Source organism: Erpetoichthys calabaricus, chromosome 1 (assembly GCF_900747795.2).
Source record: "Erpetoichthys calabaricus chromosome 1, fErpCal1.3, whole genome shotgun sequence".
In the NCBI taxonomy this organism is placed as follows: Eukaryota; Metazoa; Chordata; class Cladistia; order Polypteriformes; family Polypteridae; genus Erpetoichthys; species Erpetoichthys calabaricus.
Genome location: NC_041394.2, coordinates 291,244,728 through 291,388,906, shown reverse-complemented (window position 1 = coordinate 291,388,906; position 144,179 = coordinate 291,244,728). Strand labels below are relative to the sequence as shown.

The 144,179-nt window shown below is 36.6% G+C and overlaps 1 protein-coding gene across 1 annotated transcript; it reads left to right on the top strand.

Annotated features, from left to right (window-relative positions):
* The first annotated feature begins 30,948 nt into the window (after positions 1–30,948).
* igf1 (insulin-like growth factor 1) lies at positions 30,949–120,991 on the top strand. Its single transcript, XM_028816555.2, has 4 exons — positions 30,949–31,268; positions 32,771–32,927; positions 112,516–112,691; positions 119,924–120,991. The coding sequence occupies exons 1-4, from the start codon at positions 31,212–31,214 to the stop codon at positions 119,981–119,983; spliced, it is 450 nt and encodes a 149-aa protein (XP_028672388.1). The 5' UTR covers positions 30,949–31,211; the 3' UTR covers positions 119,984–120,991.
* The last annotated feature ends 23,188 nt before the right edge of the window (positions 120,992–144,179 follow it).

The window sequence follows — 144,179 nt, the reverse complement described above, 5'->3', positions numbered from 1 at the left end:
GTTTAGTTCATTAAGTTCAGTTTAGCCCATTTTGGTGTCTGCTCATATTCTTTCATCAGTAAACCTTCTGAATTATTTGAGAAGGAGTATGTCGTGCTCTACTGTGGAAGTGCCTGTGCCAGTCGATAGAAGCCTTCTGAATTACTTGAGAGCGAGAGAGAAGGTAACACAGAGCTATTGGGGTGCTTGAGCTCATTTCACTTAACCTTCTGAATAACCAGAGATCAGAGAGGGTTGTGCTGTGCTATTGTGTAGACTTCCAAATAACGCTTGAAATGGAGGTACAGTGTATATTACTGAGTTGAGTAGTGAGCTTGAAACGGATGATTTTTTTCCTTAAGACTTCTTTTCTCAGAGCTTCTTCCAAGAACAAAAGAGGGAAAAAAAATCTGACTTTGTTTGGTTTTTCTTTTATATTTTTATTAATGTTTTTGTATTCTAAATTTGAAATATTTCACTTGAACTGATAATTGCTGGCTTGACACAAGACTATGTTTGTTCAGTTTTTGTACAGTGTAAAATAAATGCATTCTATATTTTTTTACATCTCACATGTTGGTGTTTCTCCACTTCCCTGGTTTATTGCTCGAACATGAACTATAATGTAGCTGACAATTTGTTGGAGCCTAAATTGACTCCTACGCTATCACTGTAATGCTGAACAACAGAGAGCACACACAGCATCTGTGATAGCATATCATTCACTTTTACCACTAGTATATTAATGCCTTTAAATGCCAATGAATAATTTGATGTTACAGAAAGGTTTTTCATTTGCTACAGGTTAGATTTATTTTTAACATGCATTATATTACTACTTTATTAATTTATTAACCCACACAAAATAAGAGAGTTTATGTTTCTAAAAAGGCTGGGTTTTTATAAGTCACAACTGCGTCATCATTTAACTCTTATCAAGTGTAATTTCCCTAAAAGAACAAATGATTAAAAAAACTAATGGGAAAGCTAATTTCGAAAGAAGCATTCAGAAGCAGCTTTTGCTAGTACAAACCACAGAAAGAGACTTAAGAGTCTTAACATTGCTGCTGCAGTATTTGTCAAAAGTCAATGTATAAAGGCAAAAGATAAAAACAAGCAAACATGGGCTAAAAGCAATTTATGAGCTAACGCAAATTTGAGCTTAAATAAAATATGTCAAGTCTGCTGCATGGTTAGAAATACAATTTAACACTTAGTCAAGATTTCCTTCAACCCTTACAATTATGTTGCCAAGCTTTCTTCAACCTGGGATTCTTCAGTCATGGAGACACCTCCATTGTGCAACAAACTATTCAGTAGTTATCAGAAATGTGGTTAGTATAAGACAACAGTCATGCTGGCTTTTAATACATGAGACCTTATGCCATGGAGAATGATCAAAGATAACCAAAAACAAGTTAATGCATAATTTCAAGACAATAAAACATTCTGCTAATAGGAAAAAAGCCAAGGAAGAATGTGTAAATGTTAATATAAATACTCTAGTTATCTCAGGATGCCTATTCTAAAACTTGATTGATTTCTGTGAGCTTTATTTTTTTTCCTTTAGATTCACTGAAATGTATTAATAGGACAAAAACTGTGCTTGTGTGTGAAAATACACACAAGTTAATGCATAGCACAAACATTTACATAATTGTTTAAGAATATGGATGGATGGCTGTAATTATGACACCATATTACATTTTTAAAAATTGCAATTAGAATAGAGTACATCAGACTAAAACAAAAAACAGACAGAAATATCAAAAAATTACCAACATGAATTCTTAAATGGACATATTCAAGAAAACATTGATTAATTAATCTGGAGTCTACCATTAGCTATATTTAGTCACAGAGTTTTTATCTCTAAATGTCTAAACAGATATAACAATAATATGGATGAAGGAATAAAGACAAGCAGAGTATTATAAACAAACTACCTTGCCTGTGATAATATATTTTTTTTTACGTGTTCATCTGTTTTTCAGCAAGGTTAGTTCACACAACCATTTTAATTGTTTGATGATTTATATGTTATGAAAATAATAAGTGTGTAGCACAGGATAGATTTTGAGTAGAAGAGTGTGATTTTTATATTGCCCTTTAGTTTATTCTTTGATTTAATATGTTTTTGTAATAAAGATCTAAGAAATTTTCTTTATTGTGGCAAGGCACATTTCTGCATCTCTGACAAGTTAATTACTTTTCTACATTCACTTTTTGAACAATGAGCTAATTATGCTAGCTATGGAATCAGATCCAGCTTCAGAGCAGTAACAGTAAAGTGCTCTATGCTATCTAAATGGCCTTCAACTATGTAATTATCTTTATTATGAAACAATATAACATTTTAAACCTGCTTAATAAAAGGACTTGGAAGAAGTTCAGTGAATATAATTTAGTCATAAATGTATTTACAATTTATGTCAAGTATTATATTTTATAGGAACGTAAATAACAGGAAATGAAGGATGCGTTTTCAGAGGTAGGTATCTTTAATTTCTTCTTTTGTCAACATGAAAGGAGTATAAAATCCTTTTAGGATTCCAGAAAGTATTTTTTGATTTCCAGAAATTGTACTTAAGTTTATATGTTGGCTCTGTGTGGCAGGGTTTGCATTTTCCCCACATGTTTTCATGGGTTTTACCCGATGCTCCAGTTTCATTTCACAATGGACTGGCAATCCATCCAAATTTGAATCCTGTCTTGCAAACCCTGCTAGCTTTGTCAGACATTTTACATTTTCCCAAAATGTATTCCTAGATAGTTTTTGTCATTATTCACCTCTTTTGATTCAGCATATTTCAGGAATTCTTCATAGCATAAAGTCACATTCTGAAACCTGCTAATTCCAATTTATGGTCACACAAGGCAGAACAGCAATATGGACATCCTCAGTGAATTAATAATCCTTTTGCTATAGTTTTTACTTTCTGATTTCAGCACAGTGACTTTATGGCTTACCAACCACAGTAACTGTCGAAGACAGTTAGTTGAATATAGTGTAATTAAAAAATATTTCCAACCTCTTGCCCTACATGTACATCTAATGTCTTTCCTCTGTATTGACGTGTGTCTGAACCTCTCTTTACCGGCACTCCCTCGGTCAAACATGTTCCTGTAAAGCCTGCTTCTCAGACTCGCTTCCTGTCTGGTTTTATACTTTCTGTCTTTGAAGGAGACTCTCTTAGCGTGAACCTTTAGGCTGGAGTTATACTTCACACGACGCGACGCATGCTGCAGCGGACGCTTCTGCTACACAAGCGTTGAAGTGTTTATACTTGCGCGTGTACTTTACTTAAATCTGGAGGAATCCACCAGGTGGCAGTGTGAGATATTATCACGGTGACAACATGTTCAGCTTCTCTGTGTTGTGAATTGCCTAGAACACCCATTAAATTCCGATGACACCTTACCGCAATATCTCTGAAAAGGATGTTTATTGATTAAATCCGGGGATGTGTCCATTCCAGCAAGCATTGGACACGAATGAGAAACAATCCCTGGATGATGCCTCGGCTCATTGTAAGGTGAATACAAGCACACACATACACTAGCGTCATTTTAGCAGCACCAAATCCCCAAATCTGCATATCTTTGGAAGGAAACTGGAGCACACTGAGAAAACCCAGCAGGAAAACGTGTAAACTCCAGGCAGGGAATATCAGCGACGTGACTCCTTGCAAGACTGCAGCGCTAACGCTCCGCCACTGTGTCACCCCATGTGTGTAATTATTAACAGTATTCGTTATTTAAATGGAATTACCGATTTATCTGTAAAATGTAATATACATACTTTAATGCTTTTCATCATGAAAGTGATATCAAGTATAAATCTAAGGATTCTAAATGTGCAGAGAGTTGGAATATCATACATTTAATGTGCTCAGTGTGGCGATCTATCGCTGGCGATTCGCTGCTGTCAGGAGCAGAGGCAGCCCTAGAAAAAAAGATAGCACAGAAGATAGTATGTAAGAATTTTAAAACGTATCGTGTCATTACGATCGGGAATATGCGACGCTTGAATATAAAAGCACCATGAATACATCTGTATGTCGGCATTTTGCTTCACCACATCAAACCATTTATCAAATATCGAAGCACGCACACCGATCTCGTAGGATCTGCAAAGCGGCTGTCTGTCACATGTAGATAGTAAACAGAGACTTTGACGTCACATTCCAACTTTTAGCACACTGCGCCCCCCAACTTTTTGCTGGTACTGCAACTCGTGCACATGTCACGTTAATTTATGAGGACCTGCTCAGAGGACGCATCAAATGAACGCTCAGACTGCGTGGCGGCCATGATGTGGGCTCGTACATGTTCTGAGCGTGAAGTATAAATGAGCCCTAACTCCTCTTTGTCTCGTTCTTCCTCTGTGTTACCAAAGCCAAAGTGACCAATCACAACAAAGTCAAACTAGCCAATCAGATTGCTCTGAGGGACTGGGCACACAAACCTTAGTGTTTTATTATATTGTACTCAGCTTAGTGGTTGGTCAAGTGCAGACCTCCAAAAGTATAAATCTGAAGTATAAATGATGCTTTATTTTCTAGATTTACCCATAAAACCTTTTTTTAAATATTTTACTTTCAAAAACCATAACATTACAATGTCATGCTACTCAATCAAACGGTCAAAGGCCCGGCATATTAATTCTAAAATGATATTAATGAATTCTTGCCATTTTAAAAAAATTTTGAACATATTCTCTTAGAGAGAATCATACTTACCTACTAAGTCATTGAAAGTGGGGTGGAATTTTTCCAGCTCAACAAGACAAGTCTGTATGCAAGCAGTTTGGTATAGGATATTACAACTGATCTGTGCCTATGTACTTTAGTGCCACCTGGGTAGACACCAAATATCACTGTTAACGGATAAATGGTTTGAGACACCAAGCCTGTTTGAAAAGTAAGTTAAGAGTTTTGTCCAAAATAATGTTAATGTAGTGTATTCCCAAAGCGTTTGGCCTAGTGAAGCTGGAGCATTATGGCAGCACTTGCAAGTTGGGTCTTACATTCTGGACAATTTTAAATGAAATAAGTGTGATTGATGAAAGAACTTTAGGTGAATTATGGAATGCTTAATACATATAAAACTACAGTGTATTTTATGTATTGCTGAGTTCCACTCCTTTTCTAAGATGGCAATTGAAAGGAACACTCCCCACTGTCTGCTAGGATCTTTGAAGTGTACATTCTTTGAAACATACATTGTTGAAATGCTGTCCAAGTCTTCATCAAGACTAATCAGTATGGCCTCTAAGACTGATATGCGTGTGAGATGTGGAAAGTTGGATAGGTATCTTTGAACATAATATCTAATTTCCATATTAAAAAAAAGTTTGTAGCTGTAAAGTTAGTTTTAGAGCATAGTTGTTTATAAGATGCAAATAGTTGTCTGTAAAAAAATTTCTGAGCATTTCTATAAGTTAAATATTGAGTAAATATTGAGTAGGTCTGAGAAAGTGGAAAAAGTTCATTATTGTGTATAAAAGCTACTCTACCCTGAAATTAGTCATGTATTGGTTCCATATTATAAGTATTTGGTAGACAGTTGGATTGCTGGTTAATTGAATTGACAATAGTTAGTAATGATTGGAGCCCAGAGCATACAACAAAGTTTTAGAACAGGGTTTGTTTTCCATTGCAAGCAATGCTGGTGTGAATTTGTGATTTTCAGTTGATTTCTAAGATTTAACTGTGCATAAATTTGCTGCTCAGTAGTAAAATTGAAAATTAGGTAGTACCATGCCACCTTCTACTTTAGATCTTTGTCACCTTTTGAATGTGTGGCCATTTTAAATATCTATCTATTTTTAACTATATTTAATCTACATTTAGGAGCATGGGAGCTGAAGCCTAAATCAGCAATACTGAAACAAGACAGGTTTATCACAGGGTACACCCACACAAATAGGGCAAAATTACAGTCAATAATCAACCTAGCGCACACATCTTGGTATGTGGCAAGAAATTAAGCACCTAGAAACAAGACAATGCAGACACTGAGAGAGGCTGAACACTCAGAAAGTGACCAGGCCCAGAATTCAAATATAGAAATCTGGAGAAGAAATCCCCGGCGTACCACTGTTCTGTTAAGTATCTTAAAATCTAAAAAAGCATTTAGTGTATGAACTCAAGAAAATTAGCATAACACAGCTATGGAATACACAAGTTTGCTCCAATCAACATACATACAAGTAGTACAATCCATAAAGCATTCTTTCTATATCTTTATAGACAGAAATGTTCCAACATATCTTGATGGCTTTAAATGCATTTGCCTAAACATTTTATTATTGAAGGTCTTCTTGTATATAAATATTATAGAATACTACACTACATTATTAAATATTGGTTAATAAAAATAAAAATTAAATGTGATATGATTTCATCATCTTCATAATGAATGTGTTTGAAATATAGTAGATTCCCTTATACTTGCTGTAAATAAGCACAACTCTCTAGTTAGGTTTCTTTTAGAGATGTATAGAATAAAAAAAATAATTGCCAAAAAAAAAAAACACACACAAACAATACATCTTTAGAAGAAAGTCCTACCAGACTATCATCTGTAGCCAGGGGCAAATAGCAGCTATTCATCGTGTCATAAATTGCAGATTCACACAACCGGGACTATTTCAGGCCTGCTGTACAACCTGCCAAAAACTGTATACAAAGACATTAGGGGATACAAAATATTTCTTTTTATAAAGAGCAATAAAACGAGTGAAAATCTTCCCCACAGAATGAATAGCAACAACAAAGGTAATTATAATAAATGGCTTAAACAGATGGCAGCTGCATTAAAAAAGGGTTATTTTAGGGGTACAGCAGTTATCAAATTCAAATTCACATAGCAAGCTTAATGGTAACTTAGCTTAACCATTTCTATACTCACTATTATTTTAAGATTACAAGATGGTTGAATCTATCCCAGTAACATCAAGCATGAAGTTCAAACTCTATAAAGACAGAATGTTGATCAATTAAACAGCACATTGACACACACAGTTCCGCTATTCTATCCATTTTATGCTCCTGCTTTTGAATTCAAGGTTGCAGTGTCCAGACCCTATGCCAGCATTAATGGACATACAGTAAGGCAAGAATACCAGGACTGGGTTCTAATCACTTACAATGGAAATTATATATGTATGTGTGTATATATATATATATATATATATATATATATATATATATATATATATATAAAGATATATATATGGAAGAGAAGGTCTGTGATACGGTTTGCATATTTGCAGTTGGAGATCCACGAAGGGAGAAAAAACGAATCACGTATCATAAAATAGTTTTATTCCTGAGCTTTCAACCCCTATCAGGGGTCTTCATCAGAGGATAATGCTTAGACTTACAAGAATCAAAGGCAATATATAGCAACACATTCAGTGGGGTGTGGAGGGGGGGGGGTATGGGTGGGTTGGTGGAGGGGACTAAGTCAGTATGATCAAGGGGGGGGGGGGTTGTATCGTTTAATTATTGTGTACATGTCCTTCTTAGGTTGGCATATGCTGGATTTATGTCCAAGTGTCTGTTGATGGCGTTTTCATCTGATAGCCAAGACTCGGCCAACTCTCTGGCACTTTTAGTACTGGCCTTAAATTTTACTTTTACGTTGTCCCAGTTGAATGTGTGTCCTGTCGATTTAGTATGTGCATATATCAAAGATAGTGCGTCCTTTCTTCTGACGTGTTGCGATGTTCCTGTACACACCCCCCCCCCCCCCCGATCATGCTGACTTCACCCAAAAACCCCCCCCACCCCCCCCACTGAATGTGTTGCTATATATTGCCTTTGATTCTTGTAAGTCTAAGCATTATCCTCTGATGAAGACCCCTGATAGGGGTTGAAAGCTCAGGAATAAAACTATTTTATGATACGTGATTCGTTTTTTCTCCCTTCGTGGATCTCCAACTGCAAATATATATATTATAGCAGTAGGGGGTGCTAGAGCTCCCTTGAACCCTCAGGTACAACGCCAGCCACGAGGTAAATGTATAATTATTATTTATTAAATAATAATAGTGTGCACCAAGCACTCTACACTCCACACTACACATACAATAATTCACTAATCAATAATCAAACACAAATACCAATCCTCCTCTCCCAGACACTTCGCCACCCTTCCTCCCAGCTCAGCTCAGTGTCTGGGCTTTCCCAGAGTCCTTTTATACCCCCTGACCCGGAGGTGTTCCTGCCCAACAGTCCAAAAGTCCTTATTACTTCCGGGTCAGGGTAAAAGTCCTTTTCTTCAACCTGGAAGTACGTCATTTCTCCTGTTCATGTGACCAGGACGCACTTCCAGGTTATAGGGCACGCAAGAGTCCAACAGCCTCCTTACAACGACTCCCGGCGGTCCCCAAGGTATCCAGCAGAGTTGTGCATAGAAACTACAAAGTCCATGAGGCCCTGCTGGAATTTGGGGTACATCCATGCTGTCGGGAGAGCTCCTCCTAGCGGCCTGGGGGTGAGGGCCGGAAACTTTCACCGGTCATCCATCACAATATATATATATATATATATATATATATATATATATATATATATATATATATATATATATATATATATATATATATATATATATATATATATTGCATAGTTTACTGTCAAATAATGCAGAGTACGCAACATGTGTTTTGCCCTTATTTGGGCTCATCAGGCGTACACACTCACTGCACCCCTCTCGGGGTTTGAACCTCGGACGTCAGCTTCGAAGCCTCTTTACATTGCGCCACGTCGTGTGGTTCGTTTATTTGACAGCCTGGAGATGGGAGTAATTACATTCATAGCATTCGTAGTCTGAAACACAATAGGTAACCACCTATACAATCAGATTGTGATTCAGACTACGAATGCATTGAATCTCATGTAATGCTATGAATTACTCATGTAATCTTTGGGATCGTTGAGGAAAACTGAAGAACCCTGAGAAAAACCTGTGCAGACAAGCGGAGAATGAATAACCTCGATAAACATCACAAAAGGACAGTAGATTATTACCAGTCTTCTGGAATAGTCAGACAACAGCATTAATCAATGGACTACATACACTCACTCATACCATTAAACTAACATTCATGTTTTGGGGATATATGAGGGAAACGGAATAGCAACCACCCCAAATTATTTAGTGCCTAACTTTTTTATTTTAAGCAAAAATGCACTCTGGCATGGCATTTAAAAACCACATTAATATATTTAATTGATCCAAGTTTACTATCACTTGTCATAGCCAAGTACTTTTTCCTAGAATTGACCTTACCTGCCAACTTTGTATTCTCTGAGATATTGACTGTGAGAAATCAAATTTGCCTATAAAGAAGCCAGTCAGTCAGTCATTCTCCAACCCGCTATATCCTAACACAGGGTCACAGGGGTCTGCTGGAGCCAATCCCAGCCAACTCTGGGAGCAAGGCAGGAACAAATTCCAGGCAGGGCGCCAGCCCACCGCAGGGCACACGCACAAACCAAGTACACACTAGGGACAATTTAGGATTGCCAGTGCACCTAACCTGCATGTCTTTGGACTGTGAGAGGAAACCCACGCAGACACAGGGAGAACATGCAAACTCCACGCAGAGAGGACCCAGGAAGCGAACCCAGGTCTCCTTACTGCGAGGCAGCAATGCTACCACTGTGCCACTGTGCTGCCCTCTTAAAAAGAAGCATTTTATTTATTATGATAAATTATAAAAAATGAGTAAAATAGTGGTTACATTTAATGGTTATATTTAATTTGTCATGTGCTATACAGTTTAATGACAAAAAATAAATTAAATTGTGAGTTTTCTCGCCAAACCATTTGTAAAGAATGTGTGTTTGGGTTTAGAATTATATTTTGATTACAAATTTGTTCATCAAATTTTTAAAAATTTTTGCTTCCTAAAAGTTGATGGACTTTATCACGTAGGAATTTAGAGAAACATGACATTAACTTGTATTGAATTTAGTGTGTTTAACCACTTAATGAAGAGGACACATTGAATTAGTTCAATTGAGCTAAAAATGTTATAATGCTGATTTTCATTTATACTCGGCATCTGAAGCTCCTATTTAGTCAGCTAGCATTGATGGATTTTAGTGGTCCTGATCTTGCTTTTCCATCGTTGCAATGTCTTGATGAAACCTTTCACCATATTTGTCTCTTACTGCACCAGGAGAAAACAGGCAAAAATTCAAGGTTGAATTCAGAAAATAAGTCTTTAGCAACATGTTGCACTTCATGGCTTTGCATACTTGGAGGATATTGTCAACCAGCTGGGCATAGTTTGGTGCTCTGCAGTTGCCAAAATAATTCTCATTATCCTTAAATGCCTTCCATGCAAATTTCTCCTGTCTCATTATATATATATATATATATATATATATATATATATATATATATATATCGTGACAAGTCTAGAGGGCATTACAGCCACTCAGCCTGACACAGACAGATGCAGAAGGCATACTTATAAAAAACACAAGCTTTTTATTTTCTTTATTCACTTGTAGGCAACATCTTCCCCATTCCCACAAGCCACAACACAGTCCCAAAGCACAAGCACAACACCTAAACACAATACTCTCTTTTTTTCTCTCTCTCTTTTTTATCTCCTCCACTCCTCCTTGGCAAGTTTCGTCTCCCTCCTCCCGACTCTGGCTCACCGAGTAGTTTCTGTTGGCCCCTTATATAAGTCAGCCGGCAGTTCTCCAGGTGTTCATTGCTCCACATCTGGGTGTGGTGGAAGAACCATCCATACAGGCTCTTTAGCAGCTGCAGCGCCCCCTGGCAGAACCCTGGATCCCAACAGGGCTGTATCCAACGCCATCTCCCATGAAGCCCTGTGGGAGTGCGAGGCACTGCTGCCACCCAGGGGAGCTGCCATCTAGCATTACAGGGGAGGTAATGCCCTCTCCATATTTGTTCTCTCGGTCCTTCCAAGGAAGAGGCATCCCCGCCAGGCAAGGGCTCCGGCCATCCACAACAATATATATATATCTACACTTTCATTTTGTATTCATGGGTGACTTAATTTTGCAGTGTTTAGACATGGATGCTGTTATGTTATTTACAGTTATCTGCACCTTTTGCCTGTCACATGGGTGGAACATATGACATCATCTCGTTACTGTTTTTTGGAATGGTGGCTTACCCTGCCACTTGTTCAAATATTTGGACACACTTATTAATACACAAAGTCATCATTCTTCAGAGATGGATCATAGACTTATTTCAGGACCTTTGCTTGTATTTTTTTTATTTACTTCACTTATTGGTTATCATTTTGTAATTTGACATTTGATTTCTTCCCTGACTTTTTTGATATTGACCTTTTGTCTGGTTTAGGATTATTAATGCAGTCACACTAAAGTTCTTTTTATCCTTTGTGGCAATCCTTTTCTAATAGTCTTAACAGACACACTTCTGTTAGGGTTCCGGAATTGCCTTGTCCTTTTTATGTTTTTTCATTTTTTCCCCCAATCCCTTTCTTTCAACTTGTTTTCACTTTGTAATTTTTCCCACTTCCTTACCCTCAGTTGTGTTCTGTGTCTGCAAGGGTGGGATCTGGTTTGGAATTAGGACTTTAAGGTGCTACAGTCATTAGGGCTGCAGTCACTGTCCCTGACAGGGCTATTTAAGACCATCAGTGCATCAGGATGATACAATGGCATTTGCTTGTGTTCGCTGCTGTGTTTTTGGCCCCTTTTGTGCTTTTTCCCTCTTTGATTGTTTATGGTATCAGCATAGGTTGGCTTACTGTGTGTTAAAGGACACTTATTGTTAAGAATATTTGAATTTCTTTAGACAGTTTCCTTGCCTTATGGATTTATGTTTTTGAAATTGACCCTTTTTTTTATTTACAAAGTGTTCAATTCCTGAATGTTTTTTTAGAATGTTCAACTCCTGTTTTTGGTTGCTTAGTGTTTTAATTTCTTTTATTTTTCTATTTGTTTTAAAAAGTTCTTTTGTTTATTTTGTTATGAGTTTCTTATTGTCTTAACATATTTCATATATTCCTTGATTTTAATGTTTTTGCTGGCATTTTGAATTTAGGATAGCTTTTCACTACCTGGTGAGTGAATGATCTTGTTTTATTTCAGTTGCTTGAAGTCCAGGCCATTCTTGTATAAATTCTGGTTAAATGTGATACATATTATATTATGTTGCGTTTCATGATCATTTGCAGCAGTGCAGGTAAGACATGGAAACATACAAAATATCACAAAATCATGGTTATAAGATGAAAAGTATTTTTATTATCAACATATTTTGCCAGTATGTATCCCAAAAACTGTAGTATTAATACATGTAAATGCATACAATACTATATGTAATGCTATATATATTTATAGATATTCATGGACAAAATTCATTTGTTTTTTAATGAAAATAATAAGAACTGCACACTACATCAATGAATATTTTTTGAATAGACACTCACAGCTGTTATTATTTGTTTTGATCATCATGTTTCTAGCTATGTATTGCGACAAAACCTAAAAATAGACCAACCATCTGTTTTTTTCTAACTATGGATTATTCTCATTTTTTCACAGTAAAGAGCTGTTTCTGCTGGATGCTTATGTACTTCCTGGTAACTCAGCACAAGCTTTTGATCATATGTTCCCTGCTTACTCATGTGCATTCTAAACAGGATTGAGAATCTGATGATACAGAGCGCATAGCTCTGAGCCTACATCTGAACATTTTACCCTGCCCTAATTCTGCTAAGAAGCATTGAAGCTTTCAGTAGACGATTACAACAGTCTTTGAAGTGTTTATTTCTAAAGAGGCTCATTAACTAGATCTTGATTTCATTAGTGCCGATCTTCAGTTTTAGAGTAGTCTCTGACGTCGGCGGGTGAGCAAGCCTATTATTTTAAGCTTTGATAGATTTACACCTCAGCAGGTTCAGCAGATGTGTTTTTAAAATGTTCTGCAAATTAGAAAATTTTGCAGTAAAAGCTAATTCTCATGGATATTGCCTTCCTTCCCCTTCTTTCCTTCACTACCCAGATGAGAAATATTTTATTGGATGGCCCTTGGAAATTTAGGGTAACGTTTAATTTAAAAAATTTTACTTATTATAAAATAGAATATATATTTTTAAGTATCCATAATCAACTACTAAAATTTTTATATCAAAAACTCATTTACCATTTTTAAAAGCATTTTGTGCCATATACTTGATAAGTCAGGAAAGGTAATTTTTAGTTTTTGTCTATTCTTATATTTAACTTCACATAAAAAGAGCATTTTTATGAAACAGTTTAAACCTGTTGGGTACTCATATTTTACTGGCACATTTGCAGACTTGTGGTATCATTAGATTATTTTCTGTTACCTTAGTCTTATACTATGAGCAACACTGGTAAATTTAAAGTGTTAAAAACCAAAACCAACAAAAACTAAGGTTCAGTGATGTTTGCCAAATAAATAACCATATTTTTCTTATTATGTGAAATTAAAAAAAAACTTTTTAAAAAATTGACTAAGAAAAATATGTAATTTTAAGATTCAAAAGCTATGTAGACAAACATTTTTAAAATGGCAACACTTAAAAATGATGATCGATATGAATGTAGAATTAAAAAACTAGCAAAAAGTGAAAACAAAGAAAATACACTAAGGAAAAGCTAATATTATGCAACTAAATTATGAGAAAAAATAAAGAGAGAAAAATAAAATTACCAAAAAAAGGCAAATTATAATCTAATCTCTATATATAAAATCCTAAGCCTAAAAGTGCAACGGTGACATTTTTATGTCATGTTTTTTTGTCACACTTTAAATCGGGCTTATTTTAAAACGTACATTATATATGTTTGGTATCATTCTTTTCAGAATTTATCGTACTTTAATGTGATGTTGTTAGATTTTCAGATTCTTATTCCATTTTTAAATTATAAACTAAAAAATATCAAGAACTCACATCTTGCGAGATGGGACTTTGTTCCAAAAGATTTAACCACACCCGGGACTGGAAATAAAACACAAAGAGTAGGACAGCTGCTGTACAGGCTTTTAAATGTTCGAAGCGCAGCACGAGATGCAGATCACACAAGCTATAGCTAGCTGATCGAGCAACGAGGAAGTAAAAAAAAAACTGTTTCCCATTGTATCACCATTTAAGAGGGGGTTTTGGAGGAGCAACTGTGTCTCCTTGGGGTGCGTTCAGTCCCCCTCTTCACAACATGAGCAGCAGAGACACAAAGTGGCTGGCGAGTAAAGCGAGCAGGGGGGAACCCCCAAGTAAAAATATAAATTGCAAAATAATAGAAAATATGTAAAAAAATAATGATTAAAAACAATTAAAAATATAGAATGAATAAGAACAAGTAAACCACAAAGTTAATAATGTCTGCCCAATTAAACAGTGACAAAACAAATAAACCACTACTAATAAATGGGTTTGGAAAATGAATGGGTGAATGTTTAAATGAATTAAAATGTGAATTATTAATTTAATATGATTATAGAAATTTGTGTAATAAATACTGTATAATTTTAATAGGCAGTTATGGGCAGGTTAATCAGCCTCACCGTTATTATGTTGTATGTGGACTGTGCGGCAAAAGTGATCCCCTGTCCTTGGGTTTTAGTGCTCAGTTTTGAATAAGTCACTTAGACTGTTGTGGAAAATATTTACCCCTCCTAATTTTCTGTATTATTGCTCATTTTTGACAATAAATGTTTTCAAGTCTTCAACCAAAATCTAATGTTAAGTAACCCTGTGCAATCAAATATAAAATGAACAAAATTATCTAAAATCAACTGTCATGTGTGCAAAGTAACTGCTCACTTACATTAAAGAAGTGATTGCACCTCCATTCTATAACCCAATATCAATCTTCATATCGTTTTGGAGGAATATTAGCCGACCATTCTTTGCAGAAACGATGTAATTCAAAAAATTGGCAGGGTTTGTTTTCAAACATAAATTCTGTGGTGTATTTATGTCTGGAGTTTGATATGGCCAGTCGAATACTTTAATGTTGCTTGTTTTAGCCATTTTGATGTGGAATTTGGGTTTGCACATTATTCTATTATATGACTGTGTTATCATCTATTTACCCTTTTCTTTGTCAAGTTCGTTATTGGATTGGTCTACTCCCGCACCCTAAATAATAACACACACATACATAGATTCACACACACTCAGACCCTAACCACAACAGTGCCCTACAAATGACTCACACACAGTTGGCTAACTTTTAGCACTTAAAAACCACACAAATGCTTTAAGTGTAACACAACTTGTCACTCTCTCAGCACATCAAGAGACTTATTTATTATCGGCACGGTCAACATATGATGTTTTAAATAGACCTCAGACCTAAATGTTACTTTTGGTCTCCAAGAAAATATTAAAACATACAAAGACTCACTATCCTTGACTATAGGCCATTTATCAGCCAAGAATACCTTCTTCTCATACTGTTCCTAACTATTGAGTGGCGCCTCACTCTCAGCCTTAAAACCCCGCAGCACAGAGCTAATGGCAAAATCTCCAGCTACGCCAGGTGCTCTTAGAAATCTACCTTATTACTTCAATCACTCTAGACATTAAGACAAAGCATAGAAAGATGAAAACAAGTTACTATTTATTAAAGAACAATACAGTAATCCCTCCTCGATCGCGGGGGTTGCATTCCAGACCCCCCCGCGAAAGGTGATAATCCGCGAAGTAGAAACCATATGTTTATATGGTTATTTTTATATTGTCATGCTTGGGTCACGGATTTGCACAGAAACACAGGAGGTTGTAGAGAGACAGGAACGTTATTCAAACACTGCAAACAAACATTTGTCTCTTTTTCAAAAGTTCAAACTGTGCTCCATGACAAGAGAGAGATGACAGTTCCGTCTCACAATGAAAAGAATGCAAACATATCTTCCTCTTCAAAGGAGTGCGCGTCAGAGAGAGAGAGAGAGAGAAAAAAGCAAACAGTCAAAAATCAATAGGGCTGTTTGGCTTTTAAGTATGCGAAGCACCGCCGGACAAAGTACTGTAGCTGCAAGGAAGGGAGCAAGCATTTTTCACCATTTTTTGAGGAGCGTCTGTATCCTCTAGGCCAGTATGCGAACAGCCCCTCTGCTCACACCCCCTCCGTCAGAGCAAGAGAGAGAGAGAGCGAGAGAGCGGAAAGCAAACAATCAAAAATCAATACGTGCTGTTTGATCTTTTAAGTATGCGAAGCACCATGCAGGAAGCATATCGCTTGCAAAGCAGCCACATGTAAGCCCAGCAAAGAAGAGAGCAATGTGAAGGTAATCTTTCAGCATTTTTTGAGGAGCGGTTGTATCCTCTAGGGGTGCAAACAGCCTCCGTGCTCACAATATATTTGAGGAGTTTCATTTAATACATAATACGCGCTGTGGTTGGGTAGCTTCTCAGCCATCTGCCAATAGCGTCCCTTGTATGAAATCAACTGGGCAAACCAACTGAGGAAGCATGTACCAGAAATTAAAAGACCCATTGTCCGCAGAAATCTGCGAACCAGCAAAAAATCCGTGATATATATTTAAATATGCTTACATAAAAAAAGTCGAAGCGCAATATAGCGAGGGATTACTGTAATAAGTAATAGAAAATAAGATCGATAGTAAAGTCTGGATAAAATAGTCTTAAAAAAAGCTTACTGAAAGGATTCAGTGATGTCAAGGATGAAAGTCCCAGGGCGGCGTTTGATTTAGCAATCAATGTTCATGAGAATGCTGTTGACTGACGATCGGATGAAAACTGGTCACACGTGTCTTTGTTTTGTTCTCTGACGTCGCTCTTCCATCGTCATTGTTTCTCTTCTTCTTCTGCTGATGTTTCTTTCAAAATGAGGCATATTTATTATAAAGTTTCATGCCATGGTTTCACAGCACATGAATGTTCCAAGCACCTGATTGGCCGGCTGTCAATATGATGGATGAATTTTGCTCCCCAGGCAATAAAATTCTTTGATATTGTCTCAGCCTTCATTTCCCAGGTCGTAAAACCCAATTGATGTCCCAGATGTCCATCCATAAAGTAATCAATAGCCTGAGGTATCAATCCAGGCTTCCTTTCCCAGGCTGTAAACAAATTAACACTAAACTATGAACAACTGTTATAAAAGTCAGGTATAAGGGAAGAGGATATGCCTTTTTTATTATAATGCCTCCTACATCTGAATTCATCTTGTTGGGATTGAGTAAAATATAATACAGAATAAGATGTAGATTTGATACATCATAACAGTGACTCAGCTATACTTCAGCATCAGTTTATGGGCATTCTCCATGAAAATATTCTATTTCATGTTCGGTTGTGGTATAGAGTCAGGGTGGGTGTCAAGCATGGGCTTTTATTTTATTATAATTCCTGTCAGAATGGCCTATGTTCCTGTTTTTGTTTTGTATTTAAAAAAAAAACGATCACAAAAAAAAATTCTATTTCAGATTAAAATATATGTTTTTTTATTACGTAATCCAGGTCTTGAAACTGTAATAATCCCCACACCATCACACTACCACCAGTCTATTTGAATGTTGGCATGAGATTCTAATTGTGGAATACCATTCTTGATTTATGTTGGACATAATGGGACCCATGCCATCCGAAAAATTCAACTTTTGTCTCATCTGTTCACAAAACATTCTCCTAAAAAGTTTAGGTTATCATCCAGATGTTTTCTGGTTTACTAGGTTTTCCAGAATTGCTTTGGTTTATTTTAGAATTTCATTGTAAATTTTACTTTACACATATGTGAACAAGCAACACATTGATGACCATGACAGAAGCAGTTTCGACTGGAGAAATTAGTCTTCATAACATAAACTTAGAAAGAGCTGTTGTCATTTGAAATGGAGTGGGAATTTGACAGAATGTCAGAAATCTATGGTATACTGTAAATATAGATTTTTCCTTCATCTCCTTCATTCCATTTCATTAAGAACCTGAGCTTCCCCAGAGAATCTGTTATTCAATTTCAACCAATCAGTTTAAAGGTAAACCTTGATATTGTAAAGGAGAGACTTAATTCTTTCATCAAGAGAAACTTGATGATATCAGATTTATCAAGCCACATTACACTGTATAGCCCTGTATAGTTTTCAAGTGTGTCCGCATGTTCCTGTTGAAGAACTGTTTTTCAACATACTAGTTGGGATCCACTGTACTAATTCCCCTCATAATTTTAAAAACTTTGATCACATCAGTGCCTAATTTCCATTTGTTTAAAGTGAAAGTGTTCAACTTCAGTGCTGATATACAGTATCTCTTTTTGTAATGTGGAGACCAAACCTGTACACAGTACTCCAGGTGAGGCTTCATTAGAGCATTACATAACTTTAGTATAACCTCTCATTGACTTGTGCTCCACACATTGTGACACAGCAAATAACCTAACGTCCTATTAGTCTTCTTGATTGCATCTGTGCACTTTCTGGATGTAGAGCAGATAGTGACAAGTTCACTATGACCTCTAATCTACTACTACTTTCAAGTTTTAGACTTTCCATTTTGTATTCAGTCAAACACTCTTACATCCTACATGTTATATGTTTCATTTACTTACTGCCTGCCCAATCCTAAATGATGTCCGGGTCATTCTGTAACAATCTAGCTGATTCTATATTATCTGCCCTTCCACTTAGTTTGGTATCAACTTTAAACTTATCTAGCTTATTGATTATATTCTTGTCCAGATCATTTATATATATTAAAAAATGCAGTAGCCTCAGCACTGGTCCCTGAGGGACACCACTTTTAACACCCCCTAATTCTAAAACAAATGGTCCCCTTCACCATAACCATTTGCATTGTGTATGAGCCAATTTTGTACTCACCTCTACCTGTTCTACACATGTGTTACTTGCTTGATCTTTACCTTATTAATTACTTCTATTAATTAACCTATGATGCACATTAAGTTAACTCGCCTATAGTTACTTGAATCAGCCCAATGACCCTTTTTATACAATGGGATCATTTTTGCTAGCTTGAGTCTTTGGGAATTTTCTTTTTTTTTCTTCTATCAATTAGTCAAGATATTCACAGAACAGATGGGTTTTTAATTGCTTCTTAAATACATTGAGGTAGTCAGCAGTTCGGATGGAGGTGGGCAACTTGTTCCACCAACTAGGAACTACACAGGAAAAGAGTCTTGAGACTTGATACCACACAGAGGCAGCATTGCCAGATGCTGTTCACTGGCAGACATGACTCAGTGAGGAGTATAAGATTTCTCTTGTGTCTCCGTATTACTCAGGTGCCAACCCATGGATTACTCTATAGGCAAGCATCAGGGATTTGAACTTGATAGGTGCTGCTACAGGAAACCAATGTAGTGACCTGATGAGAGGTCTCAGGTGGTTAAATACAAGACAAGTTGAATCTAATTATCCTCACCAAGCTGTTAGCTGACTGTCTAAAGTGGACAGTAGGGGGTGCTCCAGCTCCCTAAGCACTCAACACAAATAGGCTCAAGACACAAGTAAAAGTCAAAGCGTCTTTATTATGGGAAACTCTTCCCCTAGGTGTTTCCCACCACAGCCACAAGTATGCACAAGCACAATTAGGCAATACTTTGTCTTCTCTCTGTCACTGCCTCCTTCATGCCTCCTCACAAGATTTGTCCACCTTCTCCCAACTCTGGTTTTCTGATATGAGGCAGGCTCTTTTTATTTAAGCTGCCAAAGAAGTGCTTTCGCTGTTTTGCCCACGTGGTCTGCAAGCACTTCCGGGTGAGGTGGAAATCCCAAGATGTCACAACTCCCCAATTCTGCAGCTCCCCTTGGCAGACCCCACAGGACCCAACAGGGCTGTCCTACAGAACTAAAATACCTAGCATGTCCTGCAGGAACCCATGTGGGAATCTAAGCCTGGGCTTGTTGCCATCTAGCTCTGCGTAAGTCGTCTACCTCTTCTTTCCATTCCAAAGGTGTCCTGGCCGGGTAAAGATGCCAGCTGTCCTTGCATTGAAATTCTGTTTTGCATAAATGGTGACTACTCCACTTTTTTAGTCCTACCTGTGTTTCCTATATAATGCGTACCCATCGAGGTTATATTCATTCCTGTCTCTATTATTTAGCCAGGTTTTTGTTAATCCTATTATATCATGGCTGTGTGCAACTACAGTACATATAAATCCAATTCAAACTCATATATTTATTATTAATATGTCTAGCATTAAGACCAGCAATTTTTAATATATTACTTACTTTACTTTGTCTTCTTAACAGTGACCTAAAATGTTCAAAGTTATCTTGTATAATTATATTTATATCACTGCCTGTTCCATTATGGGAAGTTCTGAACCTGTCGTAAACTTCCTGCCCCACCTCCTATTCCTAGGACAAACATGCAAACATACAGACGCCATGTCATCTTTATTTACTTACAGATAGCTGTGTTTCCTGGCTTTACCAAGGTATTTTTTCAAATGTTTGTTGTAAATTTAAAGTAGGAAAAGTTATGTTTTGACTTAATGTGATCAGTGGCCCCAATTCATTGGGTGATTTAATTGAACCATTGGCTTCAGTTACAACCAAGAAACAACTCTAGGTGCGTTATGACAGCAGTTTCATTCAGAAAAATAATGAAAAGCATATTAAAGCTGCATTTCAAATTTAACGTGGGTATATTCTTTACCTGTATGATTTTTTTCTGGGCCACTCTGTCCTGGGGTATTACAGATTTATGCTCAATGCAGCTGGTTGTTTGTGACATTGATAAACAGTTAGTTTTTCAGGTGCCGATCAACATTTTCAGTTTTGAATAATTCAGTAATTATAATCTGTTCATACTGTATGTAGGAGGACGTGTCAACTTGTCAGACTACCAAATAAATGCCGTCTTGCAGCATTTAGGCATACCATGGTTTATCTTTCACTTCATTGATAGGGATTATTATCAAGAGTGATGAACTCATAAGTAGCTCCATGAGACCCATCAAATATATGCAGGTGCAACAGGAACAAAACAGTAAGGCAACATAGAAACAAACCAAGAATCCAGAATTTATTGTTCATTAACCTTTGAAAGTCAAGTATGGTGTAATACAGTGTGGCATTGCATGTTCTTCCCATATTACCATGAGGTTTTTCTCTAGGTACTCAGATTTCTCACCTACACCCCAAAGACATGCAGGTTAGGTTGATTAGTAACGCTACACTAACCCAGTATGAGCATGGATATGCCTGGAGTTTTACCCAAGGTTAATGCAAGGGCTAAAAGAATGAATAACTGGGTTTAACACAATTGAAGCAGTGGTAGGTGGAGGTCAGATACACTGAGGTTACTGGTACCTAAAATGTTTTTTTAAAGCACATGGAACTAATAATAAAGAAATGCTGCAAATAAGGTATCAATACAAGAAATTAAGTCTGGAATGAACACAAATGGGAGTGTGGATATTTGATGGTGCACTTTCTCTTATGTTTCTTGCTACATCGGATTACAAGAATCAGGAAAGCAATAGTAGGGCATTTAGATACCATTACTGGAGTGCAGCTTGTCATAGCAGTGTCATGACAAATTGACCCTAATCCCTCATTACTTTTATACAGGACTTATGCAAGTATGTTTTGCTTTTGTACACATATTGTACAGATTTTATGCATGCACTCTTCTTTTGCTGTTTTTATATGTGAGAAAATTTGGTTTAACATGCATATTTGATTAGTTGACCTCAAATGGGGTTTGGTGGTGAGGAAAACAGCATTCTTGCACAGCATTGTGGAGCAGGAAAGTGATCTGTATGTAACCACGGTGGGTTTAGCCTGACCCGCACTGCTTTTTTTTTTTTTATTTTTTAATTCTTTAAGTGCAATATCACAATAGCGCAAAGAGTTAAACACTTAGATGTTACAAAATATCATTTTTTTAAAAACATCCTCATTTTTCATAAAAAAGAGGAATAGTTTTCTGAATATAATAAGCTATCAAAATCAATACATGATTTACATAAACTCTTGGAAGCAAAAATATGATTTCAATGTATGTACAAATTGTATATATCCTTGGGTTATTATGAAGTTTTTTTGTTTTTAAATATTTTCCATCCAGCTAATCTTCTTCTGAACCTGCTAATCCAATTTATGATCAGCATATAGTGCATATATAAAACCAATGTGTTAAGAAAGCAAGCCTTTAAAGTTCATATGAAGAACAAGTAACACTAACAAACAAATATACAACTGTTCAAGTGTATATAAATAGTATATAAATGCAAAGCAAAAGGATAGTATAATTGCTGATGTGACTCAATGCAACCTGGACAAATAAGATTTTGAAAATGGTTGAAAGGATGTACAGTGACACAAAAGGACTACAACAATGTGGACTGTAATAAAAATAAGTTATAATCATTTAATTCACCTTAAAGTAATCTTTAACAGCAGCCGAATGCTCAGTACACAGACAACACCAGTTTTAATAGGGGTCATAGAAGAGTGAAGAATAACATTTGTTGTGTTGACACTGTTCATTGGTCAGAGTTGCTGCCTAAATGTAGAAAGTGCAGAACTAAGAAAAAAATCAGCAGAGATTATAGTTGTTAAATAACTTCTGTCTGCTTATGCCTGCCAAACTCTGCTAAAGTCCTAGAGGTCAAAATTATTAATTTCTCCTAGCCAGCCAAAGAAAACAAACTTTATGAAAATGACAAGTCAAAGAATAACTTGCAAGTCAAAAAGAAAACATATAGGTGGAAAAAATAGCAAATGTTTGCTCGAGCAGTTCAGTGCTGACTTTAGGACATCTTGACCCGTCTTTAGCACATGAAAATGTCTTAACTGTTAAGGCACTCTGACCTAGCAACACTTAAAAGCAAAGAATAACACATGCATTGATATTAGTTGCAAACTTTATAATGCAGAGTTCTTTTTTACGTGTGCTGGGGAATGGTTTCCTTGTGTTGAAAATATAAAAAATAATAGGCTTGTAAAACCAAACACTTTTACATTCTAGCACAAGATCCCCTTGTCTGTGTTGAAAGTTGGTCAGCCAATCTATACTGTCTTACATAAGTGTCTCAAAATTACATAAATGAAATGGGCTATTGATTTTTATTAGAAAGCAGGGATGGTCTTACACAGCATTCTATACTGAAATGGAGTTTTCCTTCATATCAATGTGGACATTTCTAGAACAAGGAAAGTCAGACATATTTAAGGGGGAAATGTTTACAGATATTAATCGAAGAATTCCACTATCTGCCTTTACCTCCCTCATTGAAAATTCTGGTTAACATTCCTTGAAGAAGTGTGAGTAGTCCTCTAGAATCTCATTCACAAACATCAGTGCACTTATAAGCCTGTAGAACAACAGTACAGTAGAAACTCTGGAAGTCAGCATTGGAGACATATGGGGTGTTGAGAACAACAGCAACACAGAACGTAAGAACCTAACAGAAATAAACAAATGTGAGAAAACCATTCAGTATATAAAGCTTATTTGCTTTTTTTAAAAGTTAAATGTGCACTTAAAAATAGTTGTTCTTTAATGGCATTTTATGGTTCTTTAGTGGGTTGTATGGTTCCTTGTAGAACCCTTTCTTGACAAAGCACCACTTCATTCTGGAAGGGCTGTTTGCATATGTAGTCAGTTCTTTGTGCTTTGAAAACCTCCTGAAAAAAATCTTTAATGTATGGTATTCTACCTAAAAAGACACTAACAGATTAAGAAAACCTGAAATTAGCCTGTGTCACTTTTTATGTATGCAGCTAGACTCCTTTTAAAATCATTACCCATTGGTATTTCATAAATCTATTACCATCTATTTATGGTTATTAACTGTATGGAGCCTGTTACGGATCTAATAAGTAAAGTTTCTTTCTGGAACCTTAATGTGGATGGGTCTTTTAGGAACCAAAAATGGTTTTCCTATGGCATTGCTCTGAAGAACCACTCTGTTATTTCTATTTTTAAGTGAGTGAGGAGTCAATATTTTATCCAGATACTATTTAAAGTTCACAAGAATACCCCTTCAGCTACATTAATCTGGAAGACTGTTTCATATACTCACCAACCTTCTATTAAATATAAGCAGCAGCTAGAACACAATTTCTGTTTTTATTTAAACTTCCTGGTACTCTTAGTGAACTGGAGTTGGGAAAGAGACAGAGTGAAAACTTAAATATTCCAGAATTATTGAAATAATGCTGTACATGTTATTTTTGGGGTGGCATTGTCGAATTGTCTCATAACTGCAGAGTCTAGAATTCAAACTGCAGTCTGGTCATTGTCTTTGTGGAGTTTCAACATTCTTTCTGCATCTGTGCAGATTTTTGTAAAGGTACAAGAAATCAAAATTACCCGTGACACCACAATAACATTTGTATTAATATACATGGGTCATGAGACAATGTTGTAGTACTTTTTTTATAACACTTTGCAATATATTAAGTATTCCAATTCAGTTCTGCAATATTCAGCATTCTGTTAATCCATTTTTCATTTGATAGACTGATGTTACAACTGAAGTAATGTCTCCATAGGAAAAACAAATCTCAATATTTTGTACCACTTTATGAAAATCCTTTGAGACAATTCAATCCCCTAGATCTTTTTTTGACTGTGGAGATGAATTTAAAGTATCTTAGAAATGTGCACTATAAGACTGGGAACATTCTGCGGTAGTACTTGCCACATATCAATAAATCATCTAACCTAGCTCTGGGTGGTTACTCGTGAGATCAGTGCTTAGCTGGACTGTCAAGTAATTCTTTGCAATAGAATATTTCAAATACATAATGCCACAGACGAGCGAGTGGGAGGCAGCTAAAGGGCCTGAATAATAGTAGTTCCATTTCAGAACAGGGGGTGGCGATTTGCACTAACTCTCTCTCTCTCAATCCTCTGCAGACCATCCATGGGAAATCCCACACGGTTCCGGACCCATGGATGACATCACTTCCAGTTCCACCCCCCCATGAATGACATCACTTCCGGTTTTTGGCCCATGGATGACGTCACTTCCTTTCTATGCCTTTAAAGCCACCATATTTCTCATCTTGAGTCAGTTCTGTTTTGGATTTAAACCTGTTAAGAACTCCATACAAATTATCCAATTTCAGCTAGGGCACAATATATGGGTGGCTGCCCCAAACCTTTTGGATACCTTTTGGACTCTTTTGTGACAATGAATTATAAAAATGTGCATTTCAAATTCTTTTGACTTCATACACATACTTTCCCATGTGTGATTCATATCATAAATGTGTTATTTCACAATAAATTGTCCAAAACATGACACATGGCAGCATTGCAGTCAAATGAGATGAACAATTTCAGCTACGGTTTTTCCTGCACAAAATTCTGCAACCTTTTGTTAGGAGAATGGTAGGAGTCAGATAGTCCTAGTTTAAGGGTTTTCCAGATTACCTGGCACTTATATAATGATACTTTGCAAATTGCATATTCTTACTAAATCATTTAATCTCTGAAAACCAAATTGAGCCCAAACATTTGACTTAAATGTGGACAGAGCTCTTATGAGAATCATTGTAGTATCTACATTAATATTCATTTCACGATTTAGCAAAAACAAATTGTATTCTTTTGTTTTACTTTTTTAGTCTTGTTTATTTTGTTTTTCACTTTCCTCCTTGTGATGTCATGGAACGTTGCAGAAAAGGAGGCTATGATGTCACCCTTCTTTGAGGGTATTTTACATTATCGATTGGGAGGTCACACTGTCTATTTTAAAGTAGTTAACCCCATCCACAGAATGCATCTGGTCTTTCTAATAAAGAAAACATTCCAGAGCAAGAAAATTTCATTTTTGAGCAAATTCTCTTCACGGTTTTGAGGTTTTTAAACTTTCTTTTGTCTTGAGTACAAATATCTTCTAGCCTTTTGGATTTGGTGATTTCATTTTAATTCTTTGTTTAGGTTTCCAGAGGAGCCCTGTCTGCTTTCTAACTTTCCCCTTTAGAAGATTAGTCAGTCTTGTTAAAACCAATAAAATCCTTCTTGTATGCAATAACTTAATAAGTGATTACAACAGTTAGCACTGCATTATCTATGGAATGTCAAATCAATGTGTTTTGTTAACTATTAATAAAATACATTGCATCTTCATTCCCACACCAATAACCAAAGAAAAAAAGTGATACTAGGCTATTAGCATATTGATGCTATATTATAAAGTAAAATAATGCAGTATTTGACAGTATAAAATGTCACCCATTTCTCCTAGCACTATGGTTTCCTTCATATCCCACAATGTATTTTACTTTAATTGGAGACTCGAGATTGTTCCAATCTGAGACAGTGTGGTTCTGTGCATGAGTGTAATTGAGACTGACTGTGATCATCTGTGGTTGCTTTCTGCCTGCGTCCAAAGTCTCCAGGAATGGCCCCTATGACCCTGAGTTGGATTCATAATAGATTGAGAGATATATACAGCGTATATGGTATATTATATTATTTAAACCTGTAAACTGTAACACTTTAAGCAGGTGTCATGTCATATTAAAAATAATGAATGTATCAGATATGTAATTATTATTCATGCAATAACACATAGGGTTATGAGAAGAAGAAGAACACACAAATACTAAAGGAGTGAATAAAATGCCACTTACAGCCACATTGTACCTTCGTAGATAGATCCTTGCCCTGCCTTTTCTGATGTTATGGTTTCCCCATTTTCTCACCTCCCAAGTGCTACCAGCTGTTCACTTTCCCAAACCTTAAATGGTCTTAGAAGGTGTCTAATGTTCCCTTTTCCTAACTGCTGCCATGCCACTACCCTTTCCAGCTGGAAAACTTGTGCCTCCTTGTAGCTCTTTATCGTCTATTTTTCTATGTTAAAGGGTCATGTATCCATAGCATTTTCTGTACTTTGTGTCCTGTAGTGTCATTTGGGAAGTGTTGCACATTTATTCCCAGATTGCCACAGCTTCACTTCCTCTCTAAATAGTATTTTGCGGTACTCTCTATAATAACAAAACCTACTGTTACCATCTTCCTATGCTGGCATGCAGGGGAACCTCATCATTTGCCAGTGTGGAGTTCAGTTTCTCTATGCTGGGTTGTCTACTGCCCCGTGAAATCTTATTAGCATTTTTGCCTATGATAAATACCTTCACAGCCAAGCAAAAACTTAACACCCTCCCTTAAATATAATGGTCATTATTAATACTTAGCATGCATTCATTTTGATTTCACACATGAAACAACATAAATGTTTTCTTTTCTATTCACAATTCAGATTTATAGATAGAAGGATATTTATTATCTAAGAAAGTAGCATATAATTTATTTTATAGAAAGCTGGGGTGCCCTTGAGCCATCCCTAGAGCCAAAAGAAGACCAAAAAGGTCAAATGTTGCAAAATAAGAGGAATTAATTGACAGAAATGTTAACAAGGTACTATGAAACGGAACACTAATAAACAGCTTATGCCTCACTAGGGCCTATCTATACAAACTAGGTCCTCTATTTATTATATTGGGTGTCTAGTTCAGTTACCCATACTAGCCCACATTCACTGCCCTCTCATCTTCTACTATACTCCTCTCTACACTCTGGCATCTTACTTCCTCACAACCTGCTGGCATCATGTTTAATCACTGAATCACTTTTAGGTAGACCCCAAGAATCAGTTCTTGGGTCTCGGATGATGTGTAGAAATGTCTGGGATCACATTCTGAGAACTCGCTCTAGCTAACCCAGCCTCTACTTAACATGTATTCTGTAGATAGGGACTAAGGAAGTCCAAACATGCTGTCTTCACCAATGACTTGCAGGAGTCCACTCTGTGCACTAGGGTCTTGGGGATCTCCTAACATATTAACCAAAGTATGTTCCACCACTATTTAATCAAAATCAGAACTTTTCATCCATGTACTTGTCTTATAGCACTATCTGTTGGCTATGCACAGTGTCACAAATGGCATTACTACCACAATTTATTTTGAAATGTTTAACAATCAAGGGACACAAAATAACAAATTTTAAAAAAGGATAAATAGAAAAGTGCTAAACCTAATTAAATAGTAGTAGATTTTTGTCAACTGTTTCCTGAATGTGAAAATGCTGTAATTTGAAACGTCACTCACACAGCAAAAACCTCAAGTATAAACTTCAAAACTATCATAGATAGATAGATAGATAGATAGATAGATAGATAGATAGATAGATAGATAGATAGATAGATAGATAGATAGATAGATAGATAGATAGATAGATAGATAGATAGATAGATAGATAGATAGATAGATAGATAGATAGATAGATAGATAGGTTAATGCAAGGGCTAATGTTAATTTTCTTTCAACAAATTCTTCTTGAGATAACATAAATTACAGTATAGAATGCCATTATTCAATAGATTATAAACCCTACCAGGATGTCATCTTTAAGGAAGCTGAAGAGAATTTTAAGCGACATAATGGATAAAAATATACCTTATATAATTTTAAATAACATTCATATGTAATTGTTTTAAACTCCTTCCCTTGTGGTGAGAAGTGCTACTTATGTATGCCGATAACTCTTACATTCCCTTCAACATCTAAGCAGTTGCTGATCACGCCCGTTGTTTTGAAGAGAACGTTTAAAAAACAGAAGTTCAGATCATGAAATGACTAATTTACTTAAAAACTCAACATCCACAGACAACTTCTGAAAAGTTATGAAAACAAAAATTTCCAGCACGGCTGGTTAGTGGTTGGCATTACTGCCTTACAGCTCCAGAGATCGACATTCAAACCCCAGCCTTATCACTGTTTGTGTGGAGTCTGTGTTATCTTTCTGTGTACTCAGAGGCTTCCTCTGGACAGAGCAGCTTCCACTCACATCTAGAATATAAATCTGTTAAGTTGATTACAAGTAGTAAGTCTGACTTGGCTGGATTGAGAAAGTATTCCTGCAATAGTGCATTTTTTCAGATTTGGTTATTGTCTTGCACCCAAAGTTGTCAGAATGTGCTCCACCTGCCCAATATATTGTATCTGAATAAGAGATTTCAGAAAAAATGAATAATGACTCTATAGTGGTGCAGTCAATAGTACTCCTATCTCATGGGTCCAACATCCCAGTCACTATGCTTGCCGATTCCTCTGTTGTTTCTCTGGATTATTCAGTTATTCCTGCCTTATCTAAAAACATTTAAATTTGTAACTCTAAATTAATGTTGTGTGTGTTGGGATTTTGTGTGAATGTGCCCTGCAATAGACACATGCCTTATTCAAGACTGGTTCCAAACTGACATCTGATGCTGCTCGGACAGCCGTAGTGACTCAACTGGATTAAGTGGGTGTGAAAATAAGAATGGGAGGATAAGAATAAATTAATGAAATACCTAGTGCTTGAGATATGAATGATGCTGATATCCTCATGGCCAAAGAACGAAGTCTCCCCATGCATATGTTTATCTTATCCCCTCCAAGTGAGGCCTTGAAGGAACCATGAAAAACCTGAATGGGAAAAAACAGAAACCCAAACATTTTCATTGCTTGTTAACCTTTCAACAAATTTCTTAAAGATGCTTCATTAATCCATAATTTAAAGTCAACTAAGCATGGTTTTAATCAACAGGATTTTGGCATTTTCAAAATGTACCACCTTGGTACCTACCAAATGAGATGACTCTGCAATTTGTGCCACACCGTATTGCCTTATATCTGTCTGTTGCACCCTTTGGTGGAGTCAGCAGCTGTTAGAGAAACTGCTGTTGTTAGCTTCAAACCTCAATAGGTCCGCTTGGCTTTCCAGTAAATGATAACACCGGCCGTGTAAGAGGACCATAGGAAAATGAGAACCTCTAGATCTAAATTATGTATTAATTTATTTGTATTTTTATTTGTGGTTGGCTTACCACTTCAATTCATATTTGTCTATAAGCAATCGTAAAGTAGTAAAGTCTACTCAAATGCCCTACACAAGTGCCGCAGTAAGCAAAACTGAAATGCTCACCACCTCTACCTCAAAAGAACAACCAAATCTGAAAACACTTTGCTCACCTTTGCTGGAGTTTAAGAAGACTGATTCTGAAGTATTCTCAGGTAAAGGTAAAACTCATAAGATCCTCTATGATCACATACCCTTGCACATCTCCTTTGACTCAGTCTAGCAGATGAGATAACATCCAATATTCTCTCATCATTAACTCTAAATATATTTTAAGAGAGACATGCAGTGCCAGCAACCATGATGTGATAGAAGTTATGCATTCATGCATGGCTTCTTATCAAGTTTATTCTTTTTTGTTGATACTGATAAATGTAGTTTTGTGAAACAGGATGCAGAGTTTTGAAAATTCTTTGGCATTAGTTTGAAAAACGATCCGCTAGTGAGCTGTGTACCACAGGCATTATGTTTATCTCGCGTATATTTCGTGGATTCTCCCTCCTATCCTGTATGCATTTACGTGTCCACAGTAGGGATGTGTTATGCCATATTAAAATATACAGGTGTATCGAGCGATGTATTTACTAAATAAAATAAAACTTTTCAGATAAGTGAAGACAAAAGGAATTCTCCGGTTAATGTGTTTTTTTAACTGATTTTATAACCCATTAATTCAACGTAAATAGACCTGGATGACTTTATCGCGTGTGTCCGTTTTCCAGTAACGTTTTAAACGGATGACAAGTACGGGATTTCGTTCTCTGTCGAAGTCAGTGACCGTCCGGATATAGCGCCTTGAGGGAAGCAGCCAGTCGAGCCCTGCCTATTAGCAGAGAACTCCTGAATTTCTTCTTCTTCTTCTGGCTCATCTTAGAATGACTTTGTAGAAATAAAAAAGAGCCAGTAAACTATTCAGTTCGGACGGACGTTGTGCTAAAAAAAAGGGTCTGTTTTGCGATGGACTTGCTCAGTTGCTGGTGAACTCCGTAAGGTTAGTCCTTACGAGATCAGAACTCAATCCCAATCCTAGAAATGAGCTATGACGTGATTTGTAAATGTGCCCAAAAGTCTTTAATAAGTAACTTTGCCAGAGGAGAAAGCAAATGGTCCCCCAGCTGTTTCCTGTCGAACATGTCTGTGTAATGTAGATAAATGTGAGGATTTTCTCTAAATCCCTCTTCTGTTTGCTAAATCTCACTACGCTGCTCAAAAAAAAAAAAAAAATCAGAGCAGATGAGTCTGCGCAATGGAACAAAGTCTGAATATTGAAATTTGACATTACTATCAACATCTCATCCTCTTTCGGGCTGGATTTTTAATGACTTCAAACGCGTTCATTTTTCTGGGCTTTGTAATTTAGGAAGCCGGGGGGATGTCCAGCAGTCACTCAGCACGGCTTTTTCACTGCCACTTTTGTGATGTCTTTCAGGTAACTGCACCGTTTACTTTTTCTAAACTCCTGACGTTATACTTAGAATGTTAGGGGCACTTTTTTATTTTCTTGGAGTATTTTGTTTAAAGATTTTTAGATTGTATCTAAATGGCACTTTGAAATGTTTTAAATGCATGACTACTAAGGAAGTATATTATGTAACATTGTGAAAGTAAAATTAACTTTCTACTTCATTGTTATTAGTAGAAAATTATTATTATTATTATTATTATTATTATTATTATTATTATTATTATTCAAAACCCAGTTCCAAGTCACTTGGGTCGGGTGTTATTATTATTAATTACTATTTATATCACCATATGTAATATTACTGGTTTTAAAATTTGAATTTCAATGTTAATGCTCTACCAGAAATGGAGAGAAAAAAAATTGATAATGTGTTTCAAAGAGATGAGATAAAGCCAAATCAAATCTTTTTCCGTCTTTCTTTTTTAATTATTAAATGTGAATGTTATGTCCGGATCCAATTACCTCTCCTCCGGTCCTGTTGAGTGCACTTATAAATATTAGATGTTTAATAATTTTATTTATTTATTACACGTAGTGCATGTATCATTATTTTCATTGCCGCAAATCTGCTGATCCTGAAAAAGGAAACGCGTTTTTTTTTTTTTGGTTTTTTTTTTGCCCCCGGCACTTTTTCAGGGGTCCTCTCGGTGACATTAGGATGAATCCGCTCCTATTTACTATATGTCAATTCCCTTCACTAACTGTTGCCACTTTCTTCATATGAACTTTCTCAAGAGATTTCCATTCCAGACCCTCTTTTAAACATCCAGCACCCCCCAAAATAAAACCGGACCTTGTTATGCACCCTTTTCATTGATATCCAATCAATACGTAGATCCCAGACCTGGAAACACCTGTGGCAGGTAATCAGACACGACCAAACTTTCCTCATTGCAATCCGAGTCGAAATACAAGAGGAGTGGTGCTTAATGTTGCTGTAGGTTAATCTTGTCACTCTAAAATAAACAGAAACCAGTTATTACAGACTTTTTAAATCATTCTTTCACTATGAGTTTTGCAAAACTACCTCTGTAATAAATGGAACTTGACAGGCAGACACTCTACCAGCTTTAAGGTTTAGAATCAATACAGCACAAATATCAACAGGCGCATGCTTGAGATCTTGAGTGGAGCTGCTTCTATCCCAGCACATTGACATGACCTGATTTGACTCTGTGAGGGCTCCCCTGCAGTAATGATGGCATCCTGCTCCAGCAATGCTTTTCTTCCACTTATCAGTCCACATACAACTAGTTGAAACTCCATCATCATCATCCTACACCCCTTCCCCCATATCTTTTGTTTATTTTCCTCTTGTCAGGTAAAGGTGACTTGATCAGCAGAAAAGTAAACACAAACAAAAAGACAAGTACTAGCAGCCTGTAGTGGGGCTAAAGGCTGTTTTGCTCTGCACATGTTTTGCTGCGCTGCATTAAAAGCTTATCTCCCTTTCTTATTGGTTGCAGTTTAAGATGTGCTCCTTCTCATGTACCCATATACTGTACTTGATGCTGTGTGCTGTGTGCCTGAGTCAGGCTGTTGAAGCCGGATCAGAGACACTCTGCGGAGCGGAGCTGGTGGACACTCTTCAGTTCGTGTGTGGGGAGAGAGGCTTTTATTTCAGTAAGTTTTGGGGTTTTCTCATATTTGTTTTGTTGTGTGTATTTATTTGTCATTCTGCTCTACGACCGCTTCTGACTTTCATTTTTTTTGTTTGTTTTTATTGTTTTGATTGGGTAGAAAATCTTAAGTTCCATCATATGTGGTGTCTGATCTTTCTGGGAGGTATTTGAGTAAATGTTGCTCTTGCTTTGCAGTTTATTTTTAAGAGTGTAAATTTCTGTCATCAGTCCAATACCTGAGAAGCCCAAAACTGTGAATTAGAGCAAGCAGGATATGTCCAGCCAGGGAAATCTGATCACTGATTTGCAGGCAAGCAGGTAGCTCGGTCTTTTGGGAAGTCAGCTACCGTCGCATAGTCGAGAATTAAGTTATGTTCAGTTGGATTTCACCTGGAATAAATGTTGTGTAGTTCGGAAATATTTTGATAATTACTCTATATGATATTTGTGCCTGTCTATTTTCTAATGTGACTTTTGTCACTGTCAGAGGTTGAGGCTGAAAGTTTTAAAGCTTGTCTATGTTGTATTTCCTAACCTGCAGAAAAAGGAAGTGGTTAAATTGTCCTTTATAGATAAATTGTTTTTCCAAGAATGTCAGCCAGGCCACACCAGCCCTTGAACTTCCGAAGTACTCAGTATAAATATGCATGTCCACCCTGCATGTATGTATTTATATCAATATAATTTGGTAACACAGTGTCAAACACCAGACACCTTCCTGACTCTGAGCCTTGCAAGTGAGCTTAGGTTTATATACTATTGCTGCTGTGGGCTGGCTGGATTTGTTCCTGCCTTGCGCCCTGTGCTGGCTGGGATTGGCTCCAGCAGACCCCCGTGACCCTATGTTAGGATATAGCAGGTTGGATAATGGATGGATGGATGGAATATACTATTAAAACAATGGCAACTTTACTTTGCATTTTTTGCCAAATATAGATGACTTGACTATTCATGCAGTAACCTCTTTACCTGAGTGGTTGTTTGAAAGTTCTCAATTTAAAGGTGAAGAGGCCTGTATGACTTTTCCCAAAGTGGACAAAACATTGAAATGTGTCATCATATTTTACTAAAATCTTCAAGTTTATGCATCATAGTTAGTTACTTACTTATTCTTACTGTGGATAGAACAATAGGCACACAAAGGAACTGCTGGCTGCATGTGCGCTCATTCTTGGCAGTGCTTCTACTCTTATTTTCACTGAACCTTAAATACCAAGAAAAACCCTTAAGTGACTCTATTCTTGGCAAAGGCACACTCTTGGCCATTGTCTTCCATGTTCCTATGTATTTGCCTTGACATAATTATTTGCAGTTCAGTATTTGATTAGCTTTGGCAATCGCAAAGCCAATGCATACATCTCAAGGACCACACAAAGTTGGATTAAAAAAAAGAAAAAAAAGAGTCCATCAAAGGCTCTAAGGCACGGATGCATATTATTTGTTTTATGCCGTTTGTCAAATGCAGATGGTCCTCTTATGTAGTTTATAGAGTATGTTGCCAGGGTGCACCCATGAATTCAGTGTTTTTTTTGTGGAGTTGTGTTTGTATGGTGTTTGAATGAGTTTCAAAGGTCAATTATTTTCTCTTAAAATGTGCTTCTCCTACATTTAATCATCATAATTTAATTTCAAATAATTACAGCACACTGGTTCAATGGTTAATGCTGCTGCTGCTCCCAGCTCCAGTGACTGGGTTCCATTCCTGGCCAGATCACTGCCTGTGTAGTGTTTGGCCTCAGTTTGTTTAGATGTTTCTCTAGGCTTAGTTTTCCTTCCTCATTCTAAAAACACGCATGTGTGTTGGTATTACTTTAAATGAATGGATATATACATGTGTCCTATGAGAGACTGGCTTCTAGTCTGGGTCTGGTGACTCCCCCAAAGCTGTAAGGATAGGCCCCAGTTCCACCATGACCAAGTTAAGTTGAGTTAAGTAGGTTGTAAAATGGAGGAATACATGGCTATTTCAAACAAATATTTTTATATAGTGACTTTCTAGGTGTAAAATTAGGTGTTTCACTTGCTCATTGTAAAACAAATTGTTTTAATATTCGCTCAGATCCTAACACGGACTCCTGCCACTGTGTTCCTGAACTAAGTTAAGCAGATTCAATAATAGATTTCTATAAGAAAAGTGGCTTGCTTGGGGCTTCACAGTGAACTAGTGCTGCTGGTGACATGAAATGGCAAATGTATGTTTTATAGCCCAAATTGTCAGCAAAAAAGAACACACTTTATGGGCAAAGATGGCCCTGATGTTGAATACCCAGTTCCGTCATCTTTGCCTTTGATTTTCCATCAGATGGAGAATAAAACTATACCAATGCACGTGAGAAATGAACCCACTCTCGTATCAGCATACCTGCAGAAGACACCCCCACCTCCTACAACAAGGGCTTTAACTTCTTGGTATTGGCGTCATGCATTTTTCCAATCCTGCTGATCTACTTTGCTTGACCATGCCAGGCGTATTAACTTTCAATGCTGAAACATCTTTATTCTCACATCTTTTTGAACTGGATGTGTTTGAATATCTTTTTCCAATAAAGTGATTTACTATATAATTTTGGTTGAGGCGACTGGCTTAGTAGCTGCCTAAAAGGCTTTACAATTGAAAAACCACACTTGAGAACCTGGTAACAATCATGGAAAAAAGTATGAAGCAATAAGATATTGGAACTCCAGTTGCCACCTTAACCCTTGTCCGTGCTAAATGAAGAAATCAGTCGGCAGCTGAATTCTGAACAGCTCCTTCCAATCTTTTTTGCTTCATTGGCATTTGCTAAAATTTACTATTACAGTGGACCATGCCACTGATTATTTTTGCTTCTTGGACAAGAACACATAACTCCCATCAACAGAATAAATGATTAAAACATTTATTCAGGAAATTGAGATCCTTTTACTATTAACAGTATGTATCAATACTTTCTGGCATTAAAGCAATTTTCTACTACTTTCACAGCTATGCATAGAATAAATGTATAATATTTTATATGCCCAAATCTCAAAAACACTATGACTGATTTGAATGAAATTTGGTGGCATTACAGAAAAAAAAATAAAATTAGCTATCCCATGTTTCTTTTATTTTTCGATATTTGTCGTTAATAATGCTGTAGCAAGTGGGGTATCCTTAGGCACAGTGGCCTTTTTTTCAGCTGAGCACCGTGAAGGAGGAATCGTGCAAATAAATGGGGCTAAAGCTTTATCCATATGAAGGCTGCTACCAGAAGCAGAGTTTCGTGAAGCTCAAAGAAGACATACCTAGCAAGTCCTTGGGTACAGACAGCACTCCCTAATCTTCTGGCTTCTTCTTACTCCTCGTGACAAAGTATAAAACACATACAAATACAAATAAGGTTGAAGGGCAGGGGTAAGTGTAAGAGTTGTCATGCTTGGATTGTCAGTGACACTTACTGTATATACAGTACATCTACTTCGAAGAGTGAAGTGTGGGACATGCAATATTGTGGAGGACTGGGGTCTCCCCTTTTCTCATTCAGCTATGCTCCCATTTGCAGTACAGTGTACTGAACCACTTCATCATAAGCCAGGAAAGAGCGCATGCCTTGGAAAGCTTAAATGCTTGTGCAGCTCAGTAAAGGGACAGAACATGCACAGACAGAACATGTAAGAGGTATACATTGTAGATAGTTCACCGTATTATTTCTTTTCATCTGTTCTTTTATGTACTGTGCTTGACATGATTGCATGTGCAACATAAATGTGCAGCCTATAAACACCAATGCTGTATGTAATAATAAGTTCAATTAAACCATGATTTAGTGTATATTGTTTTTATCTAAAGCCTCCAAAACCTTTTATTGCTATATGATTACAAATCAAAGAATTAGATTCTTTTTTTACAAGATGTGCTACAGCAGAAATTATATTTATACCCCAGAATCTTATTATTCCTACTAATTACCTCTTGGAACAGTCAGTTGTAAAATTGTGTTTTTCAATGACTGTCAACAAAAGCCAAGGTCAATCACTATGAAAAGTTCAAATTGATCTACGGCAGGAATTTTTTACTCTTTGCCAATTGCATGTAGCATATTCAATATATTAGCCTCTAGTTAAAAAACTAACAAAAATTGTATACAGAAAAGTACTTAGTTAGTTACATAGTACTTTAGATACATCCATTTATCGACAATATAACCAAGACCCTTTGTCTTAGGAAATTTCACAGCGGAAGTCTGGTAACACTATAGTTTATGTATACATTTAAGACAAAAAACTATGCAATATGAAACATGTATCATAAAGTTCACAATAAAAAAATAACATTTTCAATATGGTTTTGTCCAATATTGTTCTAATTGACCTCAATCTCAACAAATGAACACAATGTTCTCGAACAGGAGAAGTGCATGACTGCAACTTCAGTAATTCTACTTTATGCTAAATCACTACAGTCTCTATATCTGAGTACTTTGCAGGTGTTGGGCACATTAAAAAGGCAACAGCAAATTATTATGTGCATAAATGGGAGGTGTCAAGGAATGTCTCAGTGTTCCTTGTGTTAATTATGAGTTTTGCTCAGTCCTTAGCAGGATTCAAACTTGTGTCCAGTCCTTCACATGTAGAGCTAGCAAAAGCAAGCAGAAGTTCTTTCACTTAATTATCTGTCTTGTCATGACTTTATGTGGTTGTTTTGCAATAGGCTCGCTTTGCTAGAAATTTAGCTTGAGTTTTAAAATCATAATATGTGCATGCCACTTCTTAAGGCACATGCAAAGTTTTATTACGAACAAATAAGGTCATGGCTCAGATTTCAATAAATACCTGTGATTAACAGATGTACTACAGATAATCACCATCCATCTTAAACATTTATCCAACTGAAAAAACAACCCTCGTCTCCACCAAAAAAGTGAATGAAACTGCAATAAAAAAGAATAAAATGTTTTAACTGTGCAAAAATTAAGCCAAATATAGCAACATGCTACTTTTCCTTGACCTGCATATACACATTGGGAGCAGTTCAAGAAACTAGCTTACTTACTTTTTGTAATCATTTTCTTATTTTCATTTATTAAATAAAATACAAAATAGCAACAGGAAATGAAATAGGAACAAAACCATAAAGGTAAAACAACACACTTAACCTTATCATTTCAATTTGAGCCAAGATGCACATATTATAGGATTACCCAATGTCCAGAAAAAAAGGAGGAAAAGGAAACCAATCACTAAAATGATAAACAGCAGCATTGGGCCAAAACTGCCTTACAAGGCAACATAGAAGCAGCATTTGAACAACTGGGTTTATTTATTCCAGTTTTCACTTGATTTGCTAGACTCATTATTGATCTTTGATGATGACACTTTAGGGTAAAGTAATTTGAAAGATATCCAGTTGTTTATAGTAACAAGTTGAGTGGTCTTCCAGTGACAAGCAAGATGTATTTTAGCTGCAGAGTACTGAGACAAATCAATTTACATTGGTAGAGAACTACAAACGGTGTACGGAAATTTCACCTCTCACGTTTCGCCCCCACTACATTTCGCCTCCATGATATTTCTCCCCCATCCCAGTAACTTCTAATACCCACACCCAGAAGTTTTGAGTGTTGCAAGTTTCTAGAAAAAATAAAGTGAATAATCGTTCTCAGCATTCAAAACTGACTTTCCTAATTTAAACATTTTTGTAGCAAAATGATAAAAAAGCATATAGTGCATCACTTAAATGAAACGCTCTGTAAACTTACTGTATATACATTTTTATTTCGATTAAACAAATCCAAACAATTTTACAAAAACTAATATCACATGCTGTTGCGAAAAAAAAATACATAAAATACAATTATGTACTAAATTAATATCTTTGTAATTTACTGGGGGTGAAGGTGAAATGTGTTGGGGGCAAAATGTGGGGGGCAACTTATCCGGACACCACTACAAATTTATGATTGACAGAGAGCTGCATAATTGAAGAGGATACTCAGAAGCCGTATACTTACTAAGTTATTCAGTGTTCAGTTTAGAATGACTATCACTTCCAGCATTTCTATCACTTCTTAATGCTAACACAACTCCATAATAACTGAGGAACTGTCAGAAAAAAAGCTTTTAAATCCCAGCCATGCACCGGTTCTAGGGATATCATGGTGATCATTTTCAGGGCCACTGTCCTCTTGGAACTCACCTTGGTGGCTCCAAGGGTCCCTGCAATTCTGAGCTGCAGCACATTGCTAAAGGACCAGACATCCTCCAGATAGTCTACCCACTCCAATATCTCACAGGGAGCCGCATATAACACAGCAGTTTTCCCTACTGGCACCTGTTTCACCTGAGCATTACAGTACAGGGCTTCTTCTACCATACATTGTTTTATTTGACAGAGGGTCATCCAGCTCTGTCAACTACCAGGTTGACTGCCCAGGACCCAATAGAGAACTATGGAGTATGACTCCCCATTGAGTTGGAAACCCAGATAAACTGATATTGCCACAAAAGCACCTATTACCAGTGATTCCTTTGTCAGGGCTTTTATATATGGTATATGGTTTAAAACTGCCTGCAACCCAGAACACAGTCTGGGCCTTCTCTAAAATAGTAATCTATTAATATCTGACAATTTGTAGTGCAAGGGCTCAGGTAGCTTCACTACATTCAAATTGATATGACACCCCTAGCGAGACAGATAATTGTAATGAAAGATAGCAACCTGGGGACATTTAAACAAAGTTAGGTTTGTGCCAGATAATCAGTCCTCAAAACTCTAACATTAAATTGAAGTCAATAAAACAAACTCGAAAATCAAAATCCTTTTCACAAAAATACATTAACGCGCAGAGATTTAGACTGAAATGTCAGTAAACTTGCATACCAGGATAGAATGTGAATTTCCCATTGGGATTAATAAAGTATCTATCTATCTATCTATCTATCTATCTATCTATCTATCTATCTATCTATCTATCTATCTATCTATCTATCTATCTATCTATCTAAGACTCCAACTTTTAATCTATCACATCACCCATCATGACCTCCAGTACCCAAATATAGCAACACCATAAAAACAACACAAACATGGCAACATCCATAATAAAAACAATGTGCTTCTCATAAGACATGCATTGTATTCATTATTAAATTTACTTGACATGTAACAAATGAGTTAATGGCAATACATTCACAATAAACATAAAATAGCAAAGAACAAGAAACAACCCCAAAATAATGCTAAAAAAACATGATCTTAACAGAAATAATGCCAAAGAGAGCCTAATGTACAAAAGGGGACAAATTAGAGAGAAACAAATCATATTGATTCAACAGAAACTGAAAGTAAATCAAACTGCCTCTTGGTGCAACCTGCACAGTTTTAAGTTGCTGCCTTTCTGGTTTCTTCACTTACTGTACCTTCTAATGTGGCTTTCCCAGACTCCCTTGTACCACTCATCTCTGTCTCTCTCTCTTTTCTCTTTTTCCTAAATCTGACCACTCTTTCTCATATACACTCAATTGACTTCTGCTTATGTTATCTTGTAAGTCACTTCCAGCTAGGCCTCGAAATTCATTCTGTGCTTGGAAGTATCCTCTACAATTCCACCAGAGGTACCTGGTTACAATTCTCTTTAACAGTTCCTGGTGTCCCTGCATCCTTAAGCTTTTAGTTAGCCTTAAAAAGACAAATTTCCAGGAGTAATATTGTGTTACGTGGTCCATACATAGGGTAGCAATGTGTTGAAACCTCTTGCAATTTTCTCTTCTGGGCCTTCTTTCTATTACAAAGGGTCAAGCAACATCACTAACCATCGGGTAATCTGTCCAGACTGCCATATTCTCTTTGTGTTGATGAACACAGACACAGGGCATGCTACCCCCTTGCAGTATAGCAGTGTACTTTATTCTACACATTCATTGCAACATGCATTGTCACAGCTTACCTTATACTTCTTTCCTTTCATTTAGGTTTTGTCAAGCACTAATCCTGCCATGTACCATAATTTCCAGCCTTCAGATAGATAGATAGATAGATAGATAGATAGATAGATAGATAGATAGATAGATAGATAGATAGATAGATAGATAGATAGATAGATAGATAGACAGACAGACAGACAGACAGACAGACAGACAGACAGACAGATAGATAGATAGATAGATAGATAGATAGATAGATAGATAGATAGATAGATAGATAGATAGATAGATAGATAGATAGATAGATAGATAGATAGATAGATAGATAGATAGATAGATAGATAGATAGATAGATAGATAGATAGATAGAGTTTGAGTCCATACCTTTTCTCCAAGTAATGTCACTCTCTACCCACAACCAAAAGAGTTTGAGGGTGAATGTAAAATTAGTTATTTGTCTGTAGATATATATTTTTTATTCTTACTTAGCATACAATCAAGAAAATAAAATACAGAACTTATAGAAGAAATAACTTCAAAAATCTAACAGAACAAAACAAAAGTTCATCCCACACCCAAGAAAAAGACATCAAGAAAATAAAATACAGAACTTATGCAACAAATAACTTCAAAAGCCTAACAGAACAAAAGAAAAATTCATCCCACACCCAAGAGAAAGACAGAAGACCCAAGAGCATAGAAAATAAATAAATAAATTCATTAATTAATTAATAAAACATGTAAAAACATTCTTTTCCCCCTAAATGAATGCTTTCTCTAATTTTTTTAATTAGGTCTTGCCATGTTTTGAAAACATTTTGAGTAGGTCTTCTAAATGAAAATTAAGAATTTTTCCAATTTCAAATAATAAAGAACGTCTGTAACCCATTGAGTTATAAAAGTGGGCTAAGATAAGTCTGTGTGCTATTAGTATAGTAAAGGCAATTACTATTAATTTGTCCACTTTATGCCCATTTGGGTGTACACCAAACCTGGTTGTTAATTTTATTAGGAGTGATTGTGACACCAAGGCTGTCTGATAAGTATTTAAAGATTTTTGTCCAAAATTATATTAATTTGGTGCACTCCCAAAACATGTGGACCTTCGAGACTAGTGCTAGATTGCAGCAGTTGTAAGTTGGATCTTGTCCTGGATGCATTTTGACAATTTTAAACAAGATAAATATGATTGATGAAAGATTTTAAGTTTCATTATTGAATACTTTGCATGTAAATTAATTCTACGTATGGCTTACTCCACTCCTTTTCTGAGATGTTAAGTGAAATATCATTTCCCTACAAACCTAGGATCTTTGAAAGGAAGAGACTTTGAGATGTTTTTATATATTGTTGAGATGCTGTCTGTGTCTTCAATATTGATCAGTATTTCTTCCGGAAAAGAAATGGGTGGGAGGTATGGAAAATTGTGTAGGTTCCTTTTAGCAAGGTTTCTGATTTGCAAGTAGTAGAAAAATTGTGTTGATGGGAAGTTAAATTTAAACTGTAATTGTTCATAAGATACAAAAACATTCTCTATATACAGTTCTCTAAGTGTTCCAAAGATTAAATAGTGTGTGAGGGGCGTGAGAGGGTAAAAAAGGTGGTTATCATGTAGAAGTGCAACAGGTAAAAGCTTCTCTGCCCATGAAGAGCGTCCTGCATTGGTTCCATATTCTGAGTGATTGATGGACAATTGGATTATTGGTGTATTGACAATAATAGTATTTACTGGGGCAAACAGCAGGGCATATAATGATGTACAGTAGTAGCCACCCAGTAATAAAATTGAAAGTTACGCAGTGCCATGCCACCTTCAGCTTTAGGTCTTTGTAGAGTTGCCTTTTGAATCTGTGAACGTCTTGAATTGCAGATAAATGAGGTTATAGTTGAGTCTAGATTCTTGTAAAGAACAATTTGTTTATGTGTATGGGGATCCTCCGAAATAGGAAAAGAAGATTGTGAAGGATGTTTGTCTTGACAGTATTGAATCTCTCTGCAAATATGAGATGGAGGGGAAATCATTTGTTAGCATCTTGCTGGATTTTTTCCATACTATTACCAAAATGTGTTGAAAAATATCATTATATTTATTTGTGATGTTTACCCTGTCAGTTGATATTTTAAAGTTAAAACTAAAATGCACAGCTTGCATAAGTACTGTATGTGTTAATATTTAGTTAAGATAACATTTGCCATATTAGCTACTTTACAACTTGGTGTGTACAGTTTTTGTGATTTTTTTTAGTACAGAGCTCATAGATCACCATTTTTTAAATCATGTTGCACATTTCAATGCATGTGTCAGTGTGTTCTGCCTCAGACTGGCATCACATTCAGGGTTGATTCCTGGCTTACAGCCATTCCTCCTGGTATAGAATCTAAACAGTTAGGTTCAGTGAATAGATTAATAGATGGATTTGTCTTATTTTATTTCAGTCTTTATTGTATACTTACTCAGTATACAATATTCTTTTGCTATGTGGTATGTTAATACAGTACAAGATTCAAGACTTACTTTATAAGATTCTTGAACTTTCCACTTAGTATCAATCCATCCTATCTTTATGCATTCTTAAAAATAAAGATGCCAGAGTGGTTCTTCAGAGCAATGCCATAGGGGAACCACTTTTGTTTCCCCAAAGACTCATCCACATGAAGGTTCCAGAAATAACCTTTATTTATTTGGGTGTGTAATAGGCTTCATACAGTAAGCATAAATACAAGGTAACAGATTTGTGAAATACCAAAGGGTTTCTGATTTTAAAAGGTACATTAGAGGTTACATACACTAACTCAGATTAAGTTCAGATTTTCTTAATCTGTTAGTGTCCTGCTAGGTAATCTATCATACATTAACAATTTCAGGTTTTTTTTAAATATTATGAAGTTTTTCAAACCATAAAGAACCAACTTCACATGCAAAGGACCTTTCCCAGAATGACATGGTGCTTGATCAAATGATGGTTGTACAAGGAACTACAAAACCCAGTAAAGAACCATAAAATGCCATTAAAGAGCCAGTATTTTTAAGAGTGTGCCTTCTTTTCTGTTGTTTCACACCTTTCCTAATTGTTCTGAGAAGACATGCAATTAAGAATTTCATTGTAGTACGTACTTGAACATGAATTGTGCCACAGTTCTTCATTAGGAATATTTCTGCATAGAATTATACATGTTCTATTGTCTTTGTTCTTAGATAGATAGATAGATAGATAGATAGATAGATAGATAGATAGATAGATAGATAGATAGATAGATAGATAGATAGATAGATAGATAGATAGATAGATAGATAGATAGATAGATAGATAGATAGATAGATAGATAGATAGAGTGCATCCGGAAGTATTCACAGCGCATCACTTTTTCCACATTTTGTTATGTTACAGCCTTATTCCAAAATGGATTAAATTCATTTTTTTCCTCAGAATTCTAAACACAACACCCCATAATGACAACGTGAAAAAAGTTTACTTGAGATTTTTGCAAATTTATTAAAAATAAAAAAAATTGAGAAAGCACATGAACGTAAGTATTCACAGCCTTTGCCATGAAGCTCAAAATTGAGCTCAGGTGCATCCTGTTTCCCCTGATCATCCTTGAGATGTTTCTGCAGCTACATTGGAGTCCACCTGTGGTAAATTCAGTTGATTGGACATGATTTGGAAAGGCACACACCTGTCTATATAAGGTCCCACAGTTGACAGTTCATGTCAGAGCACAAACCAAGCATGAAGTCAAAGGAATTGTCTGTAGAGCTCCGAGACAGGATTGTCTCGAGGCACAAATCTGGGGAAGGTTACAGAAAAATTTCTGCTGCTTTGAAGGTCCCAATGAGCACAGTGGCCTCCATTATCCGTAAATGGAAGAAGTTCGAAACCACCAGAACTCTTCCTAGAGCTGGCCGGCCATCTAAACTAAGCGATTGGGGAAGAAGGGCCTTAGTCTGAGAGGTGACCAAGAACCTGATGGTCACTCTGTCAGAGCTCCAGAGGACCTCTGTGGAGAGAGGAGGACCTTCCAGAAGGACAACCATCTCTGCAGCAATCCACCAATCAGGCCTGTATGGTAGAGTGGCCAGACGGAAGCCACTCCTTAGTAAAAGGCACATGGCAGCCCGCCTGGAGTTTGCCAAAAAGACACCTGAAGGACTCTCAGACCATGAGAAATAAAATTCTCTGGTCTGATGAGACAAAGATTGAACTCTTTGGTGTGAATGCCAGGCGTCACGTTTGGATGAAACCAGGCACCGCTCATCACCAGGCCAATACCATCCCTACAGTGAAGCATGGTGGTGGCAGCATCATGCTGTGCAGATGTTTTTCAGCGGCAGGGACTGGGAGACTGGTCAGGATAAAGGGAAAGATGACTGCAGCAATGTACAGAGACATCCTAGATGAAAACCTGCTCCAGAGCGATCTTGACCTCAGACTGGGGCGACGGTTCATCTTTCAGCAGGACAACGACCCTAAGCACACAGCCAAGATATCAAAGGAGTGGCTTCAGAGCAACTCTGTGAATGTCCTTGAGTGGCCCAGCCAGAGCCCAGACTTGAATCCGATTGAACATCTCTGGAGAGATCTTAAAATGGCTGTGCACCGATGCTTCCCATCCAACCTGATGGAGCTTGAGAGGTGCTGCAAAGAGGAATGGGCGAAACTGGCCAAGGATAGGTGTGCCAAGCTTGTGGCATCATATTCAAAAAGACCTGAGGCTGTAATTGCTGCCAAAGGTGCATCGACAAAGTATTGAGCAAAGGCTGTGAATACTCATGTACATGTGATTTCTCAGTTTTTTTATTTTTATTAAATTTGCAAAAACCTCAAGTAAACTTTTTTCACTTTGTCATTATGGGGTGCTGTGTGTAGAATTCTGAGGAAAAAAATGAATTTAATCCATTTTGGAATAAGGCTGTAACATACACTAACAAAATGTGGAAAAAGTGATGCTCTGTGAATTTTTTCCAGATGCACTGTAGATAGATAGCTAGATAGATAGATAGATAGATAGATAGATAGATAGATAGATAGATAGATAGATAGATAGATAGATAGATAGATAGATAGATAGATAGACAGATAGATAGATAGACACTTTATTAATCCCCAAGGGGAAATTCACACACTCCAGCAGCAGCATACTGATAAAAAACAATATTAATTAAAGAGTGATAAAAACACAGTGGAAGTTAACAAGTGCAAGGTGGAGAGTGCGAGGCAGGTATAACAGTCAATTACATTGTATAATGTTAACATTTACCCCCAAACCCCCCGATGGAATTGAAGAGTCGCATAGTGTGAGGGAGGAACGATCTCCTCAGTCTGTCAGCGGAGCAGGAAAGTGACAGCAGTCTGTCGCTGAAGCTGCTCCTCTGTCTGGAGATGATACTTTTTAGTGGATGCAGTGGATTCTCCAAGATTGACAGGAGCCTGCTCAGCACCCGTCGCTCTGCCACAGATGTCAAACTATCCAGCTCCATGCCTACAATAGAGCCTGCCTTCCTCACCAGTTTGTCCAGGCGTGAGTCGTCCCTCTTCTTTGTGCTGCCTCCCCAGCACACCACTGCGTAGAAGAGGGGGCTTGCTACAACCGTCTGGTAGAACATCTGCAGCATCTTATTGCAGATGTTGAAAGACACCAGCCTCCTAAGGAAGTATAGTCGGCTCTTTCCTCTCTTGCACAGAGCATCAGTATTGGCAGTCCAGTCCAATTTATCATCCAGCTGCACTCCCAGGTATTTATTGGTCTGCATCATCTGCACACAGTCACCTCTGATATTCACAGGCTCCATGAGGGGCCTGGGCCTCCTAAAATCCACCACCAGCTCCTTGGTTTTACTGGTGTTCAGTTGTAGGTGGTTTGAGTCGCACCATTTAACAAAGTCCTTGATTATGTTCCTATACTCCTCCTGTCCACTCCTGATGCAGCCCACAATAGCAGTGTCAGCGAACTTTTGCACGTGGCAGGACTCCGAGTTGCATTGGAAGTCCAATGTATATAGGCTGAACAGGACCGGAGAAAGCACAGTCCCCTGCGGCAATCCTGTGCTGCTGACCACAATGTCAGACGTGCAGTTCCCGAGACGCACATACTGAGGTCTGTCTGGAAGATAGTCCACGATCCATGCCACCAGATATGAATCTACTCCCATCTCTGTCAGCTTGTCCCTAAGGAGCAGAGGTTGGATGGTGTTGAAGGCGCTAGAGAAGTCCAGAAACATAATTCTTACAGCACCACTGCCGCTCCATGGTCTTCATCCCATGTGACGTCAGGGCGACAGGCCTGAAGTCATTCAGCTCACTAGGACATTATACCTTTGGGACTATAACTATAACTGCTTATGATAAAAAAGACCAAAGGAAAGGTGAGAATATCTCAGAATACGTGAAAAATGACGATGTTCTCTATATTTATTTTCATTGGTGTCCCTTAAACATTCTCATTCTATCTAAACATAGCACATCATGATAATGTTCCCAACATCTAAAACCTCTGAACTATATTTTAATTAAGCCAAGGAAACATTAATAAAAGCTTGCAAAATATTGTACAAGAGACGAAGATGTAGTTGTAGTGTTGCATCAGAGATGCTGCCTCAAGGCCTCTGAGACAATGAGTTATTTCATTGTTGGGGTGCTTTCTGACCTTTTACTGTTTGTTACAGTTAAAGGCCATAAAATGTTTTCATGACGGGGGGTTAGATAGGATTATTCCCTATGTTTCAATTAAGAGATATTAACTGGGTGTGATTTAAACCATAAATCTATTACCCAAATTATGCTTAACAACTCATTACTGGGTTTATGTCCCCTTTTTATCTCCAGGAGCCTCTGAAGAAAAAAGTTAAAATCCAAAATGAATCCAAAAGATAATAAATTAAGCAGGAAAAGAAAAGTATATGAGGGCATAATTAGGACTGAAATGAAGAATTAGTACTAATGAAAGACATATGCATGATAATTGAATGCTAAACAAATACAGCAGAAATAAACATCCCATGGCATTTCCCAGCTGGCTTGACACTTTCAGGCCAGCAACAGCCCCACCACACCACACCCACAAATGTACAGTACAATGACTGTTAAAATAAACATTGATTAAAATAAGCTTAAAATCAGATTTCCCATTCAAAATAGCAAAAGCCACACATCAAAGCAATAGTACCTTGCTTCCTGAAAATACTTATTTAGTCAGTGTCCCAGTGAGACAAAAATAAAGAGTGCAGTTCAGGTTAAATAATCTTCTGGATTGCATCCATAATGCTTTAGAAATGCACAGTGGCATGGGCCAGGTCAATTTAAAATTGCATCTGCTGAATATAAAAGTATGCTAAGGTGCCCAGGTTCCTGTGTTCTCAGCTAGAAGCAGTAAGCCCTCCTTTCTACTCTCCACTAACACTCATGGCTTCCCAATACCTTATTCAGGCTTTCATTTTTTTCCCCTTTTTCCGCTTTCACTTAATTATCCAATTAGTTTGCCATTCCTATAAATCATAAAGTAAGGCACTGCCAGTTAAATGTGTTCTTATACTCAGTGTTGCAGTGAGCCAAGCAATGAGAAATTAAAATAAATAAAATCGTAACCGTGTGAAATCTGAGAAAATAAATAGAAAAATAAAAGGAAGGAGCATTAAAGACGTCAGTGGATTAATTTGCCCTGCCCACCATCTGGTACATCTTAACTATTTTAACCACACAAACAGATGTATTTCTATATTCTGTATTTGCTGTTATCTTAACTTGCAATCGCCAATAAGGTTTGCAAATGTCTGAGAATGTTGTGTGATTAGACAACATTCTAAAATCTGCTAAATGCTTTTGTGCTATCAGAATGTTGCGTCCCTGAGGAAAATGAAATCATATAACCTAATTTAATTTATCATTTAAAATGGTTGTCATGAATATCCTTTAGCATTTTAATTTTAGTGCAATTTCTCCAAAAGACAAAAATAATGGTTGATAGTATCATTCTATCTTGCTCACCTCCAACATCCACAACATTATAATCTGGCAAATTCTTTTAGCAAGATGGTAATTAAAATAGCAATAAAGTAATATGTGACTTTCCGTCTGGTTTCTTTGACATCACATCCTTTCATTAGGTCTCAGTACTTAACTCTGCACTACAGTTAGCTCAGTCTTTGAACACTGTAGATTTTTGTAATTTGTCATTCTACCATATCCCTTGTTTTTGCCTATTGCTTTTTCAGGTCTTGTTTTGTTTCGTCATAACTACTTAATAAACCAATTTGTCTGACAATGCTTGCATCTGTTGCGGAAAATACTGAATACAGAAGAGTCATGCGCTATTGTTATATCAGAAATTCAAAGATGGACATCGTTTATTTGCTTCAATAGGTGGAGCCCCCATGTTCCTTGTTCAAAGCATGAGGGCAGACTGAACACATCTAACAGAAAACTGGTTTTACATACCATTTTTCAATGTATTTTAATTTTCACCAGTAGTCTTTAGATAAATTGTATACTCTACAAAAGAAACACACCCCTGAATTAAGTATTATGTAAAACTAGTCAAACGTATTTAAAGTCCTAAGTATAATAAACAGGACTTTTCATTGCACAAAGAACAATGCACAAAGTTAAATGACACATAATCTCATTTTCTAATCTGAAATATTCAGTTACAAGCGCTGTTTTCTCTTACATATCTTTTCTTGAACCTTCTGAAGCTCACCAATTTACTTTTCCACATTCTAAAATGTCACATTTCCTTGTAAACCTTCTAGAAGATTCCAGAATGACATAATTCTTCAAGTTTGTGTAATCAGTTGCTTCTATACTAATTCCCAACATTACTAAAGTTTCAATTCAGTTTATGTTGTTATTTCATTGTGATATCAAGCAAATTAAATAGGAAGGCAAGTTATTGCGCTAACTCTAGGCAATTGACAGAGAATACTGGTACTAAGAAAGAAACAGCAAGAGTAAAACAAATTAAACTTCCCCCAGGGACAAATAAAGTTCTATCTATCTATCTATCTATCTATCTATCTATCTATCTATCTATCTATCTATCTATCTATCTATCTATCTATCTATCTATCTATCTATCTATCTATCTATCTATCTATCTATCTATCTATCTATCTATCTATCTATCTCATAAATAATTTACAAAAATATGAATGTTTCATTCAGAAATTGTATAAACGAGGCTGTTGTAATGTTAGCCTTGTTTGATGTTGATGTTGGTATTTACACCTGTTTCTAGCAGCGCTACAGACCTTGAGAAGATGAGTGTTACAAACTAGGAAACTGGAGGAGCTCATTTAAATATCCTGTAGAGTGTGTAAAGATATTGGAGATTCAGGTCCGCAGATATAGAGACTACTCTCATTTAGACCATTTGTACTCATGTTTTCTTAGTTTAAGATCTCCAGAGTTCATGATCGTAAGTGAGGGTGGGAAAGTAGATTAAATCATAAATTTGGCACTTTCACTGCTTAACTTGTTTAATCTCAAAATCTATGCAATTCTCACTCAAGACCATAAAGTGCTTAAAAGTATACTTCATATACCACGGGATATTTACATCAACAAAGAAAATCAATAATAAATATAGGAGATCTGACCAGTGAATTATTAAGGATATAAAAAAGTGCAGAGGAAGACGTATTTCTTCAACTCCTATACAATATATTATCGACAATGACAGTAGGCTTTATAAAAAATATGACAAAAACAGCTTAAAATGATGTTAGTTATGGCAAAAAACTGATGCAGAACAACTTTTCTACTAATGAAAAAGATAACCATAATAGTTAGAGAGTGTCATAATCTTATTTTTTGATTTTACAGATTCACTTTAGTTGGGATGTTTTATTATTTACGTAGTTATTGTTATGGTGTTGATATTGCAAAACTCAATTTATGCTTCTTTTACTCACAGTTTGCCACCATTTTGTGCTTCTCTTGGCATAGACTCAGCCATAATGTTGTCCACTCTCACCATTAGTTCTGGATTCACATCTTAAAAACAAACAATTGCTAAGTGTAAATGGGGAAGAGATATTAATACAGTATCAAGACCTTGTTGGCTTTGTATTTTCGGGTTTTGTTTTGTTTTTTTGACAAGGGTCCCTGTTGTCTTTTGGTGTTCAGACCACAGTCTGAAAAATAGCCAAAAAGTGAAATAATCACACATGCAACCCACTATATATAGCTCTCAGTGACTGCAAAAATTAAAGCTTTCTTTAGTATTTAAAAATAAATCACTGTTGACAGCAAGGTGATTTTCTGCTTTTTATTATGGCATGATAATATGATTGAAAACTGACATGTCTTTTACAACTTTTTTTTCTTTTTTAATTTTATCTTAATACCTGGTTGCTAATTTACTGTTAATGATTTTTAATAGTTAATAATAATAATTCATTACATTTATATAGCGCTTTTCTCAGTACTCAAAGCGCTATCCACACAGGGAGGAACCCGGAAGCAAACCCACAATCTTCCACAGTCTCCTTACTGCAAAGCAGCAGCACTACCACTGCGTCACCTGTAGTTACACATTTATTCTTAAATATTAGAGAAAGCTCTCAATTTCCAGTCCCCAACAGCTACATAAAGAGCTGTTCCACTGAAGCAAACCTAGAGGAGCTTTACAGTGAGTGAGTAGCTCTTTGATTCATTATAATTAAAGAGCTCCACGTTTGCAATCATGTTTGAAATACGGTAACAATGATAAAAATCTTCATAAGTGCAGTACGTTCTACCACCCCACAGTTGTTTGATACATATAATACAACAGAAATGGAAGGCAAGCAAAACATGTTCACAGTTGTTTATAACTTGCCTTCTTCTGTGGAGCACAGTGGTATAGTGTTTAACTCTTTTAGAGGTTTTTTCTAAATTGCTTACATATAAAAAGTCTTAGTGACAGGACTGTTTCATGTCTGAGAGGAGGATCCTATGGTTTCCTCCAACTACTAAAATGTTTTTGTGCTAGGATGATGAACAAGGATAAATTGACCCCATATGATGGAGTTTTTGTATGGAGCTAAAGCAAAATGAGTATGAATCAGTAGCATAAAGGAGCTTGTTATCTGCATAAACATATTTTTTAGTTCAGATACTTCTATTACAGTTACCTAATTCTTCAATAGTTGCCTCAGTTAGATGGCAAGAGGTTTGATAATAGAGCCAAAACTATTAGCAATAAAGAGTACACTTGTCTGGTTCCATATTCTTCAACAAAGAAATCAGAATTTATATTATTTACATGAAATAAATCTTTTCTGCTAGAGTATGTTACTTTAAATCCATGCAGATAAACAGAGTCCAAGCACAGATTTATGTCATTTCTGTTATTAAGTAAACCCATTCAACTCATTTTTTTATCATTTTTTTCTGCATCCAAAGATAGCACCACATCAGGAAGCTCTGCTGCTGCTGAGGTATGCATTAAGCTGAACACAAGTCAAGGCTTTGGCAGTAATTGTCCGCCTTTAACAAATCCAATTTGACCTTGTGAAATAATAGAAGGAAGCACTTTGGCCAGATGCTTAACATCTGTGTTTAGTAGAAAAAGTGGCCTGTTGGGTGTACATTATACAAAGATTTTATTTTTCTTGGGAAAACAGAAATAATACATGGCCTAGTGTTTAAGGTATGAGCTTTTGCTCTCTGAAAGAATGAATATAGGAAGCAATAGCAATATGTCATCTACTTAAAATGACTGTTTAATAAGATATATACAGTATACATGCATAGATTACTGAGACTGTAGCTTTTCTGCTTTATAGAGATTTAGCAGCATCCAAAATTTTTTATGAGCACTATCACATTTACGTAATACAGTGCTGCTCAGGAAACTATGTTGATACATGGGGTACCTCACAATATAATATATAATATAGTTTCAAATATATATATGTATATATATATAGTGGCCACCAGGGGGCACACCAGCTCCCAAAACCCAACACAGACAGATATAGACACAAGTTCAGCAACACATTTTTTATTTTTTCTGTGGGAAATACTTTCGTTTTATTTCCCACCTGCACAGCACAGTTGAAAGCACACATAATACTTTCCACAGCACTTTCTTTCTCTTCTTTCTCTCTTTCTCACTCTTTTCTCAGTCGGCCTCCCAACTATGGTGCCCCAAATGAATTGAGGCGATCCTTTTTATGCTGTAACTAGGAGTGCTCCAGGTGGTCCAAATAGCATGATCCAGAAGTACTCACAGGTGTGGCAGAACCCTGACGAAATAGGGCTCACTGATTACTGCAGCACCCCCTAGTGGCACATCCGGAACTCCAAGTCCCAGCTATATATATATAAATAAATAAATAAATATATAAATAAATAAATATGTACCTGTATATATATATATATATATATATATATATATATATATATATATATATATATATATATATATATATATATATATATATCCATCCAACCATTATCCAACCCGCTATAGCCTAACTACAGGGTCACGTCCTGTTGAGTGATTGTTAAATGTGAATAACAACACTGGTTGCTGTGGTTCATATTTGTAAATTGGGATCTGTCCTTTTAATCAGGTTTGCACTGATGCAGAGGGGCTTGTCGGATTTGTAATCTGTGCTTTGCATGCACTGTGCTGATAAAACCGGAACAGAAGGATGTGGCAGGACTTTTTGATTGTACCATTTTCCATTGTCAGTAGCCCCTAAAACGTTTATCAACTGCACATTCATAGCAAAGGAGATGGTGCTCGGCCACCAGATTTAAGGATGGCGGTGGGTCCTTTTTCCTCCTAATCCACTCCACCGATGCTCTTTGAGAAGAGATGCACCTACGAAGATTATAATTCTTTTGGACTCTGGTGGTAGGAATGTATTTACTATTCAGTTTAGTAGTTTATTAAAAGGAGGTGTTCCACACATCTTTCCACCCTTTAAGCACTATTTACGTTTCTAGAACCACTTCCATTGCCTACAGTAATAACTTTTCTGGGACTGTAAATATGATTGTATAGGGGTTTGTTCATGGTCTTTGTTTAGTATTTTTGTCATTATTTTTCTTCACTGTGTTTGTGAGTAGTTATTTTAGTAAATAAGGAATATTTATATATTTGTGTGATCGATGTGTTTAATCTATATGAGCATTTTCCTGGGATTTTGTTAATATTCGGGTGGCAGGGTGAAAATACTGCAGGGCTTAGGTGTTGGCCTGATTCTGTCTGTCCCTCATGTTTCCTCAGTTTAAAAACTAGCGAGTTCATGACCATAAGTGAGTTTGATTAAATCATAAATGTTATATGAGTCAACACAGTCTGGTCCATTAATTTAAAACAGTTTCATTGCTTAACTGGTTTGTAAGTGTGTACAGTGGGGTTTTTTTTGATTAGTTAAGATATCTTTAGGAATGCCAAATCGCTCAAACACCCTCTCTAGTTCCAAGGCAAAGGTTTTTCAGGTAGCAACAAGAAGAGCAATAGCAATGGCTTCAGGATACTGGCTGACATTTGCTACTGTAAACATAGGACTTCACTGGACCTACAGCCCATTGCATTCAAATAGTATGTCAGTTACAGGAGAAAGCCCAAAAAGAGCCTTTAGACATCTTAGAATTTGGTATAATCAACGTGCTGTATAAGCGACACAGTAGCAGTGAACCTCCTGGTCTATACCAGGCAAAGAGAAGCTTTGTTTATTTCGTTCTTAAGTTTCATCAGCCCCAAAGTGTCCTTCTATGATAATGTATGAGTGTGCCCCAGCTTGGATATTTAATTGTAATATGGGTGCAGAACTAATAGCTGCTGCCTCTTTTCACTCTGGTGATCTAACACAAAATATAATAAATTATCATGTGTAATGAAATGCAACCCTTGCAAAATGGTCTCTACCACGTGTTGTCTGTTTATAGAAAATGCTGTATTTCTAGTATGGTTGAAGAACTCATCATTCCACTGCTCCCTTTTGAGTAGAGTTTGAATAGCAGTTTAAACTGAAACCCGTCTGGTCATTAGCCTGTGAATGGTTAGTGACATGCGTGCCTGCTTGTGCAGAGTGGCATCAGGTTGGTCAAGGCTTGTGTGTGCCCCTCCAATATCCACTTTTCAATTGTGAATTTCAATCAGAATGGCCAAATGAGGTCTTTTTTTATTCTGTTTGATTTAGGTGTTTAATTTGGAGGCATCATATACTCTGTACCAAAGAAAACTTCTTTTTGAGTAATTCATTGAAGGCTAAGTAGTTACAATTAAAAAAAAAGAAATTGCAGAGATAGAGGTTCATCTGGCATTCATGCCTGACTTCTTGGTAAGATTTTTTAAAAAATAATCTGTTTTTGAAGCAAGCTCTATTCTTATTAAAGCTACAGGGTACCAGGGTCTGTACCTGTTCCCACAGTTAGAAATTACGTGTGAATAGCAGGCTAGTCCATTACAGGGCATTCTTACACACAGTCACTAACTAACTCACTCACTAATACTTGATTAATACAGAATCATCAATCATTCTAACTGCATGTCTTGTACTATGTGAGGAAACAAATAATAGAAAAAAACTCTAGGCCAAAGTTTTTCACTTTCTAAAACTGGAATGAGGTATACACTAGTCCTTCCTTCTCAGGAAAAAAAAAGACATTAAATTTATGAGTAGTGCTTTTGGCTGGTAATTCAGAGGGCAGCCATTGTTTTGTTAAATAAGTGCAAAAGCTGCAAAACAGTACAGAAGTGCTTGTCCTGAAATGAACCTGGAGTGTTTGCTGACACATTTATAACTACCCACACACTGATTGAATGGGCCTCTTTTGTGGTTCAAGCAAAAGAACGTATTCCATACTTATGTGTGGAACAGCACGTGTGTACTTGACACTTCCAGAAATTCAGCAAATCTGTACCTCAGGAAAACTCCAGTTGGCTTCACTATCACAGCTCTTCTGGCAAATGGAAATTGATAAATTGCCCTGCTCGGATAGTTAAATCTGAAATTACATCCTGGAGCCTCCCAGCTAAAGCCTGCAGGCTTACATACAATATTTTGTAATGAGAACACTGGCATAAAGTTTTTATTCTGGGCCTCTTCTGCAAGTTGCCAAAGATGATTTTATCTATTTAGATTAAGTAACTCCTTTTAAACAGTTTTGTTTTTTCTTTCATATATATACTTTTATGGATGCTTACTGTATTTAATAAGATCACAGGGCATATTTTAGTATATACTCTTTTATTCTTTATTTTTTTGTATTTTCTCTGGTTTACATTCGATAGTTTGTGCATAAAGCTGTCTCTCTCTGCTGTTAAGGGTGTCAAAATTCATCCATACATCCATCCATTTTCTAAATGTGCGCATGTAGTGGAAGACAGGAACTAACCCTAGGAGGTATATCAATCCATCTAACACATATACACTCAGACCGTGGCAATTTAGAAACTCAAATTAACACTAAAACTTGTGTTTGACAGGCCTCAGGGTGTCTTTCTGAGAAATCATCAGGCTGCTACTTTCATCTGTGCTTCAAATGTAGAAGTGTGTGTTTTTTAAAGTTATTGTATGGTAATGGTCATAAAGTGCTATCATAATGAGATCACGTCAGATTGTGAAATGATTCAATAACCCTCTTTCCTGTTTACATGAATATCCAGCAAGATTGACAAATGACATTTTATTATGTGTTTCCTCATAAATACTTTTGTATCCTGTAAGTACAGTGGCTGAGGCATAGCTTTCAAGTCGATCACTGCTACTCTATCTACAGTATATTAGCATGTAGCAAAGGTATATGTAACAAACTGAATCTTTCCTGTTTTATTTTTTTACAAACTTTATTTGTTTTATTCACATCATTGTTAATCTTTCAATTACTGAACTCTTAAATACAGAGCATTGTTATCAACTTATTTTGTTGCATACTAATTACTTGTGGTACTATTTTGAAACTGTACTGTAGGTCATCCAGCCAGTGTAGCTAGTCAATTAATTACACTGTTATTAACCATGCAAACATGATGCTCTTTTTATTTAAATGGTTAAGAGTAGCAAAATAATTTCTAAAACAAGCTCCACATTTAATGTTCTTTGAGCTACTGTGTTCATCACATTACAAAAAGGAATAACAGAACTGAATGAAGAGCAGCAAAGAGGAACTACATGCATACCTGGACCTGAAGGGAAAGTCCTATTCTAAAAGAGAATTTCACTTTTTTTGAATAGAAGATTCAATACGATTCAGGTACAGAACTGTGTTTCTTGGTGCTGAAAGAATTGTCTGCAATTTAAGCCAAGCAACTGCTTATCAACCTTCACTGCACCAAATTGTTTCAATGTCTGGTCACATTCAGGTACTGGATGTAGAGGAAGTGCTCTCCTACAAGTACTTGGGAGTCCACATCAATGACAGACTGGACTGGAACTATATAAGAAAGGGCAGAGCAAGTCCTTTTTTCATAGGAGATTACATTCCTTTAATGTGGGTTATGACTTCGTTCACATGTTCTACAACTCTGTGAACACCAGTGCGATTTTCTATGCTGTGGTGTTCTGGGCTGGTAAAATCACTTCCAGAGAGGCCCACTGAATCAACAAGCTAATTAAAAGGGCAGGCTCTGTTATGAGACACACTCTTGAACCCCTAGAACTGGTAGCAAAGGAGAGGATTAAAACAAAACTGAGTGCCATTATGAACAATGCTACACAATCCCCTCTCTGATACACTAACTCTGAGGACTTTCAGCCAACAAATTATTCCTTTAAAGAGACAGCAGTCACCTGCTTAATGCTTCACTAGGACTGGGACTGCCAAGTTTGAGGTTTTCTTTCTTTATACTTTTCTTTTATACATTCTGTTGTGTGTTCAGACCATATTTTTGTATATATACAGTATATATATCAATTTATTTAATAATTTATATAATGCATTTTCATAGAAACTCACATTTCCCCTGGAGACAAATAAAGATCTATCTATCTATCTATCTATCTATCTATCTATCTATCTATCTATCTATCTATCTATCTATCTATCTATCTATCTATCTATCTATCTATCTATCTATACCAGTGATTCCCTCATGAACAAGACCCAAAATTCCTCCATCTGGAGCAGAGGCACACCCTTTCCCTGCCTGTAGGGAACAATCCATGTTCGTTTAGAAGTGATCTTCAGATTTCAGTGTGATAATGTTCAGCCCACCAGCATCACAATCAGAAAATTGTTCCAGTGAGCACTGAACATGACATTCTGATGACACCAAATGTATAATCTCACCTGGAAAAAAGACAGATGCAACACTTAAGTTCCCAAAATAGATATTCCTGAAAACTTGCAATTTAGTCTATATAAATCATGAAGTGGACAGGAAACAAGATGTACACTGAGCAAAGTCCTACAATCACATGAAATGAATCTGACTTAATGTCAACCCTACAAAACAGCTCTCAATGAGCAAATGTGGGAACTGAGTAGCATACAGCAGAAACCCCATCTCTATAAGATATACAGGATCATTATATATATAGATACATGTACATATTGTAGACAGTAGAGAGTGCCAGAGATTACCCAACCCCAGAAACAACCTCACAGAAACAAGTCTTGTTTAAATAAAACGTGTTTATTTATACAACTACATTCCACAGAGGTTCCAAAGGTGCAATAAACACAAGTCCTTCCACTCTGTCTTGTTCCCTTCTCCTCCTCTCTACCTCCCAAGTAAGCTTTGGCCACTTCCACCTGAATCTGACTCGCCTGGATGAGTTTGAGAAACTTCTTTTATCCTGCACCTAGGGATACTTCCGGGGCTACAGCATGTCGCGATGAAAGCACTTCTGGCTCAAGTCCCATAAGGAAGGGATGAGTAATCCCTGCAGCACCCACTTGTGGCCCCATGGAACCCAACAAGGCTGTTGTAGGAAACTACAATATCCGGAGTGCCGTGGAGTAACATAGAGGTAACATTGCCCAAGGAATTGTTTCGGTGGAGCCCATTGTCACCCCTATCCTTCCATTATACTGTCCCCCTGGCTGGGTATTGTTCCTGGGTTCAACCCAGCCTGGCATTGGCATCTCCTTCCTGTCTTCTGGGAGAGACAGGATAATCTTTGTCATGTTTCTTGTGGTGGCATTGGGCTGGCCTCCCATCCACTTAAGGAACCATACTCCTTCTTGGCCGGGATGTCCACCCATGAATGTGTCGTCCATCACACAATACAAGTATGAATTTCCACTTGGGATTAATAATTCTAATCTTATGTATTCTAACAGATACAGATATACTAGCTGTACTACCCATCTAAGACAGGAACATATCTATGTAATCAACACAGACCTCAGCTTAAATGTTTTCAGTTCACCATGCACTACATATGTCTCTGCTATGTCCCATTTAATATGGGATTCATAAAAGTAGTGTTGAGGTTTGTGATACACCTTCTGTTGGAATGACAAATGTAATGCATGTTATTATTAAAAATGTTTGTGATGTTCTCTGTTTTGGAACGACAGGGACATAGCAACAGAACGGACACAGAGGCACTTTATCTTTTTATTAAGGTAAATTTCTGTACAGGATTAGCAAACTCACATAACCCCTCAAGTCTATATAGAAAGGGAATAGTTACTCATAAGTTGCATGGTCAGGATAACAATTTCATTACTCCGTTTCTGCAGATTAACAAATCATGGTAGTGACAACAGTTATGTTATTTCAGAGCATGCTGATGAGATCTTGGTTGTAATGAAAAGAATGAGATTTTGAGTATAAGCAACTACAATGGGTTTCCTGCATGCATTTCAGTGCTTACTCTTTCTGATAAGTTGAGGAACACAGCCATATGGGAGGACTTCATGGCAGAACCACTGCTTCTTCAGATTCAAAGCCAAATGAAGTTGTGTGGGCTTCTGGTTAAGATACCACCTGAGTGTCTCCCACAGGAGATGTCCCAGGCATGGCCCATTTGAAGAACACCTAGATGGAGACACAGGATGTATTGGAGGGATTATATCTCATGACTGGACTGTACAGAGAACATCTGTGAATTCCTTAGGATAAGGTGGTGCACGTTGCTCATAATAAGATTACCTGATCAATCCAAAACAGTGTGTTGTCCTATAACCATCAACAGCAAAACTGGAATGAAACAATGCTATTGATTTTGTCACCACATTGATGTTATCCATCCTTACCATTAATTTACACAATCACTGCTTTGTAAAACTGATAAGGGGTAGGGCAAAAGGTACACATTAAATGTGGGTTCTGCAGCCTTAAGACTGGCACTTCCACTCACCATTGTCACTTGGCTTGCAGCTGACAAGCCTTTTTTTATTTTTGTTTGTGAACCTTTTATGTGACATAAAAATATAATTTAATAACCTGGTGTGATAACTGTTTATCAATTCAACTACTTAAGCAATCAGTGTGCCTCCCAGTTATTCATTGTGCCTATGCTCTATCTCTAGAAACATAGGTCATGACATGAACAATGACAGCGTACTTATAAAGAACCTCGCAAGGATGTTTCTTATAGTAAGGCGTTTTATAAAATAAATACTCTTCATTTTTTAAACAGGACATACACAAAGGCATTTTTGACATTATCTTTGTTTTGATTTGCTGACAGTTACACAATACATTCAGCCTCCTGGTTCATAGCATCTCCACTGTGAGGTGCACAAACTGGGCAAAGAAAATCTGGAGCACACTTCTTACAGAGAAAAATGATTCGTGGAGCTTCCATTCTGGAAATACTTGAATAAATAATACCACATATCAATGGCATTTACCTATCTTATCTCAGACCTTGAAAGAATAGTCATTTGCTAAGAAAAAAAAGTAATAATAATTTGAACAGCAAAGCAATTCTCCTGCCAAAAGTGAATTTATTGGCAAGGACACTGACTTTCCACTGTTGGATTCTGACCTAGGCCTGTAAATTGTGCTGTGCTGGCAAGGTGTGTACTCTCCTGGGAATTGGTGTTGTTCCCAGAGAATAAATTAAATCATTTCCCTTTTTCATTTCATTTCATTTCATTGCAGGGCATGTTTTCCTCAGATAGCTGCTGATCCCAGGCTTTCCACTGGTCCCTTCAGGCCACTGCACTTGAGCTTTATATATGACATCAAAGACAGCCTAGAATACTCCTTCCAATTTCTGACTATATGCGAAAAGTATGGTGACTTTATTTATTTAACATCTTTCATGGCAGTTTACTCTCACACACCAAAGGTAACAGAGGGAAATATTTAGATATTTAAGAATCATTTATACTGGCTACCCTTCCCTCTATCAAAGAAGAAACCAAAGTGACATATGGGTCAACAAAGATGTAAAGCACCATTTGACGCAGGATGTTGGAATAAAGAAATAGAGTTTGAGAAAATTAAATAGAAAAAAACATTAAAGAAACATACACCATAATAAAAATTACAAAAGCAGAGCACATCTTGAATTATAGAAGTTCAAGTGTATTCCATTATAAAACTGTACATTAACTGCAATGACAGAAAACTGTACTGTTGTACTGTCCACAAGTACAGAAGTACAGAAAAGAAAATGTCATCTTTTATTTTTGCTGTGTTTTACTGAGCATTCTTTTCTGCCTAATTTACTTTTAATTTCTGTCATCTCATCCATCCATTTACTGGAACATCTTTGTCCAATACAGAGTTGCAGGATGTAATAGTAACATTCCACTAACGAGGAATAAACTCCGAACAAGTCACCCGCCAATCACAGGATGTATTTATGCATACAATGTGAATCACTCTTGCCAGGACAATTTTATAGTCACCATCTGAACTAACAGACATATCTGAAACATATGTACCCAAAGAAAACTCAGTGTGCATCAGGATACAACGTGCAAACTTCACAATATGGGCCAGGAGAATCAAATTCTGGTTTGTAGAATTGTGAAACAACAGCTCTAATCACTATGCCACCATTCTCACTTTCGATTTATTCATTTATATTTAATTTCTCTCTTTAATTTTTTAAGTTAATGTTTTGAAAAAATATATTGATTTTGACTCTTCTGTACTAACTAGTGACTTTTAATGTGGCTCGGCCTCAAAGTAAATGCAGTTACTGCTTTAATTATTGGATATCTGCAGGTTCTTTCCAAAGCCTCAATATTTATTTTGTGTTTAAATTATCTTTGGTTTCTCTGTTTTGCATTATTGCTTGTTGGGTTATGTGCATTTAGATAGGGCTACAAAAATCTATTTTAGTAAAGTTTTATTGATATAATGAACATGATTGGGTGGCACAGTGGTAGTGCTGCTGCCTCGCAGTAAGGAGATCTGGGTTCGCTTCCCGGCTCCTCCCTGAGTTTGCATGTTCTCCCCATGTCTGTATGGGTGTGCTCTGGTTTCCTCCCAAAGACAAACATATATTCACAAGTATAAAAAGCTAATAGAAATGTTACAAAAATTTTAGGTTTGGCAGCTGAGGAGCAAATGTCCAATAGCCCTTGATGATGAAAGTGACTCTGACTTGGACAGTATTGACCCCTGGAGGGGAATCTGAAGCCTCCTCATAGCCAATACCTTTGAGTTTGAAGCTGAAACCAGAATTGTGGACAAAGTATCAACTTGTGGGTGAGTCATAAGCTGAGAAAACATGATGAGTAAGAAGGATAGCTACTTCAGCTGGCAGGCAGGAATCTGCAGCGGTGTAGTTAGACAGAGAGTTTGTAAAGTTAATATCATTTCTGTTTATTTTTATTTTGTTTTGTTCCTTATCTACCACACTCTCTGCAAATTTTTAATCAGTAATGCTTTCAATATTTACTTATTGGCATGTTTTGTTTTATTCTCTTATTTATGTAACATAATCAGATGCCATATCCTCATAATCCTGAAAATGAAGTAACAGGTTTTAGTAAATAAAGGGATGGAAGGTAGAAAAGACAAGATAAAGTATTTGAAACCACCCAGAATAACAAAGCCACATGTATACTATCAGAAGATATTCTTAGAGCAAATCTTCTTTTGATACTCATGGCTACTTTCCGTCTCTCTCTCTCTCTGTCTCTCTCTCTCTCTCTCTCTCTCTCTCTCTCTCTCTTTATCTCTCTCTTTCTCTCCTTTTATGCCAGAAATTCTGTTTCTTCTGCTTCCTGAGTCAGTCGACTGTTTAAAGATGTCGGGGAGACACTGTGGTGGGTTTTAGCAATCCAGAGCAGGACAGTTTCACCTCTGGGTAGTAAATAGACAGGCATATCAGATATTCAGCAAAAAGCTCCATCTCCTCCAGCTTTTTCATCTTTTCATTGCAGTGAATGTAAAGGAAAAGATTTTTTCAAGCACTCAAATACATCCATTGAACTAAAAAAATATCTTTATATATGTATACTGTATATGTATATATACATATATATAAACACAGTGTGAATGAACACAGACAACTGTGAAGTGTTGGGACAACTGTAGGCAAACCCTGCATAATTTAAACAAATCTCAGGTTATAAACACATTGAAAAGATGCAAGTCTCCAAGTTCAAGATGGCAAAACTTCTGCTGATAAGGATTTCCAGCAGTAAGAGACAGGTCCAGGCAGGCAGACACTGGAAGTAAGTAAGGATTGGTGTACAACAAGGAAAAATAACAGTTTAATTTTCTTTGTTAGGAATAAAGTAACACATGTGCCATAAGTGGATTAGCAGCCAATAGGGCGCATGTAAACTCTTCCTCGATGTTTCTTCAGCTTCCCAGATCATCCTGAAGACATAGTACTGGGTGCAACTAAAACTGGGTTAAAGTTCTGATTCTGGTCATCAATTTCAGAGCTGAGATGAAAATTATGCAGCCATTATGTTTTAACTTCACATCATCTAAAGTGGTCTTTCCTTTGTTATTTTCAAGAACCCCGCAAGAAAAGAGCAACGGTTACACTCCTGGCAATGATTATACATAGTATAGACAGCTATGTATTACTTACTGTATATATATATATATATATATATAATATACCATGAGATGTTAGTTATCTGCTGGTTACAATGGCCCAAAAATATTAAATGGAGAATTCCAAAAGCAAAAGATTGTCGCATTCTGTTTACATCATGCAATGAAAACCCACCATCATTGCGCAGGGACATGCCTCTGCGTCAAATTTTTGCCATACTGATACATCAAATGCAGTATAAACCAACCTCTAGCGTTCTTGCTGTCCACATTCATTATCGTGTTATCACAGTGTTGCTGTTGAGAAAATAACCCTTAATTTTGCTTAATAATGGTCCCAAAGTATGAGATGTAATGCTGGCAGTCCTTCAATGCCTAAGAGAAGAAGTGTTATCCATTACTGAAAACAACAAGAGTAGAGAAGCTGGTAAGTTCCCCCAATAAGGAACTAAGATCTAAGATATTTTTAAGAAATAATTGTAAAAATGTAATGTAAAAATATGTTTAAACTGTGTGTGTGTACTAGATATTTTTAATTGTTCTATCTTCCCTTAAGAATTACCCTAAAATGTCAGAATCCCGTTCATTTGACAGAGAGAGCACAACTATAATAATGTACAATGTATTTTATTATAAGTTAAAGCTGGTAATGTCTTATTGTACATAATGTATCAATTAAACTGTATCCTTGATATTTATGTAAATGAAAAACAAGTTAAATATAGGGTTCACTACTATGCATGGTTTCAAACATCAACAGTAAGCCTTGGATCGTATCATCCATAGTTATGGTGGTCCTACTGTATATATATACTGTATGTACATATATATATATGCGGTGGGTTGGCACCCTGCCCGGGATTGGTTCCTGCCTTGTGCCCTGTGTTGGCTGGGATTGGCTCCAGCAGACCCCCGTGACCCTGTGTTCAGATTCAGCGGGTTGGAAAATGGATGGATGGATATATATATATATATATATATATATATATATATATATATATATATATATATATATATATATATATATATATATATAAGGAGCGTTCAGTTATAAACAGGAATTTTCATGCTATGTTCTATTAAAGAGTGCAAGGTAGACAGGACTCAGTGGACAAACACATTCATGTTTGAACTTGTCATTAGTAGTGCTAGCTGTTCTTTCACCCCTTTCTGTCAGTTGTAATGAACATGTCGGAGCAGGAGGTACACAGTACAGTTGCACATCAAATTATTATTACATTTTTGACAATTGAAGGAGTCATTCCATCTCTGATTTATTTGAAACTTAAAAATCTGTTTGGGGATAAGTGTCTCTCTCAGTCTAGAGTGTATGATTGGTGCCAGTCATTCAGATAGGGGACTATCATCTCTTCAGTCCATTTAAGGAATTTTTAAGAGGGAAGAAATTCAAGTCGAATGAGAAGGTTATTGACGCTTTGCAAGAAAGGGTCAACGTACAGTTAAAAGTCTTCTACTCCTCTGGGATTAAGAAGCTTCCTGATTGCTGGAACAAGAGTATTGCAGTGGCAGGAGACTATATAGAAAAACAGTGTGTAAGTCATTTTGTTGCTTTCAATAAATAAATTGTAGCTCATAAATTCCTGTTTATATTTGAACACCCCTCTTATTTATTTATGTATGTATGTATGTATGTATACATGTATGTATGTATTTATATAAAATAAACATATGGATATCTGCTAAATATAAATATATAGTCATATAATACAGAAGAGTTGTATTAATAATAAGAGAATAATAAATTTATATTACAATTAAAACATTATTGTATTATCATTAGACAATTGTGTTACAGAATGTTACTGACTGTTTTAATGGATAATGGATGTGCTGAAAATGGTCACCACTCTCCAGGATGCAAAGTTTTGTCCATAGTAACATTTTCATATAAACAGACATCAGCTCATCTATTGTGATAGTCACCAAGCTATGAGGACTTCTTTCCTTACAATCCACAATGTCGGTAAACAAGTAAGCCTTTCTTGGTTTCATTGCATAGCACACAGAAGCACTAGTCCACCACTTGCTCACCAATCCTAAATTTCACATTTTTCATATTTCACAGTGAATTCATCATGTGTCAACTTAAAGGAGATTGTATAAATATATGGCTCCAGAAGTGAATTAGGTTGCTCCAAAGAATATAACATGTTGTGTACATGTTTGCCAAGTGTAAAACTATTGAAATTTAATAAAGATAGCATGTTAGATGTGACATCATTCACACCTTCTATAACTCTGTGTGATGTTCTGCGCTGTGGTGTGCCGGTCTGGTAACACTGATTCAAGAGAGGCTCACAGAATCAGCAAGCTAATTAAAAGGGGAGGCTCCATTATAGGAAGCACTCTGGACCCCCTGGAGTTAGTAGTGAATGAGAGAATTAAAACAAAACTGAGTGCCATTATGAACAATGCTGCACATCCTCTCTCTGACACACTAACACTGGGAACTAACAGCCAACAAATTATTCTGCAGAAGTGTGTCAAGAATCTATCTATCTATCTATCTATCTATCTATCTATCTATCTATCTATCTATCTATCTATCTATCTATCTATCTATCTATCTATCTATCTATCTATCTATCTATCTATCTATCTATCTATCTATGTTAAAGAATCCACTACCTCCATGTTCAAATTATCTTTCTGTGGATGCTTGATAATAAAGGCACTATATGAGATTTCATTTTTCCAACATTTAAAAATGATTTTAATTTATGGGAAAACATTGCACTACTATGGACTTGCAAAAACTATAAGAATATTGTTACATGCAGCATTATTTGACATCCATACAGTGACAGCTTACTACAAGTTTTTGCAAGCAGATAAAGACAGCAACTTTAAACAAGAATTTAGTATCCAGAGAGGCCATCTAATAATGATTATCTTAAAACACAGGACACTCAAGCTACAGAGCGTTCTGTGCAAACTGAACTGTGCAATTACTTCAATGGAGTCTACATTCAGGCTAACTGTGCAAGATTTTGCCCCAACACATTCATATATGATTATATTGTCACATGTTCAAAGAAAGACAGAAGTTTTTCATATCAGATAGCTGTAGAGGGAATTTCCACAATAATAAAGAAAACAAATTACATTTTTTAATATAATTAACAAAACAGTACACCTAACTTTTGGCATTTACATAAAAGCAGTTGGCACAGTGATATGCTGTATAATTGTTTGCTACCAAATGAGGTAAATCATGTTACAGCAGATTAACTGTCTATCAGAGGACTGAATGACAGCGGGACTTTCACTTTGTTTTGCTAAAATCAACCTTAGAGCACTTTTGAACTTCTTCCAACTTAATATATTCATTTTGAAACCTCGATTTTTATTGTGGCCACAATACAAAGATATCATGTAGCAACAACATGAGAATGGTTATTGTAGTTCAGTAAAGTTCTGTAGGCAAATCTAATACTAATCACAACACTAAGTGACACATAAATGATTTTGGCCAACTTGACTTTGCCATGTTTTGGCATCAACTATAAAATATAAGAAATGTCTTTTTCTGACCATATGTGCTATTTGCAGCAAAACATTTCTTATTCTGTTTTCATTAATCACATGTCCAGACCCAAGCGTTCATTTTGATATTTTTGTTTTAAGTGAGGGCTTTAAGTGTGGAATTTTCATTATTTTCCTACTTTGTTCACTTACAAAAATGTATTATTAATTGTTGAAATGTTTTTTTTTACTCACCTTTTTTTGAAATTATTATTTGGATCAATGCGGTTCGATGATCTCTATGATGAGACTCTCAAGTCAAAATGCAGATGTCAATGATGGCAGTTTAAAGGTGGAGCTGATTTGTACATTCGTCATTCAGCAACTTGTCAGACAAAAGAATTTTCCAATTTTTGCAATGTGAAAAATTTATTTCATCATTTGTATCTATCTAAGGTAGCTGCAACTGAATCATCACAACATACATGTTTTAACTAAACAATGTGTTATTTGTTTGCATTTTTTAATTGAGCAATTGAATTTCTCAAGCATGGAGAGGAGAATTTAATTTCTCCTTCACAACATCTGTGGCTACATTGATAGAGAAGTTGTCCATATATGCTGCAGTTTTTTGAATAGCTAATGGCAATCCAGCAGTCTTACAGTTTCGACATTAATTTCTTAAAAAATGATAACAAAACAAAGGTTCTTTATGTATATTTGCTGATTTATCTAAGAGTGCTTGTAGATAACCAATGAAAGAATGAGCTTCATCCCTAAGGTATAAAACTGGATATGAGACTCCTAATTGACTCCAATAGTATTCTTTCAATGAGCCTCCTGTGTGTATCCCATTAGTGACATGGCCAATGGGAAAAATGCACATCTGCCATGCTCAGTATGGCAACCTAGCACAAATGGTTTAGTTTTTAGAAGGATGAACAACAGATCAAGAGTTCAATTTGCTAAAGGGGAGTGGTGGCAGAAGAAGATCTAAGACAAAGCTTTCCATTACGATTGCCAGGTAAAAGAAGAAATAGTGATGCTATGCACAATACTTCCAGGGAGGAACATATTCATTTAATACCTTACATTTTTCCAGCAGATTGTACCTTATCTCATCACGTCAAAGGGGAAGCCACCAGAAGTCAATCCAACTCAAAATAAAATACCTAAAAAACTGAAAAATGCTCCAAATTACAGGTTTAATTCAAACCAAACCATGAAGGAGAACAATACATACGAGTACGTTCAAATGGCTTCCGCACTTTTTTAAGTTTGTTTATTAATAATTTCAAAAACAAATTACATCACTTTTCTACATAGTCACCTTCGTTTGCGATGCAATTTTCCCAGCCTCATACCAGCTTTTTAATGCCCAATTACTACTCCTTCCACATTCACCGTTTCCAACGAAAATATAAAAGTGCGGAAACTTTTTGAACATCCCTTGTATAAGTTAAAATAAAATGTTTGCTGTCCACCTGGCACTTTTGATGCAGTTTTTGTTGGCGTGCATTTAAATCACACTGACCAGACACACCTATAGAAGCAGTAGTGAGCTCTGGTCAATGGCAGTGCTAATTTTTTCAAAAGAAAAAAAAAAAGCTGCATGACCACGCTTTCAATTAAAATCTAAAACTGAGTCACTACATGAAATATCAATAAACTGGTTGTCAAGTTCAAGGCGCTCTGCTTTGTAATAAGAACGTATTTATTTTTAATGAATAGGATCAGGAAATGAAACTCAGTCAGGAGGCTGAACCAAGGTTAAAACCAAAAATCAACCCAATCTGTCATCAAAAATGAGAATTCTAAACAAAATCAAGGACCTTTGTACGAAAAAGAAGTTTGTTAGTCAGAAGAAATTTAAATTACAAAAATAGAACACCAAGCATTATTATTTTAATCCTGAATTTAGATGAGTTGGGAACACATGTGCCAACCTTTATACCGTCACTCTGATAACATCACACATCGCACACTCCAAGGCAATAGTGGGAAAGTTTGCCGTAGCGACAGGCGAAGCGACCAGTACAAAATGATGATAGCAATCAACAAAATTGAATTGTGGGAAAACACAAAAAAATTACAAGTTCTTCAAGACAACTGCTGAGTAGAAATAAACATCAGAATTGGATTCTTTGTAGGTGTAGGTTGTTAAAATCTATTTAGGCATTCCCACCAACAAATAACCAAAGTCGTCAATCACAATGCAAGAGAGTTCAAGGAAAATCACATCATTCATAGCCAAAACTATGAACTAGTCAAAAGTACATATGAAAAGTATCTATACTAAAGCTTTTTTTTATGTTTCCTTTATTTTCCAAAAATGTTTCAACACTACTTCAACCATCATATCTAAAAAGGCTGCAATGATGCCATGGGTCAAATGATACATACTTGTACATCACATGCCTAGCAACCGTGTAGCATCTCTTTGACCAGACACTCAAAATGACAATGCCAATGAAAACCAGAAACCCAAAAAGACATCAATGAAATAACTTTAAAAAATAACCAAATAAGAAAATAAATGCAAAACATGGAAAAACTGAGAAAAGGACATACATGTTGTGAATAAGAAAACAACAAATATGTATTACAAACCTCATTATCCAGGAATGCTCAAAAACAGAAAGAAGGATGCAAACAGGATCATGTAAAGGAATCTAAGAAAGCAGAGTACTAAATCAAAACCAAAAGCAAGGCAAACAATCAACCATTACAGAAAAACCAGTAAAAATTAACAGGAATTAAACAAAACTAATGCAGGATGCACAACACTTAGCTCCCTGTTTTATTTATCTTGTCACATGTCTGCCAGATGATTAATGCTGCCCAGCAACAGACATTGTCAGGAGGGGGCCAAGATGAATTTTCAAGAACAATGAGTGGGTATGAACAAAGTCTCAGACAGCCGCTGACATCTTCCCACTTTCCAATACTCCACAAAATAATTTTGCATCTACCTTGCCATCTCCTTGTTACTTTCTCTGTTTTCTTATCTTTGTCAACTACCCAGTCAACTCTAGACTCAGTTATACATTGATTGAGAGCAACCTTTGGTCCCCTCCCTGGTTTAAATCTTGGCATTACCCAAAGTCACTTCTGGACTCAAGAGCGGTCTATAAAAGTTTGCAGCCACACTACAATGTGACCATTACTCCTGAACCTGAACTTGTCCTTAGGCAGACTCCTTAGTTGAGCTTCATCTGGCCTTCTTTGAGCTTTCTTCACTGTGAGGCTCTCCTTCTCAGTTAAAACTGCCAGATATCAAAGTCCCTTTGAACACCTACCCTCCATTGTAGTCAGCAGTTCCACTTATCTTTCTGATTTCCTGCCAGTCCTCCATTGCTTCTAACTTGGGTGCTCCTGGATGATTTACTTGCTTCTTATTGTCACAGTGAGTTTCTTTTGGTCCATGAGTCCTGTGCTGTAGCTTCCTAGTGCTACATCTGTCCACGTAATCACTTATTATCCTTTATATTAAGGTGACCTTAGTCATTCTGTTTATACTGTATAAAACATTTTCATATTAAATCACAAAAGCTGATGTCAGCATAAAAAGGAAAGTGAACAATTTCAGAGTTTCAGGGAGCCATCAGCCTTTCGATATGTTACTAGTCTATTGCAAGTTTCACTCGCTCATTCATTCATCCACCATCCCTCATTCTTAGTCAGTTAACATTTCACACACAGGTCTTTGGGATGTACAAGAAAAACAGTTTACCTAGATATAAAGGTGTGCAGTTATTCTACAATGACAGGACATGTATTCAAACTCATTCTCATGGAGAAATGAGGCAACACATGATTAAAATGATTGATTGAAAAGTAAGTGTGATGCTTGGTACCTGGTCCTGCTCTTTATCGTACCCCCTGTTTGTGGCTGCTTTTGTCTTACAGTATATCACTCATTGTACCACAGTAATCTAACACCTTTTTGCAGGCCCAGTTAAACAGGTCTCTTGCAGACCTCAGGTATCTATTCACTAAGGCAATGTTCAGTGTTCTCACTTGAATTTTTAACCTTCTGATTACCTCTTCAGCTTTTTATTCCAATTACAACCAGTGAATGCCAAACTAAAGAAATGACTCCAGATATAAATACTGTGAGAAATGGAGCACTCCTTACACAAGCAGATAGATCATTTGCAGCTAAAAGCTTGACTACTCACTGTTGTTGCTCTAATCCTTTAACACTTTAGCGGACCAACATCTGGAGATTGTAACATATGCTCCAGTATGTACATATTGATGAGTTTGGATAAGTAAGCAGGGCCTAGTCCATTTAAAGCCTTTTATGTAAGAAGAAGGATTTTGAAATCAGTTCTAAACCTTCCTAGAAGCCAGCGTAAAGACTTAAGAACCATAGTTATGTCAATGTAATTCCTGGTAAGAGTATTCATTCTTGCAGCAGCCATTCAAATGAACTTAAAGATACAAATAGAGCAGTTTGTACAGCTTACCATGGTTGTCATTAATTGTATTAGGAATATTAACCTGTCTGTATTCTTTATAGTTGGAAAACAACATAATTTTCCTATAATTTTAAGATTTAAGACCAGATTTGAAATGGTGTTGTAATGTGATTGTGGTAAAAGCAGACTGGAATCAAAGTTAAAACTAAATTGCATGCTCATTCACTGCATCTAACATTAGGCCCAACAAGTTAAAATGTGACAGGAACTTGCAACCATTGTGAAGGGCAGCCGGTGTTTTTACCTGGCTGGGATGCTCTTAGGATGGAAGGACAGGGGGAGGCAGCTTACACAAGGCTTTATCTCCCTCAGGGTGCAAGATGGCAGCAAGCCCAGGGTCAGATTCCCACATGGGTGCCCACAGGGCATACTGGGTATTGTAGTCCTGGGGAACAGCCAAGTTGGGTCCCTGGGGGTCCACCAGGAGAAGCTACAGGATTGGGAAGTCCCTATGTCATGGGGTTTCTGCCTCACCCGGAAATGCTGACAGACCACGTGTCTGGAACATCAGGTGCACTTCCAGGGCGGCTAAATTAAAAGGTTCTGCCAGAGTCGGGAGGAAAGAAGACAAAGATTGGGGGAGGAGTGGAGGAGGCAGTGAGAAAGAGAGAGAGAGAGAGAAGACAAAGAGTGGGCTGTATTGTGCTTAGTGTACTTGTGGCCGTGATGGTGCGAAACCCTGGTAAAAGAAGAGCTTTCCCATAATAAAAGACACTCTGCCTTGTAACCTGTATCCGTGCCTATTTTGGTTGGATGTATGGGGAGCTGGAGTGTCCCCTACTATCCACACCGTCTATATTGTTCTTACCAATTAATAATATTTCAGATTTCTATGTATTCCACCAGATACTGCTAGGTGAATGATCATAGTGTTTTCCAAAGCCGTGAAGCACATATACACAGTCTGGCAAATTCTCATAACTCCTCAGACATCTGTGTAGGGGTGAACAGTTTGCTCTCCGTAGTCCAATTAGAATGGAATCCACCCTGTCTCTCTTAAATCTGAGGTTCATCTCTCAGACAGATTCCCCAGTTCAATATTTTGACATAGACTTTCTCTGTCGAATCAGTCTAGTGTAACTGGGATACACCTTCTTATATTGTTATTTATTTAGTCAAATAAATTCTAAAGAGAACTGATATTCATTAATATCAAAGTAACATTCACATTTGCATTTAAGTTTTCTAGACCTCTCAAAACAGAATATTACATGGTAGAATCTAAACATCTGAAAGTATGCTTCACTATTTAAATATTGAAGAAAATTAGAATTTTAATTATAATTATTAGAAAATTAGAATGTAAACCAGAATCATCCAAAAACTGGCTGAATACAATCATTAATCTAAACATTAATCTTAATTCTTCATTACCTATATATCCTAGTGCTGTACTTAGAAATAGCAGCACTACACCTAACCCATGAAAATTAGTCAGTTAAAGAATCAAGCATATCAGAAAACAATAAATCCAATAAGGCTGTGACGTAAATTAACTGAAAATAAGATCATTTTGGAGTGAATGGCCCTGGGCAGAGCATAGACCAAATCCTGACAAGTACACTCCTGTTAAAGCCCATTGCTGTACTTCTTGTGTGATTTTGGGCTATACAAAAATAAATTGTATTGTATTGTATTGTATTGTATTGTATTGTGTCCTGCGGTGGGTTGGCACCCTGCCCGGGATTGGTTCCTGCCTTGTGCCCTGTGTTGGATGGGATTGGCTCCAGCAGACCCCCATGACCCTTTCGGATTCAGCGGGTTGGAAAATGAATGGATGAATGGATGTATTGTATTGTGTGCATTATCAGTTAATTAGCAGTAAACTAACATTATAATGGTTTAAATTCCTACATTTCACCTGCTATGCATGACAATCCAACAAAGGCGTAGCTTTGCAACTTGCTTTTTAACCTTCATCTATTTAAAAATGAAAGCATATAAAGTCTATTGGTGATATGAAGCAAGATGATGTTGTTTTAGAAAATGTATAAGTGTACTGTACATGTGGTAGCTTTTTTAACTTTTTGGTCTGCTATGCGGAGTAGTGAAAAATAATTTAATGATTGCAAGTAATAAATCTTAGAAGTTGACAGGCCAATATACTAGCAGAATATCATTGAGCATTACCTTTCATACAAGATTAAGTGCAACCACCTAATGATCTGAGTGTTTATAGGGGTCTTTTTATATAAGTTTGTATGTCAATAACACAGAGACAACAAAAAGAGAGTTCCCAATCTCAATATTGTTAATTGTGTATGCATTATTGTGTCTAGTCAGTGTTTTGACAACACCAGAGCTTTTGTCTCAGGACCACTTCCACTGAGTGTGCGCTCAGCCCCAGACCTCACTACTATCATGTTGCAGTCCTTTTCACCAGAGCAGCACCCGTTTATGGAGAAATATATAAACACTGCCTGTATATTTACTGTCTGATGTTTGTTTTATACAACTCTTACTATTCTGTGGTAGACATCCAAGTAAACATTTTATTGTACTATATACAAATGTCAATAAATTAGAGCTTGAACATGAGCTAAAAGCTATTCAATTCCATAAATTCCACTGACCATGAAAAACTGATTTTTTGAAGAGTGTGAAGAAACACATGCCTTGCAGATGAATGATTTACTGAATCTGATTGTTGAAAAGTAGTGAAAATTTTGGAGTAAAGGGAAGAGGCCAAGGTCTTCTTAGAAGGAATGAAATGATGTAGGGCAAATAATAATTTGGATATAAACATCCATCAATCCATCTTCCTAACCTGCTCATTTACAGTAATATAAATTTCTAAAACAAAGTGACATTGAAGGCAGAGGTGAAGGAAGTATTACACACTCCCAAGTTACTGAAGAATTCTCCAAAATATAATCTTCTGATATTTTGATACATTTAGACTGCAATTTTTTTAAGTGCATTAACATATTCATTATGCAGTGCCATGAACCAATAAACCATGCAAACTATTCAGCGGTCCCTTTTTTTTGTGGTTGAATGTCTATTGCAGGGTTCAGGTGAACCAGAGCTTATTCAGGCATTATAAGTTACAAGGCAAAACTATCTTGAACAAGATGCCAGTCCATCAGAGGACACATTCACTCATGCTCACTTATGAAATTCTAAATTACAACCACCAACTTATTTATCATACTAATCTATTGGCAAACGATATGTGAAGTATCATTACAAATTTCGCAAAACAAATGCATGCAATTAATATATGTGTTGTAAAGAGGACACAAGACAACATCAAAGAGTTGGAGCATTACCTTGATAACCCCGTACAATTAGAGTTGTTGTACATAAGAAATACACACAACTAGTTGCGGATGCATCTTTTCAGATGAGAGCTCAAAATAGAGCTAATTTCAAAATGGCCGAACATCTGTTCATATGGGTCCCAGGCTGGAAGAGGCAAGTCCAGGAGGGCAGGCAATGGATGTGACATCAGCAGTGAAATGGCCATCAGTCTTCCATTTTGTAGAGGGAAGAAGAGAGAATGCATTAAAACACAGCACCAGCCCCTGGTTCGGTGGGTAATTACCATCACTAGAACTCTTAAGCTGCCTAACATTTGCACATGTATAACAGTATATACAACCAGAAAACAAAAGAAACACATCGAGCAGCTATATTAATATAATGACATACTAGGTTTGTACTAATGATACCTACTATTTGATCACTGACCACTTAAAAAGGAGAGGAATACAAAAGCAATAACTTACAAAATATTGTATAAAATTACCCCAGGCTTACATTAACATGTACAAAGTGAATATGAGTAGAAGAGCAATAGTATCAGTTGCACTCCTAAAAGGTTTATGGAGATATATTTGTAAGCCTCTTTCACTCAATGGGATTTCTGGAAATTGAGTAATTAGATAAATTTATAGGCAATGTCAACCACCTAATTAATACTTTGTTTTAATCTTTGGAAAAATATTTGTGGAAGATGGCAGTACCAGTAAAAGGTTGACTTAGGCGTTGTAATTGTATTTTGTCCAAAAATTTCTTGGAGCCCATATCTGACATGTCTTCAAAAAGTAAGTAGGCAAAATAAAGAATATTTGGAAATGCAACAATGCAGTTTTGAAAAAACACTGCTTCATTTTGGCAGGATCAGGAAATATTTACCCAATAACATCAAAGTCAAAGAAAGACAAGTTTGAAGTTCTTTTGTATAGTTATTTATTGCACAGTTTAGATTACTTTAATATGAATGACACATGGAGTTAGGAGTAGTGAGCAAAACTAGCCTCAAAGAAATTCCTTTTTACTCTGTGTTGTTTCAAAAGATAAGCATATAAGTAGTGAAACAGTACATATGAATGCATAGGAAGGCTATTACTTCAACACGCATTTCACATAATACATTTACATTGCTGAGAACAATTCACCAGGTGCAGTTTTAAGTGAAAGTTTAAAAAAAAGGATTAATAGCATTTTCTCAATGGGGTACATAGTTAAGGTTAAATACATTACCTTAAGAACAATAGAGGCTAAGAATATAACTGATTTAATGAGCTCAGGGGATACATGAAGGAAGCTGAACTTCCTAATACGTTAATGTACAAATCACTCCAGCTGCCCACACAATTGAATAAGTAATACTGCTGTAGACAGAAACAAGCATGAAATGAGTTATTGGCACAAGCACTTTTTAAGAAATCTTTATACATTTTTGCAAAATATAGTTTGTAACAACTGTAATGTTTCGAGTCCAGTTTTCCTCATGACTGACGCCTTACAGCTGACCATGCATTATTTTTACTTAGCAGCTAGCTATACTGGCCACAAGTTGCTAAGGCTGATACATCTGTCTAGCTTTGCTCCAGTTCTAGAATAGTCAGACAGCCTCAGAGGACAACAGCACTAAACAGCAGGAGTGATATTCATTGCAACTAAATGTCATCAGAGATTGAGATTAAATGGACCTTAAGCCCAGTAACTACTGGAGGCCTTTCATTTTTTTTTTGACAACTTCAGTTTTGATATATCAAAGGGTCACACAAAAGAGGCTTTAGGGGACAGTCTATCACAGGGAAAAGGCCATCAAACTTTTTCATGCTTTCCCTGTCACATCTATAGGAGTCATGAGAAAACAGTACCTTTGGAAAGCATTAAAGCCGAAGAATTAAAGAATTAAGCGGTTGCGAATAAAGATAAAAGGCTGTCCCTCTTTCCTTGAGAGTCAAGAGTCATCTTGCCTGAAGAAGGGGCCTGAGTTGCCTTGAAAGCTTGCATATTATAATCTTTTTAGTTAGCCAATAAAAGGTGTCATTTTGCTTGACTTCTCACATTCATAATGGCTAATACAGTACAACACCCTAGTACAACTTGAGAATCATGTAATCTCCTAAAAGACACAAACAATGAAGAATGCAAGCAAGCTCTCATATAGCAAATGAAGAATTAATGTTTTGCAAAAAATGTGCTGTTTACAAGTTCTGGTTTGATTTAAGCTTCTTAGAGCTTGTTCTTATTTAAGACTAGTTGGAATACTCAGTGTTGACTGAGTATATTTGTAGAACAGGCTAAGGAAAGGAACTAAAGGCTTATGTGTTTTTTCAATACTTCCCTGTTGTTATTGCTAGATGTCCCATCTGTCATCCACACTGCCTCTCTATCAGTGTCTCTGCTATCGTGAGTCGAGAATTTGTTCTTTTCGAGTCTGATTGGATTCCAGAATTGCAGTAACTTTTTGCTGGGCTGTAAAACTGTAAAACATGAAAACTGTTTTGTCTGACTCGTCAAGGTGGACAGTACATGGTGCTTACATTAACAATAAAAGCTGTCAAAGCAGGGTTTAAAAAAACAAACCTTTGATTATCCTTTGTGTTGTGGTGCACTTCCACTCTCGATCAAGCCTCACCCAACACCTCCTGCAAAAGCATACGATACTCCTTTTAATATTACAGTAGATAGAAGCAGCACATGGTGTTGTCCAAGTAAGTTCTGGTCAATCTGTCTGTTAGTCTGGCTTCACTTCAGTTAGTTTGGACCAGCAGACGGCACTGATGTGCAAAGTGTAGCACACAGGAAAAAAAAACAACTGGGATCCCCATAATTTTAAATTTTGGATTCCAAAGTAGTCTATCTTGTCCATATGCAGTAGCAACTATGCAAAATTTGGTCTAGATCAGTCAAAGGGTGTGGGACTCTATAGGAAACATACAGAAAGACAGACATTCTAATATATATAGTCACGCTTGGGTCACAGATTTGCACAGAAACAGAGGAGGTTGTAGAGAAAGGAACTTTATTCAAATACTGCAAACAAACATGTCTCTTTTTCAAAAGTTTAAACGTGCTCTTTGACAAGATGGAGATGACAGTTCCGTCTCACAATTAAAAGAATGCAAACATATTTTCCTCTTCAAAGGAGTGCGCGTCAGGATCAAGGAAGGACAGAGAGAGAGAAAGGCAAACAATCAATCAAAAACTGACAGGTGCTGTTTGGACTTTTAAGTCTGCGAAGTACCGCACAGATCGCGCAATAGATCAGCCGCAAGAAAACCCAGCAAGCAAGGGAGCAATGTGAAGGTAGTCTTTCAGCATTTTTTTTTTTAACCTGTAGGGGTGCGCTCCAGCAGACCCCTGTGACCCTGTGTTCAGATTCAGCGGGTTGGAAAATGAATGAATGAATGACTGAATGTAGGGGTGCGATCAGCCCCCCAGCTCACAATATTTATATACAGTAGATATATAGATAGCCACTGTAATATCACAACTCAACACATACGCACTCATGGCAAAAATATCAATATCTCCAGCCATGGCTTGCCATGAACAGTCAAATTGGTAATGTCATTGCATTACACTAGGAATTCAAAATGTAAACAAATGAAAAATAAATATAATACTATATTATATTATTATAGACAAATAACAAGCAGAAAATAAAAGTAATAACAAGGAAAATAATAATGTAATTATTGCTAAAACCTGTCACTTAGCACTGGATCACAGTGTGACCTGCTACAGGCAAAATATTTTAAATACAACAAAGATGAGATCAGAATAAGCAAGGTCTGCAGACTATTAATTATTATCTATTTTGTGATAATTAAATTAATGCTTAATGCTCTATAAAATTCATTAGAATAACAGTATATAGAATAATAGAGTTCATTTAGAAGGCATTAGAACAAGCAGGATGGGAGAAAAAGCTGGTGAGTGTTTTTTTTTACCCCTTTTGAGCATGAGGATGACACATGATGTGAAAATACAATTGTACAGAATCATCTGGAGATACAGTATAACTAAGGATATGATGTTTACAAGTAACATTAGAAAACCTTAGAGAAGCACCAAAAAACATGAACACTCGAGAAACCTTCAAGTAATGTCTGTTGATTATGCTGCCCCTAAAGCAGTGCTTCTTGACTAGTGAGTCACAACCTACTTTTTGGTCATGGGTTTACCACTGGTGAGTCATGAGTTGCTATTATTTATAATGGAAGTGGGTCTTAAATCACTAAGGGACAAAGTTGTGACAACCGCTCTCAAATTACCAAGGGATAGCCTGGTGGGACATGAAGAAACTAACATGGACAAAATTGAGTCTCGACACCTCAAAGTTTGAGAAGTACAAACCTAAAATGCACAAGAAACACCAAAGACATGACACCTTGGTTAGAGTTTCTATTTGTAGGATTCTGCTTCAAAAATTGACTGAATATACAGTGCATGTGCCTCTGCAGGGATCTGATAGAGATATATTTTTTGAGCCTTTCATTAATATGATATACAAGATGCCACTTCACACTGTGGAAATGCATGCCAGTAAATACAGGTCTTGACGTGTAAATATTTATGAAAATTGTGCAGAGAATGATTAATGTTTAAAATAATGTGATAATTGTTTTATTCAAGACAAGTGTTAAAATTGTGGTTATTGTCTGCAAAAGGTAAAGAATTACAAAATCTCCATGCTGAAACATAAAAAAAATAGTTTTGGCTGCTAAACGTTTGTCAGCATTCTAATGTTTTTTTCTCAGGATTGAATTCATGATATTGTGTACTCTGAACATATTAATTTACAACACAAATCCGATTAATGCAGTCCAGATGAAGGCTGTCCTGATGACTTGTTTTAATATTTAACTGAGTGTTTTTGCACGATTCCAGTATGCAACTGGTAACTAGCTCTGTCTTTTGATTTGCCTTTTTTTTTCCTTTTCGTTGGATTTTTGGATTTCCATGAAGATTTTAAGAAGTGACAAGTTGATATTAAGAAAATACCACAGTGTAAATGAATAATAGAAATCTCAATCCTGTGTCTGTTATGTTTTGAATTGTGTTCTGCCCCAGTGAAAATAAAAGCAACCTCAATGTATTTCAGAAAAGTATTATAACATGTGTGAAGTGAGTGTAGTTTGTTCTTAACATTGTGATAATTACCTCTGCTTCATAAAAGTGTGTTAAATGAGTTACAGAGTGTAGTGAGTGAATGCGACCTTCATTGCTACTTACTGTACAATTTGACTTGAGTATAATCTTCTGTGTGACACATTCATTTTAGATTGCACGCCACGGTGAGAATATTGTAAAGCCTTTCCTTTTTTGCTTTTCTAAAAAATGGAAACACTGCACCAATAAACACTGCATGCTTTCAGGAGAAGAAACAATTAGAACACACTGCAATAATATAAACAGACGTATAATGTGTAACTCAAGTCATAGATGAGCGTATTTTAAACTTTAAATTGAAATTTTACTGTTTTCAAGGGATTTTCAATAGGTCTTCATTATTACTGTATTGAATTTGTTCTTTTTTAATAGCATGAATCCGACAACATGTGTTCTTATTCATTTTTGTCCATAACTGGCTTACTTACACTGTACAAAGTAAGCTGGTTTCAGCCTAGAGTAACTGCTTTCCCCCTATGCAAGACTACAGCCAGCGATGTATGGATTCTTCAGCAGATAATTTCAGATGTTTTCAGTGTCACTCTCTATAGCATGATTCTCTGTTTTGGTGCAGGTGAGTGCTATATTTCTGCAAAGCAAGAGGCTCTTGTGGAGAAATTAATTATATGAAGCTGATAAGTGGTTGGTCTTTATGTAATATTTGTATTTGTTATTTATGCTGTAACTTGGGAGGTGCAGTAAACTCATAAATCCATTATTCTTGGTCCAAACAGCAACTATGGTCATTGTGAGTCTGGATTTTGTGAGTTTCCTTGTGTCTGTGTGAGTTTTCCCTTCTACTTCCACAAACACATTTAGGTCCAGCCAGTTTTTAGTTCCAAATTTGCACAGTGTGGGTGTATGTGTGTGTGTGTGTGAGAGGGCCTGTGATGATACAGCGCCCAATTGAAGGCCGTTTCCTGCCTTGTGCCCATGGCTTCTATAACAGGCTCAGGTTCCCTGTGTTTGTGAATTGGATTAGGCAGATTAGAGAATGTTGTTTTCAGTTGCAATTTTTCTCTTATTTCTATTTACATTTTCTGTTCATCACAAGATTGCTTTGCATACTTACTTTTATTTTGTTGTTCTTTTGGCAAGATTTAGAAATCTATTTTCCTCATGTGTGTACATTGTCAATTAACATAGAAATTACAAAAATATATGAGCGTTGTCTGGTGATATCTCTTCTTATTGACTGATTAAGAAGGCAGTTAAGCAATGAGTATTTCCTTTTGTTAATGCTTAAAATTCAAATTGTAGGACATAAATTTCTCTATAAAAATGACTATTCATGGAATTATGGAATGTTTGAATTCCTATCTTCCTTTGTGGCTAATACTGATGGTCACAATCAATTGAATTTTAGGTGAAACTCACTGTTTCACTAGGCAAAAAAAAAATCATGCTACTGACACAGAAATAGAGGTTTTTATTCCTGTCTGGAAGCATTTATATCCATTTATTCTACACGTGTCTTCCTGTTATTTAGTATTTAAATAAAGATCTCTATTGAAAAAAAAAAAGATCACCGCACTTGTTTTCTGTCATGTGCAGAAATTTTGTTGAACTGCCAGTCATGTTCTGGTGGTATGATTACCACTTTGATAATTACAATGACCTTGGCAACTGCAATCCTAAAGATGCATCGAAGGAAGAAAAGAAATTTGAGGCTCCATTGTGCCTGCAGAGTGTATATCCTCAAGCTCTTCTGCAGAATTCAAGAAACAGACAAAAGCAGGGCTGGGGAGGTGGGTTCTCTTATAGTGAGTGAAAAACAGGAATGTGCACAATAGTGTGATTTAGTATAGATAGATAGATAGATAGATAGATAGATAGATAGATAGATAGATAGATAGATAGATAGATAGATAGATAGATAGATAGATAGATAGATAGATAGATAGATTACCCCCCCCCCCCCCCCCCCCCCCGGGTGGTATTGACGATCCATGCTACCAGGTCTGAATCTACTCCCATCTCTGTCAGCTTGTCCCTAAGGAGCAGAGGTTGGATGATGTTGAAGGCGCTAGAGAAGTCTAGAAACATAATTCTTACAGCACCACTTACAGCACCACTATTTTAACATACAGTATGTTAAGTATGTCTTGGTTTGGAAAATATACAGCACATCCCCTTTTTTAAAAAAAATACATTGTGCTCCTCTGAAAAGATGTGACTAAGAGGCATAAACAGAATTGGCTGTTACGGGTGTGCTACACACTGCATGCATTAAGCAGCTAAACACAGAAGTGTGAATGAGGCTTTAGGGAGCAATTTGCCTTATTTTCCACCTCAAAAACAAACTCTTAAAACCTCCATACATTGCTTTTTTTAGTGAGTTTTCCATCTCACAATTACGAAATGACCTGCAAAACAAGTTTCAGTGTTAATTTCGCAAAACTGTATATAAATTGAAACTTGCTTGTTTCTCTGATTACTAGTGACAACACGTTTTTGCCTCTGGTAGCCTCAGAATGATTGAGCTGCTAACACAATTGACCAGGAATGCCTTGATAATAAGTTAGTCAGATCCAAAAACTATTTTATTTACTAAAGACCAAATCATTGACCTTCACGAGGCTGGCAAGTGTTTGACATGAAAGGATAATGCTGAAAATCTAGTAGAAGAAGAACTTTTGTGCCTGTCAAAAAGCATCTGGGAGCTTGTCCAAAAATCCAAAGCAATGGAAGACTACTAGATCAGGCAACATGCTTTGACAGCAACTGTATCAATGCTTTCCGCTGTCTACATTAGTATAGTGGATTTCCATAGCTCAACAGGTAATGTCTCAGAGTATTGTCTGATAACTTTGCATGGGTGGGATGTCGCCATAGTAATATTTGCCCTTGGATACTCAGATACTCGACTGGTTTAAGGTATAAGCACACTGCACTAACGAGGACTGGCAACAGGAAATCCTTAGTGATGTATCCTTCATGTTAAACATATATTTAACCTTCTAATTTTTTTAGTCAATTAAAGAATTAATTAATTTTATTATTTTTATATTTTGTGTTCCTTGTGCCACAAACCATCAACTAAACCAAACAAGTAGTTGTCATTGATAAGTTGCAAATGTTGTTTTGATGTATATGGCATCACAAAACCCAGGTTTTTTTTATAAGAATGATCTTTCTACTGTATGTTAAAATTTTCTGAATTTAGTTCACAAGGGGAAGAGTTTTCTGAAAGACATATAAAAATAAAACTTTTGGATACTATTTAGGAATGATGAGAGACTTTATGTCTGGTATTACATTATAGAAATAACTACGATAGTTATAAAATCTGCCTGATTTTTGACTATAAGCCCATCGTTTGCTACTTAGCCTTGTGTCCCACACAAACTGAACAAAACTTAAGTCCATGGTTAGATTCATTCATCACAATATTTTCCTTCTTTTTATTGTTTTGGAGCTGGTAGACTCTTAATTCACTCACGAATTGCAAAACTGCAATCATTTTCCTAAATAGCACAGCTCCAGAACAGCAGGTCTCATGCATGACATGAAGCACTGTAACCTGTATGATAACCAGTCAGCTCTATTGCTTCTTAGGGGCATCATGACAGCATGTCAGCACATCAAGGAAATCCATTAGCATATCTTGTACATTTTCAGCAGCCTCCCTACTTTTTCTGTTTAAAACACTCTCAAGCCATGTTTAACTGGTATCAGAACACTTATCCTCTTCCAGGATAAAACATGTGTGATATTCTGGAACACCAGTTATGCAACAGGCCAGCTGTAGGTCTCTGCCAACCTTGTGCCTAATATTTGGTCAGATGTACCTTAGATGTACCTTAGTCCATTGTGTGATTTCTGTATGTTTTCTTGACATGACAGCAGCTGCACATTTTACTAAATATAAATGATAGGCCTGTGCTGAACCAATTAATCTTTCCTTTACAGTAGTTACTGAAACAATTCTTATTATGTTGCTAATCACCTGGGTAAATGTATGGATCTACTCATTTATTGTCATGTAACAAACCTTAACAAAGGCTTCTTTTACACTTATAAAACATTAGTAAACAGGTTATTCAGCTCTGTGCAGTGTGACAAATTGACATGATGGTAAAATTACTTGTTAAAGATTGACAGGTCTTATACTAAATACTGTATGTAATACCAAGAGAAATGCGTCTCAGTTAAGTCATTTAAGATCACCCCAAAGTGATGGTTTAGTAGGTCACACGGTAGAGATGAATAAACATTTCACTGATGGTTTGTAAGCATCAGTATCATGTAAGCATTATTGTTTTATTAAGATTCAAAGAAGTTAATGTTAAGGTCTAGTTACATAATAATAAATGAGTAATAGATGCATTTTTGCAGTGACTAAACTAAAGTATTACAGTCTCTTGTCTTGTTTGCCAATTTTCATGTTAAATGGATCACAACATGTGTTTTTGTTGTAGAGAAATGCTGAGAAGAAATGTAAGCTGAATATTTTAATTTATGCTACATATAGTGCTAAATACATGTAAAGGAGTGCAGTAGAAATAGGCCACTGGATTAAGCAGCCTCTTAATTGTACACTATGGAACGTTAATTGCATTAAGGATTTAACTTTGCTTGTTTGCCGTGTTGAATGATTTAACTTTTGTTTATACATATCACACCATTAAGCTGTTCTGATCCCACAATTTGAAATCTGATTATTTTCTGAACCAAACCTGGCTGCTAGGGCTTGGAAATTACTAGGCAATTGTAGAAAAGCATATGTCCCTTTCCAGGACACTACCAGTCAAACTGGTTTATCGTAAGGATTTTCGCTTAGGTTTTTAAATTTTTAAATGGTTTGTCTCTTGCAATAAACTATGTAAAGCTATTTTTGGTACAAATAGGACTTTCTTTCAGTAAATATTAATAACTTCCACTATGTCTGAAATATTATATACAAATACAGAAAATTATTTCCTGTAGTGGGTACAAAACCTGTCTGGTGTTACATGTAATTGTGCTCTTCTAAAGTGGATTATTCATAATTGGTACTGTCTGGCCTAGGTAGCATTCTGCTTTTCCCCTGTTATTGTCAGGCTTTCACAATAATATTAAAAACTAAAATACAAACATAGCATTTTAGAACAATTTCAGTAAATATACATTTCTAACAATAACATAGACTCTTGGGACAGGAGTATGATGATGGTTTTCATAGCAGTGAAGCTTTGTGGCGATTATTTCCAAGTGCATTGGAAAGAAAGAAGGAACACTAAGAAAACTCACAGAGAAAGCCCAGGGATGTTTTGCTAAATATATGAAAAATTATCAAGGCGCTACATTTCTATCCACTAAGACCAACTATATTTCATTCTTCAGTATTTTCTGATACTCTAGGTTAATAAACATAGCTCGGAGTTGAGCTGGACTGCTTATTTTGGCCAAGAATACTTCATCTATTTAATATACTTTTTTTAGATGGTAAGCTCATTAACAAAGACAAACAACAGCAGGATTTGCTGATGCTATATGTAGAGCGATTAAATTCAGATGTACCGACTTTAGCTGCATCTTTCAACTCCACCAGTAAGCCACACTGAAATTACTGTGCCTAGTTCAAAAATAATGTATCCTACTGGCAACTTTATAGCCAGCAGTAGTGGTTTGGCATCATGACCAAATCGGGCTTTTCTTTTAAATGTGGTTCTACAGAATGTAGGAAACTCTCTGTCCAGTTTATGTTAAGGGATGTATTTTTCTGCCCATTTTATGAGGCATAATTCCACATTGGATCCCACAATTCCAAAAAAGCAACAGCATAAGGGTGCAAAGATGATCTCTCTATATTTTTATCACATTCTCTTGATAAAATTAAATGCATTTCTTTTCAGAAGCCTTAAGAAGCATATACATTAAAATGTTTTAGCAGAATTAATTTAACTTTCAATTATTTAAATGAAGTATTAACATGAGAAAAGTAACAATCACTAAACAGCCCAACTCTTACAATACAAACAAAGCCTTGCAGTTTCCCTCTTTAGCAAGAAAAAAGCAGTTAGGAGAAAAAGAAATTGTTTCTTGTATTTTCATTATTGTTCCAGGGAAGAGAATTATTTTGTTTTGTTATGAGCACATCGTGCTGGATACACAGTCTGTGTGCATCTGTATAAGTGCTCACACTAAAGGGAGAACACTGCCTGCAGTCTTGGATTCAGTCTAGAATCTCTAAACATTCAGTATTTCTTACGTGTTGTTTTTGTATTATTGAGACCAAAACTGAATATATAACCTGCATTGACTTGTGCTTGACATTGCATACTTCGCTAGAATGCCTGGTTGTGGACATTTAACAGAGGAGCAGCTTCAGCTAGAGACTGCTGTCACTGTCCTGCTCCACTGACAGACTGAGGAGTTCGTTCCTCCCCCAAACTATGCGATTCTTCAATTCCACCCTTTGGGGGTAAACGTTAACATTATTCAAAGTTATTGTCTGTTTTTACCTACATTTTTATTACTCTTTAATTTAATATTGTTTTTTTTTGTATCAGTATGCTGCTGCTGGAGTATGTGAATTTCCCCTTGGGATTAATAAAGTATCTATCTATCTATCTATCTATCTATCTATCTATCTATCTATCTATCTATCTATCTATCTATCTATCTATCTATCTATCTATCTATCTATCTATCTATCACATGACTCCTAATTCATTGTTATAATTTGCACTTTCAAATTTCAGGGTTTCTGTTGGGCAATTATACCATAATATTTCTCTGCTTTAAATTTTACATTTACTGCTGTACATAAAAATATAACTGTCACTTATCTTCTTAGGGTTAAATACCAGCCTGGCCATGTATGTAATGAATTTGCTATATGTTGTTCCACTTACTTTAATGTCATCTACAACATTTAGATAATTTAAAAATGTTCATATCAGAAAACATTCTTCACACCATACTTCATCGTTTTCGGTGTTCAAACCAAATTTAAAGCAAGTTGCACACTGAGTTTCCTCTTCATTTAATTCAATCGGTAGCCTCTCAGGTAATGCCTTATCACAGTGAGGCAAATAATATCATTTGCACCAAAAACTGGTTAATCCATAAGGAGACATATATGGCTGCCTAGGGCACTGTCATCTGAGGGGTGCCATTTAAGAAAGTTAAGGGGTACACAGGATGCCGAAGTTTAATAATATTAACTACCCACTATGAACACTGAGGGGCCACATCAGTAAACCCCACACTGGGCTCCAAATGGGCTTTGGAAAACTCTGTATGCATTGCTCAGATTGTTTTTTTTTTCCTCATAAGATTCCCACATTCGTATAAAACACGTTTTCCATCATTTAATCACATAGTAAATGTCTGCTGACACCTGTACTTTAAATATGAAGTGCTCAATGTTGTCTTTAACTGTTTCTTTTAACTGACACTACCAGCTTAATGTATATTAAGCTAGCCCATTAAATTTTTAATGTAACTGGACAATATTTCAGTCTTTAGGAATTTCCAAACAATGCACTGATTTCCTGAAAAATAAGCAGTAAGGGTTTGTGTATGTAATTGGTAGCTTCCTGAGTAAATGTTATCCGGTCCCAATGATTTATTTGATTCCAGATTGTTTAAATTGTGCTGCTACATCTCTCTTCTTTATTACTTGTATTGACATTCCTTATAATTATTGTAAGAGTCCAACTTCTTCGTAGGTGAAAACCTTAGAGCATTTCTTATTTCCTCTTCTGTATATTTTATTTCTTTCTGACTTTTCCTAATACAATTTATCTACATCTTGGCTATTCTCCTGCAGCTGAAATTCTGAAAGAACCTCTAAGGAATGATTTTTGCATTTTCAGCAATATTCTTCTCTAACCGCATTATAGCTGTCCTAATTTCTCTTTTTGCTACAATTCCCATATTCTTAAAAACACAATGGTTAGCAGAAGAGTTGTTTCATCTGTATTCCTAATTCATCCTCTGTGATTTCTTTTCATGTTTTTCACTCATCCACTGAAGATTTTATGAAATATAGTTTCACAGTGACCCTACTACTCCACCGCATTTTTTATACGTAAAATTTCACCACTATTTGATTCTTTTGGACTTTTCTATAATTGCTCAAACTCTTGTTTTAATACAATCACAGGTAGCAGATTTAATGATTGTACTGTGTGTGGCCCATCTGCCAATTAAAAAAGATTCATATTTAAGACACCCTTTACTTAAATCCCACTTCTTCATCTTTTCAGTCTTGCCAGTCTTTCTAAATAATCTTTGTGTATTTTATTTATACTCAATATTATCTCTAGAATTCAGCCAGGTTTCTGTTGCTGATACAGTGGACCAGCTGCTTAATTTAGAATTCTTCCATCCTTATGATAAGCAGCTTTTAAATTATTCCTATAACTAGTCATTTCAGATTGGTATTTTATAATTATTGTCTAATACTTCAAATAGACTTTTAGATATGTCCTGTCCTATACTCACTGCAGCACTATTCTCTAGTTCAAACAGCCCATGACTAACCTACTGTATGCTTAGGCCTAAAATATCATTGCCCCAACACTTCCAATGCAACGTGGGCATGCGTAACAAGTCCTACCAGTTCTAAAAGGCACTGAAATGTCCCATAAACATATTCCCTTCTGTCTTTCACCAAGATCTAAATGTTATGCTATCCATATTACCAAGATTTAGAAACACACGTTGCACTTCAAATAAGACCACTCTTATCATAACAGTGACCACTCTCTATAGCTTATGGGAACAGATTTTAAAGTTACAACGGATAAATATCTGGTGATAGATAGATAGATAGATAGATAGATAGATAGATAGATAGATAGATAGATAGATAGATAGATAGATAGATAGATAGATAGATAGATAGATAGATAGATAGATAGATAGATAGATAGATAGATAGATAGATAGATAGATAGATAGATAGATAGATAGATAGATAGATAGATAGATAGATAGATACTTTATTAATCCCAAGGGGAAATTCACATACTCCAGCAGCACCTTACTGATACAAAATAACAATATTAAATTAAAGATTGATAATAATGCAGGTAAAAACAGACAATATCTTTGTATAATGTTAATGTTTACCCCCCCGGGTGGAACTGAAGAGTCGCATAGTTTGGGGGAGGAACAATCTCCTCAGTCTGTCAGTGGAGCAGGACAGTGACAGCAGTCTCTAGCTGAAGCTGCTCTTCTGTCTGGAGATGACACTGTTTAGTGGATGCAGTGGATTCTCCATAATTGATAGGAGCCTGCTGAGCGTCCGTCGCTCCGCCACAGATGTCAAACTGTCCAGCTCCATGCCAACAATAGAGCCTGCCTTCCTCACCAGTTTGTCCAGGTGTGAGGCGTCTTTCTTCTTAATGCTGCCTCCCCAGCACACCACCGCGTAGAAGAGGGCGCGCGCCACAACCGTCTGATAGAACATCTGCAGCATCTTATTGCAGATGTTGAAGGACGCCAGCCTTCTAAGGAAGTATAACTGGCTCTGTCCTTTTTACACAGAGCATTAGTATTGGCAGTCCAGTCTAATTTATCATCCAGCTGCACTCCCAGGTATTTATAGGTCTGCACCATCTGCACACAGTCACCTCTGATGATCACAGGGTCCATGAGGGGTCTGGGCCTCCTAAAATCCACCACCAGCTCCTTGGTTTTGCTGGTGTTCAGGTGTAGGTGGTTTGAGTCGCACCATTTAACAAACTCATTGATTAGGTCCCTATACTCCTCCTCCTGCCCACTCCTGATGCAGCCCACGATAGCAGTGTCATCAGCGAACTTTTGCACGTGGCAGGACTCCGAGTTGTATTGGAAGTCAGATGTATATAGGCTGAACAGGACCGGAGAAAGTACAGTCCCTTGTGGCACTCCTGTGTTGCTGACCACAATGTCAGACGTGCAGTTCCCAAGACGCACATACTGAGGTCTGTCTTTAAGATAGTCCACGATCCATGCCACTAGGTATGAATCTACTCCCATTTCTGTCAGCTTGTCCCTAAGGAGCAGAGGTTGGATTATGTTGAAGGCGCTAGAGAAGTCTAGAAACATAATTCTTACAGCACCACTGCCTCTGTCCAAGTGTGAGAGGGATAGGTTTAGCATATAGATGATGGCATCCTCCGCTCCCACCTTCTCCTGATATGCAAACTGCAGTGGGTCGAGGGCGTGTTGAACCTGTGGTCTCAGGTGGTGAAGCAGCAGCCTCTCCATGGTCTTCATCACATGTGATGTCAGAGCAACAGGCCGGAAGTCATTCAGCTCACTAGGACATGATACCTTTGGGACTGGGGTGATGCAAGATGTATTCCAAAGCCTCGGGACTCTCCCCTGTTCCAGGCTCAGGTTGAAGATGCGCTGTAGAGGACCCCCCAGCTCCGATACACAGACCTTCAGCAGTCGTGGCGATACTCTATCTGGACCCGCTGCTTTGCTGGCATGAAGTTGTAATTATGGGTGGATGTCTACTATGGCCAGAACAATGGGACTGTGGACCTAGTGTCTACCTCCGTCTATAATTTGTCAAACCCATTTAATCCAATTCAGCATCAATAGGAAAATAAGAATAAAAATAACAAAAACCTAGTGCCCTACAGGGCCTGTCTATTGAAATTTTAGAAATCAATCAATGGTCTCAGAGCACAGTGAAAATTCCTGTAGCAGTCATAGGAAATGTCACAAGTGAGTTACTTGAGATGATTCAGAAAATGTACATTTAGCAGAATAACCATGCAAAAATTATTGTTAAACATAAAAAAATGCAAGCTGTAGCATATTATTATGAAAGAATAATCTACAATAGATAAATTAAATCATAACTTATTTTGTTTGTCTGTTTGTTTGATTGCCAATTGCACAAAAAGGCTTGAACTGATTTTTACAAAATTTTGCATGTGCATTGTCATTGTTCCAACTTAAAATATGGGATATTTGGTGTATCACGGAAAGGGGTTGTAATAAGGGGACATCTCAAAAACTGTTGCTGACAAGGAGACTACAGGTTCCATCAGGCAGCAGAAGTGGACTGGGGCTGATGGGAGGAAACCTTTATTAGCGCACACAAAGTTTTGCATCTGCCAAAATGGCATGTCATATAAGACTGAAGTTACAGTTTTTTGTCAGCTAATTGGAATGAAAAATTAATTGCCTTACTGGATTACAGCTTTTGTCTAACAGTTTGTCATTTGGTCTCATTGTGTATTTAAACCCTTTTCTGAGAAATATATGGGTCTGGTATTGTGCTGCTAAACAATATTCCTTTCTTTCAACCATCTAAAAATTTTTAAAACTCTAAAATATCCTTTTTAGTGACTTTTGGGGTAGAATCTTACAAGGCAATAACTCTGAAATGAACTACATTTTTCATCAAACTAAAACCTCGCATTTTTGAAAAAGCCAGCAATGTTGGACACCTGCATGTTGTTACTAAGTGTGATAGAGATAAGCCATGATGAAGCAGAATGAAATACCAGTTTTAGCACATGCTGAGTCGCAGTTCTGAATATGACAGAAACAGAACGATTGAGGACGGCATTAGAACCTTTTACTATATGTTGATGGCAAACATTTATTCAAGTTCATTTTATGATGCGCCATTTATAATTTTAGGTCTTATTACCAATACAGTGTTGTGATTTGCAGCAATTTTAAATAAATGTTGAATGAATCAACATTGACTTATCTTTAGAACTTTATCAAATACCACTACTGGTGCAGACACCTGCAGCAATGTCTATGAACTCGAGTCCCACTGCCCCCCACTACCGTAAGTACATTTCTCAGCTCGTGGATTCAATTATTCATCAGGCCATCCAGTTTATTAATGTGGAGATTAAACATCTATTCATGAAACCACACAAAGTCCAAAAGTGCAAAGAAGTAGTGGTCATGGTTCCAACCCAGCAAGGAGTTTTCACAATTATGGAAACTGATCATACATAAAAATAACAAATTCTCAACTCTTTAGAGCAGAAATAGCTATTAGACAGATATTGTAGATAATGGATATGACAATTTCATTTCAGTCAGCAAAAAAACACAAACACATTTGCTTTCTTACTTTAACCCATTATACAAAAATATCCAAGCAAGCACTTAAGCTTACATAATAACTAAACTGGAAATTGTACATTGTTCTGCTTATTTTAAAACTTTAATTAGACATAAAAACTCATGTTTTAAAGCAAGAGTTACTAGACTAAATAAAAAAAAACATATATATATATTTGGATTTTATTGTAGCGGAGTTAGCACAATTATAAAGTTGTACTTAACAACAAAAGTATTCAGGCTGAGGAGACAGGGTGCCTTTGTTCACTTTCAGTTTACAAATCCAGTCAGGTACTGATTTAAAAAGTAACTTCTTATACTGTTTATTCAACCTTGAAGACCTCTACCTCTGCATGTGCACACTGCATATATTGCCAGGAATGGGCTGAGATCCCACTCCATCCTTCCTTTTGCCGGCCTTTATTCACAGTGACAAGAGGCATCAAAAGGGTGATATTGGAAAGTGGCATTGCTCAAGCATTTACATTCTGCCTTTTGCATGATGTTCTACATTGTATCTGGAGTTTCCTTCAGTTTAGTGAGTTCAGGTGTTGTGGTGTGAATTTTCAAATCTTCCTTAGTGACTTTAGCTCTTGATTGGATTCCTTTTAGCACATCCTGGTTATGTCATATTAAATTATCAGTTATTATATCCACTATAATGAATATGTTACTGTTAAACCCCGCCTTGTTTTCCTGTTCTATAGAAGGAGAGTGAAATGTGTGCCGTACAGGTAGATCTTGAAGTCCCAAGATGGTGCGTTCTACTTGCTGTTTAATAGAAGGGCAGCATGTTGCTGCACAAAGCTGCTGCCTCACAAGTCCTGGAAACTATATCACAAAATGCAGCCTAGTGATTGTGTGTGCTTAGTTTACACAGTCACTGCTGGGTCCTCCTACATTCAAAATAGCTAGATTTACTAACAACTCTAAAATCGCCCCATTTGACTTAGATTTAATGTCTCATGGAACAGAGTGGCACCCTATTAAAGGATAACTCCTCCTAATTCAGCTAGGATTGCTTGCGGCACTCTGTGAATTTCCCCTTGGGATTAGTAAAGTATCTATCTATCTATCTATCTATCTATCTATCTATCTATCTATCTATCTATCTATCTATCTATCTATCTATCTATCTATCTATCTATCTATCTATCTATCTATCTAATGGAATAATGAATGGATGGAAGGATAATAAAGTTCAGTTCGATGACTAAATTTGGCTTTTCTTCAATTATGTATTTACAGTTAGGTCCATAAATATTTGGACAGAGACAACTTTTTTCTAATTTTGGTTCTGTACATTATCACAATGAATTTTAAATGAAACAACTCAGATGCAGTTGAAGTGCAGACTTTCAGCTTTAATTCAGTGGGGTGAACAAAACGATTGCATAAAAATGTGAGGCAACTAAAGCATTTTTAACACAATCCCTTCATTTCAGGGGCTCAAAAGTAATTGGACAATTGACTCAAAGGCTATTTCATGGGCAGGTGTGGGCAAGTCCGTCATTATGTCATTATCAATTAAGCAGATAAAAGGCCTGGAGTTGATTTGAGTTGTGGTGCTTGCATGTGGAAGATTTTGCTGTGAACAGACAACATGCGTTCAAAGGAGCTCTCCATGCAGATGAAAGAAACCATCCTTAAGCTGTGAAAACAGAAAAAAACCATCCAAGAAATTGCTACAATATTACGAGTGACAAAATCTACAGTTTGGAACATCCTGAGAAAGAAAGGAAGCACTGGTGAACTCAGCAACACAAAAAGACCTGGATGTCCACGGAAGACAACAGTGGTGGATGATCGCAGAAGCATTTCCATAGTGAAGAGAAACCCCTTCACAACAGCCAACCAAGTGAACAACACTCTCCAGGGGGTAGGCGTATTGATATCCAAGTCTACCATAAAGAGAAGACTACATGAAAGTAAATACAGAGGGTGCACTGCAAGGTGCAAGCCACTCATAAGCTTCAAGAATAGAAAGGCTAGATTGGACTTTGCTAAAGAACATCTAAAAAAGCCAGCACAGTTCTGGAAAAACATTCTTTGGACAGATGAAACCAAGATCAACCTCTACCAGAATGATGGCAAGAAAAAAGTATGGAGAAGACGTGGAACAGCTCATTATCCAAAGCATACCACATCATCTGTAAAACACGGTGGAGGCAGTGTGATGGCTTGGGCGTGCATGGCTGCCAGTGGCACTGGGACACTAGTGTTTATTGATGATGTGACACAGGACAGAAGCAGCCGAATGAATTCTGAGGTGTTCAGAGACTTACGGTCTGCTCAAATCCAGCTAAATGCAGTCAAATTGATTGGGAGGCGTTTCATGATACAGATGGACAATGACCCGAAACATACAGCCAAAACAACCCAGGAGTTTATTAAAGGAAAGAAGTGGAAAATTTTTGAATGGCCAAGTCAGTCACCTGATCTTAACCCAATTGAGCATGCATTTCACTTGTTGAAGACTAAACTTCAGACAGAAAGGCCCATAAACAAACAGCAACTGAAAGCCGCTGCAGTAAAGGCCTGGCAGAGCATTAAAAAGGAGGAAACCCAGCATCTGGTGATGTCCATGAGTTCAAGACTTCAGGCTGTCATTGCCAGCAAAGGGTTTTCAACCAAGTATTAGAAATGAACATTTTATTTCCAGTTAATTAATTTGTCCAATTACTTTTGAGCCCCTGAAATGAAGGGATTGTGTTAAAAAAATGCTTTAGTTGCCTCACATTTTTATGCAATCGTTTTGTTCACCCCACTGAATTAAAGCTGAAAGTCTGCACTTCAACTGCATCGGAGCTGTTTCATTTAAAATTCATTGTGGTAATGTACAGAACCAAAATTAGAAAAAAGTTGTCTCTGTCCAAATATTTATGGACCTAACTGTAAGTACTTGTGTAACATGTATTGTATTTGTATGGTGAATGCTAACATACTGTACAAATACAAAGGACACAGTAAGGGCATTGAGCCACTTGATATCTTCTCATTATGAATCAGATTATCTCCAAGGCGTGACAAAAAAAAAAAAAAACTCATTTTGTCTTCTGGCAATGAGTGATCTGAAGAGACATTATGTGTGTGGTGGGTCAGGACAGAGACTTTTCATCTTTGAAGACTTTCCAGCATTCTGTGTATATGCTTATATTTTTACATGAGCTCAACATTGTATCTGTGTGTTTTTTCTTATTTTGGTTCTTTGGTTATTTCTATGATTTTACTTCAGTTTCTTCTTGTCATGAACATATTTCAATTTTAGAATGACATGTCAAAATACAGTATATCATGTACACTCTTAAAAATAATGGTTCTTTAATAGTTCTTTACAGGGCTTTGTGATTCCTCATTGAACTATTGCTTGATTAAGTACCATTTCATTCAGGGACAGGTTCTTTGCATATGAAGTTGGTTCTTTGTATTATGAAAAACTTCCTAATATGTAGAAAACACTGAAATCTTTAATGTATGGTAGGCTACCTAGCAAGACACTAACAGATTAAGAAAACCTGGACTTAGTCTGTGCAAGAGTCCTTTAAATAAGGAATGTATTGAGAGTTCACAAATCTGTTACCAGTTATTTACTGTATGGAACCTGTTACAAATCTAAATAAATAAAGGCTCTTTCAGGAACCTTCATGTGAACGGGTCTTTTGGGTACCATATACAGTTGCATCTATCTGAAGGATCACTCCGGCATCTTTATTTTTAAGAGTGATTAGAACAATATGACGGCCCAATGTCATTTTGTGCTCATGAGCAGGGTTCTTAATGCGCTTGTCTCTCATGACACACCTAATTATGAGACATCTGACCATCCTAATGTGGCATCTGTAAAAAAATTCATTTTCATACTAATTTTGAATATTGGCTGAGTCATTTTGTTAATTATTATATCCAATTGTACTGATGTTGTTTTTTTGTGAATTGTGATGCTGAAGTCATATTTCTTGTTATAAATAAAGTTATATCTATCTATCTATCTATCTATCTATCTATCTATCTATCTATCTATCTATCTATCTATCTATCTATCTATCTATCTATCTTCTTTTCACAATGATTTAGAGACTTGTACTTTCTACTTATCTTTCCATTTCAGAGGTGGTAGACCTTCCTCTTTGCTGATCAAAGGAAGTGCAAACTCCATCTTAAATGATCTGTGATAGGTTAGTCTGAATAATCTCTAGTTTGAAACATATGCTGCTGATCCTTATGGACCTCTGACTCAAATCAAATTCCAAGACCAGTTACAATATATGCCATCTATTGACTTAAATATATTCATTACAAAATGCTATTTAACTCTTTCAGGGCTGATGTTGACTTTTGTCAAAAGGAGGAGTTGACGATGGTAATCAACTGTAAACTGTGACAAAACCCACCATTACATTTTAGCTGGACTCTCGTTGCTAGAAGGAAAGTTAGATTCATTGGTTTGACTGAGATTCCCTGAACTCTTGTGAGTAGCAAGGTGCACACAATGGCAAAAATGGCACTGACATCTGACAAGAGGTCAAAGCAAATGTGTAAAGCAAAATACTCCATGGACGACGTTGTTGCCTATTATGTCTGAACTGGACTATGACTTGTCGGACTCAAGTTTTTGATACAAACGATCGAAGATGAATGTGAGGCTTCAGCTGATCGGTCCCCAGCTAGTTGTGGTACTGACAATGTTCGCCAGGGAGGACTGCCGCTTAACAATGATAAAAGGCAGAAACCAGATTGTAATGCACTGCCACCGTGTCCCAGCCACGCAAAGACAGCCTGGCAGCAAGCAAGCCGCACATTCTTGGCAAACTGGCAGCCACAGCATGCAGCAACAGACGTTTAATGTTGACTTCTGAGTGAAACCATTGCTTTTTGGAAAAAATATTCAGCCCTCAAAGAGTTAAAGCACAGTAACTCCTAAACAAAGATCAAAAAACAAATATCTTTTTGTTTATTTCCCTAAGCCATGAACTCTTTATTGAGTTGTTTGCATGGACCTATCCTATGAGCGTCAGACACAAGATTGGAATGAAAACTGAAGATCACAACAGTTCATCTCAGGGATACTCATGTGTACACCCCCACTCCTTCATGCCAGTCCAATTTACAGTTGACAATCAGCCCACTGTAAGCTGTGATGCCGAAGAAAAACAGAGTCCACAGAGAAAAACCCACCCATGAAAAGGGAGACCACAAAATGACCAGGGCATGATTCATTCTCCCCAGAAGTTGAGAGTGTTGAGCACTAGAAAGTCTGAAATAACTGCGTATGCCATGCATCATTTTTCCAAAATTTAATTTTAACCATGATTAGCAAGCAGTATCTGGACCCCTTTCAAAATGTATGTGTATGAATTAAGCTCCTTCAGTTCTAGCACTGAAATCCAGATTTGACGACTGACTTCTCATTTTTTTCATTGAAAACACATATAGTCAGACTGACACCCTTAGATTTGTTTCATATTGATCTTGAATGTTTTAGAAAATCACAAGTGAAGAATATTATGAAACCTCCTATTTGAACTTATGATCAGTGGATTGATTGACTGACCATATGTGGATGTTTATTTACTACTTCCTGTAACAAAATGTTTTAACATGTGTGCATGTTTTTTATCTTTTAATTTTGTTTACAGCATGTGCAGTCCTGCTGTTTTCTGTGTTTTGACACACCCAATGGCTTGTAATCTCAGCATTGCTGTCAGCACTTCAATCCAGAATTATAAAGGAATTGTTGAATGAGAAACAGATTATCCTGTGTTCCTGTTCAGAGTGTTCAGATCTGGAATGTAGAACTATTAAAACTCGCAGGTGCATCTCTGTTTCCCCATGACTGATGAGAAACAGAAGGAGCCAGCATGCTCCCATGGTACTGGATTCTCAGCCAAACAAAGGCATCATATGAAGTGTGAAATATGACATTTCAGCATTTTGAGATGGCAACCTCCCTGGTTGCAGGGCGACTGCCAAGACGTCCCTTACATCACGCTGTGTAACAGCCTGTAAAGTTCACACCAAAAAGTACACATCATTGTCAGGTTTTTTATATCCAAATAGTGAACCAGAGCACTGGGTCATTGAATTCTTTCATAAACTCAGATGTAAATATTGTCAATCTAGTCATTTTTTTCTGTTACAAAAGCATCAATGCAAAAACCCTTTGCCTATACTGGAAGTAAAAACTAGCATTACCATTGAAATGTGTTTGAAAACTGGCAAGTCACAAGAAAGCATTTTCTACTTTGTAAAGTGACTAAGGATAAATAAATTTACACACTTAATTTTTAGGCCAAGGTGAAATAGTGACTCTAAATAGTTCCTATATGAGAAAGTGTCACTGTGCTGGCCTTCTGATCCATCCAAGTTGCTTCCTGCCCTGTGTCCAATGATTTGAGAATGGGCTTTTACTCTCATTAGTACTCAATTGAAAAGATGAATCCAAAAACTGATAGATGAAGTTCATTATTAGGACTGAAAAATATGAGTCTCGCAACTAACTGTACCTAACAGAAGAAGGAAAATGTGTGTTAGAAACACAAAATTTGTAATAGACCACTTAGTTTGAACGTGTCATTTGGCAAAACTGAGTGGCTGAAGTTTCAATCAGGACTTTCATTTAAGATTCATTTATGATTCACACAGCATTTTAGAAAAAAATGAAAGAGAGAGAGAGATACCATCTAAAATACAATAAATCACGAAATCAAAGAATTCAAATACAATTAAATAATTCATTAGAATATCTAGTAAGGCTCAACTTTTTAATTACAGTAAAATATTGATTGTCATTGTGCCTGTATTCAGTTAAGGGGTTTATTTCTTTTTTGTATTTTGAATTGGTCAGACAGTATTCTCATTTGTTGTGAGTTTTAATTTTAGTGATCCAAAATCTTCAGTGTGATCCTGCACACAATTTGTTTTTTGCTAGCAGGTTTTTATTTTCTTGAGGGTGAATTTGAACTCTGTTATGTTGAGTTTCGGGACCAATGCATGGAAGGTTTTCTTCTCCCTGTTTCTATAAGCAGCCCCAGGAAATGTTCATCTGATTTCTTTTTCCATGTATAGTAAGGCCAGAAGATATACATGCCTCCAGAGTTGAGTTCATTCATTGAAGAAGAAGATAATAATTAGCACTTCAGTCGTTCATAATAAGTCAAAAAACATTTTTTTATTTGTTTATGAATGAAAGCATATGGACCTGAAAAAAATATAGTTTGTTATATGTATTTTAAAAGGAGTTTCATTCTGTTTGTCCTCTTTGGAAAACCATCTCAGTTTGTATATGTATTTGTGTATGTATTCTGAAAAAATGTTCTTTTTGTGGATTACACCACAGGGACAAAAACAAAAGGAGAAGAACTCTTTGTTCGGGTCACCACCAAATATGATCCAAGGCTAGAGGCAAATTAGTAGGGTGTAACTGCAGCACTTCTCAAATTTAACTCACAATTTTCAGTTGTTACTTATATGGACCAATGTGGCATATGATATATAGGGTTAGCAGATAAATTGGCACCCCACAGTGCTTTGACCCACCCTCAATTCACAAATGTGTTTATATAACCTACTTGTTCAGAGCCTGGTTTACTCCTACAACCCAAAGTCATGCCATAAAGTGGCACAGGGGTGGTTAATTAGACTGGTGTATGTTAATGTGCCCCATAATGGACCAGGGTCCAATCCACTGTATGTCTGTTTCTTCTACTGCTTCACACTAAGGTGGTTTTCATTGACTTTTTCCTGGAAATAATTGATTCTGAAAATGGATGCTTGGTTGAAGTACCAGTTACTATATACCCACCATATAAACTCCTATAAAGCCAGCTAGGGCCTGAATGTCACTGTGACCTAAAATGTTTGTGGCTCTTCACGGGTTTCAGACTATTGATTCATCAACTCAGTAGTGTTTCAGGATTTCAACTGGCAAAATCTTCTTAGACCTTCCAAACGTACACTCCTTAGTTTTTCAGATATTCATTTATGGCCGAAATAAAGGATTGGATGTTCATTGTTATGTTTTATTGTCAGTAAATTGCCTCAAACCCATTGTTATAAAAGTTTATAAAATGAAAAGAGATCTGGCACATTTTATTTGAAAAGATACACTTTTCTTGCAGTTTTGTGCAGATTTCTTTAGTGGTTGCTATTTGGTTATCAGAGGTGATGTCAGGGGTCACAAATGGGATGACATCAAAGGGTAAGCCCTTCGGGCTTCCTAATTGTGGCCTGAAAGGACTGCTCCAGCTGCCCAAACCCAACACAGACAGACACAGGAACAAGTCCAGCACAACATATGGCTTTAATTTGGGAAACTCTTGTCTATAAGAGTTTCCCACAGCATAAACTCAAGTACAAATAAGCACACAACAGTGCATTTTTCTTCTTATTTTTCTTTCTCTCTCTTCCTCTCTACTTCCACTATTCCCAACAAGCTTCATCCTCTTCCTCCCAACTCTGGCTCTCAGAGCTCCTTTCCTGCAGTACACGGGAGTACTTCTGGTGCCCCTTTACCATGGTCCAGAAGCACTTCAGAGTGAGATGGGAGCCTGATGAAGTAGGGCTCAGGAGTCCCTGATGGTGCCCACGGGACCCAACAGGACTGAATAATGAAGCCCTTTGGGAATCCATGGTGCTGCAGCAACCCAGTGTGGCTGCCATCTAGTGTCCCAGTGGAGATTATTTAACGCTCTCTATCCAGGTCCTTCCACTACATAGGCATCCTAGCCAGGTAAGGGCGCCAGCCGTCCACTACAGTATGGGTCAAAAGAAATTCAAAGTGCCCGTGTATTTAAAGTCTTCAATTATTTTGTTTCTAGTTATCGACTTTGAGTTAGGATCACATTTTGCCTTTGACGTTAGATTTTATTGACTTTCTGGATTTGATCTTTTACTTTTGTTTTCGACTCCTTCTGTCTACCTGTCCTTGTTTCTCATGTCCTCATGGCATGCCTTTTAACACTGGTGTAACAAATGAAAGGTGTTTAAAAAATATATATTTTTAAAAAAAGACTAATTTGTAAATTCATTTTGTTAGAAGTTATTTACCACTGCTGCATTGACTCCTCAGTGATATTTGAAAATTCAAGATTTCTGACTCCAACAATATAACTAAGGTAACATAACGTAAGATAACATAACATATACTGTACATGGTTCATTTCTGAGGGTGCATGAGAATTTTCCCAAGATTATTGAGATGTGGCTGGCGAGCATGATGTCCAAATGGAATTACACTGTACTGCCAACAGAGATAGTGAATAGAAAAACATTAATTTGGCATCAGCCACTGGGGAACTAGTAGTTGGGTTCACTGTTAAATTTAGTGTCAGGTGACCTAGTGCTTTAACTATTTTGAATGACTCTTGGATTTTGCTTTTTATCTACTGTTTTAATACCTTTTAAAGCGTTATGCCTGGCTTTTTGTGTGCTGACCTCCTGCTTTGTTTCTGGTTTATATTTTGGGGTATAGACTGTAATAGTAATATTTTGATTACTGTTTTGTAATCAAAAAAGTATCTGTTGGCAGACCCAGTTCCTTTCTTCTTCTATAGAGTATATTTAGTCATTCCATAAATTCATTTGTACAAAGTAATATGTAAAGTAAGTCTCAACTTCATTAAATTTTCTGAAGTACCAAAATATTATTTGAGCTCTAGCATGATAAAAACAGACATTGGGCACTCTGCCTTCAGTAAAAATCTAAATGTTCCATATGGAAGACATTCAACTATTTTTTCTGCTTTTGAAATCCTTTAAAATTGGTATCATACTTCTACATTACTAAGTGTTAAACTCGTGTGAGTGGTCATGGCAAAATGGTATTTTAAATTGAAATTAAATTAAAATGAGGGTTAATTCAGTATTCATTTTGATGGAGTACGCATTTAAAAGTTTTATTATTAATCAATAATTAATTTTATTTTATATGTTGTGATAGATAATGTATTTGCCTATAAAAACTACTCCATTGTGTTTTGATTAGCTGTAATACAAAACTTTCTTCATAAGCAAACTAAATTTTTCTCACAAAAAATGCAGATGGGTCACACAGTAAGCAAAGGAAACTATACTGTAGATCTGAATCTGTGATATTCTGCTTTGAAGACTTGTTTTTATCTACAAAACTTTTATTATGAGCAAAGGGAAAAGTCTAGTAAGATTGTGACCAAGCAGTCCTATAAGAAGGTAGTTTGGAATTTTCAAAAATCAATACTGGAGATGGAATTAAAGTTACTGAACATAATAAAATAAGAAATTCATTTAACAATTTGTATAAGATGTTATACACATACAGAAGCTCAAAACATTCTTGATAATATGGAAATGGCCATGTGTAGAAAAACATAGGAGGTTTTATGAGATTCTGGAGGCTCCCACTGTGATGTAATCTAATTCTGATTTATCCACAGATAATATTTTTGTGTAAACTCTCAAAAATACATAGTATCTGATTTTTTAAGATAGGATACAGGACACTTTCATATGTGGTAACGAATTCCAATATAATTCTCATTGCCTGTGTTCTACCTGGGTTGAACCTTTCAGATCAGATCTTCACTCAAGCATGTGGCTTGATTTTGTGACTTTTGTGTATCATGCAACAAGTTCAAAATAACATGACAGAAGAAGTAAACAGTCAGTGCTGCAGCATAGAAACACATTTCTGTGCAACTATATTTTGCAAGCTCTGTTTCAAAAATGTAAAAATTGAAGAGTGCCAGCAGCAAAAAAATGAAGGGTTCCAAGCTTACACCTTACCTACATCACTACATGAAAACATACTCCTGTTATATACATTCCACGTTAAGTTGAATGTGTATGTAAATGATCAGATCACACTTAGACTGTTTGATGCAGTTTTTCTCAGCCAAACTGGGTTGTGGGCTGTCACCGAAGGGGGGCAACTTGCTATTGTTTATTAGTAGTATGTCGCTGAGGGTCGCAACTGTTGTTGTGCAGGGTTGCTGCTCTGACAAGACACGTTTGATTCTCCCTCTGCTGTCATAATTGTACTTAAATCATTGGGGACATCCCCTGCTCAATCACCAAGGGGACACTGTCCTGCTCTGACACTTGCGCTCGAATAACCAAAGAGGGCAGGTGGGTTATTAAAAGACACTCACATGGGAAAACGTGGGTCAAGTGTAATGTAATAGTGTAATGTAATAGACATCGGACTGGATTTCTTTACCAATTCCACTTCATGCATCGAGACCAGGCATTGTAAACATGACCTATCACATCTTTACAGAGCTACAAAACAACAGGCCCAGATAGATATCCTGCATTGTGCTTAATTTCTAATGGTTGAGATTTATTGTTAAGCCTGTAGAAACTTGCATGCTACATACAATGACATTCTCTTTTCTTGATATACCTCTGCTGTTATCTGTTGCTGTGTTGTTTAAAATTCTCTTCTGTGCTTCTTCCAGCACATTTCCTTTAATTTAATCTGCAATGCCTCTGGGTGTGTGGCTAAGGATCTGGGCTGGTATCTGGAAGGCTGCCGGTTCAAATCTCATTACTGCCAGAAGGGGTCCTCTTCCATTGGGCCCTTGAGCAAGGTCCTTAACCTGAAAATTGCTCCAGGGGTGCTGTACAATGGCTGACCCTGTGTTCTGACATTAAAAGGTCATGTGAAAAGACAATTTCCCTGTGGGGATTAACAAAGAATATCAAGATCAATCTCAGCACACCATGTCTTATTGTCATATGCCTTTGGTACATTCAACCCATTCTTTTTCATTAGTGCAATTTGAGAATTGAATATATTTGATGGTAATTCTTCATACGAAGTCATATACTGTATAGTCAACTTCATTTTCCATCCTTTCAGTTTGTGTCTAGGTGTGTTCTTAGTAATCACACAGAATCTTTCAGGTATTTACCTTTGACTTATGCTGTGTTTTCTCTCAATTTATTTTTTAAAATCATGCTAACCACTGATAAATTCAGTTGCCCCCCAAAAAATTTAACTTCCTTCCTTCACAGTTATTGATCTTCTTCTCTATACTGTGCCTTAGCCACCTCCTGTATCCATGATGTTTAAACTTCCCAGCAGCTGGTTGTCATTGTGTATCTTTATCCTAAACTTGTAATTCACTTATCATGTCAGTTAACTAACTTCACACTATTATCAGACCAGTACGTTTAAAATTAGCTCATGAGATTCACCATTAGTCAGATAGAAGTGTATTTTCAGTGAAGCAAGTGATTATATTGAACAGATCCACCAAAGCTGGGGTTTTTTTCATCACTGATTAAGTTATTAAAGTCATTCTAGAGTGATGTGGTACAGGTATGGGCTTTGGGGGTTACAGTGATGGCTTGAGGTAGAAAGTATACTTCCCAGTTATCAATAGAGAGAGAGTGGGGATGAGGGATTCACAATTGCAATAGTTTTAGTTGCTGGCTGAAGCCCTGATGGGAAAAGTTCTTCCATGTGGCAAGATCAAACTGGATTTATTAAAGAAAGGCAAATATTATTGAACTCTTGAGAAATGTTCAATGTATGATATACTACTGAAGACAGTTATGAGTATTGCCAAAGGAAAGCTTCCAAAAACACTAAGCCACAAACAATATAATACTGTAAATTGTGTCATGTTTATCAGGCATTTATTTAGTAAATACCTTATAAGTAGATCATTGGTTCACATCCCGGGACCTCCCTGCACTGGAGAGCAGTTTGAGTAGTGAGAAAGGCGCTAAATAAAAGTAAAGAATTATTATTATTATTCAGATTTATCAATTTTAACCTATTCAGATTTAACATATTAACAAAACATAGAACAAGGAAAGAACAAACAAGAAAATAAAAAGAATCAAAAAATAGTGATGATTGAGCAAGTTAACAGGGAAACAAATGAAAGAATAGAAAACTATAAACAAAACTAACTCAAAGGAACTTATGATAAAGAACAAACAACAAATACTAAAGGAAAAAACTTGACATAAGAAGTCAAAATGGAAATCCGAAAAGTGAATTCCCTAAAGCAGAAAGAATATGCCACGAATATGTAAATGAGAATAATTGATCCAAAATCATAAGATACTTACCAAACTATATAACATTTCATTATAACCTGGACTTTTGTTTAATTGTTCGGATGGTTTCTCCATTATTTTAGGAGATCAGATACTCAGAAAAGTATGCCTTATTCTACAGTATTTAAAATGAGAAAAAAATACAATTCCTCATACGCTGAACTATCCAAAATTTATTTAGAATTTTGAAAGAACATATTAATGTTCTCCTCAAGTTAGCATGAGGGTCCAATGTTAACCTTTTAGAAATTTTAATATCTTTGAAAGAAAACAACAACATTTATTTCTATAGCACATTTTCATACAAATAATGGAGCTTAAAGTGCTTTACATGATGAGGAAAGAGAAAAAAGACAAAGTCAGAATTAAAATAAGACAACATTAATTAAAATAGAGTAAAAGTAAGGTCTGATGGCCAGAGAGGACAGAAAAAAACAAGAAAACTCCAGACGGGTGGAGAAAAAAAATAAAATCTGTAGGGGTTCCAGGCCACGAGACCGTCCAGTCCCCTCTGGGCATTCTACCTAACATAAATGACATCAATCAGTCCTCTTTGTATTCAGGGTTTTCATGGAAGGACTTGATGATGATGGTCACATGGACTTCTGGCCTTTAATCCATCAATGTAGGGACATCACGGTGCTTTGATTTGGAGGTGGTGGTGCAAAAGAACAGAAGAGAAAGTAGGGGTTAGTACGGATTTTGGAGCCACCATGAATTATAATGATAATTAATTGAATATGCAGAGCATCAGGATTAAATTAAAATGAAGTTATGAGAAAGCCATGTTAAAGTAATGTGTTTTTAGCAGTTTTATAAAGTGAAAAACATAATAATTTCATTTCAATTTCATAGTTCCCCAGAAGAGTTGGAGATACTACTGAATTTAGATAAAAAATATGGCACTTCCTATTGTGTAATCAATAATTTAATGTCAAATTTGTTGTAAACATTTTTTATGAAGCTGGAAAATATACCCAAGATTTTATTTCTAGTCATGTTCCGTTTTCTGGTTTTTGAACCACTGTTGGTCCCTTTTGTGTCCATGAATTTCCTTTTCTTTTACAAAGCCTGCCTAGCTGATTATGCTAAAGTAAAATATTTAGAGTTCTTTTTATCCTCTTCAGCATAAGGTGGGACTTCATTACGCTGTAAGTGAAAGTAAGTAAGTAATTAAAACACAGAGAGTTCCATTTTATACCAAGTATTAGTGCATTCAATGCATACTACTGCATAGTTTTGACAGTAACAAGTTATTTGTCTTGGTCAGGGCCTTACTGTGAAATTTGAACCTGCAGCATTCATTCTTCTGCAGGTTATCGTAACAGACCTATTATAAATAATTTATGTATGGATGTAGTATCCCTTATTTTATTTTCATCACCTTGTCACTCTTTTGAAAGTTGTTACGTGATTAGAGTCAGCTAAGGAACTTAAATTGGTCAGTCTTTGTGGTGTTCGCAGTAGCAGCTGTAATGACATGACCACTGCACAGGCTTTTCTCTGAACATCCTCAATCCTTTTATTTCCTCCACCTGTTGGATTAGGCAGACTTGAGAGGGGGTTTGAATTCAGCATTTTTTTTATCCAGAAGGATAAAAGAAAGAATCATCGAAAGAGCAAAATTGCAAAGGGTCACTTACCATTGCTGTATACCATCATAATACAGTATGAAAGCTGATATTCTGGGTCTTTTTAAAAGAAAAATGGGGTCTTGCCAAAAGAGGTAGACAACCTACTAATCATGGTTTTCATCTGTATTAGAGGATATGTTTTTGTTCCCTGTGGTTTTTGTGGTAGCTGCACCACAATCAATAGACTTCAATATGTACTTAACCATAGTGTTCGAGTAGAGTGGCCTCATCTTCACTGATGTTCTTAAGTGTTTTATATAAAAAAAGATTAATTTGAGGAAAATGTAAACAGGGCTTCAGGGTAGTACGATCCCAGCCAGACTGAAAAACCACATTGCGATGGGTGTGCAATTAAAGGAGTAACATCAGCACAAGAAGACTTCATAATAGCAATCTCTTGATCTGTACCTAGCAAGAAACTTGGCATCAGGGAGTCAAGAACTGAAAGAAAAGTGTTTAGTATTGAGAAAATCTACAGCATCTTCATATTTTGTCATGGTTCGCTACTTCATGTCTACACTATCTTTATTTAAAGTATTTATTTAAGAGGTATCTGAACCATTAAAGCGCCTACTGACTGAGAGAAAGAAGCAGATGTGTTATCATCTTTGTTGTACTGTTCTTTGAGCACATGCTGAGGAAAGGTGTTGCTTACAGGTAGTCTGTTTTTTGCAACATAACCTTCTTATGATTGTCTTCTCCACATCACTTTCATCCACTGGCTTTCTGCTTAACGGAGTTAGTTCAGACACAACTAACTCTCATCTTTCAGTGGTTAAAAAGTAAATTCAAATCTTGGAGGAGAGTAGTGGATGTGATATTGCCAATAGACACAAGCTGAGGTCTTCTGGTAAGGAAGAACAAAATCCAATTGTGGAAGGGGGCACTAAGTCATAAAATTAGGGGTTTGATGGTCAGCTTCACTGGTACAACTGAGATAAACGCTAGTCTGTAGTCTATAAAGAGAATTCTGACCCAGCAGTTGTTGTTATGGTATGGAGTGCAAAGCCTATGATATTCTCTTTGGACTGATTGTGATGATATGTAGCCTGGAGGAGATCATGACTATTTGGAATAGTCTTTTTAATGTGTCCAAGCACCAGTCTCTCAAAGCCGTTTATCATGATTGGAGTGAGTGCCACCAGTCTGAAGTCATTTAGACAATCTGCTTTTGTTTTCTTTGGGCACAAAGATGGTAGATGTCCTTTTGAAGTAGGAATGAGACACAGATTCTTGCAGTGAAATATTAAAGATGTCACCAAAGAAATCTGCTAATTGGTCTCTACAGGGATTACCACACAACCCTGAAATCCCATCCAAATGAGAGGCCTTATGGACATTAACTCATTTGAAAGTCCTCCTTATGTCATAAACAGAAACAAAGAAAGAAAAATCATGTGGTGCTGCAGGTCATGGAATAGTGGGCTGCTTGTTATCACAATCAAAGCAGGTACAGAGACCAATCACGGCATGAAATCATTTAGATCCATTTCTGCTTCTTTATAACCTACCATTTCTTGGTCCCAGGTATTTTTCAGGTATGGTTTGTTAGCCAAGGCATTGGACTTTAAATAACCACAGAATGTGGCATTACCTACCTGTGCTCCAGTTGTAAAAATACATCAGAAAATTGTATTTTGTCTCATCGTGACAAATCCCTACAGAAAGGTGCTCTCTCTATATATCTCTATATATGTAAAATCCCATGTCTGTCTGTCTGTCTGTCCGCTTTTCACAAGAGAACAACTTAACAGATTTAGATCGGGTTTTTTTTCTAGAATTTCCTTGAAGATTCCGGTTGATTTTGTGACTCCTCTCATCGCGTTAAGAATCATGGTTCGCTTGCAGGAGCAATATATTTGCGTTAATCCGAGACAGAGGCTGTGGGCCGAGGGGAGGGTGAAGCGTGATGTCAGGAGTAGGAAGTCGGGCTGGGCCCTCCTCACTGTCCTGTTTCTCACTACTATGCAGGTGATGGGTAGTATATATATATATATATATATATATATATATATATATATATATATATATATCCATCTATCCATTATCCAACCCGCTATATCCTAACTACAGGGTCACGGGGGTCTGCTGGAGCCAATCCCAGCCAACACAGGGCACAAGGCAGGAAACAAACCCCAGGCAGGGTGCCAGCCCACCGCAGATATATTATATATATATTTATATATATACATATATATATTGTGATAGTTTGAGGTCTCCGTGACCCCTTGAACCCTCAGACTCGACTCCAGACACCAGGTAAAAGTCCAATAATTATATTTATTTGGACAATACAGTGCACAAAGCACCCTCCTCTCCACAATACTCAATAATAAACAATAAACAATCAATAATCAATCCTCCACACTCCCAGACACTTTGCCACCCTTCCTCCCAGCTCAGCTCGCCATCTGGGATTTCCCATAGTCCTTTTATAGTCCTGATCCGGAAGTGTTTCGTCCTCTCTGTCCACGTGACTAGGAACACTTCCGGGTCATATAAAAACTCTTCTTCACCCTGGAGGCACGTCGTTTCTTCCTGTCATGTGATCATGACGCACCTCCGGGTTATAGGGCACATAAGAGTCCGACAACCTCCCTACAGCGACTCCTGGAGGCCCCCATGGTATCCAGCAGGGCTGTGCATATAAACTACAGAGTCCATGATGCCCTGCTGGAATTCGGGGCACGTTCATGCTGTCGGGAGAACTCCTCCTGGCGGCCTGGGGGTGAGGGCCGGAGTAGAAAGCTGGCAATCCTTCACAATATATAAAGAAAACAAAGGGAACAAGATAAAGGTTTGAAGGGATCCACCCCGTATATTGTCCGGTTCGTTGTAAGGCAAAATAACTGTAGGTTAGAAACAAGAGTAGTCTCTTCGAATTAAGTCATATAACAGACTGAAGACCAGGAGGATCATCGGGTTTATATGGTGGAGGGGGAGGAAGAGGTTGGTCGTCAAGGGGAAGTAATGTCATCCCAGGGGTGGTCTTATGCTGAAAAAGGAAGTCCATCCATCCATTTTCCAACCCGCTGAATCCGAACACAGGGTCACGGGGGTCTGCTGGAGCCAATCCCAGCCAACACAGGGCACAAGGCAGGAAACAATCCTGGGCAGGGTGCCAACCCACCACAGGACTGAAAAAGGAAGTGAAGTTCTTAAGTGTTCCTGCAAGAAATGAGAGAAGGTATTAGCGCACATAATCAGTCACATGCAGTGCTTCAACAATAACTAGACCCTGCTGCTGACTCCCATGCGCTTGTGTGTGACAATGTATATATATATATATATATATATATATATATATATAAACTAAACCTTAGTTTTTTTTACCTTGTGTTTTATCCTTTAGTCTTGTCTTTTCTGCTTATCCATTAGGTTTTTATCTAACTTTTTAACCTTAGTTCTTACGCGTTTCTACAAGTCTGCCTGTCCTTTTCCCATCTTTGGTTCCACATTAATAGGTGATACAGTTCTGGTTCCCACAATAAGTACAGACTCTAGCTGAGTAAACTTAACTCAAGTTTTAGAGACAAAACACTGGGATTGTGAGTTCAGTGATGGGCTGGTATCCCCAAACCAGGGTTAATATCTGCCTTGCTTCCAGTTTACTGAGAATCTCAAAACCCCGATAATGCATTAAAGTTTGAGAATGTTAGCTTACACTAGGATTCAAGTAAGACAGTTAACAGAGATTGGGGTAGTCTCCTGGAATCACAACAAGCAGATGTGAATTAATTGATCAATTCTGTGTACTTAGTCTTTTTCGTAGTGCATCATTGTTCATTAATGGTGTTGTATGAAGAACATCTCCCATAGGAATGAATAATTAAAAAAGAGATCTCCTTAATATCTTTTTTATAACTCCTGGACAATAATGAGATCAGTACATTGGAGACATTTTCTTCTGAGAAAAAATACCCTGGTGTCTTAAATGTCTTTCTCTTGAGTTTCAGCAGAGATCTCAGCAAACGTACACAATGAACTGAGATTTTCCAAGTAGTGTCTTGACACTTTTATTTTTATTTTTTGCATTTTGAAAGTATGCGTATTGTGTGCTCCATAATATATGGTGAAATGTATGGACAGTTGTTTGTGGTAATAAAAACTTTAGTCTTTGCTTCGGACTAATACTATTAGTTGCTCTAATTTATAGTGCTGTGCTCCAATTAGATCATACTCAGTCAGGAAGAAAAAGCAGGCGGTATGACATGGTGGTTAAAACTTTGGACTTCAAACTCTGAGGTTGTGGGTTCAAATCCCACTGTTGACACTGCGTGACCACAAGCAAGTCACTTTATCTGCCTCAGCTCCAAATTAAAAAATAAATGTAACCGATTATATCTTAAACATTGTAAGTCACCTTGGATAAAGGCAACAGTCTGTTAATAAGTAAAAAAATATGAAGTCTTGAAAGAGATGAAAGCAAGACTAGAAAGAAATCTCACAAAATATAACATGCTTTTCAAACCAAATTCTTTGACTCCTGTTACTTCAATTGTGTCTCATGCCTCCTTTTTATCTAAATGTATTTCTCCTAAGAAATTTTGCTTGATTCTTAAATGAAACATACATGGAAATTTCTTTTAAGTCTCATGAGCCATCTAAGATCAACCTTTGAGCAGTAGAATTTTCTTATGGCCTAGCATTTTAAGACGTTTAAACTTTGAAAATTGATACAAGAATACAGAAAAAAGTTCCTGAAAGGGAAATTATTTCACCAGTATAGATATAATTAAAGACCTTAAAGATTGTTCTTTTGACTGAAGAAGAGTGAGCTGTTTTGTTATTTGGGGGATTTCTAGTTCATTGGGTGTTTCTTTTGCAGGCATTTGACTTTAGAGAATCCACTCATTCCTACACAATATCTTTCTGTAGTTATCTTCTTTTTGCCTCGGAGAGCCTTTACTTAACACTTCTTGAGAATTTACATGTCTGATGTTTCCATGCTTTGGTAGTCTTAAGTAGTGGGTGGGATTTTGTGTTTCTTACAGATTGGGAAGCCTTTTCAGGGATTTGTTTCTCTGCCTTCTTTAGTGAGATAAGTCTTGCAGTTCAAGCACTCACTGAAGATACCCCATTAGGATTAGCCCCCTCTTCAAAGAATTAACATACTGTTTTAAAACGTATTTATTTATGAAACCATTTACTTCTCTAAGTTTATGTTGGTGTACTTCTCACATTGCTTGGATGTGACAGCTGGTAATTTTTGGTTGCTTTGTTTTCTGAATAATTTTATGAGCATCCTGTTAAAATGTAAATACTGTGCATGTTTTATGCCTGGTAAAGGAAACTTACCCAAATACATTCTTATTATTGAAACACTTCCATTCTCAAGTGACTTTGCCATCATCAGTTCTGTAACAAATGAAACAGACACCTGCTTTAATGCAGTCATGCCTATTACCTGGCCCACATGAACAACACCCAGATATTGTATTTCAACCATGGAGGTTGAATTTAATCACTGTCATTTTTTTAATTCTTACTGTTTCCTAGACTTGAAAATCTTTTCAATACTTTTTAATACTTTTTTTAATACTCATAAAAAGGTATTATCCACTTCTGTACTGTAAAATGTTTATTACCTGCTTTAAAAATGGAATTATCATCAGATCAAGTTAAGGACACATCTAGGCAAACATTGACTACAATCGCATTACTATAAACGAGAGACAAATGCTTTACAGATGCAGTGTGTTCTATGTTTTTATGTCTTCATTTTTGTGTTATCTTCCTATAGACAAGCAAGGTTATGGTCCGAGCATGAGAAGGTCACACCATAGAGGAATTGTCGATGAATGCTGCTTTCAGAGTTGTGACCTGCGGAGACTGGAGATGTACTGTGCACCTATCAAACCTAAGTCGGCACGCTCTGTACGTGCTCAGCGCCATACAGATATGCCAAAAGCACAAAAGGTAGGACTGGCTGCTCTAACTCTGCTGTTTGTATAAGTATAATGTTTAACTAGGAAGAGACAATAAGAAAGTTCATGCTATCAGTCATAAACACCTTCCTGCTGAATGGCTTGTTTGGAGGCAGAACTTCAGTAATCGCAAATTATTTATATGGTTTTAATGTTTGATAAAGTATATTTTTTAAAGTTTTATGCCCTTCCTCTGTAAATTTATGAATCACAATATTTCTTGGACGTCCTTATCTGTTGCTGCATGTTAGTTAATCAAATGACACTCAACAGGGATGACACTGATCATTACTTCTATTTAACATACACCCTGAACCTCACACCACTTGCCTTTGGAAACATCTGGAGATTAATGCATTTTATTACTACAAATGTTTATGATGTGCCATCTGTTGGAATGACAAATGTAATGCATTTTATTACTGCATGCATTAAATAATACATTCCAATAGATTGTACACTGCCAACATTAACACTGAAGTCTTTGTTAAATACTTAGAATTTAACATGTCTTAGATGGGTAGCACAGCTAGTATGACAATAAAACTGAACTGGAACATAAAACAGGCTAATGTTGGGAATGTGCGACCCTATAATGAAAAAAGAGTGGATGTGTGGATGGATGAATGTTTACAATAAATGAGTGCACATGCAGTGTGGATTACAGGGGGCACCACAGAGCCCCAAAACCAAGACACAACTGACATGCACACAGTCACAGGTTCCAAAAAGGATATTTTATTATCCTCAATACCTTTCTTCACAGAGACATTCACAGATAACTATCAGGAATACTTCTCCCTTCTGTTTTCTGACTCCTCTTCCTCCCACAAGTGTTACCCTCTTCCTCCCGACTCCAACTTGATCATATGAGGTCGAGCGGCTCATTTTATTTTGGACCCAGGAGTACATCCAGTGCCAGGTTTTAGCCCAATGGAAGTACTTCCCACTGAATCGGAAGTTTGTTAAAGTAAGGCGCATAACTCCCAGTAGCATCCTCTGGTGGCACCCATGGACCCCTCACGGCACAACAAGTTCCAGCAAGCCCTGCGGTTGTCCATAAGTGTACCTGCCTGCAGAGATGCTGCCTTCAAGAGCCTTGGGAACACATATATTTCTGGAACCAAGCCTCTCGCCATTTGTTCCTTCATATTGGCCTCCCTGCTGGTTAAGTGAATGGACCAATCAGAGCCAGGACACCCATCTCTGCATGTTTTTCTTCACAGCAGTCATTCTTCTAATGTGTTGGCAAAAACCTCATATTTCATTAGTACTTCTTCCAAGGACCCTATACAGTATATACTCTGTGTCTCTGATACTGAAAGAATTATATCATTTTAAATAAGGATACAGTTTTGAATTCACCAAGATGAGCATGAATTGAAGGTGGTGCTGTACAGTATCTCACATTAGCAGAAGTTTTCACGTGTGTCACACCACACATTGAGCAAATGTTAGAGATGTAATATGTAAATTACAGTGATAGGCAAAAGGCTCTAATTTCCAAAAACGTCACCTTATATAATGACCATAGGCGCTACTATATTTTAAATAAGAAAAAACACATAAAACACCAAAGGTATGACTTTATATGAAGGGCAAAGGCTCATTATTGATGGCCCAATCTTTGTTTCTCTGATCAAGCCTGGGATAAGAGAAATTACCCATGCAACTCTTATTGAATTCACTGAATTCAATTCAGGGTTTTTTGAAAGCCAGAGCCTAACCTAGCATCACATCATCAGATGTAATGAAGGAATCATCTACAGATAGAGCTCCAGTCCATTAGAGACAATACTTAAAACACACATCCACTTATAATTATAGTGTCAATTTAGACCCCCTAATCAATCACCTCACACATCATTGTAAAGTGAGAATGCCAGAGTTTCAAGAGAAAAACAGACACAGAATGAAGACAGTCATAGTCTACCCAGGCAACTGCTGGGCCAGATTCAAACTCAGAATTCTAGAGCTGTGAGGTAGTAGCTCTAATTATTCCACCACCTATACTTGAATAATACAGAAGTATATCTAGAAATACTGACATCAACAGTACTGTCCATGCTTCTGTGCCTCACAAGTCAAAAAACTATTTTTCTTGTCTTTTGTCCAAATGTTTGTCTAATGACTAATCTTTCAGCAGCTACATAAGTTTTTACTTCTGTGCAACTACTTACTGTAGAGTCATACAGTGCAGGTCATACGCTATGTCAACACATCTTGAACAGAAGAGCTTATTCACATATTGAAGCTGACCGAGCTAAATTTAAGTTCTAGTCACTAATTTCTTATTTCTGTGCCCTTTATTTTGTTTTGAAAAGTTTCATGTTGCTAAAAAGGTGGAGAAAAATAGTCTTAGGTAACTATACCACCCACTTTCAACTCTTTATTTTTACAAAGCACATAGACAAGACTAAAGAGTAGAAGCTTAATTTAAGTGCAGCTAGTGCATATTGCTGAGCCATACTTGCTGTCATCTAATTGACATTTTCTGTAGTTTAAATGCATGCTATAAATTAGAGAATCAATACGTAGAGTATTAGTGGCTAGTGGGTTCACATTAATAAGTTTTAGCTTGGTTCTCGGAGGAATATGTTGCCAAAGTCAAAGATGAAGTGGTCACACATTCACATCCGTAATTCAGAATGACAATTAATGTGTTTATTTTCATGTATGTCAATAATTCTAACAATCCAATCCATCACTCCTGGGTATGCATTTCAAGGTCCCAGATTTCAGGCAATGTTTCATGATATAACTTTGGTTTTGAACACAGTATATTGTAACTTTGCCATATAGAATTAAGGACTGCTTTTCTTCAGGTTGGCTCTCAAGGCCCATATCAAGCTGCATTTAAAAGAGATTCTGGCACAGTGGGTGGGCACTGGGATTTTAAAGAAGTGCTGAGTGAAAGTAGGCAATCACAGCCAGTGCCTTCCCTAGCCAAAAAGGGGCCCTAAGCAGAACCTTCTGGAGGCCACCCCACAACCTCCTGATCCACTACATTAGTATTTGTTATAACAGCTTCAATTTGAACAATAAATATATTAATAAATAAAGAAGCACACATCACAAACCTAACAATAACTATTTCTAATAACTAAGTTTTCAAAATAATTTAAAACCTGAAAGTGAATGTTTTTCATTCTCTTCGTTGCATATCACAACAGCACATGCCTACATTTTCTGACAGTAAAGTCATATATATATATATATATATATATATATATATATATATATATATATATATATATATATATATATATATATATACTGTATATAAGTCATCGCAAGACAGCTTTTATGCAAGGTCTGAGCTGATGCTGATGAAAGCTGAGCAGCTTATACTTTCTTGTGTCATTGATAACCTTAAGTATGTCCTGATGAGCTGAACTTTTGAAAAGTTAGTAGTTGGGAGGTTTGCTGAAATCTGGAGGGCAACCAATAGACTTGGACTTCAATGGCATTTAACGTCAATGAATTGTTTCCTTTATAAATGAAGGCCTAATTAGTCATAATAATTATAATAATGGTCCAGGGTATCAATGTGCTCTTACTCTTTGTTACTTGATATGGCCAACAGTATCACTTCATGACATTATAAAGCAAAAACAATTTTAATACTATTACTACTGCTACTACTACTACTACTAATAATAATAATAATAATGAATAGTAATAAAAGTAATATTAAATACGACAACAACTACTACTACAAATATATAGAAAATTACTAATAATAATAAAATGAAAACTTCTACTACTACTACTACAAATATATAGAATATTACTACCAATAATAATAATAAAATGAAGACTACTTCTACAACTACTAAACTGACTTAATAAACATTCTTAATGCAGTAAATACTGCGTCAAATAAAGCTAATCTTTATATATAATACGCTACCTTGGTTGTTCGTTTGTCAGAGCATGATTTTAAATCACTTGTAGCTTACAAACCATTTGACCTGTTGACCTGAAATTTGGTACACATATACTACGTGACGTCTACTATCCGCTTTCGGGGTGATGATTGACCTCCAAGGTTATTCTGCGTTTATTTTATTTTATTTTATTGTAGTTCAACTCTCGGCAGCAGCCAACAAGTCAGCCATGGGGTGCATGTGTACGGGCGTTGTTCTTGAAGACTTAAGTACCAGCTTAAGTGAAAAATTAAAGTAAACATACTAATTGCGACACAAACACTGACTTAATCAGTTTTAACACAAAAAGATGCCGACAAAAGAAGAGAAGAAGCAGACCGCTAGGGTGGAGAAAAGAAGAGCTGCTCAGGAAGCAGCAAGCGCATCAACCAATGTACAGAGAAAGAGTTTGAAAACTATGAATGCTCAAGTCAAGTGTATTCGCTGCACGTTATCATGCAGTGTGCCATTACTGGTATTTAGATACTTAAGAAATGAATATGACATTGTATCTCCTATACTTTTGAAATTATCCAAACTTCATTTTGTCCTTCCAATGACAGTGAATAGCAATAAGGCATGAACTAAATCAGTTGCTGCCAATAAAATTAACCAATTGAAGTTATTCTGCGCTAATTGCTCTTTTTGAATGTCAAAGTTGCTTGTATGGTTCTTTTCCACAATTCAGCCAGTAACTAACAAGTACGCAAGAGAGACTGTGTGTTGATGAAAGTAACAAATGCCCTCAAAGCAACAATCCACCAAGTGCTTCATATGTTGACTAAAGATAGTAGAGTTTAACAACGCTTAGAGGTCTACATGGTGATAATAACTAATCCACCACAATGTGTCAACTAAGTACTGTAACATCAGATAACTGTTAAACACTAGATGTCAAAACTAATACACATAATGCTGTTATTGCTCCAGTACACCGCTAGCTCTAGTGTAGTGGCAATTGATGTAACATTACCCAGCTTAGTGTAAGCTGGTCAAATTTATATTTAATTATTTTGTTTTTCTGCTTTTTTGATTTTTTTCTTTTCTGTGCTCCTAATTGGTGCTGATTTGAAGCCATTTCTCTGCTCGTTAATGGAAATTTATCACAATAGGTGACTGTCAATGATGTTAATTTGACAATTCATGCAACAGCAATAACTCCAACAGAGTCAAGCTGTGAACCCCCAAAGTTCTGCTCTGTTGAGGAGGTTGTCACATTGCATTATACATCAGTGATGTTACAAGATACAGCCAGTTACACTATGGTCAAAGGTATGATTGTGGGGGGAGTTATCAGACTCAAGTCAAGTAAACCAAGCAGCAAAAATGCACAATTCAATTGGATGTTCAATGCAGCTCCTGATTCAAGAAGATCTGCAAACCCCCCAATGAATCCCAGACATAGATCCTCTGATCTCAGGCCCTACGCACAGTACGTGATCTGTGTATAAGAAGAGACAGCTATGATCACAACAAGCAAATAGGAGAAGAGTCGAAGTAAAACATATTACTGTCTTTAAAAAAAGTCAGAGAGTTGCCTTAGAGCTACTCATGTTGGCCAGATCCATTGGGAAGTTCATTTTGTAGAACTGAGGTCAGGCAGTATGCTGATTGTGAATAATTAAATATGACTGAATCACAAAGATTTAATGTGAAAGAATTTTTATGTGGTATTACAACATTATTATGTAAAGTTAACTTGAGCTAAAAACAAGGAAGCTTTAGGTTCAAGCTTAAAGTTTTTTTCAGTTATAAAGCATGAAAGCTTTATCTTCAAAACTCAATAATGAAACAGCAATTAGATTGAGTGGAGGAATGAAGACAAATCATCGCAAGCATAAGAACAACTACTTTGTCATTTTGTAAATGGCCCCTGAACAAAATTGTGAGCGCAATGAAAGGCAGTTAAAATGTATTGTTCCATTTTTATACCCATCTTTTCCTTTTAGAATTATCAGAGCTAATACTCTCAGTGTTGGCTGCAAGGCAAAAAACTGTCAGATTACAACATTCCTTTAAGGCATTTGAAAGTATTTTTAATTAAGAGAAAACTCAATATATTGAATTACAGCAAATACTGTACATTTGTTTTAATATTAATGAGAATGTACAGGTAACAAAAAAACTACCTAACTTGCACTTCAGAAGAGGAACATAAAACATTTACAAAGGAGACTGTTCAGTCTGTCAAACTGTTTCATTTGTCCAAAACTAATTTATTCCAGTATCTCCTCCACATATTTAAAAGCTGTCAGGATCTCCACTTCAGGCAGTTTGTCTTGCCTGAAGAAGGGGCCTGTGTTGCCTCGAAAGCTTGCATATTGTAATCTTTTTAGTTAGCCAATAAAAGGTGTAATTTTGCTTGGCTTTTCTCTACATTCATAATGGCTAACACGGTACAATACCCTAATATTTCAGACACACGTAACCTACTTTGTGAAGAAGTCTTTCCTGATTTCCATCTTAAACACATTGCTCCTTAATTTTTACTTGTATGCAATTGGGCATATAACTGAAAGAAGTGTGTTGGATCATCTTTATCAGTAACTTTGAGCATTTTGAGGATCCAGATTAGTCCCACAACACATGACTCCCAAATGCCATGATAACTGAAAATAAACGAAACAGCATGAGATCTTTGAGGAGTTCTTTTATATTAAATTCAGAGACTCAAAAATTCTTAAGATTCTCACGTGGTGGCTGGTAAGAACTTTTTAACTGGTAAGAACTTTTAACTTTTACTGTATGTCTGTAGCACCTTTCCCACCCAGGCTTATTTTCCATGTTGTACTATCTGTGAAGTACTCTCCTTTCACTGGAAGCTATCATTTTATGGTGAATAATGCACCAGCTCCACGGACATTTGTACCCCTTCTACATTTCTTCTGTTTCTTATTCTCGGTTTAGTATCACTTCTTTTAAAGGTGTAGTGGTAAGAGAAGTGAGTTCATTATCTGGCCAACTTCTAGCACATCTCCTGATTACCCCCAACTCACTTTGTAGAACAGTAAAGGCGTCCAAGTAGTTCAGCGTTGATTTTACTGTCGAACTCAGACATTAATTTGAGGTTTAAGTGAAGGAAGTCTGCCGGATCATCTTTATCTGTAACTATGAGCATTCTGAGGATCCATATTTGTTCCACATAGCACAGAGGCACAGTTTGAGCATTTTAGATGAGCATGATGTGTCAATGTCCTCAACTCTAATAATTTTATATTGTGTTTTTGCCTTTCTAAAAAAAAATTAAAGTTTTCTTTCTCTCTCTCTCTCTCTTTCTCTCTCTCTCTCTTTCTAGGAGGTACATTTGAAGAACTCAAGTCGTGGAAATACAGGCAACAGAAACTACCGGATATAGGAAAAGGAATTTCAGAATTAGATTAAAAAGAACAAAAACAAATTAAAAAGACAACAATGAGCATACCACTGCACAAATTGTACATTTTAAGTGCAAGTTTTGGTCAATGTTGGAAACTAGTTGAGATAAGCTCCAATTTATGTCTCTCTGCTGAATAACGGCACTATACAAAATGAGTTAAGAAAATATCTTTATTCAAAAATATAATGTTTTCTAATAAGGTAGCTACTGTGAACTGGGCCATGGGTGCATGTCTCATTGGTTTCATTTCTGCACAACAAGTGAAGAACATGAAGCTGTTATTTAGCACCTACAGATGATGAGAACTTTATACCCGTATGCTTCAGCACGTCTGAAGATGTGTGTTAAATGGAATTAAGTACTTACACATTTCTATCCACTTCTGGCCCTAACATTGTTGAAATGGGAGATTTCTATTGAAAGCTTATTTGAAATTGAAATTTAATGACTATGAAAGGGCTATCTTGAAATAATACAGTTCCATGTTACAGAAGTGCATAAAGTGTAAAATGAAGGACCCAAGGAAATAAGCATATAATGAATGTTCATCTTACCTCAGCTAAAACAGAAACGGTGATCCCACAGAAGTTACAAGCCATGTAACAACTAAGGAATAGTTTTCACATGGACTGAATTCATGTGCGTTTTGGATGGAGGATTCGATCTTTTCAACAGTATGCATGAAAGGATGGCTGAAGAGATGTCACAAAAGAGAGTTATTTGTGCTTTAAGCCTGCTGGCAATGACTGGAAAAACTGTAACTGCTTTATAATTTAATTTTAATCTGTAAGAAAAAAAAAACCCTCGACTTCATGTTTTGTGATACATTTTCCTATTCTTTTGTTTGCTCTTTCTTTTCCATTCTTTTCAGAATATTCCACAGATAAAGTGACCAGCACCTATAGGTGTTTAAATTACTATTAGATACCCAACAAATGTCATTTTCTATCCAAAAATTCAAAATAAAAAAGCACAAAAGAAACAACATTGAATAATTTATGGGGGAAAAATTCTTCTGCTACATATCAAGTTTTGCAACATGTTGGGAGTTACACCAGCATCAACATTCTTCTAAGATCAGATTATCGATATCAGTCATTTTAGTAACATTTGTGGTATTTCCTCTAGATAATTTCATTCCACAATCTTCATTATTACTCTTTCACCTTCTTGCCAGTCCTGCTGTCTCTTAATTCTGAAGACCATATTCCATGAACACAGCTTTCTGTAATATACAGTAGTTTGTTATATTACTGTATGTAATTATTGTAAGAACAATTTCATATTCGTACTTCACAGTTTCCACCTTTCTCATTTTATTTAGTGATTTTTCCACTTTCATGTTTTGGTGTACATGAAATAAACACACATTTTTTACCTTTAACCCCTATGTATTTTCTGCCAATGTTCACAGGTAACTGACAAAAATATCAAAAGATATATGAAATTTCCTTTACAACAGTATCTAACTGCATATGTCTGTATCTTTTTCTGCTTCTTTTGCATCACTTGTTCATTCCATGACTTCTTAACCTCTTTGTTGCTTATATTAACATCCATCCACTTTCCAACCCGCTGAAACCGAACACAGGGTCACGGGGGTCTGCTGGAGCCAATCCCAGCCAACACAGGGCACAAGGCAGGAACCAATCCCGGGCAGGGTGCCAACCCACCGCAGGCTTATATTAACAGAATATTTTAAATTCAAATTTGTGTATTCTATAGCAGTTTTCTCAAAGGATAAGCTCGGAAAACTTAAGAAGATTTACAAAACTATATGGAAACAAGTTAGGAAAAGTAAGATGCTGAAACATTCAGATGCATCTGCGGACTTTCTTAAGTGTTTTGACATCTGGGTTATTTTTTATTTTTCTTTATGCTTCAAGAGGCATATTATCACATTTTCGTTAAATATTTTGTAACAATGAGTCATATTCAAAACTAACAGTAATAACAGTGTACATACATAGAGGACATAAAATAAATGTTTTTAAGAGCATTTTACAATATCATGTAGTAAAAGAGCAAACCCAAAAAGAGTAGTAATGGCTAAAATAGCTCTCACAGATATGAGATTCAAACCACGTGATGTAAAAACTGCGTCAATTGTCATTTTATTGTTAGTGGTTGGTTGTAAAGGATCAGCAGCTACAACTTAACATTTTGGAAAGAAGTACACAATAGACAGTTCAAGTTCTCATTGTTGGCTGCTGTCCATTGAAGAAAGTTATCCAGCACCCTATGGTACAGAGTAATGAATTAACTACCCAATTAACTAAAAAACCCAATTAAAGAGATAATCAAAGTCGGGTATTGATATTAAGAGAGCCCTGCTCAAAATCTACAAATCTCATTTACCATCAGGGTCTGCTTGCTAGCATAAACACTTAAGAAGCACATAAAGCCATGTTCAAGTGAAATTCCTGAAGACAGCATAGAAAAGCTGTTCAATTAACTATAATGGACAGCAGGCCAAAATGGCTTACCAGAGCCCCAGTTAGTGAGCTCCTTACCACCTCAATTCATTTTTTGAATATGTTAAATGACATTGTGCTTTCCTTGCTTGCATTTTCATTTTTACAGTAACAAAGATCATTTAACTGACCTGGTATGACTTGATTCTTTGTGTATTTACAGTATATCAGTCCCATCTCCTACACAAAGAAGTGCTTAGACTCAGAAAAATATAAGCCTTTAAAATCTAAATAACTAAATGTTCACCCACATATTTACCACTGTAAAACTAAAAAAAAAATTTACAGCAGAGTTATAAATCTTAAGACGTAGAGCACTTTTTCTTTGTAGATGGGTAAATGTACTGTTAACCAATCAAATTATAAGCAACAGCCAACCCAAGAATCGTATATTTTATACAATTTAGATTAGACTAGATAGAACTTTATTTGTCCCCAGGGGGAGATTTAGCTTTTTACAGAAGCTCTTTAAATAAATACATAAATATACACACACACTATGTTCTGAACACACACCAGCATGTCTAAAAAGGAAGAAAACCTCTGACTTGGCAGTCATAGTCACAGTGAGGCATTATGCAGGCAATAAAAAGATTTATTTTTTATATATTGCTCTTTATAAAAGAATAGCAAAGAGAGCTGAAGAAATCAAAATACACAAAATAATAGACCAAGGTGCAAAATACGAGGAGTTCTTAAAAGCGTGGAAATCAAAATTGTTGGGGGGGGGGGGGGGGGGTGTCCCCAGAAATAAATTTTAGAAACATGATATGGTGTTGTAAATTAGTCAATGCCCAATACTGGGTTTTTAAGAAAGGATTACAGCCAGCAGACAGCAATTCAAACGTCTGCAAACGTTTTACAAGCTGGCCAGGGTTAGATGTTTGAATGGCAGCAGGCATCCAGTGGGGAAGGAGAGGGCATCATTTAATACTCCTCAAGATAACTCAAGAAAAAGGGAAGAGACTTTAAGAAGAAAAAAGGAAATATGAGCCCCACCGTGTTCACAGTGACATACTGGAGTGTGATGGTGGATAACACAAAGTAATGGTGATATTGTGCTCTCAATAGTGCTTACATTATAGGGGAACACAGCTTCACCTTTGAAATGTTGTGCTCCTGCCATTTGTGCTCTTGACAAACTTGAGTTGTAGAGGTGCTCTGTAGCTGGGTGGCAAATTAGTTCATGGCACTTCATTTCTTTAACTTTCATGATGAAATAATCATTTTACTAATAACATCTAAGTGTGTATGACTGGTTGGAAGCATAAGGTGCTGTCACATTTGATTGCATATTCGTTTATGATACAGTTCATGTTAAATATGTTTATTCCAAGTGATAGTATTCTTCATAGCTAAGTAATTATATATTATATAGTATCTTGAGTAAAACTTCAGCGTTCAGTCAACACTGGAGCATTACAGGAACCCCCTGATTATTGTGAGGTATTTCACACATTTTGTCAGATGCCAAATCAACACATCTCCATCAAAGGCTTGGATTGAAGCAAAAATATAGCATTATGTAAATCAGAAAATCAAGAGAAAATAATCCTGTATATAAAAGGTCTCTGCATAAAATAAACTGTGCCAGATAACCACTCTGTCTCTTTCTGGACAATCTAAAAGTTCTCAGGTATACCTGTCAGGACAGAAGCTCCAGGGTGCACAGAAGTCATGGGATCAAATGATGTCACTGCTCAAATTTTCAAGTTATTAAGCCAAAGGCTTTAATGGCATTTTGATATTCTGCAACTGATTAATTCTTTAATTAAGAAAGATTATTGTTAATTATTAATCATGCTAATTACAAGCAAAAATTAGGTTATTGTAACTTAACAGGGAGCTAGGCATATGAACTGGAAGTGTAAAGTAAAAGGTTCCCAGTTCAATCCTCATCTGAAACTTACTTTACAACATTGAGCATACAGCAATATATTTTCATCCATCCATCTATTATCCAACCCACTATATATTCAGAATAATAAAAAAATGATTTGTCTCCATCTTAATTTCCTGTATTGTTGCATATTTTTGTCACTAAATATTTCCATTTCTTCAAGCAAAACCTAACATTACACAGTGGGCATCTGAATGAACAAATAACACATTTTATAATTTACTTTATTCATCCATTGAACAAAATTACCCAGCATCCAATGGCACAATGTAACATATGAACTGTCCCTAATTAAATCAACACAATTAAAGACATAGGCAGAGTTAGGAACTGATATTTAGCCAGTACTGCTCAATATTTACAAATCTCACTTACCATGAGAGTCAACTTGCCAGACTTAAGAAGCACATAAAGAGATGTTCAAGTTAAATTACTGAACAGAGTATAAAAAAGTTGTTCATATTTATTGTTTCTGAAAAGAGATGCAAACCCATTTCTAAGGTGCTGGAGCCCCACTGAACCACAGTGACAGCTAAAATCTCCAACTGGAAACCTCTTGGAACAGTAGTGAATCTTCTCAGGATTAGTTAGCCAGTCACAATAATCTAAGAGCGTGCCATAAAAGCATTCTTGAATGACACAATGGATCCTAATGGATGGCTTCTTCATGGGTCAGTGTTCATGGCACCACAAACAGAAAGACATTGGGTAAAATGGACTTCACTGGATGGCAAGACAGAAACCACTGCTAACCAACAAGAGCATAAGTGTTCATCTGTTATTTGCCAGGAAACCTCTGAATAATCCCCAAGCCTTTTGGTAGAAAATTGTGAGGACAGATAGGACAAAGGTAGAATTGTTTGGATGACATTATGTCAGGCATAAAGAAAATAGCATTTCACAGAAAGAACATCATACCAATAGTCAAACTTGGTGGGGATGGTGGTTTGTGTGATGGTGTAGGATTACTCAGCTGCTTATGGACCTGCATACCTTACCATAACTAATAGAACCAACAATAATATTCTGCATCAGAAAATTCTTAAGGGGAATGTCCAGTCAGTCATCTGTGACCTGAAGCTGACATGTAGTTGTGTAATTCAACAGGACAATAATCCAAAACGCTAAAGCAAATCCACATTGTAATGGCTAAAAAGAAGCAAAATTAATGGTTCAGACTGGCGTAGTCAAAGTCAAGGTTTAAATCCATTAGAAATATCATAGAAGGACCTGGAGCAACAGTTTTTGCATGAATATCTACCAATAGTTCTGAATAAAAGCAGTTCCGTAAGGAAGAGTGGGCTAAAAGGTGCAGTTACTTTTTCACACAGTTCTGGGTGGTGTTTGATAAATTTGTTCATTCAATAAATGAATTAAGTAAAAAATGTGCCATTTGCCACATACTTTATGTGTGTGTGTGCGTGTGTGTGTGTGTGTGTGTGCGTGTGTGTGCGTGTGTGTGTGTGATATATTCTATTGTTTTGTGTACTTGTAAAGCACTTCTCTATGGAGAACTACAACACAAAACATAGGCAGTTTGTGTGCATACATGCCTCCATTTATTCTACTTAAAAACCATACCTTAAATGAATCCCCACACATTCATCATGTTACAGTATATCAATACCTGTCCCTTTGTGCTGTATATTTGCTCCACCCTACATTAGTCCACCTCAGAATGCTTACACTTTTGTTGCCAAAACTAATATCAGCAGAACTGCTTTTCAGAAATCTGAGACAAAACCCGCCCTACACCATCCCCTAAGTGCTTTAAGTTCTTTGTAATGTATTTCTTTGAAAACTCTGAATTAAGATTTGCCTTGAATGTCCTTAAAGATCCAGTTATGCTCCTTAAATAATACCCGATGATCTTCACTTAAGAGCCACACTTTCTTGACGACTTTGCAGCTGTGGACATGAATTCTGTCTGTATTTTTCTTTATTTCCTTACAGATTGCATTCTAGCACACACTATTTAGCACTACTATGATAATGTTTCATATTTGGTTTTGTTAATATTTTGCCTCTTCTTCTAAAATGTATTGTTGTCCATAGATAGTATGAGACATGTATTTTTGTATGAAGCCATTCACTTTAAAACTGTTTATGTAAATCTCGTCTGCCTTTGTTACTGCCCAGTGATGTACGTAGACTGACAGAGATTACACAAAAGATTTTCCCTGAACTTCACCTATTTTTACTTTTTCCGAGTATTACAATGTTTGCACTTCTGCATGACTGTTTATTTTAAAGTATGTGATGACACAATGTAGTCAGGTTCCTTGCACTGACTGCACTTACAGTACATATGCCAGTCATCTGAAGCAGTCACACTGGGGGACAGGCAGAATAAAGTTTTATTTTAATGTCTGTAGGAGATGACTAATTATAATTTTTGAATATTCCAAAAAATTTTAAATGACCTTTTCTGTCAAGATAAAATGCATTTTTATATCTTATAATCAACTTTTGTTTTCAAATATGTTATGCTATGATATTTTGTACATTTACTGTACTTTTATTACCAACAATATGAAAGAATTCTATCCACTGTATAATGGTGCTATTTTGTATTTTTTTTTCAGGATCACTAAAAAAGTAAAAAGACAATTCTAAAGTTGTTTTTAGTAGGATATTTTAGTTATTACATCCTGTATATCTCCATGCCTGGTATAGCATTACCACCTCACCGCTTAGAGTTCATTGACTGCTGACTATGAAATACATTTACTGTTTTTGTACATGTTTAATGATGAAGTGGCACCCTATCCAGTGCCAATTCCAGTACCGTATCTGCAGCTGGAGCAATTGACTTATGAACCAAAAACAAAACAATTCTGGTAATCATGACAATGGTTCATAAAAATGAATTAATACGTGTATAAATATGGAGGTAGCACATTAGATTCTGGCTTATCATGATCCAGCAGTAGATGGATGATGTTTGTGTGAGTGCTCTTTGCAAAGGACTTAGAACAAATCCAGGGCCTATTTAGTAAATTATACCCCTTGTTACTTTAGTAAGGAAATGCCTAAAAGAGCAGATAGAGATATACTATTTGATTTGTAGATACAAGCAACTTTACCATTATGATAATTTCCATCCTGATGTGTCGTCAATTGCAGAGAAAATGTCCCCATTGCTCCCACAAGCTAGGGGGACCTCCAGACCCAAAGCACCCCTTCATCAGGGGGATATGTATGGGTCCAAACCTAGCCACAAACATACAGATGTAATCATAAGTTTACATACACTGGCAGAATTTGTGAAATATTAGCCATCGTTTGGAAAATATAAGTAATCATGCAGAAAGCTTTCCTTTTAATTAAGGAGTGTTCAGGCGAAGCAATTTATTATCACATAATTGTGTGGGCTCTTTTTAAATCATAATGATTACTAAAGTCACCCAAATGGATCTGGTCAAAAGTTTACATACCTTTGAATGTTGGTGCTGATAATATACACACCTGTTGACACACACAGGTTCAGATTAAGGGAGAGTCTCCACACTTGTAACCTCTTTGATTGTAATCAGTGTCTGTGTATAAATAGTCCATTTAAATTCACACAAAGCTGCACTGACTTTGCTGGATACTCAGCCTTGGGGAAAGCAGAAAAATTGTCAAAGGACCTGTGAGAAAAGGATATTGATTTGTATAAATCAGTAAAGATATACAAAAAGATATCCAGAGATCTGAAAATGCCTGTCAGTAATGTTAGAAAGTTAGGGGTTATGTTGTTAAGAAGCCAGGGTCAGGCAGATCAACTGAGATTTCAGCCACAAGTGCCAGGCTCATATGTCAAGCTGCCAAGAATAACCCACAAGCCACTTCAGCTGAGATACATGCTTCCCTGCAAAAAAGTGGTGCTGCTCTTTCAAGATGCACAATAAAGAGGTACTTAAACAAAAATAGGCTGCACGGTCGAGTTGCAAGAAAAAAGACCTTTACTGTGCCAAAGCTACAAAACATCCCACTTACAGTATGCCAAACAGCATCTAGACAAGTCTCAAAACTTCTATAAAAAACTCCTTTGGAATGATGAGACCAGTATTGAACTTTATGGTCATAATGATAAATATTATGTTTGGAGAAATGCAAAAAGGCCCATGATGAAAGTTAAAGCTTTTTTTTCTTTCTAACAAAAACACCACACATATAGCATGCTATAACTGAGTGAGGCAATCTGTTATTTAACCACATAGTCCAAAATATGGACACAACAGTTGCAGCAAACACTCCAGGAGCATACCTGGGCCTCAAAGTGCAAGTGTGCAAAATTTCAAATTCTCTTTTTCTGAATCCCAATCTACGCCAATAAACAAAGACCTGATTAAATTCTGAGTATGCTAGTTGATAATTAAATACTTTTGAGTAAAGACTTTATGCTAGCCCTATTGTCATTTTCTTGTGCATTTTCTCTTCATAAATAAATATGATAAAATATACGATACAGCATAATATAATATAATATGGCAGCACCAACATTCAAGGGTATAATATGGCTAAGCGGAGTTTGCCTGTTCTTGTGCACCTTCCTGGTTTCTCAAGTGCCCTTCAAACATCTCCAAAGATGTGAATGATTCTGAATTGTATCCCTTCATTTATGGTGTAAATTAACTGAAATGGTTGCCATAAATGGCATGACAAAAGCTATAATACAATTCCCAAAGTGCTTAAGTGTATTTTGGCTTTACTTAACAAACAAGGAGTATCATCCATATTCTGGACACCATTTGTGAAAGATTTTGAATTGCAAAATGTCTTTCATGTAGTTACCATCTTTCTTTGGCCTTTGGGTGAAAACTTGGGCATAGATGTTTGGAGGTGAGTGTTTTTGACACTTTGATGTGTTACTTTCCAACTCTGATTAGATGCACGGGGTAGTATTTTTGGATCTCCATTGAACTAATTCCGTGACTTCTAAAACCAACTGGCTGCACCAATAATGATTTAGGTGTGTCGTATTAAAGTGTTTGAATACTTATGCGATTGATTATATTGTGTTTTATATTTGTAATTCATTTAGACTACTATGCAGAGATCTTTTTTCACTTTGACATTAAAGATTCTTTCTGTTGGCCTGTCAAAAAATAAAAATTTATTGTGATTCACTATCTAAGCATCTAAAATAATGTGAAAACTTCAAGGGAGAGAATATTTTTATACTCATTATATGATGTTGTAATATAATATAATATAATATAATATAATATAATATAATATAATATAATATAATTGTACAGGTTTGGTTACTGATGTTTCTAATGCAGGCTAAAGCTCCCATGACCCAAAACTGGATAAGCATGTTGCAGATAATATACTATGTTTGACAGATAATATACTATAAGGGTATGTAAAAAAATGTACAATATATTTCTAAAAATGTAGTTTAATTTTTCAACATAACCTCCTAGTTTGAAGTGTACATGTTGTCAACCTCATCTGCAGGACAGAAAAGGGTGATGGGTAAATGAACAACTTGCTGTGTTGTGTTTTTTCCTGGGAACAAATGCACTAATATGCACAATGGTGCATCTTTGTACGCAAAATAGACAGCATGTCAAATTTTTTTAAAATGCACTGCATTACTATGTAGGGACCTGAATGAATATAATAGAATAGAAAGGATTTTACTGGCATACTGCACATTATCTGCATTACATAGCTGCTGAAAAAATGCAGCAAACATCAAAATGCGAATGAGCTATCAATATTGTTAACATTAGTGGAGATGAATGGACAACCTAATAATTATGTGACACTCACACAACCAGTCTTGAATTTTTCCGTCAATTCATAGACACTTTGCTGAGACAAAATGATGTTGAAATAGTGTGCTGAAAGCTACAGTAGATCTATGCTCCTTATAAATTTTCAGTCCATAAAAACCAGTCAGCAGTCCACTGGTGTTGCACTTCTTTGTTCCATACAGAATGTGAAGCAACCATGGCTTAACACGACTTGTTTGTTTGTCTACGTTGCTGTGCCACAAGGCCAAAGCCAAAACTTGATGAAAAGTTAAAACATTATTAATGATAGTTTTTTTACTTACCTTCATGTAATATAACTAGCCATGCTACCCATCTGAGACAGGGTTGAAATCACAGTAATCAATGTAGACTTCAGCATTAATGTTTGCAGTGCTCCATGCATTGCATATTCCTCTATTATATGATATTTGGCATGGGATTCGTAAAAGCAGTGTTAATGTTTGGGATGTGCCATTTATTGGAATGACAAATGCAGTGCATTTTATTGTTAAAATGTTTGTGATGTGCCATCTTTTAATATGATAGAGACATAGCAACCGGAGAGACACTCAGGCACATTTCCTTTTAGTAAGACAGATACACAGCAAAATTGAATTTAAATAGTTGCTATAAATGCAAGCAGATCCTCCAACTTGCATGGAAAACTTGGGGGTTGGTGACAGGACTGGCACACCAGCCACTGTAAAAAAAAAAACTCACACTGCTCCATTCCATTTGTACTAGTATGGTGCTGAGGTGTCCCCCATTGCACTTCTGCACTCAAGTCCTATTTTGGGACCCTGAGGTGTTTTGTCGTGAGGTGGATGTAGCAACGAGCTGTATCAGTGCATGATCCCAACCTCTCCCTCCTATAAATGAGAGCTTCTCCTCTGCACCTCACTCCACTTTACCCACAAGAAATGTCATTTGTAAATATGTCACACACAATACCCTTGTGTCTAGTCCTTCTGGTAAATTCAACATTAAACAATGGGCCCTTCCCAGTCTAAAAATCTCATTTACTGTATTTTTTGTAGGAAGAATCCAGCCATCTACAGAAGTGAAACAGGGAGACAGTCAGCACACCGTTTCAGACAGCGCATTCGAGGCATTAAAATGAAAGCCTTTACTATGCCTATTCACATCTCTAGATCATAACCACACTGCTCTCAGTTTGTGTTCTTTCACAGGGCTTCAAAAACATTTCTCAAAGACAAACAGAAGGAGCTATGCTCATATTCAGGCTGGGATATCACATTTCCCCAGGTCTTAATGGCTGACTAACTTTTTAATCTCTCCCTTCCCCTTTTATAATATTTTAATCATTTTTCTCATCTGCTCTCTTGTCTCTTTTCACATGCACTGACTTTGTTCCCTCTTTTCTCACCTATACATGTTACCTGCTCTTTCCTTTGTGTCTTTTCTTTTCTTTTTTTGTTTTTTTTTCACAAACAGCATTTAGGAAAGTTAAGATTGCTCACCTGGTGTCACACAGTGAGTTTGAATCTAAAAATTCACTCAAGTGTCAGATTAGATATGAGCAATATATCATTCCTTGGGGATATTCTGCACACATGGGATTTGACATCAGATTTTCTCACCGGTCCTTATTTATAGTTGTTGCCAAGCCCTTCCAAGAAACTGAGCAATGGGCATAATAAATACTGTATGTCGAGATGTAATTCAATCTGCATAACCTTCCATTCATCAATAACAACAAAGCTGAGTCTCCAGAGAAAAATTCTGTATATTTACAATAACAGAAATAAAGAAGGGTTGGCCGTGATGAATGAATTGCTATTGCACTGCAAGAATGGACAACCAGCTTACAGTTTGCTTAAATCTTGTTCATTCATAGACATTCATAGTGAAACTTCCAACTTACAGAGACTAACAATTGAACATTTCTCATGAGCCCCAGCACTCATAACAAAAACTGCAAGACACATGTTTTCCGTTTGTTTTCTTAATTTCACATATGATTGTTTCCCAGACAATGAAGATTGTCCTTCAGTCCCTGCTAAACCCCCACCCATTATTTTTCTTCTAGCCTGAGGCAGGATGTGACTCCCAGTTTGTTTTGGTTTGACAAGGTGGGGAAGAGAAGTTTGTTTGTAAAGCGCAGCCTGATATGACTGCTACCTCTAGGGTCAAATGAGGAGACGAGATTCGGAATGGTTTTGATAACAAATAGGGAAAAAAGCTTGCCTCTTCTGACAATTATTCTGATGAGCCGAATCTCAAAAATATACAGAAAAATTAAGAATGAGTAAAAAACATTCTACAAAATGAGTTGTGATATTTTCATTTTAAGAAATGCAGAATTACTTCTCAGTTTCACACCTACTAATCAAGGTAAAGTAATAGGTGACATTTTCAGTAAGATGCTGGATCACACATAACACTTATAAGATATTATTATTAATAATATTATTATTGCTTATTTTTCCAAATTCCTTACAAGGATAGATTGCATTTTTTTTTTACTTTTTTAACTTTGTAGTTTCAAAGCACTCTGGGCTTTATGGCTGATGAACACGTATTGAGTTAGCTCTCATAATATGTCCAATTTTTTCCCCATTTTATTAATCTCACCCTCCTTATATCTTGCTATTGAATATATTCCTACTTATAGATATCATGTATCTTCTGCGTATCATCTGGAATATGAAAGGGGCATTTAGATCAAGGAGGTCCCACTCTCAAATCTCCAGTCCAATAAAGAAGTCTCTGCATAGAGAAGTGACCATGCATGAATATGTTAACATATCTAATCTGGATGTTCTCTTTGGACTCCCTGATGCACTTTGTAGTTGACTAGCTGTTCACCTTTTGCAAAGCCCTATAGTAGAGTTTTCAGGCTGAGCTAAATACTATTTAGTATTGAAGAAATTAAGAATTTAAAACTGAGAATAACAAGATCTCATCACAACTGAGAATACTGACAGAACCGATCAGCCACCATTGTAAGCACATTACTTCACTGGTAGGTCAGATGGTGTTCTAAGCTTACTCACCTGGAGGATAGAAACCACAGAAATAACGGTCCGTATACTTTTTAGTATTTGAAATTTCATTTCAGAAGCAAAAACGAAAAAATGAAAATGAAAGGAATTTTCAGATTTTGATTTTTGATTAAAGAATAAAATGAGGGAAAATAAGGCATTTTCTAATTCTATGGTAGCAAATAGCAGCCATAAATTTAAAATTACACATACTTTTTTGGAATTATTTTATGTATTCAAATAATGAAAGTGTAATAGCTCAAAAACAACAAAACAGACACATTTTCATTGTCTGAAACCGGATGTACTTCTTCTTCTGCACGAGTTTTGACAACACATGTGAACAGTCCTCCTCTCAACACATCGATCGACGGCCTTGAAGTTACACTGGCAATACCAATAAGTACACGGACCCATCAGCAGAGGATGGGCCATTACGTTGTTTTTTGGAACAATTAAAGAGTGACACTCCAGGACGAGTGCATGACTGCAGAAAAACTGAGTCGCAACTTTCAGGTAAAAATACAAACTTTGCAAACTTTGCTTCACTGATTTGATGTAGCAGTTCTTTTATGAACATTATTGTTGTTACTTAGTACGAAATAAATAAAGGGCGTTTTCTCATTGTTGTTTCTTGCATTTTTCTTTTCTGATGTGCAAAAGAACAAAACGAAAAAAGTAATTGTTTTGCGTTTTTAATTTTTCCCTTTTAAGTTGAAAATCAAATAAGTGTCTCTTTTTCTTTTTTAAATGATATTTTCTGAAATGAAATTTCAAATGCCAAAAAGAACACGGACCAATAACACTCTTGGGAATGGAACAAAATACTGAGAATGTTGTCAATGAATTTCTGAAAAAGCTTTGTCTTTTCATATTACTGTCTTTGCACAACTCCTTGTCTGTACTTGAGAGATGCATTTGGGTTTAGTGAGTCCACTAATATTAAAATTTCCAAGGTAAGTAAGTTCATCAAGTTGCCTTTTGTGAGGCACAGAAAACTCTTGAACTATACCGTGAAGGCCAACAAATTTTCATCTTCCTTCAAGAACAATATATCATGCCAATATTTAACCACACTGGTTTGGACATGTGTAGCAAAAGTTTAGACAAACACAGCTCACTAATGCAATCACTCAGGCCAGGAAAACTATAACTCCAATGTTGAAAAGAGCTTGTGAAGAAGTTTTACAGCCATTTCTACTGGGACACAAGAACTTCGATACTCCCAAGAAACCTTTGAAGGCCATTGATAATATCAAATCTACTTTTGCACTTCCTGGTCACACTAAAGGTTTCGCTTCATCATTGTGCTTCTGGGAGATGAGTATTTGTGTTGAACTTTACAATTTGATCAGCAAAATTAACTCTGTTGGAAATATTTGTTATGGTAGGGGAGAGCTTGATTTCTTGTGTTTCTTTAGCTTTTGTAATTGCAGGTGGCCACTTTGTTGCTGCCTAAGCCAATGAATCTTCCATCCAGAACCAGTTGTTACAGGGGTGGGGCATGCAGTGATTGAACTCTGTGCTAATGGAAGTTAAAGTTCAAGTTGTTCTCTTTTACTGGTTATCTACATGCAGGTATAGTAAGATGTGGGATGATGGGGCTTGGAGTGCTGATTGTCAAAGCATTGGTCGGGGGCATGAAAGTTGTTTTGAATCAGCCTCTACTTTGGTTAGCTCTAGGATGCTTGTAGCTGTTATTTTCCTTTGGCACAAGTTGCAAGCAAAAATATTTGGCACAGGTTCAGATGACAGCGTTAGATTTTGTTATGTACTGTTGGAAGTGGGTGGTACTAAAAATAGCTCACTGCTATATTTATCCACCAACACTATATCAATGTTCTTTTATTCAATTTATAAGTAGTCCAATTTTAAACATAAAAGGCTACAATATTATTGTGGGTATGGATGCAAATACATTTATGAAGTGCTTTCTAGATAATCTGTCAGTTCCTCCTTCTTACTCAACTCGCTTGCTGTGTAAATTTATTTCTGATTTAAACTTTATTGATTCTTTTTCATTCTTCACCTCCTGGCACCATTTTCACTTGAGGTTTGAATAAATTTGTTTTTCTAAATTTTTTATTTCTCTCACTGTTATTGTGTCTTCTTGCACACTGTTTGTATTGGGTTATTCATAAATTAATTCACCCCCATGAGACTGGATAAATAACATCTTTTGATTCCTTACTTATCATAGTCGCACGGTGCCAGATCCGGCGAATAAGGTGAATGCCAACACATTGTAATGATTTTATTCAACAGAAATTGTCGTACTAGAAGGGATGTGTAACAAGGAGCGTTGTCATGATGAAGGATGAAAGCATTTCAACATTTTCCTCGGTTATTGATGTTGAAGGACGTCCTGATCTTTTCTCGTCTTCAACTGAGTCAGATCCATTACGAAATTGATCAAACCACTTGTAAACAGTCTTAATTGCTGGTGCAGTGTCACCATAAACCGATTTTATCTGATGGGTTTCCTGAGCTTTTTTCAATTTGAAACAAAATTTCATGTTAATGCGTTGCTCGATATCCATTATTAATGACAAACTTGAAAAACACACTTGAACTCAACAGTGGCTCACAAATGACTCACAGTATCAAACAAGTTAAAACTTGTCACAAACTAGGTTCTAGGATGGACATGTCAGAACCTGCAGTGAATTGTTTTGCGTTGCTCTTGGATGGTGCTCTGCATTAACATTCACCATACTTTTTGATCACACCTCGTAAGTAGTAGTTGCAGTGAATCAAAAGGGCAACAGAATGAGAAAAAATGAAAAGTAAACAAATACATATTACTAGAACTGTTTAAAACCTGCCCATGGCATGGAGCAGCAGAAAAGAAGAACCACCTCAGCCATGGCAGCCACGTAGGCCTGTCTAACTGGGCACACAGAGTTTTCATCATTTTGTCCAGATGTCGGTGGGAGGACAGAAAGTAATCTGCTCGTGTCATTATCATTATTATTTACTGGTGCCACCTACACAGATATTTTGAATTGGGCTAGACTGTTAAGTTTGTAGATCCCCAAAGAGATCACTTTCCACTCTCTACAATCAGCCTGCTTCATTCAAGCAGTTCATAATATATACAAGGAAAAAAACAAAAAAATTTTAACCCACCTCAAGGTGGAGCAAAGTGTTAAAACCGGTGGTGATTTTTGCCAGGGTACAGTTTATGCCTTATCGTTATATATTGATTCGGAGATAGGGGAGTCTATCTTCAAGATGAAAATGACTAAAGTAAGCATTTGCTTAATGTGGCTAGTACTAGGGTGTTGTACCGTGTTAGCCATTATGAATGTAGAGAAAAGCCAAGCAAAATGACACCTTTTATTGGCTAACTAGAAAGATTACAATATGCAAGCTTTCGAGGCAACTCAGGCCCCTTCTTCAGGCAAGATGTAATCTTGCCTGAATGTAATCTTGCCTGAAGAAGGGGCCTGAGTTGCCTCGAAAGCTTGCATATTGTAATCTTTCTAGTTAGCCAATAAAAGGTGTCATTTTGCTTGGCTTTTCTCTTAATGTGGCTAAAATTACTTTTTCCACAGGATTTGTGTTTACATATTCATTTCAGGACAATACCAACAAAGAACTATTACATTTTGAATTACTTCGGCTAACAATATGATCCGTAAATGCATGCAGTTTATTCACACAGCTCTAAATATCAACCTAAGATATTACTCAGTTACAAAGGCACACAGTTGTTTAACTAAGGAGGCTGTAGGTTTTAAAAGAGGCCTGAATCATCTTCCCAGTTCTACATACGGACAACCAACAGATTAATGAGGGTGTCATTATTCGACATGAGTTTGATACATTGTATGTTGCAAAGAATAATAAATATCATATATTTGTAGAAAATAGTATGTTCTTTTACACTTTTTCATGCGCCATAATTTTACAACTCCACATTTTATAAATGAATACAGTAATCCCTCCTCCATCGCAGGGGTTGCGTTCCAGAGCCACCCGCGAAATAAGAAAATCCGCGAAGTAGAAACCATATGTTTATATGGTTATTTTTATATTGTCATGCTTGGGTCACAGATTTGCGCAGAAACACAGGAGGTTGTAGAGAGACAGGAACGTTATTCAAACACTGCAAACAAACATTTGTCTCTTTTTCAAAAGTTTAAACTGTGCTCCATGACAAGACAGAGATGACAATTAAAAGAATGCAAACATATCTTCCTCTTCAAAGGAGTGCGTGTCAGGAGCAGTGACTGTCACAGAGATAGAGAAAAAAGCAAACAAATCAATAGGGCTGTTTGGCTTTTAAGTATGCGAAGCACTGCGGCACAAAGCTGTTGAAGGCGGCAGCTCACACCCCCTCCGTCAGGAGCAGACAAAGAGAGAGAGAGAGAGAGAGAGATAGAGAGAGACAGAGTTTGTTTTTCAATCAAAAATCAATACGTGCCCTTCGAGCTTTTAAGTATGCGAAGCACCGTGCAGCATGTCGTTTCAGGAAGCAGCTGCACAAAAGATAGCAACGTGAAGATAATCTTTCAGCATTTTTAGACGAGCGTCCGTATCGTCTAGGTGTGCGAACAGCCCCCCTGCTCAATCCCCCTACGTCAGGATCAGAGAAAGTCCGCGCAAGAGAGAGAGAAAAGTAAGCTGGGTAGCTTCTCAGCCATCTGCTAATAGCGTCCCTTGTATGAAATCAACTGGGCAAACCAACTGAGGAAGCATGTACCAGAAATTAAAAGACCCATTGTCCGCAGAAATCCGCGAACCAGCAAAAAATCTGCGATATATATTTAAATATGCTTACATATAAAAATCTGCGATGGAGTGAAGCCGCGAAAGGCGAAGCGCGATATAGCGAGGGATTACTGTATTAAAAAAAATGTTAATGGCACTGAAGTTAATTTTACACTGAGTGGAATACATTTGAATGTTTGATGTTGGAACACTATATATCTTTTTCACAAACAAGTGCAATATTTTTCTCATTCTTTGCAGCTCTAAGGAAAAAACAAACAAAAAGACAAGAAAGATCTTTGATGTACATCAATTTACAATCATCTGTGGTGGTCATGTGTTTTATGAGTAGTAGATGCAAAGATAATGAGATTACCACCATGATACAAATTCATTAAAAGTCAGGGGAAAGTCCTTATTTCAATAACTCATTGGTGTGTGTAGATGCTGAAAGTCAAAGAACAACAGAAGGCGGACACCAATTAAAAGTAAAAAGCAATATCTTTATTCTTGGTGGCAGAGAGGCTTTCCAGTGTGCTACAGACCTTCCAGAGAGAAGGAAGTTAGCTCAGTTTTATACCAGCTTGTTTACTAAACAAAAAGAGGAAGTATGGCAGTTCAATGTTGAGGTCACGTAGAATTTGCAAGTAGCTTAAGATGACACATGAGATCAATACAGGAGAACTACACGGTAGTCTTTAGATAAGAGGAACTGTCTGCATATCCAAAATTCCAGGTTACCTATTCAACTTAGGCTATGCAATTCAGCTATGACTAGTTTTACAGAGACAGCACTTTGCAAAACATGTAGTTCCCTATTCTTCTGCACCATCAGGGTTACAATACTTCAACGGCTATGTGGCAGTTACAATTTAAGAATCTTTTGATTCAGCTTATAAAAGGATTAATGTTATACTGTCAGTTAATGCACAGCACATTCTTATTATAGCTTACATTTCACACATAATGATCTTCACACATAATAATTGATTATACAATATTAAAAGCTACCTTAAAAGTTAGTTAGTACATTTGTCTTACAAGAATACACTCTTACAGCTTAGCGTCTGTATTAGGTTAAATTTGTTTGGTTAGCTTAACACATTATTATTTAATGCATAAGTGACACGCTTCTTATAGTTCTATTAGTACCATACTTTTGTTATTTGGAAAGGCTGAAGCATCTTAATTCTAAATATTCTTTCTCATGTGCATCAGTGGATTGATGATCGAGAGGAAAACATGCTTTACCATGCCAGTTTAAATAAGCAAGATTTACCTGCATGCAGTGCTCGGTTCTGTGTGAGTTTGGACAAGAACTTCATCAAGACCTTGATCAGGTGTCTATTTAAACACATAGGCATGTATCCATTATTCTTGAAGATAGTCCTATAATATCATAGAAATGTAAACAACTTGCACAAGAAAATTATGGTTATTTATAACTTTGAATATACAATTAAACATAGATTACATTATGTGGTGTTTGTTTTGCCACAGCATTACTGATATGACGTTATGCATTACTTGTCAACTGGAAACCTGGAGGTGCCATGTTAAAAAAGAGACTCCACTTCATATATGATGAAGTCCATCAATAGGCCACAGTCAACTACAAAAACGTAAAACTGCAAGTGTAAAATGCTTTGTTGATGATTGGAGTGAGGACTCCTGTAAAGTTGAACTTACCAGTTTGTAATGTGGTGTATCTTAGGGTTTGTGGTCTTCAATGTTTTGACACATGTTTTTATTAATTATATAAACATCAAATACGGACAGAATTGGAGAATATTTTAAAACCACATTTCATACATATTCTGAAAGATTAGTAACTGTTTACTAATTCGAGACTTATTTTTTCAGGCTCAGCAAGGTATAGTGTAGAGTTTCCAAAGAACACTAAACAGTGGGTAGCAAAAAAGATATATGAAATTATAGCTCAGAATTTTCCGCCGTGACCTGGTTGAGCAAGTGCTAAAAAACAAGGGAGGAAAAAGTAATGTATGTATTGGAGTCAGAAGAGCCAGATCCACCTAACATAGCCACCAAGCTTAGAACATAGAAAGGGCATTGCACTGCAAAACATTAGTCAAGGTTCAAAGAAATAATAAATAAAGTAATAACAGGCTTCACATTGCACATAATTCTTAACTAAATATAAGTAGTTCCTACATTACTTGATGCCTTTTTTTGTTATTTTCACAGTTATTAACTAAAACACCAAACAACTAGTTCGATAGTTTTGTTGTGTTTATTAAAAAACATTTCTCATATGTGTTCTTATCCAACAGAGTAATTGACTTTAAAAATAATTATGTTAACAGCAAAAGACTTCTTGATAAATACTTATCACTTCAGAACACCCTAAAACACAAATTTCTGCTTCCATGTCTCTAACATAAACATCCATCCATCCATTCCGCTATATCCTAACACAGGGTCACGGGGGTCTGCTGGAGCCAATCCCAGCCAGCACAGGGCACAAGGCAGGAACAAATCCCGGGCAGGGCATCAGCCCACCGCAGGACATACACACCCACACACCAAGCACACACTAGGGACAATTTAGGATAGCCAATGCACCTAACATGCATGTCTTTGGACTGTGGGAGGAAACCGGAGCACCCGGAGGAAACCCATGCAGACACAGGGAGAACATGCAAACTCCACGTAGGGAGGACCTGGGAAGCGAACCCAGGTCTCCTTACTGTTATGCAGCAGCAATACCACTGTGCCACCGTGCCGCCCTCTAACATAAACAACAGTTGGTAAAGGACATTTGTTATGGCATAATGCCAGAGACAATGCAGCTTGGCAAAATGACTCTTCTGTCCCAGCTAAGCTGTTCCCAATTTACTGCCCTCTCTAGCACTACCCAGTTGTCATGAGCTGAAGTTTCCTCCACAACAAAATATGGCGAGGCCTTCAAAAGAAGTTGGGAAACAGGCCAGAGGCCTACCTGGCCTGCTTAACAAAGGCAACCTTAACTTCAGCCAGGTCCAGGGCCAACTAGCTGATTTCAGCTGGAGCTGACCCCAATAAAGGGAAGCTAGCAAATAATTTAGTAAAGTCCACAAAAATAACACCAAAGCCCTACAAATGGAAGGGTTTACAATGAACCAGCCTGGCTACAGACCAAAATGGTTAGGGAGCATTGAAATACTTTTGGGCATGGTGCAATAAAGTCCTGAAAATCCAACATGTAACATATATACACGACAGCAGGGCTAACAAGTTAAATAATACAAGTTAAAAGTTAGCAACAGTAAAGGAGTGCTACCATGTACAATGCAAACTTAAGAGATTTTTTAACAGACATTGTGAAAGGCACCTTAAACATATTTCAGAAATTAACAACATTTTACAAAATTACATAATCAACATTTACACTGAAGCGTCCCTGGGTATGGACCTTAGGAGCATGCCCCTCCAGGTCTTTACAATACAATACAATGTGCATGGTAACAGACTCATCATAAAAAATAAGATGAGGAGGCCAAAAAAGTATGGGTTCAGAGGCAGACTGGCCATTTGGACATTTGGGCAATGCCTGGTGGGCCACGGGCTCTGGTCTGGTCATGGGCCAGCCGTTTCATTAAATGAATGTTATGTACTGGTTACTGTTTCACATTAAAATAAATTTTCTAAACTACTAAGCATTATCTGTCAGGTACAGTGATTTATATAGTTCTATATAATAAACCGTATTATGTCATCAAGTTGTTTTAGTTGCCAATACACAATGTTACAGCGAAAAATTTGGTCAAAACTGCTTTTTGTCCATTTCTGTTTTGATACCGCTACATTTCAGTTAGCACATACATTATTGCAATTTATTTTATCTCATATCTAGTATTTACTGTAAATTCTTTGGTACTAATAATTAGTTTAGATTATATGTTATGCATTTTATTGTTCTCTGGTCATCGGCATGAGTGATAATTAGTGGTTTTCAGCTGTGATTATTAGTATGATGAAATAAAGTTATAAAGCACAGTATAGGAATTTTTCATATTAGGATGGAACATTTTTAGATTATCGTTAAGTTAATGGAACATTTCAATCATGTGAGGTTTTCATTATAACCTCGGTTATAATTTATTCCATTGTAAATGAGCAGCTACTAGCCTACTAGGGTACTGGCACTTGGACATGACATTGACATTTGACATGTATTCTAATAACGTGTAAGCCGTGTTAGTAAATTTTTATTTTTCATTAATTTTATTTCTAAGCATGTCATCAAATTTTAAGTTGTGTCTAAACAACAGTGTACAGATTAAGCTTGACAACAGTTTAGATACAGTTCATATCATAGGCTCATAGTAAGTAGCGAGCTGAGTACACATCACAAATTTTAAGAAAATTACAATGAATAATGGGCCGAGTGGGTTGACCTCATTACTTCACTCGTTGAAGGATGTCCGGGCCAGTTTTGAGACAGGTTTTGAGGCTCCTGTATAGGTTACAACATATATAATAATATCCAGCAATAATGAACTGGTCTAGCATATTAAACACAGACGTGGCAAAGTTAAGTTAAATGATCAACATGGCAACAACACAACAACAGACTTTGAAGACATTGCCAAAGATTTAGTTGCAAGCGTGAGCATGTCTCAAATAGGCTTACATTAAAACTTACATTAATACTCTGCAAATATCGTCCTCAGTTGTTCACCACTATCAATAACCTGATTGTACATGATTGTATTTTTCATATTCAATGTTGTTGCATTTTTACCATCGTGACTTTTCTCTAGCACTCCTCCAGTATTTCTCAAAATTTCAAATATATAATTACAACACTGGATGTGTATGTATTTCTTATGGTTCATACTTAACTCCATTGTTTTGTTATTCCGTAATTAAAAAAAAAACAACTTTACATGACAATGCTGCCTAAAGGGATGGCCTTGTTACTTCATTCCACATGCCTGTCAAGTCCAACAGCCTGGGAGTGGGGGGCTTATCTGAACTAAATGACCCTCTGGAGCCATGAATCTTCTCCTTGTTATAAAGGGTAAACAAAGACTATTTATAAAATAAAACACTCTTTAACAAACAAGACATCCTAAAAGCACCAAATGCATGGATGGACTTGCCTAAAAATAAGCAACCCAGAAGCAAATAATGGGCCAATACGTAACCCAAGGGCAGAGAAGTAAATAATCTCTAACACAAACATCTAACCCTAAAAATGTATTCAAATGAACTGCCAGTCCGTACCATCTTTATACGACTGGGGGCAGTTCCAAGATGGAAATGGATGGGTGGCTCCGCCTCTTGGAGGACCACCCACAAAATAAATTTAGCATAACAGAACACATACTGCTAACATACTTCCAGAAACATAATTATACAAAACTGAAATATTATAAACATAAAGTAAATAAATTTGATAAACACACAGTATAAAAACACCTTAAGTTAAACATAAAAAAGAAGCATAAACATAAAATACAGGCCATGAACTGGTAAACATATTACACTATTATCTTATTAAAAAAATTGCATTGGTTTAATAAACAGTATAGCTGTGTAACACAATGATCAGAGTATGTCCTGTCAGATCTACTGGTCAGCATTATAGCATGCGTGGGGTGTGGAAGAATAAAGGGCGAATGTGGGAAACCGCCACATGATCACTATAGTGAACATGCAAACTCCACACAGTCATGTGCATCTCTGATGCAGCAATACTAAGCAATTTTAAAATCAATAAACAAACTTACTCTAATGAAGGGTGCCAACTTGCTTCTGCCAAGTTTTACCGCAACTTCCACATTAAAATAGCAAAACAGAAAATTTCTCCATGACTCTGTGATCAGTGATGGGTGAAAATTCACTCTCATCAGTCACACAAGTAGCAGTCTGACATAACAAGCGGGCTTGTGAACTTATATAGTTTTTCCATAGGTGGAAAGAGAAGGTCTACTGCTAAAAATCCTTGATGCTAGTATACAGAGTAGTCAGTGTGTCAACATCTGTGTAAATGGAGATACTAGAGAGGTGCTATGCTTGCCTACTCAGGTCTGCTAATGAACAGTGTCGAGTGTTGTCACCTCCACCTTTGGTATCAAATCTCAATCCAGTCTCTTTTCATTTGTAGCTCTTAGTTGGTGGAACGAGCAGTCCAACTCTATCTGAACTGCTGTCCCCTTCAATGGGTTTAAGAAGCAATTGATACTCTGCTGCTCTGTGAATATCTAATTGTTAATGAATGCCATTTTGCTGTGAGGACATTAGTTATATTGTTAATTGATCGTTTTTTGTTATGCCAGCTTTATAACTCTTCACTTGTGGTTATCAACTTTTATAACCTGT

Bases quoted from the DNA above. Each gene is read 5' to 3' on its own strand.
- igf1 (XM_028816555.2), top strand. From the start codon at position 31,212: ATGTCCAGCAGTCACTCAGCACGGCTTTTTCACTGCCACTTTTGTGAT. The intron at 31,269-32,770 runs GTAACTGCACCG...TATTGGTTGCAG, and splicing joins ACTTTTGTGATGTCTTTCAG to TTTAAGATGTGCTCCTTCTC. The intron at 112,692-119,923 runs GTAGGACTGGCT...CTCTCTTTCTAG, and splicing joins ATATGCCAAAAGCACAAAAG to GAGGTACATTTGAAGAACTC.